General features: G+C 43.5%; 1 long non-coding RNA gene across 1 annotated transcript; it reads left to right on the top strand.

Moving 5' to 3' along the window:
- The first annotated feature begins 63,255 nt into the window (after nucleotides 1–63,255).
- On the top strand, nucleotides 63,256–109,022 carry LOC130369287 (uncharacterized). The gene is made up of 4 exons (XR_008892712.1): nucleotides 63,256–63,420; nucleotides 69,793–69,864; nucleotides 91,091–91,274; nucleotides 108,890–109,022. It is a non-coding gene; the product is annotated as an uncharacterized LOC130369287 (long non-coding RNA).
- The last annotated feature ends 35,157 nt before the right edge of the window (nucleotides 109,023–144,179 follow it).

The raw sequence follows: 144,179 nt of genomic DNA, 5'->3' as shown, positions 1-144,179 counted from the left end.
TATTTCCTTGTCGTGGGCATCTATGCCCCCTATTGATGCACCCCATGATTTTATTTGTTTTGGCAGCAGCTGCCTGACACTGGTCACTACAGCTAAATTTACTGTTAACTTAGACTCCCAAGCCCTTTTCCAGGTCAGTCGTCCCAAGTGTGCTCCCATTTAACTCCTTAAAGGTGTACTCCGCCTCTGGCATCTTATCCCCTATCCAAAGGATAGGGGATAAGATGTTAGATCGCCGCGGTGCCGCTGCTGGGGACCCCTGGGATCGCCGCTGCACCACCCCGCCATCATTACTGCACAGAGCGAGTTCGCTCTGTGCGTAATAACGGGCGATACAGGGGCCGGAGCAGCGTGACGTCATGGCTCCACCCCTCATGACATCACGGCCCGTCCCCTTAATGCAAGTCTATGGCAGGGGGCGTGATGACCAGAGGGGGGGTCCCCTACCTTGCCCTGGTCCGGCAGGGTCTCCTCGGAATTGGTGGCGGTGACAGGAGCAGCAGGATTGGCGGCAGCAGCGGTGGCGGTCCCAGCGGAAGGCTCCAGCAGGAGATGCGGTCTGATCACTTCCTGCTGTTGCTTAGCAACAAATTACAGCATGCACAGGCAAAGGGCTGGAGTTCCAAATACAACTCCCAGCATGCCCTTTGGTAGTCTGTGCATGCTGGGGGTTGTAGTTTTGCAACAGCTGGAGGCACTTTTTTCTATGAAAAAGTGTGCAGCCAGCTGTTGCAAAACTACAACTCCCAGCATGCAGAGACTACCAAAGGGCATGCTTGGAGTTGTATCAGTGTGCCTCCAGATGTTGCAAAACTACAACTCCCAGCATGCCCTTCGGCTGTCAATGCATGCTGATTGTTGCAGTTTTGCAACAGCTGGACACACATTGGTTGTAAAACTGGGTTTGTTAGCTAACTCAGTGTTTTGCAACCAGTGTGCCTCCAGCTGTTGCAAAAATACTACTCCAAGCATGCACTGAGCGACTGTACATGCTGGGAGCTCTAGTTTTGCAACAGCTGGAGGCAAACTGGTTGCGAAACACTGAGTTAAGTAACAAACTCTGTGTTTTGCAACCAATGTGCCTCCATCTGTTGCATAACTACAACTCCCAGCATGTATGGTCTGTCAGTGCATGCTGGGAGTTGTAGTTTTGCAACAGCTGGAGGTTTGCCCCACCCCCACCCCATATGAATGTACAGGGTACATTCACACGGGCGGGTTTACAGCGAGTTCAGCTGCAAGTTTGAGATGCGGCAAATTTTCCTCCGCAGCTCAAACTCCCAGAGAGAAACTCATTGTGAACCTGCGCCCGTGTGAATGTATCCTAAAAACACTACACTAACACATAATAAAGGGTAAAACCCTACATATACACATACCCCTAGTCCCCCTCCCCCCACTCCAATGAACAAAAAAAACAAACAAACGTATTGTACGGTAGTGTTTCCAAAACGAAGCCTCCAGCTGTTGAAAAACAACAACTCACAGTATTGCCGACAGCCACTGACTGTCAAGGCATGCTGGGATTTTTGTAACAGCTGGAGACACCCTGTTTGGGAAACACTGCCGTAGGGTATTTAGTCCTCAAATGTGCATGGCGCTCTCTCACTTCGGAGCCCTGTCGCATTTCAAGCGTTTAGGGCCACATATGGGGTATCTCCGTACTCGGGAGAAATTGCGTTACAAATTTTGGGGGGCTTTTCTTTACCCCTTATGAAAAGGAAAAGTTGGGGTGTACACCAGCATGTTAGTGTAAAAAAAATTTTTTTTTACACTAACATGCTGGTGTTGCCCCATACTTTTAATTTTCACAAGCGGTAAAAGGAAAAAAAGATCCCCTAAATTTGTAAGACCATTTCTCCTGAGTACAGAACTACCCCATATGTGGGCGTTAAGTGTTCTGCGAGCGCACAAAAAAGCTCAGGACTATGTACATTTGAGGTCTAAATTGGTGATTTGCACAGGGGTGGCTGATTTTACAGCGGTTTTGACATAAACGCAAAACAATAAATACGCAGATGTGACCCCATTTTGGAAACTACACCCCTCACGGAATGTAATAAGAGGTGCAGCGAGCATTTACACCTCACAGGTGTCTGACAGATATTTGGAACAGTGGTCCGTGAAAATGAAACATTTTATTTTTCATTTGCACAGCCCACTGTTCCATAGATCTGTCAAATGCGAGTCAGGTGTAAATGTTCACTGCACCCCTTATTAAATTCTGTGAGGGGTGCAGTTTCCAAAATAGGGCCACATGTGGGGGGGGGGTCCACTGTTCTGACACCACGGGGGTATTTGTAAATGCACATGGCCCCTGACTTCCATTCCAAACAAATTCTCTCACCATAAGCTCAATGGCGCTCCTTCTCTTCTGAGCATTGTAATTTGCCCGCAGAACACTTTACATCCATATATGGGGTATTTCCATACTCAGAAGAAATGGGGTTACAAATTTTGTGGGGCATTTTCTCCTATAACCCCTTGTAAAAATGGAAAAGTTGGGGGAAAACAAGCATTTTAGTGAAAAAAAAAATTCATTTACACATCCAACTTTAACGAAAAGTTGTCAAACACCTGTGGGGTGTTAAGGCTCACTGGACCCCTTGTTACGTGCCTTGAGGGGTGTAGTTTCCAAAATGGTATGCCATATGGGGTTTTCTGCTGTTCTGGCACCATAGGGGCTTCCTAAATGTGACATGCCCCCCAAAAAACATTTCAGCAAAATTCACTCTCCAAAATCCCATTGTTGCTCCTTCCCTTCTGAGCCCTCTACTGCGCCCGTCGAACACTTGACATACACATATGAGGTATTTCCTTACTCGAGAGAAATTGGGTTACAAATTTTGGGGGGCTTTTTCTCCTTCTACTTCTTGTAAAATTTTAAAAACTGGGTCTACAAGAACATGCGAGTGTAAAAAATGAAGATTTTGAAATTTCTCCTTTACCTTGCTGCTATTCCTGTGAAACACCTAAAGGGTTAACACACTTTCTGAATGTCATTTTGAATACTTGGAGGGATGCAGTTTTTATAATGGGGTCATTTGTGGAGTATTTCTAATATGAAGACCCCTCAAATTTCTGCTGAACTTTGAAGCCCTTTGATGTCTTCCAAAAGTAAAAACATCAACTTTATGATGCCAATATAAAGTAGACATATTGTATCTGTGAATCAATATATAATTCATTTGGAATATTCATTTTTTTTTACAAGCAGAGAGTTTCAAAGCTAGAAAAATGCTACATTTTCAAAATTTTCATGAAATTTGGGGATTTTTCACCAAGAAAGGATGCAAGTAACAATGAAAATTTACCACTGTGTCAAAGTAGAATATGTCTCGAAAAAACTATCTCGGAATTAAAGCAATCGGTAAAAGCATCCCAGAGTTATTAATGCTTAAAGTGACAGTGGTCAGAATTGCAAAAAAGGGCTCAGTCCTTATGGGTAAAAAGGGCTCAGTCCTTAAGGGGTTAATACATAATCCCAGCCCGTATTTTTCCTCCCCATGTGTATTACCTTACATTTATCAGATTCTTTTGTAACAGTGCACTGTCCTCTATTGTGTTTACCGCTTTAGAGTTTAGTATCATCTGCAAAGATTGCTCCTTTACTATTCAACCCCTCTACAAGGTCAATAATGAATATATTAAATAGGACAGGACCCAAGACTGACCCCTGTGGTACCCACTAGCAACAGTCACCCAATCAGAATAAGTACCATTAATAACCACCCTCTGTTTCCTATCAATGAGCCAGTTACTTACCCACTTACACACATTCTCCCCCAGCCTAATCCTTCTCATTTTATGCACCAACCATTTATGTGGAACCGTATCAAATGCTTTGGAAAAATCCAGATATACGACATCCAGTGATTCCCCCTGGTCCAGTCTGGAGCTCACCTCCTCATCAAAGCTGATCAGGTTTGTTTGACAGGACCGATCCCTCATAAAGCCATGCTGATATGGAGTCATACATTTATTTTTATCAAGATATTCCAAAATAGCATCTCTTAGAAAACCCTCAAACAATCTACATACAACGGAGGTTAAACTAACAGGTCTATAATTCTCTGGGTCACCTTTTGACCCCTTTTCAAATATTGGCACCACATTTGCCATGCGCCAGTCCTGGGGAACAGTCCCTGTTACTATAGAGTCCCTGAATATTAAAAATAGGGGTCTGTCTATTACATTACTTAATTCCTTTAGAACATGGAAGTGAATGCCATCTGGACTTGGTGATTTGTCTATTTTGATTTTTTGTAGGCGGCACTGTACTTCTTCCTGGGTTAGACAGGTGAACTGTACTGAGGAGTTTACCTTATCTCGCTGTATTTCACCTGGCATTTCATTTTCCTCGGTGAATACAGTGGAGAAGAATTTGTTCAAAATATTTGCTTTTTCCTTATCCCCGTTTATACTTTCTTCTTTATTGTTTTTTAAAGGGCCTACACTTTCATTTTTTACCTTTTTGCTATATAGTTAAAGAACATTTTGGGGTTAGCTTTACTCTCTTTGGCAATGAGTCTTTCTGTCTCTATTTTTGCGGCTTTTATCTGTTTTTTACATATTTAAAAATTTTCTCTATAGCTTTTTAATGCTTTTTTACTGCCATCCTCTTTAAGTAGTTTAAATGCTTTATTTTTGTTATTTATTGCCCCCTTAACGTTTTTATTCAACCATTATTCCCATAAGGTATACACATCTTACAGTGAGAGTTTAAGATATTTTTAACAGTCTCCCATTTAGTGTCAGTATTCTTGTTTTTGAGGACATTATCCCAATTTATATTGTTAAGGGCTTCTCTGAGTTGATCGAACTTTGCCTTCCTAAAGTTCATTGTTTTTGTGGCCCCTCGAGAGATTCCCTTATTGAAGAACAAGTGTATTATATTATGATCACTATTTCCTAGGTATCCTTCTACTTGCACATTAGTTACTCTGTCAAGTCTGTTGGTTAATATAAAGTCTAGTAGGGCGCCCCCTCTGGTCGGGCCCTGCACCATTTGGGACAGATAATTGTCTTTAGCTATAGTCAGAAACCTGTTTCCTTTATGAGAGTCACAGGTCTCAGTCTCCCAGTTTATATCATGATAGTTAAAGTCCCCCATTATTATCACATCATTCTGATTTGCTGCCTTGTTTATTTCCCTCAGTGAATGATCTTCTGCCTCTTCCATTATGTTTGGTGGCTTATAACAAACCCCTATCAGAATTTTATTATTTTTATCTCCATATATTTCTACCATAATGACTCCACATTATCGTTTCCCTCCCATATATCCTCCCGCAGTGCGGCCTTCAGACTGGGCTTTACATAAAGACAGACTCCTCCCCCTTTCAATTTTGTCCGATCCTTCCTGAATAGACTATAACCCTGTATGTTGACCACCCAGTCACAGGTATCGTCCAACCAAGTCTCTGTTATACCCACTGTGTCATAATTCTCCTCAGACATCAACCACTCCAGTTCATCTGTTTTATTGGTCAGACTTCTGGCATTAGTCAACATGCAATTCAATAGTGTATGTTTTTTCTTCCTTTGAAGCCTATTCCTATTAACTATTCTAACCCCTCCCTCCGGTTCACCCACAGGTACATTAATAAGTCCCCCCTCTCTATCTACACTATCTTCCCCCTCTATGTTGTAGGTTCCCTCCCCCTAAGTCCCTAGTTTAAACACTCCTCCACCCTTCTAGCCATCTTCTCCCCAAGCACAGCTGCACCCTCCCCATTGTTAACTTTTTTTTTTTTATTAAGGGAAATGTTCACATACTGCTTATATTTTACTTATTATTAAAAATAAGGTTTTAGGGTGAGTTAACATATGTATGGTGATATATTCCCTCTGGCAGGGTTGTTCTAGATTAAAAAAACATTACATGCATTTCTTGACACAGTGAGTTGACAGATCTGGCAGAGAGGTACAACACATAAGTATTTTTTTTTATCTGTGTTTTTTTCAGATCACCTTACATGTGTGAACAAATTCTTAGGCTATGGTCACATGTCAGAATGTCTGCACGGAAAATCTCTGTGCGGACTTTCTTCAAACTGCGGCCGCCAGCATGACATGCTGGTGCTAGGACTCGGGAATGCGATGTCTCATAGACAGCAATGCATTCCATGCAGAGTCCACAGAAAGAATAGCCCTTTCCATTCTTTCTGTGGACGCCAGAATTTTAATTTTCATGCCAGATGTTTCCAGCTCAGCAGAGCAGAATCCCATTGAAATAAATGGGACTTTGCTACTGCAGAATCTCCGTGCGGAATTCGAATGCAGAATTCCACACAGAAATTCTGGCATGTTGTCTGGACTATCTGGACTGTTGTCAGGACTATCTGAGGAACCAACATTTGCTTTAATGATAACTACAATGTGATATTTGGGGAGACTTCTCTATCAGACCTGCAGTGAGTGGAGACGGCTGGATAAGCGAGTGCTGGTACAGGAGCACATGAATTCCAAAGAAGCCTACTATGTCTCCTCTTAAACATCTTGCAGACTGTGTAACTCACTTGGGTGAATATTGAATGTTTGATTCCTGTATTTTTTTATGAATTATACATAAAGAAAGAAGATTTATTGCATCTAAACTAGCGTATGCACCTACTTCTTTAAGATTGATATGATACTGGGTTTATAGAGCACCCAGATACTACGCTATCACCCAAACACCACCTATCCCATACCGTGCACTGAAAGACTGTAATATTTGGTGAACTGTACACATACCATTAGAGCAAAGTAGCCATCAATTGAATGATTTGTTTAGGTAAAGTACTTTCTGCAGATCTCCAGTTATAAAAGGTTTTATATAACCTTGTGAAAAACAAAATGAAAGGCAATAAGGCTCATTTAGTCTTTAGGTGAGGATAGCTCATGTAAACATACATAGCTTTTTGTGACCTCAAATGGTTCAAAAGCACCACTATACACTATGGGGGGGGGGGGGGGGGGATTTATCACTATGTTTGGAGGTTTTTTTTTTTGTTTTTTTTTTGGCACAGTTATTTGATATTTTTTTGTGTCAAAAGAATGTGCCTGTTGAATGCTGTTAAAGCTACTCCAAATTTACAACAAGCCATGTTCCAAAATGATAAGTTTGGCACAAGTCCGTCTAAATGAAAACAAGCAAACCAGCTAAAGTAGGAGGCACACCAAAACCACTTTTTATAAATTCACTGCATGTGCCAGAGTGCCCCCATAAATGGCATCAGAGTGCCTTTATTAATAGTATCAGAGTGCCACCTATAAATAGTATAAGAGTGCCACCTATAAATTGTGGAGATCGAGTGGATAGCTTCAAAGAGGAACACCAGTCTGTGCGTGGCGCTGGACACAAGTGATGCAAACCAATGGATAAAAGCAAGGTAGTTTATTCTCCCATCATGCAACGCGTTTCACTGCAACAGCAGCTTCATCAGGCATAGTAATGTAATACTATGCCTGATGAAGCTGCTGTTGCAGTGAAACGCGTTGCATAATGGGAGAATAAACTACCTTGCTTTTATCCATTGGTTTGCATTACTTGTGTCCAGCACCACGCACAGACCGGTGTTCCTCTTTGAAGCTATCCACTCGATCTCCATGTCTAACTGGTCGGCTGCAGACACCATTATTACACGCGCTCACCATTGTTGTGTATGTGGAAACACAACCTCCAAAGGTGAGCGGTTAATTTATATCCCATATACCACACAGGTTTATCGTTTAATACACCATGGAGCGCTGTATTTCTTTTTGTTTGTAGTATCAGAGTGCCACCTATAAATAGTATCAGAGTGCCACCTATAAATAGTATCAGAGTTCCACCATTAATGATATAAGAGCACCACCTATAAATAGTATTAGAGTGCCACCTATAAATAGTATCAGAGTGCCACCTATAAATAGTATCAGAGTGCCACCTATAAATAGTATCAGAGTGCCACCTATAAATAGTATCAGAGTGCCACCTATAAATAGTATCAGAGTGCCACCTATAAATAGTATCAGAGTGCCACCTATAAATAGTATCAGAGTGCCACCTATAAATAGTATCAGAGTTCCACCATTAATGGTATCAGAGCACCACCTATAAATAGTATCAGAGTGCCACCTATAAATAGTATCAGAGTGCCACCTATAAATAGTATCAGAGTTCCACCATTAATGGTATCAGAGCACCACCTATAAATAGTATCAGAGTGCCACCTATAAATAGTATCAGAGTGCCACCTATTGTATCAGAGTGCCTACATAGCTTTTGTGACCTCAAATGGTTCAAAAGCACCACTATACACTATGGGGGGGGGGGGTATTTATCACTATGTTTGGAGGGGGCTGTTTGTTTATTTTTGGCACAGTTGTTTGATATTTATTTTTTTTGCGTCAAAAGAATGTGCCTGTTGAATGCTGTTAAAGCTACTCCAAATTTATAACAAGCCATGTTCCAAAATGATAAGTTTGGGACAAGTCCATCTAAATGAAAACAAGAAAACCAGCTAAAGTAAGAGGCACACCACAAGCACATTTTATAAATTCACTGCATGTGCCAGAGTGCCCCAATAAATGGTATCAGAGTGCCCCCATTAATGGTATCAGAGTGCCACCTATAAATAGTATCAGAGTGCCTCCATTAATGGTATCAGAGTGCCACCTATAAATAGTATCAGAGTGCCACCTATAAATAGTATCAGAGTGCCTCCTATAAATAGTATCAGAGTGCCACCTATAAATAGTATCAGAGTGCCACCTATACATAGTATCAGAGTGCCACCTATACATAGTATCAGAGTGCCACCTTTACATAGTATCAGAGTGCCACCAATAAATAGTATCAGAGTGCCACCAGTAATGGTATCAGAGTACCACCTATAAATAGTATCAGAGGGCCACCTATAAATAGTATCAGAGTGTCACCTATAAATAGTATCAGAGGGCCTCCATTAATGTTATTAGAGTTCCACCTATAAATGGTATCAGAGTGCCCCCATAAATAGTATCAGAGTGCCTCCATTAATGGTATCAGAGTGCCACCTATAAATAATATCAGAGTGCCTCCATTAATGGTATCAGAGTGGCACCTATAAATAGTATCAGAGTGCCACCTATAAATAGTTACCTCTTCCTCCCCAGCACTTCCACTGACAAAGAGTTAAAAACTAACCAGCTAACAAGCAGTTAGTTACATGTCACTGGCTTTCCCTTCACTCCTGCATAAGAGATTCCCTGCTTTGAAGGAAACGTTCCTCCACTGCTTACAGTCTGAGAGATCTCTTTGTTAGGGTGCGTTCACACTGAGTAATTCAAGAGGAATTTACTCCAATAATTCCTCTTGAATTCTCTGCTCCAAATGAATGCACATCCCCTCTGCCCATTGACTTTAATGTTATTTCTGCTGTCCTGTTCACACTGCGGAAATTCCGCTAGCGGAATTCCGATGCAGAATTCCTTTCCGCTTGAAGAAAAAAGATGTGCATTCTTCAAAGGGAATCCGTGAGCAGAATCCAATAGAAGTCAATGGTAAAAAAAAAATTCTGCCCGACATCGTTTTCATGCGGAATTCGAGTTGAATTCAAGCAGAATTCAAGCGGAATTCAGAAAAGTAGAATTAAATAGCCTCCTCCTTCATTTCTCTACATTTTCGCGTGGAATTTCCGCTTGAATTACGCTTGATGGATAAAATGACATAAGGTAACAATTTCCTGACCAAAATTATTCCTCGTGAATTCCTCTTGAATTCCCCAGTGTGAACGCACCCTTAGAAAGAATTAACATGTATATAGAGGCGGAGTGAGAAATGCTATCAGTAAGGTTAGGTTCACACTGCAGAATTTCTGGGCAGGCACTAGGACCGCGCAGACTACATTGCCGTCCCAGTAGATGGCAATGTATTTCTGAGCAGATCTCCCAAAAGATGCACCCAGAAATGCATTGTCGTCTATGGGGGCAGCAATGTAGTCTGCTCGGTCCTAACGCCGCCGTCTCGATCTCCGGCAGAAATTCTGCCCAAAAATTCTGCAGTGTAAACCCAGCCTAAGGAAGGACCTCCAACTACTAGGATTTGAACAGAAATCAATGAAGCAGATAAATAGCCACATAGAGATATAAATACAGGAACGGTAAGACATTGATATTTAATAAACAAATGTAGAAGTTTTGTTTCACACTCTTAAATATGTAAACACTTTAAAATATGTAAAAAAAAAAAAAAAAGTAAACATCACATCTCCAGTCATCTCCGAAAATTACATTGATAGTCTACACTAGTGTTTTCAATACAGTGTATCACAAGCTGTTGCAAAACTACAACTCCCTGCATGCGGAGTTCCCCTTTAAAAATTCAGCAATGTAATCCGTACTCCTCAGAATATCCATAAAATGTATCCTGCCTCAAGTGAAAATGACGCATTGTACATCACACATCAGCACAGAGACTATAGATGCACATACAAACACATGTACAAACATACAAACACAAGGAGGACACATTACAAATCTGCCTTTTGTCACAAATAAGCTCTAGTATTACTATCCCTGCCTATAAATATATGAAAAGAAGAAGAAACATGCAGATCTTTAACACAGTGGTCCCTCAACATATGATGGTAATTGGTTCCAAACGGACCATCGTTTGTTGAAACCATCGTATGTTGAGGGATCCGTGCAATGTAAAGTATAAGACAGTGGTCTACAACCTGTGGACCTCCAGATGTTGCAAAACTACAACACCCAGAATGCCCGGACAGCCAACGGCTGTCCGGGCATGCTGGGAGTTGTAGTTTTGCAACATCTGGAGGTCCGCAGGTTGAAGACCAGTGGTAGAGGAAGTTGTACTCACCTGTCCCCGCCATTCTGGACCGTCACCGCTCGTCACCGCTGCCCTGGATGTCACCCTCCATAGCTGTCGCCGCATCCACGGGGTGTCCCCACTGCTCCGGCAATGCCTCTGCTTCCCCGGCATCTTCTCTCTCCGTCGCTGCCATCACGTTGTTATGCACGCCGCTCCTATTGGATGACGGGACGGCGTGTGCGCAACGTGATGACGACAATGGAGAGCGCCGGCGATGCAGGGGATACCGAAGAGGATGCTCCGGAGCCCCGAGGACAGGTAAATGATCGTTACCAGAGCACACGGGGCACCGTAAACGGCTATCTGGTGGCAGCTGAAGCAGTCTGCGCTGCGAGATAGCCGTTTATGCGATGGCCCCGACATAAAAAAGCATTGTATGTTGAAATGATCGTATGTTGGGGCCATCGTAGATCGGGGGGGTCACTGTATTGTGGAGGACAATATTTGCAGAAAGCAGCAGTTTACCTGTTACACAATATTGACGTGAGACACTTGAATTAGGCTCAAAAGAAGAAAAAATATTTGTTTTTAGCAAACAATACTGTGTTAGTTCTCTTAAGTTGTTTACATATAGTATAAGAATACATTGTAATGGTTAAACTGCGCAGAGACCTGGTTATACAGCTACCTACAATGTATTGAAGGAGCACGAGTAAGCAGAACTTCAATTGTATGGATGCCAAATGATCACAAATAAGGCCTCTTGTGCAGTGCCATAAACAATAAATAAGCTTATGTATTACACAACATTTTTGGAAATAAAATAAAAACTACATTTAAGGGGTATTCCATGAAAAACATTTTTTTCTCATATCAACTGGTTTGTAAATTGCTTCTATTAAAAAATCTTAATTCCACCAGTATTTATCAGCTGCTGAAGTTGAGTTGTTCTTTTCTGTCTGACCACAGTGCTCTCTGCTGACATCTCTGTCCATGTCGGGAACTGTCCGGAGCAGGAGAGTTTGTTATGGGGATTTGCTGCTACTCTGGACAGTTCCTGAGAAAGACAGAGGTGTCAGCAGAGAGCACTGTGGTCAGACAGAAAAGAACAACTCAACTTCAGCAGCTGATAAGTACTGGTGGGATTAAGATTTGTTTAATAGAAGTCATTGACAAATCTGTTTAACTTTCTGGCGCCAGTTTATATGGGAAAAAATGTTTTAGTTTTTTTCATGGAATACCCCTTTAAAGGTAGAAGTGGCTTTAAATGAAATAGTTTTTGCCACAGAGACTGTGCTGATTTCTACAGAAGTCCCCACTCAATGCTACTATCTGAAACCCACTCAAATTGACTTCAATGTGATACACAGAACCGCTGTTACACACTGAAGCCACCATTAAAGTCAATGGAGGTTTCAGGGCCAGCCCCCAAAATGCTCAAGGCTCAGAAAGAGCTGTGGCACTGTGCTGCACCCAGACGCGGATTATATCCAAGCACAGGCCCTTATACTTTTGTCTGCCAATTCCCCTTCTGGCTTTGCCTCAAAAACTGAATCAAAATCTGCAGTGGTTTTCATCTAAATGCTGTGTAACATCAGCCTTAAAGGGGTACTCTGCCCCTAGACATCTTATCCCCTATCCAAATGATAGGGCATAAGATGTCAGATCGCCGGGGTCCCGCTGCTGGGGACCCACGGGATCTTGGCTGCGGCACCCCGCTATCATTACTGCATAGAGCAGACTCACTCTGTGTGTAATGATCAGCGATACAGGGGCCGGAGCATCGTGACATCATGGCTCCGCCCCTCATGACATCATGACCCGCCCCCTTAATGCAAGTCTATGGGAGGGGACGTGATGGCCGCCACGCCTCCTACCATAGACTTGTATTGAGGGGGGTGGGCCGTTACGGCATGAGGGGGCGGAGCCATGATGTCACGATGCTCCGGGCCCTGTATTGCCCGTCATTACACGCAGAGTGAGTTTACACACAGACCAAGTAAAAAAGTTTTCGAAATGAAATTCATTAGTTTGATTAGTTTGAGGATTTGGGAAGGAACCCTGACGATGAAGCCCCTAACTCTACTGTGTATTGGCCTTTTTCCCACAGAATGTTTTGATCACTCTTGTAAAGAAAACAATGCTCCCTACCAATATGGTTACAGTCATCTCTCCCACATATTGATAATCTTAAATCACAGCTGAAAAAATTTACTGAGTTGGCAAAATCTGAGGGCAGTATAAGATTTAAAAAAAATCCTTTCTAACAAAATGGGGTTTACGTCAAAGAAGTATTCACATGATGAGGTGAGATAAATCATGACACCTTTCAAACATGCTATATGCTACCTAAGGGACCTATATGGAGATTTGGGTGTATTATCAGCCTCTTAAGAAAACATGAGAGGTGATATAATTCACAGGGTCTCTTCACTTCCTCTGATCACATATGCAGGAGGGGGAGGAATGCCCAGCATGAGTGAGTTTCAGGTTAGGGGAGAGAAAGGAATTATTTTGTTAGGGGAGGGAAAATAAATATTTTTCAAGGCACTACTGCACTAACCGTGTGTGCCTTTCTACGCACAAAGATTTCCTGTGTATATGATGTTGACATTTGTACACATTGTAAACTTCTGATATTCCTATAGTGGCTGTCATTCCAAATGTCTTGTTCATATGTTTAAATTACAAATCAATAATGTGATATTTACCAAATAAATAAGATGGGGGAGGGCTTTGATGGAACTTAGCTGCAATATCAGGCACAGCCGCTAACAGATTTGCGATGCCTTGTTTGATAAACAATAAGGGGATGTGATAAGTGTCATGGACTAGAGGTGCTAGGAGTCAGACCCCACCAGCAATATAAAAGTCTTGGAAAACTCCATTAATATTTAAAGAGTACCCGTCACCAAAAAACTTTTTATATCTTATAAATTGAAGTATTCTGAACAACTTTCAAATTGAATGTGTTTAAAAATTATCTTCCTTTCTATTTTTATTTTTACATTGAAAAGGTGACCCCTAGGGGTCTCCAGAGCAATCCCAGCTATAGATTTCAGACTCATGCCGGCCTGGCATGAGTCCAAAATCTCATAGTACAGCCGGGACACGTGACAAGCACAGCAAGGCGTGCTCCTGACTTTTCCGGCTGGCCGCATCATCAGGCTCCGCCCCCCTTAGGAGAGCCGACACGCGCTGGCCAAGTCAGTGTAGCGCTGTGCTCCACAAGCATCAGGTCTGCCTTCCCTTCCCTGTGCTGATCGAGGTGTTCCAATGCATGATCATAGGTGTAATCATTTATAATCACTGCACAGGAAGAAGGGCAGAAGTGAGCCCAGGCAGGATTCAAATGACATCGAGCCTGCTGGGCAACTCCCCTTTCCTCCCCCCACTCTTGGCCGGAGCAATAAAGAAGCAAAAGAAAACAGGTAGAAAGAGTTTTTTTTTAAGGACAATTAACACAGGGATAGGGTTAGACTCAGGGACAGATGGGGGGGGGGGGTGGGGGTTAGGGACAGTTTAGTTAGTGATAGGTACTCTTTAATAGGTGGGAATCCGATCCATGAGACCCTGCAAATCAGTAAAATGAAGAGGACACTATACTTCATCTTAGTGTCTATACATATGGCAGAATTTCCGCTTGCGGAATTCCGCTTGCAGAATTCTGCCTCTAATGAAGTGTAAATGGTTGTGCGGAATCCCATAGAAGTCTATGGGCTTTAATTTGAGGTGGAATTCTACTGTGAATAGACCCTTAAGCTATGAGTGGATGTTTATTTGTATTATCTGTGCCTGGTACTCAAAGCTGACCCCCATTCACTTAAACGAGCCTGAGGTGCTATACTTGGGTAACCATTTTCCGAAGCCCTGCCCCCATAGTTCTGATGACTAGTTAAGAATTCTAAAGATAGATTATCATTTGTTATTAGTCTTAGGAACTTGTACTTCCAGCCATGTTCTGACCCTAGTGCTAGGTTTAGTAATTATTGGTTACTGGTGCCATTAAAGTACAATAGTATTTAGAGAGAACGCTGTGGGAAAGAGTCAGAAATCTCTGGTTCATTGGCTGGTCATATATTTTGTGTGTCCACATAAATGATCACTCTGGCTAAAGAGTGATAAATTAAATGTGCTGCAAAAACGCTTCAGCCTTGTGAAGGCTCAGCAAATGTTGCATGCCTCCCCTCGGCCTGTAAAAAAGGGGCCTAATGCTTTGTAATGCCAAGATAGCCCATCATGGCTAATTTTTAATGCGCCAACCAATCTATTATATTTGTGCATTTTTTTGTGTGTGGCACCATGTCCCTTCCTCTCTCTCATCATAAAGAACCCATATAGTTACCACCCAGTGTTCCTGTGTGTCTGCGTATGTACATCCCCTATATAGCAGGAAATTCATTGTAAAATGAGAGGCAAAGAAAACTCATTGGAGTTTGGCGTATGCAGTTTTGCAGGTTTGTGTTACTTTATGCATGTCATCTGTTCTGACTAAATGTTCCAGCAACTTGTTCTCTAGAAGAACATCAGCACACAATGTGATTAAGAATACATATTTCACCAGGACGCAACCCGAGTCCTTGCTCGTCTGTGCGTGCGTCTTGTTGTGACCTGTGGGATGTGTACTTTCCATTTGGATGGCTTAGTAACATCATACTGTTGACCTTCTCAGAGTTGCACAACTGTTATAAAACATGGCATGTAAAAGGCTTCAGCCTGTGAGCATTCAGACAAATGACATTTCCATACAGTGTGCAGCTCTTTTGCATCGAAACAAAATACTTCTTGGAGACTTGGATTTTTTCTATTCTTCTTGTAAATGTTCCAGTGTATTTATTTGCCATTTCGGCTGCAATATATCACAGCAAAGACCAACTGGATTTAGAAATTGGGAGCAAATGCAGGGAATGAATCAATATCAATACATTTCATTCATTCTGTTGAGATTTTTGATAGACCCTGTTGGACCTGCATCATATGATAGATCAACGAAAATCTTCCGTTTGTTGGGATAGGCCTCTTCACTGTAATGAATAAGATGGGGCTCATGGACATGGTAAATCACTCCATATATATTACCCTTTTTTTCTACCTGCATGACATTTAAGAAAGCAAATTTTCAACTCAATACCAATATTTTTTTCTTTAACTCTCAGGGAACCCCTATTCTCATTTCTATCTTAAATGGGCACTGTCAGATTCACAAACTGTTTATATGTTGTACATCTTGGCAAAACATTAACCTTTCTAATATTCTTCATGAAAAATGTATCTCTTCTTAGAAACCGTGACTTATTAAAAAAAAAGACCACTAGGGGTCCCCAAACCCTCCAGAACATAATCCTGTCCCTCTGCAGCATCATCTTTGCCCCAGCTGAAGAAAAGGCTAGGACAAAGTCCAGGAAATGAGGGCAGGAATAGCACTCCTCTTTGATAATTCCTGTCCTGTCTATGAGACTCTTGTCTGAAAACAGACAAGAGGGCATTACAGAGCAACCTGCAGTGATTGGATAAAGATACCCAGCACAGCACAGCAGACTCAGGGAGGAAGTGAATGAATGGCGAGTGAGGGCAGGCACTCGAGTCTCTTCCACTAGATTAGTTAAAGAAACCCTTAGCCCCTAAGCACATGTATGTACATGTATTGCTCCCCCCACAATATTAGGCAGCTCCCCCCACATTTGTAGGCAGCTCCCCCCCACATTAGGTCAGCAGTTCCCCCACAATAGTAGGCAGCTTCCCCCCACCCCACTGACATACAGCTTCCAGCCATATACAGTGTATGGCTGGAGGCTGTATGTCTGTACTGCTGCCCCCACAGTGATCCGGTCACCGCTCCTCCGGCCCGGGGTCACATATACTGCTATGGCCTATGGACCATAGCATTAGGTGCCGGGACAGGGGGAGCGGTAACCGGAACACTGAAGAAGATGACGCGCCGCCGGTCACTTACCAGGCCCCGGCCAGCGCGCATCCTCCTGCGATGATCCTGCGGTCCTCCTGCGTCTCTATGGTTGTGACCAGCGGACATCCTTCTGTCCCGAAAAGATTTTTCGGGACACAGGGATGTTAAAATGTTAGTCTTGATGAGTGCATGTATGGAAGTCTGTTCAGACTCATATACATTATAGATTATGCGGTGCGTCTTAGGTCAGGTGCGCCTCGGGTATCGGCGTGCGCATATGATATGCGCTGGCCAATTCACTGATGTGCAGTGATTCATTTAGACGCACTACGCATGCGCAGGTAGTTGGCGCTTGCGCGGATCATACTGTTTTGATCCTGGGCATCTATGACGCTCCTGTATCAGCTGACCTATAGTAGTCAGCTGATCGGAACTACACGGTGTGGAGCCACGCAGCCGCAGTTTGGTTGTTTACAAGTGTAAGTGAAGTCCCAGTGAACACATCCGAAGCTAATATATGTTATAGATGGCTGTTTTCTCATATTTCTTATATTTATATCTTTTGTGTATTTGAATCACTATGACAACACAGTTTAGCCAATAGGATGTGGCGATTGATTGTAATGATATATGTATAACACCTGTTATGTAACCAATCACAGCATGTTGTGATTCCTATATATATGCACATTGTCACTTTGTTTGATATGCTTGAAAAAGGCAATTTATTGCCGAAACGTTGCACATGGATGGCAAATAAAGTCTTGTTCCATCTACTAGCCTGAGTCCTCAGCTATTTGGTGCTGTATCCACCTTGAACTTTTGTATGCCTTTTCGGGTTGGCATTCCCGGATGATCAGCTGCACATGCTGATTGGATCGGTGCTGTCTCTTCTCTCTACCTATGGCACACTTCAGCCGCTTATTCTGTATGTGGCATTTATGTGTTATGGTAAGGTAGTTACAGGTAAATAGTCAAATTTTTAAGCCCTGAGCACAAGTGGTTAACCCCGCAGGGCTGTGTTTGTGGGAGGGGCGTGGGCCTGTGTAATGCCCACAACCCCCCTCACTCGGGTTGTGTCTTGCATTCATGCCCCCACCCAACCCTCCCTTTCCTTTTCCATTTCTACTATAGGGTATGCCCTCTATAGGCATGCCCTCGTTCCCGGTTATGGCACACTTCAGCCGCTCATTATGTATGTGGTATTTATGTGTTATGGTAAGATGGTTACAGGTAAGTAGTCACGTTTTAAGCCGTAAGCACAAGTATAATATTAACAAACTGGATTTCATCTACTACTGAACATAAAAGACACCAGCAGATGGCACTGCTCATTTTAATATCTTTTTTGTACAAAATCATTTTCAGTAAGAAAGCTAAAAAAGTGGTTCCATCAGTTTTCCATCAGAAAGCAATATACAGTATCATATAACATCTTGCAAGTTAAATATTGATAATCTGGTCTATTTTCTACCAAAAAATAGTCTGTAGTCTTGAATTCTAGTAAATGTACATGCGGTATTTTTAGTTATTTGGGGTTTTTATATACATGTGTGTACCCCCTTATTTGGAGAGCAGCGTGCGAGTCCTAATCAGAGTTTAGCAGGAGAAAAACTGGAGCTTTAAAATGGCGCTCGCCAGCTCTTGATGATCGAATATTCTAAGTATTATCGACAAGTGCCATTTCAAGTTCCTGTTTTTCTCCTGCTGGGCTCTAGCTGGCACCCGTAGACTTTACCTTCTACTTCAGGAACCAGTTTGGGGTGCAGGCTACATGCCAAGAGTGGTGGTGTGCCTAGAGTACAACACTGTAAAGTGAGCATACCTATTTCTACCCTTTAAGACTGTACCCAAAAAAGGTAGCAGCACTATATCGCACCACAACTTGTTTTCTTTTCTTCTCTCTATCACTGACATTTAAAAAGGTTGATAAAGGTCTATCAATTCCCAACTGAAACCCTACCGTGTTGATCCAGGCCATTCGTAAACTTGTTCAGTGAATCAACTACTACAACATCATGAGGCAGAGAGTTCCATAGTGTCACTGCCCTTACAGTAAAGAATCCCTGTCTATGATTATGGTCAAACATTCTTTCCACTTGATCAGGAGAAATCCTTATAAAACTCAAGAGAATCTATGTGAGTATGGGTGAACTTCCTGTGACATGGCCATAAACTTTTATAGAATCAACAAAGTCTTATTATTGACTATGATTGATCTGTTTCACAAACAGAAACTTTTTTTTATTTTTTTTTTAGAAAACTATGTTTTTGAGTCCTTCAAACAAAAAACATATACATTTAAGAAGCAGATCAAATGTAGTCACTAGCAGATTATTTTAGTTCTATTAAAATTTTATAGGAGCACCACAGTTATACTGTCCTATACATCAGAATAGGTTTTCAAAGTTATACCAGTGACTTAGCCCCAAAACGTGATGCGAATGGGGTCTTAAATATTGGCTAAATAGATAAGTAGAAATATAAGTAGAAAAAAATATATTTTTTCTCATTTAGCAATATTTAAATTCCTTGAACCTGGAAATAACGTCACAGAAATAGGATTTGTGTCATGCCTAAATTAATAAGCAGGTCTAAGAAGGTCATAATACACATTGTTGACATTTCTTAATGTGTGTTTAGATTCAGTCAGGCCTACCGTACATTTGTATTGTGCAAAAGATGTTGTTAAGAAGCAAGTTTTTTGATAGAATGTGAATTCCATAGTAATATTTATTGGAGTTGGACGTATGTCGAGGACCTAAATGACTGGATGATAATGAACATTACATATTGATTTCAGTCGTGATGGGTATCAATATCATTGTCTAAAGGTGTTACTGAAATTAGGACAATCACAATCACAAAAAACTATGCAAATCCTTTTGTATCACTGCTAAGATCAACAAGAATCTGAGGGAGGGCACAAGAAAAGCTTGGTTGGTCTATGCAGCTGTATCAGGGATGTATGAGCTGCTGTGGCTGTGTGCCATACCAATGAGTCTGGCAGCCTCGCTGTGTGCATAATGAAATTCTCTTTGAGTCTGACAAGAGTATTTTGTTATCCATGTGACATGGCTATAGCACACAGCTGCTGCAACTCTGCTGTATCGGCACAGACAGAACTAGACAATAATCACAGGGGGCTCCCTATAAGCGGGACTTAGGGCTAACAATAGCAGGTCAAATCCCCAGACAAAAAATCTGTCACCATCTGTCTGTTAGATTTCCTAAGAAAAACAAAGCAGCAAATAATAGTGCACCCACTGACCTCAAGGAGGTATTCCCATCTTAGACACATAGAAGATATCCACAGGATATTAGCATGCTTGATTGTTGTTGGTCCAACCTCCAGGACACTCTGCCATCCATGCATAGGCGGCTCTCCTATTAGACGAGTTAGGCATCACCTAAGGCCTTGAGCTGGAGGGGGCCTTGCAGCTGCCTAACTTGCCCCCTATGTGAGTGGCATTGCATACAAAGTACCCATCGCCACTCTTCAGAGCCTGCCGGGCTTGGATGCATTTAACTCTTTCAGACACGTCTATTGTTGAATGCGGGCCACTTGGTTGTGTTTACAGAGTGAAGTGCCATTGGCTCCTCGTTCTTTCAATCACTCTTGTGGCTACCCACATTATGTGGGCAACCACAAGAGGCACAGAGTCCTTCCTCTGCGCTCCGGAGCATGAGAGACGTCATCATGCGCCGGAGCGCAGACTGGAGGGGAAGAAAGGACATGCCACTGACTTCATGAGCCAGGCGAGTGTCTTTGTCTTTTTTTTTTTTTACCATTGTCAAGGGGGCTACTGCTACCTAAGGGGGCCTGCTGCTACCTAAAAGGGACTGCTGCTACCTAAAGGGTACTGCTGCTACCTAAAGGGGACTGCTGCTACCTAAAGGGGGCTACTGCTACCTAAAGGGAACTACTGCTACCTAAAGGGGGCTGCTGCTACTGCTACCTAAAGGTAGCTGCCACTGCTGCTACCTAAAGGGAGCTGCTGCAACCTAAAGGGGACTGCTGCTACCTAAAGAGGACTGCTGCTTCTTCTACCTAAAGGGGGCTGCTGCTACCTAGAAAGGGCTGCCACTGCTGCTACCTAGAGGGGGCAGTCACTGCTACATAAAGGGGTCTACTGTTGCTGCTACCTAAAGGGGGTTGCTGCTATCTTAAGGGGATCACTGCTGTTACCTAAAGGAGGTTACTGCTGCTACCACTACTACTACCTAAAGGGGGCTGCTGCTCTGCTACTTAAAGGGAACTTCTGCTACCACTACCTAAAGGGGGACTGCTACTACTATATGCGGGGGGATACTGCTACAATGTATGGGGGGCTCCCTTAAGGACGAAGCCCATTTTAGCCTTAAAGGGGTACTCCACAAACTGTTACGAATGCTATAGCCGGCTCCGGAGCAGTACCTATACGCCCTCCGCCCACTCCCATTCTATAACACGGGGCCGTGGCTAATAGCGCATCCCAAACAGCTTACAGGACAGCAGGAGGGCCCCTACCTTCCTCCTCACTGTCCGATTGCTGAATGACTGCTCAGTGCCTGAGATCCAGGCATGAGCAGTCAAGCGGCAGAATCATTTATCAATGGTTTCCTATGAGAAACCATTGATCAATGTAAAAGATCAGTGTGTGCAGTGTTATAGCCCCCTATGGGAGCTATAAAACTGCGAAAAAAAGTGAAAAAATATAATTTAACCCCTTCCCTGATAACAGTTTGAATCATCCCACTTTTCCCATTTAACCTGTTGGGGACGAAGGACGTATGCATACGCCCTTGCGTCCTGGTACTTAAGGACGAAGGGCGTATCCATACGCCCGTGGGAATTTCGGTCCCCGCCGCGCACCGGGCGGGGACCGGGCCGGGGTGACTGCTGATATCTATCAGCAGGCACCCCGTGCAAATGCCCAGGGGGGTCATTAGACCCCCCATGTCGGCGATCGGCGCAAATCGCAAGTGAATTCACACTTGCGATTTGCGCCGATTCCGGGTCATTACGGGTCTATGGTGACCCGGTGACCCGGAATAGAAGGGGGATCGCGGGTGTCTAAGACACCCACAATCCCCCTAAAGAGATAGGAGTGAGGTGGCAAGGGTGCCACCCCTCCTATCTCTGCTATTGGTGGTCTAGACGCGACCACCAATAGCAGATCTGGGGCGGGGGGGGTTTACTTTCTTTTTCCCCGTCCTGCCCTCCCACAATAGGCGGGGCAGAACGGGGAAAATGAAGAGGAGGCAGCGGAGCGACGGCGATCGGAGGGTGGCGACGGAGATCTGCAGCGGCGTGCGGCAGAAGAGGATGGCTCCCTGGATGCGACGGAAGCCGGTGAGTTGCCTAGCAACATCTAGAGGGCTACAGTCTGATACCACTATAGTGGTCTCTAGACGGTAGCCCTCCAGATATGGCAGAACTACAACTCCCAGCATGCCCAGACAGCTGTTTGCTGTGTGGGCATGGTGGAATTTGTAGTTTTGCAACAGCTGGAGGTCTACAGTTTAGAGACCACTGCACAGTGATCTCTATACTGCCCTCTAGATCTTGCAAAACTACAACACCTAGCATGCCCACACAGCTGTTTTCTGTGTGGGCATGCTGGGAGTTGTAGTTTTGCAACATCTGGAGGTCCACAGTTTGGAGATCACTGTTCAGTGGTCTCTAAATTGTAGCACTCCAGCTGTTGCAAAACTACAAATTCCAGCATGCCCACACAGAAAACAGCTGTCTCTGCATGCTGGGAGTTGTAGTTGCATACCTCCAGCTTTTGCGTAACTACATCTCCCAGCATGCCCTTCTGTGATCAGTACATGCTGGGAATTGTAGTTTTGCAACAGCTGGAGGCACACTGGTTGGAAAATACTGAGTTAGGTAACAGAACCTAACTGAAGGTTTTCCAACCAGTGTGCCTCCAGCTGTTGCAAAACTACAACTCCCAGCATGTACTGACAAACCGTGCATGCTGAGAGTTGTAGTTTTGCAACAGCTGGGGGCTCACTGGTTGGAAAATACTGAGTTAGGTAACAGAACCTAACTGAAGGTTTTCCAACCAGTGTGCCTCCAGCTGTTGCAAAGCTACAACTCCCAGCATGCACGGTCTGTCAGTACATGCTGCTGGGAGTTGTAGTTTTGAAACAGCTGGAGGTTTGCCCTCCCATGTGAACGTACAGGGTACATTCACACAGGCGGGTTTACAGCAAGTTTCCTGCTTAAAGTATGAGCTGCGGCAAATTTTTCGCCGCAGCGCAAATTCCTATTGGGAAACTCATGGATGGCTGATTTTACAGCGGTTCTGACATAAACCCAAAAAAATAAATACCCACATGTGATCCCATTTTGGAAACTACACCCCTCACGGAATGTAATAAGGGGTATAGTGAGCATTTACGCCCTACAAGTGTCTGACAGATTTTTGGAACAGTGGTACGTGAAAATGAAAAATGTTATTTTTTTGTTTGCACAGCCCACTGTTCCAAAGATCTGTCAAACGCTAGTAGGGTGTAAATGCTCACTGTACCCCTTATTACATTCCGTGAGGGGTGTAGTTTCCAAAATGGGGTCACATGTGGGGGGGTCCACTGTTCTAGCCCCACGGGGGGCTTTGTAAATGCACATGGCCCCCGACTTCCATTCCAAACAAATTATCTCTCTAAAAGCTCAATGGCGCTCCTTCTCTTCTGAGCATTGTAGTTCGCTCGCAGAGCACTTGACGTCCAATCATGGGGTATTTCCATACTCAGAAGAAATGGGGTTACAAATTTTGGGGGTCATTTTCTCCTATTACCCTTTGTATAAAAGTAACATTTGGGGAAAAAACTGCATTTTATTGGAAATTTTTTTTTTCATTTACACATTCGACTTTAAAATTCCGATTTTGAAAATGTTGCGAAAATTGGAAAATTGCTGCTGAACTTTGAAGCCCTCTGATGTTTTCCAAAAGTAAAAACTCATCAATTTTATGATGCAAACATAAAGTAGACATATTGTATATGTGAATCAATATATAATTTATTTGGAATATCCATATTCCTTATAAGCAGAGAGCTTCAAAGTTAGAAAAATGCAAAATTTTCAAATTTTTCATGAAATTTTTGCATTTTTCACCAAGAAAGGATGCAAGTATCGACGAAAATTTACCACTAACATAAAGTAGAATATGTCACGAAAAAACAATCTCGGAATCAAATTTATAAGTAAAAGCATCCCAGAGTTATTAATGCTTAAAGTGACAGTGGTCAGATTTGCAAAAAATGCTCCCGTCCTTAGGGTCATAATGGGCTCCGTCCCCAAGGGGTTAAAAAAATAGCAGTGTAAATAAAAATAAACATATGTGGTATTGCTGTGTGCGGAAAAGTACAAATTATAAAAATATATCATTAATCAAACCGCACGGTCAACGGTGTTTGCGTATTTTTGGTCACTTTTTATATCATGAGAAAATATATATTAAAAGTGATCAAAAAGTCAGATCAATACAAAAATGGTACCAATGAAAACTTCAGACCATAGCGCAAAAAATGAGCCCTCATACCGCCCCATGCGCAGAAAAAGAAAAAGTTATAGGAGTCAGAAGATAACAATTTTAAACGTATAAATGTTCCTGCATATACGATAGTTATGACTTTTTCCAGAAGTACGACAAAATCAAACCTATATAAGTAGGGCATCATTTTAATTGTATGGACCTACAGAATAAAGATAAGGTGTCATTTTACCAAAAAAATTTACTGTGTAGAAACGGAAGCCCCCAAAAGCTACAAAATGTTATTTTTTCTTCAATTTTGTCGCACAATGATTTTTTTTTCAGTTTCGCCGTAGATTTTTGGGTAAAATGACTGATGTCATTACAAAGTAGAATTGGTGGCACAAAAAATTAGCCATAATATGGATTTTTAGGTGCAAAATTGAAACTGGGTGAATGTAAGGAGGAAAATACGAAAGTGCAAAAACGGGAAAACCCTCCGTCCCCAAGTGGTTGAGGACCATTTTTAAATTTTTTGAAATCCATAAATCTTTAATTTTTTCACCTGTTTTTTTGTACGAACAACTGTACTTTGTAATGACATTATTCATTACGCCACAACCAAAAAAATATTTTTTGTGGGCAGAAATTTATAAGAAAACTGCAATTTTGCAGCTTCTGGGGGGTTTGGTTTTTACTCAGTGCACTTCATGGTAAAAAATGATACATAGGCCCTGATTAATCAATCAGCCTGAAACCCTAATTGACAGTTTTTTCCCATAACAACCAATCACAGCTCAACTTTCACTTTACAAGAGCTTGTTAAGATTTAAAAGCTAAGTTGTGCTTAGTTGCTGTGGGAAAAACAAGACAAGTAGGGTTTCAGACTGATTGATAAATCTCCCCCATTATCTTTATTCTGTAGGTTAATGTGATTGAAACAATTTCCAATTTATATAGTTTTTCTATTATTATACGACTTTAAAAAAATGCAAACTTTATTAAATAAAATTGGTATGCATAAAATTGTCCTTTTCTGACCCCTATAACTTTCTTTATTTTTCCTTATACAGGAATGAATGAATGAGGGCTCAATTTTAGCACAGTGATCTGTAGTTTTTATCTGTACCATTTTTGTTTTGATTGGACCTTTTCATCGCTTTTTATAATTTTTTTAACAATTTATGATGTTATAAAAAATCTGTATTTTCAGTGTTTGAAATTTTTTTTTTACGTTTATGCCGTTTACCGTGCGGGATCATAAACGTTATATTTTAATAGTTTGGACACTTATGCATGGGGCAATCAGTTTTTTTTTGTAAAATGTAAAATAAGGGGGATTTAAATTTTTAATTAGGGGAAGCAGTTTTATATAATTTTAGAAACTTTTATTTTATTTTATTATTTTACACTTTTTAAGTCCCCATAGGGAACTTTTAGATTGCATTTACTGTATAATGCTATCCCTATGGCATAGCATTATACAGTGTGTGATCGGCGATCCACTGATGTAGCCTGGCTAAGCCAGACTACATCATTGCATCGGCGATCGGGCGTCAAGAGGCAGGTAAGGGGTTCACAGGGGCTCACAGAACCCCTGCACTGAGCTGCCAGCATCTTTAGCTTTCACTTTAGACACCATGAACAGCATTAATCACAGTGTCTATAGGGTTAAATGCCAGGCAGCAGCGGAATGGCCGCTGCTGCCCGGCATGAGCAGTGAGTGTGAGGCTACTGATAGTAGCTGACACTCACTGCTCTGAAGCGAGCGCAACTCCTGTGCTCGCTTCAAAGCAGCTTAAGGATTCAGGGTGTACAGGTCCTTAAGTACCAGGACGCAAGGGCATACCTGTATGTCCTTTGTCCTTAACAGGTTAAAATATTCTTTAGCTTAAATTCACAACACAGGCACTACAACATAGCATCTCAGAATAACCAATGGTATCAGATGGCTCTTCTCTTTCTTCACACACTAGATTATAATAAAGCTACAGAACCGGGTACTATATCAATTACTACACTACATGACTACATGTGCAGTAGTTTATTACTGCTCTGCTAAGGACTAAAAGATGCTGACCATGAAGGGGTTTAATAATTCTGAGGGTTTTTGGGTATATTTACACATTCAGGTTTTTAACCCTTTAACCCCTTAAGGCCCAAGGGCGTAATGTTACGCCCTTGCGCCCTGGTACTTAAGGACCAAGGGCGTAAACTTACGCCCTGGCGTTTTCAGGTCCCTGCCGCGCACTGGGCGGAGATCGGAAGCGGATGCCTGCTGAAATGCTTCAGCAGGCATCCAGGGCGAACGCCGTGGGGGGCGATGTCTGCAAATTGTGAGGGAAATCACCCCTGCGATCTGCGGCGATACCGGGCTGATCGGGTCTCTGGGACCTGACCGCCCGGTAATTTTGCATGATCCCGGTTGTCACAGACAGCCAGGACCATGCTGAAGTATAGGAGCGAGGTGGCAAGCCTGCCTCCTCCTCCTATCCCCTGCGATTCCTTGGTTAGCTAATCGACCAATCGCAGGGGGGGGGCGGTTACTTCCTCCCGCCCTGCCCGGCCCCTTGAAGTTCGGAGAGAACGTAAGGAAGACCGGAAGACGGATGGCGGGGGACGGGGGAGTGCTGGGGCCCGGCCCCGGTACTTACCTCGTCCCATAAGACCCGGATCCTGGCGGCGGAGATGGTGGCGGTGGCGACAGGTGAGGGGACCTTTGCAGCAGTCCAGACCGCCGTAAAGCAATCTGGACTGCTCCATCTGGTCCCCTTACACTACAACTCCCAGCATGCCCAGACAGCCCCTGGCGTCTGGGCATGCTGGGAGTTGCAGTTTTGCAACATCTGGAGGTCCACAGTTTGGAGACCACTGTGCCCTTCCAGATGTTGCAAAACTACACATCCTCAGCATGCCCTTACTGTTCAGGCATGCTGGGAGTTGTAGTTCTGTAACATCTGGCCCTTCAGATTGTTGCAAAACTATAACTACCAGCATGCACTGATAGACTGTGCATGCTGGGTGTTGTAGTTTTGCAACAGCTGGAGGTCCCCCCCCCCCTTGTGAATGTACAGGGTACATTCACATGGGCAGGGGCTTACAGTGAGTATCAGGCTGCAAGTTTGCGATGCAGCAAATTTTGCGCTGCAGCTCAAACTCGCAGTAGGAAACTCGCTGTAACCCCCCCGCCCGTGTGACTGTACCCTAAAAACACTACACTACACTAACACAAAATAAAATAAAAAGTAAAAAACACTACATATACACATACCCCTACACAGCCCCCCTCCCCTCCCCAATAAAAATGAAAAATGTCTGGTAGGCCACTGTTTCCAAAATGGAGCCTCCAGCTGTTGCAAAACAACAACTCCCAGTATTGCTGGACAGCTGTTGACTGTCCAAGCATGCTGGGAGTTTTGCAACAGCTGGAGGCACCCTTTTTGGAAATCACTGGCGTAGAATACCCCTATGTCCACCCCTATGCAAATCCCTAATTCAGGCCTCAAATGCACATGGCGCTCTAACTTTGGAGCCCTGTCGTATTTCAAGGCAACAGTTTAGGGCCACATATGGGGTATCGCCGTACTCGGGAGAAATTGCCTAACAAATTTTGGGGGTCTTTTTCTCCTTTCACCCTTTATGAAAAGGTGAAGTTGGGGTCTACACCAGCATGTTAGTTTAAAAAAAAAATACATTTTTTACACTAACATGCTGGTGTTGCCCTATACTTTTAATTTTGACAAGAGGTAAAAGGGGAAAAAAGCCCCCCAAAATTTGTGATGCAATTTCTCCTGACTACGGAGATACCCCATATGTGGGCGCAAAGTGCTCTGGGGGTGCACAACAAGGCCCAGAAGGGAGAGTGCGCCATGTACATTTGAGGTGATTTGCACAGAGGTGGCTGATTGTTACAGCGGTTTTGACAAACGCAAAAAAAAAAAAACCACATGTGACCCCATTTTGGAAACTACACCCCTCCCGAAATGTAATGAGGGGTGCAGTGAGAATTTACACCCCACTGGTATCTGACAGATCTTCGGAACAGTGGGCTGTGCAAATTAAAAATTTTGTACAGCCCACTGTTCCAAAGATCTGACAGACACCAGTGGGGGGTAAATGCTCACTGTACCCCTTGTTACATTCCTCAAGGGGTCTAGATTCCAAAATGGTATGCCATGTGGTTTTTTTTTGCTGTCCTGGCACCATAGGGGCTTCCTAAATGCGACATGTCCCCCGAGCAAAATTTGCTCTCAAAAAGCCAAATATGACTCCTCTTCTAAGTATTGTAGTTCGCCCGTAGTGCACTTCAGGTCAACTTGTGGGGTACCTCCATACTCAGAAGAGATGGGGTTACAAATTTTGGGGGGTATTTTCTGCTATTAACCCTTGCAAAAATGTGAAATTTGGGGGGAAAAACACATTTTAGTGAAACATTTTTTTATTTTTTTTACATATGCAAAAGTCGTGAAACACCTGTGGGGTATTAAGGCTCACTTATTCCTTGTTACGTTCCTCAAGGGGTCTAGTTTAGAAAATGGTATGCCATGTGTTTTTTTTTGCTGTTCTGGCACCATAGGGGCTTCCTAAATGCAACATGCCCCCCCAAAACCATTTCAGAAAAACGTACTCTCCAAAATCCCCTTGTCGCTCCTTCGCTTCTGAGCCCTCTATTGCGCCCACCGAACATTTTACAAAGACATATGAGGTATGTGCTTACTCGAGAGAAATTGGGCAACAAATTCAATTATAAATTTTCTCCTTTTACCCCTCATAAAAATTCAAAAATTGGGTCTACAAGAACATGCAAGTGTAAAAAATGAAGATTGTGAATTTTCTCCTTCACTTTGCTGCTATTCCTGTGAAACACCTAAAGGGTTAAAACGCTGTTTTTATAATGGGGTCTTTTATGGGGTATTTATAATATGAAGACCCTTCAAATCCACTTCAAACCTGAACTGGTCCCTGAAAAATTGTGAGTTTGAAAATTTTGTGAAAAATTGGAAAATTGCTGCTGAACTTTTGAACTTTGAAGCTCTCTGGTGTCTTCCAAAAGTAAAAACTTGTCAATTTAATGATGCAAACATATCTTTTTATTATTTTTCCCTACTGCAAACAAAGGAAAGCAGACATCAAATAAGGTTACAAAACAAGTGACCAGTAAACAGTGTTGTTACGCCGAGCGCTCCGGGTCCCCGTTCCTCCCCGGAGCGCTCGCCTCATCCCCGTTGCTGCAGCGCCCCGGTCAGATCCACTGACCGGGTGCGCTGCGGTCCCGCCTCCTGCCGGGGTGCGATTCGCGATGCGGGTGGCGCCCGCTCGCGATGCGCACCCCGGTCCCCGTACCTGACTCGCTCTCCGTCGGTCCTGTCCCGGCGCGCGCGGCCCCGCTCCCTAGGGCGCGCGCGCGCCGGGTCTCTGCAACTTAAAGGGCCAGTGCACCAATGATTGGTGCCTGGCCCAATTAGCTTAATTGGCTCCCACCTGGTCCCTGACTATATCTAACCTCCTCCCTTGCACTTCCTTGCCGGATCTTGTTGCCTTAGTGCCTAGTGAAAGCGTTCCCTTGTCTGTTCCTAGCCCGTGTTCCTGACCTCCTGCCGTTGCCCCCGACTACGATCCTTGCTGCCTGCCTCGACCTTCTGCTACGTCCGACCTTGCTTCTGCCTACTCCCTTGTACCTCGCCTATCTTCAGCATCTTCAGCAGCCAGAGAGGTGAGCCGTTGCTAGTGGATACGACCTGGTCACTACCGCCGCAGCAAGACCATCCCGCTTTGCGGCGGGCTCTGGTGAAAACCTGTAGTGGCTTAGAACCGGTCCACTAGCGCGGTCCTCGCCAATCCCTCTCTGGCACAGAGGATCCACCTCCTGCCAGCCGGCATCGTGACAGTAGATCCGGCCATGGATCCCGCTGAAGTTCCTCTGCCAGTTGTCGCTGACCTCCCTACGCTGGTCGCCCAGCAAGCTCGTCAGATCGCTCAGCAGTCGCAACAGATAGCGCAACGAGATCAACAGCTGGCATACTTGACCTCCGAGGCACTGCGTATTCAGTCACAGATACAGCAGCTGCAGCCGCAGATACAGCAACAGCTACAGCTGCAACTACCTTCTCCGCCGCCGGCTCCTGCAACTCCTCCGCAGCAACCGGCCGTTCCTAACCCCTGCTTGTCCCTGCCGGACAAATTTGGCGTAAAGATCGCCCAACGAGATCAACAGCTGGCATACTTGATCTCCGAGACACAGCGTCTTCAGTCACAGTTACAGCAGCTGCTGCCGCAGATACAGCAACTTCAGTCACAGCAGCTGCTGCCGCAGATACAGCAACTTCAGTCACAGCTACAGCTGCAACAACCATCTCCTCCGCCGGCTCTTGCAACTCCTCCGCAGCAACCGGCCGTTCCTAACCCCTGCTTGTCCCTGCCGGACAAGTTTGATGGGGACCGCAATGATTCTGCCACAGCCACAGTCCAGTCCTTCTTCGCTGAGGTCCGTGGTGTCTTCGAGGAGCCTGCCCGAGCTTCTTCTGCCGAGATTGCCCTGCTGAACCTGGAACAGGGTGTTTCTTCCATTGCCGAGTACGCCATTCAGTTCCGTGCTCTTGCTTACGAGTTGTCCTGGAATAGTGTGGTTCTCTGCGCGACCTTTAAAAAAGGCCTATCCAGCAACATTAACCCCTTCATGACCCAGCCCATTTTCACCTTCATGACCTGGGCATTTTTTGAAAATCTGACCACTGTCACTTTAAACATTAATAACTTTGGAATGCTTTTACTTATCATTCTGATTCCGAGATTGTTTTTTCGTGACATATTCTACTTTATGTTATCGGTAAAATTTCACTGATATTTGTATCCTTTCTCTGTAAAAAATCTAAAAATTTCATGAAAATTTTGAAAATTTTGCATTTTTCTAACTTTGAAAGTCTCTGCTTGAAAGGAAAATGGATATTCCAAATAAATTACATATTGATTCACATATACAATATGTCTACTTTGTGTTTGCATTAAAAAATTGACAAGTTTTTACTTTTGGAAGACACCAGAGGGCTTCAAAGTTCCGCAGCAATTTTCCAATTTTTCACAAAATTTTGAAACTCGCTTTTTTTCAGGGACCAGTTCAGGTTTGAAGTGGATTTGAAGGGTCTTCATATTAGAAATACCCCATAAATGACCCCATTATAAAAACTGCACCCCCGAAAGTATTCAAAATGACATTCAGTAAGCGTTTTAACCCTTTATGGGTTTCACAGGAATAGCAGCAAAGTGAAGGAGAAAATTCTAAATCTTAATTTTTTACACTCGCATTTTCTTGTAGACCCAATTTTTGAATTTTTACAAGGGGTAAAAGGAGAGAAATCACCCTAAAATTTGTAACCCAATTTCTCTCGAGTAAGGAAATACCTCATATGTGTATGTAAAGTGTTCGGCGGGTGCACTACAGGGCTCAGAAGGGAAGGAGCGACAATGGGATTTTGGAGAGTGAGTTTTTCTGAAAGGGTTTTTGGGGGGCATGTCCCATTTAGGAAGCCCCTATGGTGCCAGAACAGTGGACCCCCCCCACATGTGACCCCATTTTGGAAACTATACCCCTCATGGAATTTAATAAGGGGTGCAGTGAGCATTTACACCCCACTGGCGTTTGACAGATATTTGAAACAGTGGACTGTGCAAATCAAAAATTTAATTTTTCATTTTCACAGACCACTGTTCCAAAAATCTGTCATACACCAGTGGGGTGTAAATGCTCACTGCACCCCTTATTACATTCCGTGAGGGGTGTAGTTTCCAAAATGGGGTCACATGTGGATATTTATTGTTTTGCGTTTGTCAGAACTGCTGTAACAATCAGCCACCCCTGTGCAAATCGCCTCAAATGTACATGGTGCACTCTCCCTTCTGGGCCTTGTTGTGCGCCCCCAGAGCACTTTGCGCCCACATATGGGGTATCTCCGTACTCAGGAGAAATTGCGTTACAAATTTAGAGGGTCTTTTTTCCCTTTTACCTCTTGTGAAAATGAAAAGTATAGGGCAACACCAGCATGTCAGTGTAAAAAATTTATTTTTTTACACTAACATGCTGGTGTAGACCCCAACTTCACCTTTTCATAAGGGGTTAAAGAAGAAAAAGCCCCCCAAAATTTGTAAGGCAATTTCTCCCGAGTACGGCGATACCCCATATGTGTCCCAAAACTGTTGCTCTGAAATACGACAGGGCTCCAAAGTGAGAGAGCGCCATGCGCATTTGAGGCCTGAATTAGGGATTTGCATAGGGGTGGACATAGGGGTATTCTACGCCAGTGATTCCCAAACAGGGTGCCTCCAGCTGTTGCAAAACTCCCAGCATGCCTGGACAGTCAATGGCTGTCCGGCAATACTGGGAGTTATTATTTTGCAACAGCTGGAGGCTCCGTTTTGGAAACAGTAGCGTACCAGACGTTTTTCATTTTTTGGGGGGAGGGGGGCTGTGTAGGGGTATGTGTATATGTAGTGTTTTTTACTTTTTATTTTAGGTTAGTGTCAGTGTAGTGTAGTGTAGTGTTTTTAGGGTACAGTCGCATGGGCAGAGGTTCACAGCAAGTTTGCCGCTGGAAGTTTGAGCTGCAGCGCAAAATTTGCGCCATCTCAAACTTGCAGCACTCACTGTAAACCTCCGCCCATGTGAGTGTACCCTGTACATTCACATTGGGGGGAGGGGGCAAACATCCAGCTGTTGCAAACTCCGAGCATGCCCTTGAGCTGTCCGTGCATGCTGGGAGTTGTAGTTTTGCAACAGCTGGAGGAACACTGGTTTGGAAACACTAAGTTGAGTAATAAACTTTCAAGTGTTTTGCAACCAAACTTAGTGTTTCCAAACCAGTGTGCCTCCAGCTGTTGCAAAACTACAACTCCCAGCATGCATGGTCTGTCAGTGCATGCTGGGAGTTATAGTTTAGCAACAATTGCAACAGCTGGAGGCACTGAGGTAGGAAACGGACAATGTTTCCCAACTAGTGTGCCTCCAGTTGTTGCAAAACTACAACTCCCAGCATGCCCAGACTGCCAAGGCATGCTGGAAGTTGTAGTTCGGCAATATCTGAAGGATCAGATGTTGCCGAACTACAACTTCCAGCATGCTTGGGCAGTCTGGGCATGCTGGGAGTTGTAGTTTTGCAACATCTGGAGGTCCACAGTTTGGAGACCACTGTATAATGGTCTCCAATCTGTGGTCTTCCAGATGTTAGAGAACTACAACTCCCAGCATGCCTGGACAGACTGAGCATGCTGAGATTTGTAGTTTTGCAACATCTGGAAGAGCACAGATTGGAGACCATTATACAGTGGTCTCCAAACTGTGGACCTCCAGATGTTGCAAAACTACAACTCCCAGCATGCCCAGAAAGCCAAAGGCTGTCTGGGCATGCTGGGAGTTGCAGTTTTGAAACTCTCAGAGGCAGCAGTGAGATCGCTTTACGGCGATCTCACTGCTGCCAATGAAGATGCCGCCCTGCTGCTGCAAACTCACCTCCGGGACGCAGCGCAGCCAGGACCGCATGGAGGACGCCGGGACCGCCGGGACCGCTCGGGACACCGCTCGGACGGGTAAGTGACGCCGGGGGACGGGTCAGGGACACTTAGCAGAGCGGTGTGTGTCCCGATCCCCGTGATCGGGACTTACACACCGCGCTGCTAAGTGTTTCATAGCGAAACGCTGCTATCAGCTAGTCACATTTGACCAGCTGATAGCAGCGATCGCTGGGGGGGGTGGGGGACGAAACCCCCCGTGGTCGCACGGTAAGATGGCTGGCTATCAGTGATAGCCACCATCTTTCCGGGCGCTGCGGGGTGCCGCGAGTAGCGGCAGTAATGTCCATGACGTACCTGTATGTCATGGGTCGGGAACGCCTTGCCACCCATGACGTACAGGTATGTCATAGGTCGGGAAGGGGTTAAAGATGTTCTGGCCGCACGAGAGACTCCTGCTGACCTACATGAACTCATTCATCTTGCCACTCGCATTGACATGCGTTCTTCCGGATGGCGTCTGGAGCTCCGCCTGGATATGGACTTTGTTCGCACGAAGCGTTTTTTCTCCCCGGCTCCTCTCTCCTCTGGTCCTCTGCAATCCGTTCCTGTGCTTCCCGCCGCGGAGGCTATGCAAGTTGACCGGTCTCGCTTGACACCTCAAGAGAGGACACGACGCCGCATGGAGAATCTTTGCCTGTACTATGCCGGTACCGAACACTTCCTGAAGGATTGTCCTATCCGTCCTCCCCGCCTGGAAAGACGTACGCTGACTCCGCACAAAGGTGACACAGTTCTTGATGTCAACTCTGCTTCTCCACGCCTTACTGTGCCTGTGCGGATATCTGCCTCTACCTTCTCCTTCTCTACTATGGTCTCCTTGGATTCCGGATCTGCAGGAAAATTTTTTTTGGCCTCTCTTATCAACAGGTTCTACGTCCCTGTGACCAGTCTCGCCAGACCCCTCTACATCTATTGTATTAACAATAAAAGATTGGACTGTCTCATGCGTTTCCGCACAGAACCCCTCCTAATGTGCATCGGACCTCATCACGGAAAAATTGACTTTTTTTTCCTCAGGTTCTTTGGCCCCAAGAAGAGGGGGAGACCCAAGGGGGGGGGTACTGTTACGCCGAGCGCTCCGGGTCCCCGTTCCTCCCCGGAGCGCTCGCCTCATCCCCGTTGCTGGAGCGCCCCGGTCAGATCCACTGACCGGGTGCGCTGCGGTCCCGCCTCCTGCCGGGGTGCGATTCGCGATGCGGGTGGCGCCCGCTCGCGATGCGCACCCCGGTCCCCGTACCTGACTCGCTCTCCGTCGGTCCTGTCCCGGCGCGCGCGGCCCCGCTCCCTAGGGCGCGCGCGCGCCGGGTCTCTGCAACTTAAAGGGCCAGTGCACCAATGATTGGTGCCTGGCCCAATTAGCTTAATTGGCTCCCACCTGGTCCCTGACTATATCTAACCTCCTCCCTTGCACTTCCTTGCCGGATCTTGTTGCCTTAGTGCCTAGTGAAAGCGTTCCCTTGTCTGTTCCTAGCCCGTGTTCCTGACCTCCTGCCGTTGCCCCCGACTACGATCCTTGCTGCCTGCCTCGACCTTCTGCTACGTCCGACCTTGCTTCTGCCTACTCCCTTGTACCTCGCCTATCTTCAGCATCTTCAGCAGCCAGAGAGGTGAGCCGTTGCTAGTGGATACGACCTGGTCACTACCGCCGCAGCAAGACCATCCCGCTTTGCGGCGGGCTCTGGTGAAAACCTGTAGTGGCTTAGAACCGGTCCACTAGCGCGGTCCTCGCCAATCCCTCTCTGGCACAGAGGATCCACCTCCTGCCAGCCGGCATCGTGACAAGTGTATATAGAAAAATCAAGGCTTACCTGTCCAAGACAGGCACTGTCAGGCTAGGTATCCACACAGTTTTTTCTGGCGTTTTTTGCCACTGCAGTTTTTGAGTCAAAGTCAGAAGTGGATCCAGTAGGAAGGATAAGAATAAATAATTTCTTTATATTTTTCAGTCCTTTTGAATACACTTCTGGGTTTGTCTCAAAACTGTAGTGACAGGAAAAAAACTTGTGTGGAAACCTTGCCTAAGAATCAGATTTGTGGAGGGGAGAACTCCAGAGAGAATTACATGACAGGGAGGGGGTGGCATGAGGGTGGAGCCTAAAAACAAAACTACATAGGAGTGTACATGGAGGCGCCATTCATAACAATATAAAAGGGAAGTCTCTTATATTTAAAAAGGCCCAAGGAGGACATGTCATTTATTACCGAAAAGGAAGAATGTAACCATGTGTTCATGCGTTATGAGGCATGTGGCCTGAAGGCTCTGTCTGAGGGCTCTTCATTTGGACATTGAGATTTAATATAAGAGAAGAGATAAGCAAATTTGGCAAATTTGACTCTCTGATCCATTTTGGATGTGGATACCGATTTGGATTCGAAGTGCACTGCAATTTCTCATAATAGTATGTACAGGAGAAAGGACTTCTGCCAAAGTCAGGAATCCTTGCTCCTGTACAGTACAAAATAGAAGACTCTCATGACAGTGGGGGTAAATATGGATACCATGAGGATGTTTATTCCCTTTGTATTTGTCATTTCAAAATAAGAACAGGGAACTAAAAAAAAATTAGCTCTTTTTTAGTTTGGGGTGTGGTTGACAAGCTGTTATCTAAACCGATTCTTCTATAATTCAATTCAGCCTTGTGTCTACACGTAGTCTAGACTCATCCTCATTTGGCTCATCCTTGCCTGAACAGCCTTGCTTTATTCTTCGTAATTCACTAATGCTATAATGTATTCATTATCTTCTTCTCATAGGGCTTAGTGTTTTGTTGTTTATTCTTTTGCAGTCTATATAGGATTGATGTCAAAATTGGATATAGTCCAGAGAGATGGCTTTATCAAGAATGACAAAAAACATGTCTGGGATCAGCAACTCTTTCAGAAGTCTTGCGCATGTTATCTCCAGCCCCTCTAAAGTGTGGATCTCTGAATTACATCACATTTGTATCTTATAAATTATAGCTCGGCAGACAACATAATAAAAATGTTGTAGAACATAAATTAATCATCCAAGAACCTTTCCAGTTTAAAAAAAAAGTTTCACTCAAAGGGGTTTCCAGGTCTACATATGATGTTGTAAACCAGAGACCCTCACTAATAGGCAGAACAAAGCACCAGTAGCGCTCCCTGGAGGATAAATGATGCTCAGCTGCAGTACCGGGCATTGGATCTGCCTAATAATATTTATAAAGTCACATCTTCTTTCCTGCTGACTACAGTGACACCTGCTGCGATCTGTCTATTAATGCAGGTACTACAGCTCCCAGCATGGAGCAGAGTGTGCTCCATGTTGGGAGCAGTAGTACCTGCAGTTAAGGACAGATCACAGCAGGTGTCACTCCTGACATCCACTGCGATCGTCTTATCTATTGCAGAGATGCGAGCACAGGAGAAAGACTCTCACATCTATACATTATACAGGATGATTGCAGCGCTTGTCGCTAATGAACGAATTTGTTATTTCGAATTGAGTCAAAATTTGGATTCGGTCCGAATCTAATTTTTCATGAAATTTGGAACTAATTCAACTTTGTCTGATTCGCTCATCTCTAGTCATCATCCATGTGAATCATTTTAATAAAATTATTTTCAACCTTCGATAAAGTGAAATAAGCCACTGATTTTGAAGGTTCTGGCTCCATTTATTTTGACCTGTGGTACTACAGACCAATTTACCTCCTGTAACCTATTTATGTATGGCTGGCATATTGCACTATAGCAGCTGCCACTGCATTTATTGAGCCTCTTCAAATCGGAGCAAACTAAGACCTGAAGCTTTTATGGTATGCTCACATCCTTTGAACAGAAAAAAAAATTCAGATCAAAGTGTCTGCTACTTCCCCATAATGATGTCCACTGATGGTTATTTACAAAGCCATTTGCATTAAATTGTGAATAGTGTTCCGGACCCATTTTGAGTACCTAGAATTAACAGTAAATTTAGGGCATAGCCAGGTTCCACCTCTGTGCTAAACTGGACAATGAAACACTGAGCAGATCCATGTTTCATCCCCAAAGGTGGTGTGAACTTTTGTAAGGCTCCAGCTCATTGTAATTCCCATAACATTAGCAAACAAGGAAAATGGAAATGCTCCAGGATGTTACAAGGGATAGGAAGAGGAGGAGCACAAACAAGCTCTAAGTTGCCCTATCCCATGGAGGAGGGTATGGCAGTGTCAGTTGTGATCACACCTAACAATGTATACATTTGCATACATAGGTATCACAAAGAACACTGTCACACAAATAATACCAAAGCTTTATGTAAAGATTATAATAAATAATTACAGGAACTACTAATAATTGGAATGTCTAGGGGGATAAACATGTTCCATCTATTGGGGCAGATGTCAGAAACAAATGTTTTTTAATTAATTTGCATTTTTTATTTGTTCTTTTTTTACTTCCTCATATACTGTAATGAGAAAACACATGCACTTTTGATTGCACAAAATATTATGTAAACAGACTTACAACATTTATTCCATTTTAAAATACAGGTTTACAGGAACTCACTTTTAAAAAATATCTTAGCAATGATGCTACATTTATAAAGTTATACTTTTTTTTTAAAGTAAGCATACTTAGAAGCTAACATTTCTGCAAATTATCTGAATCACTGAACACATTAGACAGCCGGTTCAGATATTTTATTCATCATGGACAATAATAATAATATGTTTCTCAGTACCTTATCCTGACCATGTCCATCTAATTTTCATGCCTCTATCACATATATTTATTGTAAAAATACCTCTTTTCATTAGCTCACAGTGTTAGAAAATCTCTAAGGAGAAGGGGCATGTCGCTCCCATGTATTGGTGGGAGGTGATTGGTGAGTCTTGTCCATGAGTCATCTCTTGTCCATGACTCATGGAAAAACCTGATGCTGCTGCAGGATAGGTGTAACGAGCCGCGCTCTGGCTGGACATACCGGCCATGAGTGCATCTTCTCCCCTGTGACAGCTCCCAGTGGGGCTGGGATTCGCATAGCGGGACTCACCCGCATGCGAGTCCCAGCCCGTCACTCACCTCCGTCCCTGGCCTCTGTCCCTCAGCTCCCACGTGCTCGCCCCCGCCTCCTAGCGCGTGCCAGAGCTTTGAAATTTAAAGGGCCAGTGCACCCGTAATTAGTGTTCACACCTGCACTTTTCTTATAAGTTTTTGCTCCTCTCTAGAACCCCTGCCGGATCTTTGTTTGCCTTGCGCCTAAGAGAAAGCAGTACTTATTATTCCTTGCCGTGTACCAGACCTTTGAATTCCGTGACCCGACCGTGTTTCTAGCCGCCAGCCTATTGACCTTCTGCTACCCTACTGACTACGCTCCTGTGACACCTGCCCTGACCTCTAGCCTGCCCGACTATGTCCTGCCTATTCCTTTGGCACCACGCTTCACCTCAGCCGCCTGTGTGGTCGAGTCGTGCCAGGGGTAGCGAGCTGGGTGTCGCCTGCCGCAGCAAGCACAACCCGCCTTGCGGAGGGCTCTGGTGAAAACCAGCGGCACCTTAGACTCCGCTCCCTGGCACGGCCCGCATCATCTGCCACACAGGTCCAGCAGATCTACTACATCACCTGTTCCAGACTACCGTGGTATTACGGATCTACTACTCCCTGGGTACCTGCCATCTGCGGTGAGTCTAACAGTAAGATCCGGCCATGGATCCCGCTGAGGTACCCCTGCCTGAGGATTCGGATCTCTCCTCCGAAGTGGTCCATCAGTCGCAGCAGTTGGCCCACCAGGCGCAGCAATAAAATCAACTGTCCGCCATGGCGAAGCTACTTCTGTCTATGCAGCAACAGTCTCCACCGGTCCCTGCAGTTTCTTCAGCTTCAAAGCTTCGTCTTTCCCTTCCCACAAAGTTTGACGGAGATTCTAAGCAATGTAGAGGCTTTGTGATGCAGTGCTCCTTGCACCTGGAGCTCTTGGCGGATCAGTTTCCTACGGAGAGTGCTATGGTGGCCTTTGTGATCAGTCTCTTGTCTGGAAAGGCCCTGGCTTGGGCTACTCCTCTCTGGGATCGTAGCGATCCAATTACATTCAATCTCATGGCTTTCCTGGCTGAATTCCGCAGCATTTTTCAAGAATCAGCACGTGTCTCTTCTGCCGAGTCGGCTCTTCTTAACCTAATTAAAGGGACTTCCTCAGTGGGAGACTATGCAGACCAGTTTCGTATCCTTGCTTCAGAATTGGCATGGAACGACGAGGCCTTGTGTGCTATATTTAAAAAGGGACTTTCTAGTAATATAAATGATGCTCTTGCTGCACGAGATTCTCCATCTAACCTGTGTGAGCTGATCCATTTGGCCGCACAAATTGATGTACGTTTATCCGAAAGACAGGAGGAACTCCATAAAGAAAGTGGATTTTCTGAAAAGGCTATGCCAAAGGATCATACTCCTCTCACACTGGAGGAAAGATCCTGACGTCTCAGCAAGAATTTATGTCTATACTGTGCCAGTCCGGAGCATTTCCTTAAAAGACTGTTCTTCCCGTCATCAGAATCCAGGAAAACGTCCGAACCCAGGATATGTAGGAGGGAATTCTCTGGGTGTGTGCACCGTCTCTTCTCGTTTGAATATCTTCGTACAAGTCCACGTTTCTGCCCATACTTTTTTCTTCGCTACAGCATTTTTGGACTCTGGTTCTGCTGGCAATTTTATTGATGCCTATTTCGTGCATGAATATCGCCTTCCTGTGAGTCGCCTTGCCAAGACACTGTTCATCTCTTCCGTCACTGGACAAAATCTGGACTGTAGAGTGCTATATCGCACAGTGTCTCTTCTTCTGCAGGTTAGAGTCTCACATAAGGAGAGGATTGAACTCTTTGTGCTCCCTCATTGTACTTCCCAGACACTTCTCGGTCTTCCTTGGCTCCAACTCCATTCCCCGCAGCTTTACTGGAAATCATGAGAGGTCACTCGCTGGGGACAATGCTGCCATAATCGTTGTCTAGAGTCGGTCCAGCCTAAAATACTTTCTGCTATTTCTCCGATGCCAGGTCTGCGTACCCCCCATCAAGATTTTTCTGATGTCTTTTCCGAAAGACAGGCTGAGACTTTTCCTCCACATCGTCCTAACGACTGACCGATTGATTTACTGCCTGGGACTATGCCACCTTGGGGTAGAATCTATCCTTTGTCTGTCCCAGAGACTCAAGCCATGCAAGAATACATACAAGAGAACCTCCAAAAAGTATTTATCCAGAAGTGTTCGTCACCGGCCGGAGCCGGGTTCTTATTTGTCAGCAAGAAGGATGGTTCTCTCCGTTCTTGTATCACGGCCAAGAATGGTTATCCTCTTCCTCTGATCTCTGAACTTTTTGATCGTCTTCAGGGGGCCAAAGTCTTCTTCAAACTGGATTTACGTGGTGCCTACAACCTGATTCGAATTCGAGAGGGAGACAAATGTAAAACTGCTTTCAACACCTGTGATGGACATTTTGAGTATCTTGTGATGCCTTTTGGCCTTTGCAATGCTCCAGCTGTTTTCCAGGAATTCATCAATGATATCTTCCGCGACCTTCTCTATACCTGTGTAGTCGTTTATCTGGATGACATACTCATTTATTCTTCCAACTTGGTAGAGCATCGTACTCATGTTCGTCTGGTCCTACGATGCCTTCGGAAGAATCATCTCTATGCCAAACTGGAGAAATAACTTTTTGAGAAATCCAGTCTTCCTTTTCTAGAATATATTGTCTCTCATCAAGGACTGCAAATGGATCCAATAAAATTGTCTGCGGTTTTGGATTGGCCTCGCCCTACCGTCCTGCGGGCTATTCAACGTTTCCTGGGATTTGCAAACTACTATCGCCAGTTCATCCCACATTTTTCTTCTGTGGTCGGTCCCATTGTAGCTCTCACCAAGAAGGGCGCTAACCCGAAGTTGTGGCCTCCTGAGGCCGAGGAAGCCTTCTCCAGCTTAACCCCTTAACGACGCAGGACGTATATTTACGCCCTGCACCGGCTCCCGCGATATGAAGCGGGATCGCGCCGCGATCATATTGCGTCGGTCCCGGCCCTCATCAACGGCTGGGACCCGAGGCTAATACCACACATCGCCGATCGCGGCGATGTGCGGTATTAACCCTTTAGAAGTGGCGGTCAAAGCTGACCGCCGCTTCTAAAGTGAAAGTGAAAGTGACCCGGCTGCTCAGTCGGGCTGTTCGGGACCGCCGCGGTGAAATCGCGGCGTCCCGAACAGCTGACAGGACATCGGGAGGGCCCTTACCTGCCTCCTCGGTGTCTGATCGGCGAATGACTGCTCCGTGCTTGAGATCCAGGTAGGAGCAGTCAAGCGCCGCTAACACTGATCACAGGCGTGTTAATACACGCCAGTGATCAGGATGAGAGATCAGTGTGTGCAGTGTTATAGGTCCCTATGGGACCTATAACACTGCAAAAAAAAAAATTTTTAAAAAGTGTTAATAAAGGTCATTTAACCCCTTCCCTAATAAAAGTTTGAATCACCACCCTTTTCCCATAAAAAAAATAAAACAGTGTAAAAAAAAATAAAAATAAACATATGTGGTATCGCCGCGTGCGTAAATGTCCGAACTATAAAAATATATCATTAATTAAACCGCACGGTCAATGGCGTACGCGCAAAAAAATTCCAAAGTCCAAAAAAGCGTATTTTGGTCACTTTTTATACCATTAAAAAATGAATAAAAAGTGATCAAAAAATCTGATCAAAGCAAAAATCATACCGATAAAAACTTAAAATCACGGCGCAAAAAATGAGTCCTCATACCGCCCTGTACGTGGAAAATTAAAAAAGTTATAGGGGTCAGAAGATGACATTTTTAAACGTATAAATTTTCCTGCATGTAGTTGTGATTTTTTCCAGAAGTGCGACAAAATCAAACCTATATAAGTAGGGTATCATTTTAACCGTATGGACCTACAGAATAATGATAAGGTGCAATTTTTACCGAAATATTCACTGCGTAGAAACGGAAGCCCCCAAAAGTTACAAAATGCCGTTTTTTCTTCGATTTTGTCGCACAATGATTTTTTTTCCGTTTCACCGTGCATTTTTGGGTAAAATGACTAATGTCACTGCAAAGTAGAATTGGCGACGCAAAAAATAAGCCATAATATGGATTTTTAGGTGGAAAATTGAAAGGGTTATGATTTTTAAAAGGTAAGGAGGAAAAAACTGAAAAACCCTGAGTTCTTAAGGGGTTAAAGTCTGCTTTTGCTTCAGCTCCCGTGCTATCAAGACTAGACCCGAGAAAACCTTTTGCCTTGGAGGTTGATGCATCCTCCATTGGAGCAGGCACCATTCTTACCCAGAAAAATGCCAAGGGTAAAACTTTAACCTGTGGGTTCTTTTCTAAAACCTTCTCGCCAGCGGAGAGAAACTACGCCATTGGAGATCGTGAACTACTTGCTATAAAGCTCGCCTTAGAGGAGTGGCGACATCTGTTGGAAGGATCTCCTCATCCGATCAGTATTTATTGTGATCACAAAAATCTCCAGTACCGTGAGTCAGCCCAACGCTTGAACCCTCGTAAGGCAAGGTGGTCTTTGTTTTTCTCCCGATTAAATTTTTTCATTCATTTCCACCCAGCTAATAAGAATATCAGAGCTGATGCCCTCTCCAGATCTTCTGACGTTGTGGGTTTGGATCCCACTCCAAGACATATTATCCCTCTTGATCGTCTGATTTCTGCAGCTCCTGACGATCTTCTACAGCAGCCTCCTGGTAAAACTTTTGTACCAATCAGATTGAGATGCAAAGTTCTAAACTGGGGTCATTCTTCCTTATTGGCTGGCCATCCTGGAATACGCAAGACACTTCTCATCTCCCGACACTATTTGTGGCCATGTCTGGAACACGATGTCTCAGAATTTGTGCGTTCCTGTACCACTTGTGCTTGAGAAAAGACTTCTCAAATGAGACCCGCAGGACTTTTGCAGCCATTGCCCATTCCTGAGACTCCATGGACTCACATTGCTATGGATTTTATTACAGACCTTCCACCATCACATAATAACACAGTCATCTGGGTTGTGGTGGACCGGTTTTCTAAAATGGTTAATTTCATTCCTCTTCCCGGGCTCCCATCAGCTCCACAACTGGCTAAGCATTTCTTACTTCATATCTTCCGTCTTCATGGTCTTCCAGAAAACATTGTCTCGGACCGCGGAGTACAGTTTGTGTCCAAATTCTGGCGAGCCCTCTGTTCCTGTCTTGGCATCAGTTTGGATTTCTCCTCTGCCTACCACCCCCAATCCAATGGTCAGTTGGAAAGGGTAAATCAAATTTTGGAGACTTATTTACGCCATTTTGTTTCGGCTCGTCAGGACGACTGGGTAGATCTTCTTACATGAGCCAAATTTTCCTACAATCAGAAAGACTCTGAGTCCACAAAGACATTTTTTTATTAACCTTCTTAGCGGTTATCCTGATCGTGACTGGGGTATAATTTTCCCTGCCAGGAGCGGTAACCCTGAGTCATGCTTGGGGTAGAATTGCAGAGTTGCCGGCGGGGCTGCACGATATATCGCAAAAGCAATGGAATCGCGATTTTTGCTTTCTGCGATATAGCGATACAGCCCCTGGGAAAACATGCAATTATCTGCTCGGGTCGGCTCCAATGGCGGGGGCCGGCCAGACCAGGTAAAGACAAAATACTTCCCTACCAGGGGGCCTCCAGCTGTTGCAAAACTACATGCTGTGAGTAGTAGTTTCTCAACAGCTGGAGGCACCCTGGTAGAAAAACACAAAAAACCTTCTGCTCACCTAGTCCCGATCCCTGCAGATGCTGTTCCCCTCCCGATCCCTGCAGATGCCGGTTCGAGGTGTCCTCTCTTCATTATTCACCTTGTAGGACCTTTTCCTTTTCAGCCAATCACCGGCCGCAGTGATGTCACTTGTCAAGCCAGTGATTGGCTAAAGGGGAAAAGACTTGTTCTGCAGCAAATACACTAGGTTTAAAATCTGCCTGGCAAACCTAGAGTGTGTTGCTGCCGAACAAGAAAAGGTGACAAGGGGGAATGAATGTGACAGGGGGAAATGTGACAAAGGGGGGGAAGAATGTGACAAAGGGGGGAGGGGGGATGTGGTAAGGGGGGGGATGTGATGAGGGGGGGTGTGATAAGGGGGGGAATGGGATAGGGGGGTAATGTGATAAGGGGGGATGTGATAAGGGGGGAATGTGATAAGGGGGGAGAATGTGACATGGAGGGGGAATGTGACATGGAGGGAGGAAGAATGTGACAGAGGGGGGAATGTGACAAGGGGGAAGAATGTGACAAGGGGGGGATGTGACAAAGGGGAGGAGAATGTGATAATGGGGGGGGGGAATGTGACAAGGGAGGGGGAATGTGACAGGGGGGGGGAGATGGGAAATGGGTGGGGGGAGATGTGTAATTTCAATGCAAATTTTTTTACCACTTTTGGTAAAAATTTCCAGACATAATCATACCACCAGGGAGGTTAAATAATCAAAAAAATGTAAACAACTATATTACAGAAGGTATTTAATTTTCATCATTAACAACATATAAAAAAGTTTTTGTATATGACAGTGCCCATTTAAGTGTTTATCATTGTCATTGATCTATAGACTGAGAGATAAAGCTGTATATTCTCTTAGTAAGAGATACAATAAAGAGAAGTATATTAAACAGAATACATTTCCTGTAGGTAGAGAAGCAGAAGATGAGTCTTATGTGGCTCAGACCACAATATTTGTGTTTACAGAGCCCCCTATTTATAAATATTTATTTAACCAGTTGTTATATGCAACACCCTGTACTAAATGTTAGATTATGTCACCGATCTAGCAGCAGTCCTGCTATAACCAAAAGACGTAGAAGTAATTTTCCATTTCTTATCAGAATGTCAGAGCACAGCAGAAGCAGTTGGAACATATTATTATAGCAGCAGGGGATTGTGATTGTTATCCTCATACTGGTCTGTATGACATACTTTTGGGATTAAGCAATATTTTCTGATATTCTATTTATAAATTTAGCCCATTAATACCAATGTGCAACAAGACAATTATTGTTTTCATTGACTGGGTACAAAACTTGTCATGAATATTTAAGGACAGTAATGTATAAAAGTTTCTTCCACACATTTAGATGGGATGGTAAAACATGCCCTGCTCAAATGAGTCACTTTAACTAGTACCTAAGCTGTTGTATGGTCACGACTAGAGATGAACATATTTTTTTGAAAAAGTTTGGTTAGGTCCAAATTTATTTGCAGCAAATCGCTATTAAAAACATCTATTTCTGGCTTACAGAGAGCCTCAATAGGGGTGTAGAACATTTTGCCTTGCTGCAGCATATAGTGGCTTAATGAAACAGCCTGGAGTTTGCGGCAGCATGAGAAGAAAGTATAGTGGCTGAATGACACAGCGTGGAAGTGGTGTAAGCATGAGGAGATCATATAGTGGCTGAATGACACAGCCTGGAGGTGGGGGCAGAATGAGGAGAACATGTAGTGGCTGAATGACACAGCGTGGATGTGGCGGCAGCATGAGGAGAACATATAATGGCTGAATGACACAGCGTGGAGGTGGTGGCAGCAGGAGAAGATCATATAGTGGCTGAATGACACAACGTGGAGGTGGGGGCAGCATGATGAGAACATATAGTGACTGAATGACACAGCCAGGAGGTGGCGGAAGCATTTGGAGACCATAAAGTGGTTGAATGACACAGCGTGGAGGTGGCGGCAGCATGAGGAGACCACATAGTGGCTGAATAACACAGCCTGGAGTTGGCGGCAGCATATATTGCCTGAATGACACAGCCAGGAGTTTGAGGCAGAGTGAGGAGACCATATAGTGTAGCCTCAATAGGGGTGTAAGGGTTGTCCTAACACACATAGGGAGTGTGCTGTGTTAGTGAAATAATACTGTTATTCAAACTGCCATGCAGATTACAGGCATCGCTATTAGAATCACTGCCACAGAGCGTCTGGATGTGGCAGCAGGGAGATCATATGGCGTCAAAATTGAAGAGAATAAAGAGATTTTTTATGTAATTTTTATTTAATTTAATTAGAATTTATTTACATCTTTTGAGTACCCATTCTGGTGAGCATCGAGCTGGCGGTCCTCCGCCAGGCGAGATATCACCTGTTCCAGCCCCTGCCTCTCAGCGCACCCCGGCGTGTGAAACTGCGAATTTTTCATTTAATTAGTTATGGTTCATTGTTATCGCTCTAACTTGTTTCATTGGATTCTTGTGGTAATTCCACAGATAATATATGACGTTGACGACCATAGGGCCTCAGTCTTAAAAAGATAACATTTTTTTATTTATTTCAATTTAAGATTTATATTAGATTCTCAAGTTTAATGTTCCGGCGTTTACTTTGAACTAATACTGTATGACCACAAAACCCAATTTAACAAGGAGTCACATGGCGGCCCAATGACAGAGCCTAGAGGTGGCAGTAGCCTGACGAGACCATAGGGCCTTACAATAGAAAAGATTAAAGATATTTTGTAAAATTTTAATTGAAGATTTTAAATACATGAACATTTTTAAAGTTTAATCTAAGGTGCCAACAGCAGAAGGAGACCATATGGTGGCACAATGACACAGCCTGGAGGTGGCAGCAGCATGAGGAGACCATAGGGCCTACCAATTCCAAAGATTAAAAAATACATTTTCAAATTTTAATTGAAGATTTATGGTAGCTAGTGCTACACTCCACACTGACTGACTGCTACTGCCACCAACTCAAGGGACCCCTGTTCCACAACCTCCCGGGAAGGTAGGCTGCTGCGAAGCAGGTGGTCTACCCTGGGCTCTTTGGGCTCCAGACTTCCCACTGCTGCCACCATGCTGACTCCCAACCATGCTACCACCTTGCTGGCTCAACTGCTGCCTCAGGGGCAACCTGCCACCCTCTTTTCCTGATGATGAAGCCCCTTCTGCACCTGGCTCCCAAGTGCGTTCGACCTCATCATCATCAAGTTGTGTCAGCACGTCACTGATGTCCTCCTCAGGTTCCTCAACAGTGTGTGCTTCAGGAGCCTGAACGCTCCCAACACCAGCTACCACACCACTCTCCTCATCACTACTTGCCCCCCTAGCGAAGGAAGCGGGGATGTCTACTCCACTTCTTGAAATGTAGTGAAGAAGAATAAACCTTTGCTGTGGTGGCTGTTCCAACCAGGATGCTGAAGTAGGCTAAAGTGCTATATAGCACTATGTTTATTAAAGTACATAAAACCAATGAGGCGTTTCGGAGGGACAGTCCTCCTTCCTCAGATTGGCATGCATAACATCACACAAAGAGCTCTTTTTGTACACTAAAAATGGTTGCCAATTACAGTTGCCGGAGTTACAATCAAACTGAATTCACAGTAGCAGAGATAAAAATACAGTGCATGGACATCCATGAGTACAGATACTTAAAATAAGTAGCAAAAAGCACAAAGAATTGTTCAATAGTTCTAAAATAATGATAAGACACAGCATGTAACTAAAGGTCACAGCAACCCTCGCTCACATGCGCTGGCAGTAGTGCATGAGAACAAAGCTCGCCGTGTGCACAGAGAAATAAACAATTGTTATAGTAAGGAGCCATGCGAAGCTCCAATCGTATGTAAACATTAGAGGAAAAGAGGAAGGTTACCACAGACGCGTCATCAGGGCCGGGGGCCCACATGATTAGTCTGGCCAATGACAGCAGCAGAGTGCACACACTCCGCCGAAGAACTTCTGATGCCAGACAGTGAGTGGCTGCGCGCTGTCCATGACGGAGGCCTGTGACCAACTCCAGCCACTGACTGCGGTCATATGGAACAATATGAATGAATACAACAGGTAAATAGTAAATACTGGGTAGTGTATAGTCGCATTAGGGTTAAAACAATGAATATTACCATATCAGAGGAAAATGAATGAGACGAATGGCGCTAGATAGTAGATATAAATACAAATGATACATAGCGCTACATAGTAAGTTAAAAGCAATGTAAGACCTTGTATAAAAATGATATAATGTGAGGTATAGAACATGGGCAGACTATAAAGCACCCATATATGGAGGAATACATACCGTATTTATCGGGGTATACCACGCACCGGCCTATAACACGCACCCTCATTTTACCACGGATATTTGGGTAAAAAAAGTTTTTTACCCAAATATCCATGAAAAAATGAGGGTGCGTGTGTGCGCGTGTATACCCCGATATACCCCCAGGAAAGGCAGGGGGAGAGAGGCCGTCGCTGCCCGATTCTCTCCCCCTGCCTTTCCTGGGGTCTAGAGCGCTGCTGTCGGCCCTTTTTAACCCCTGGTTATCGGCGCCGCTGCCCGTTCTGTCCCCCTGACTATCGGTGCCGGCGCCGATAGCCAGGGGGAGAGAAGCGGCGCCAACAGCCAGGGGGAGAGAAGGGGCAGCGGCACCCATTGCCGGCGCCGCTGCCCCGTTGCCTCCCCCCATCCCCGGTGGCATAATTACCTGAGTCCGGTCCGCGCTGCTCCAGGCCTCCGTCGTGCGTCCCCAGCGTCGTTGCTATGCACGGCGCGGCGCTCTGACGTCATGCGCCGCGCCGTTCAGCGCATAGCAATGACGCCGGGGACGCACGACGGAGGCCTGGAGCAGCGGAGCAGCGCGGACCGGACTCAGGTAATTATGCCACCGGGGAGGCAACGGGGCAGCGGCGGCGGCAATGGGTGCCGCTGCCCCTTCTCTCCCCCTGGCTGTCGGCGCCGCTTCTCTCTCCCTGGCTATCGGCGCCGGCACTGATAGTCAGGGGGACAGAACGGGCAGCGGCGCCGATAACCAGGGGGTGAAAAGGGCCGACAGTAGCGCTCTAGACCCCAGGAAAGGCAGGGGGAGAGAAGCGGGCAGCGACGGCCTCTCTCCCCCTGCCTTTCCTGGGGGGGTATCGGCGTATAACACGCACACAGACTTTAGGCTAAAAATTTTAGCCTAAAAAGTGCGTGTTATACGCCGATAAATACGGTATATTCAGGAAAACTAATGAATAAGCCATAGGATAAGGGCTAATACAACCCAGAGGGAATAATGCAGATAGTCAATTGAGCAACATTATGACAAAGGGTATGACAAAAAAGTGCAGAAGCTTAGTATAGCAGCTAAATATAGTAGCAGTATATGTTAAATAATATTATATAGATGATTAAAAGAAAATATATATATTTAAAAAAAAATAAAAACAATGATAATAAATAATCTGGAGTGGGAGATAAAAATATAGATTGTTTAAAAGAGTATAAACTATACATATAAATATTGTTCATAATATACATTAAAAAGGAATATCAGCCATTTTGAAGTCGGCAATTCTGAATCCAACTTTTGTTTTTTCAATAGGAAGAGGGTCATGTGAAACATCAAACTTAGTGGGAATTTCACAAGAAAAAGAATGATGTACTTGGTTTTAACATAACTTTATTCTTTCATGAGCTATTTACAAGTTTCTGACCACTTATAAAATGTTGCTGCAGTGGTGCCGTGTCCCTGGGGGGGCGGGGGGGGGGGGGTGCGGCCGGCCCATAGACTGGTTTTAGTGGCATTGGGGCTGCTCTGCCGGTGGGTCCTTCCCCCCTGTGGGCATTGGTGTCGCGGCGGTGGTGGTCTGCGCCATTTTATGCTAGGGACGTTAGGGACCCACTCTAAATAGGGGGCCTTGACGTGGCGAGTGGGCTTGTACTTTTTGATAAAAATGTATACTAACAACCTGTTAGTTTTTGATATTATGCTGAGAAGCAATCCGATCATTATTCAAGATTGTAGATGTGCACCATGTCTGTTTTTCTACCCGAATTCACACTGTGATTTCTATCCCCTCCTTTTTTTTGTTTTAACATGTGCTGCACTCTTCCCCACCCCCTCAGCCCAACCCTATATAAGTAGTAGTTAGCTACACATGGACCATTTCTTTCCTAGCAGCCTCCCAGTCTGACTGGGAGAGCATGGTAAGTGAGCGATTACACCTTGTTCACACTGGTGTCGTGCTGTGCGGTGTCCGTTGCTGCCGTGGCGCCGTGTCTGTGGGGGGGGGGGCTGCGGCCCATAGACTGGTTTGAGTGGCATTGGGGCTGCTCTGCCGGTGGGTCATTCCCCCCTGTGGGCATTGGTGTCACGGCGGTGATGACGTTAGGGACCCACTCTAAATAGGGGGCCTTGACGTGGCGAGTGGGCTTGTACTTTTTGATCAAAAATGTATACTAACAACCTGTTAGTTTTTGATATTATGCTGAGAAGCAATCAGATAATTATTCAAGATTGTAAATGTGCACCATGTCTGTTTTTCTACCCGAATTCACACTTATAAAATGTGTTCAATGTGCTGCCCATTGTGTTGGATTGTCAATGCAACCCTCTTCTCCCACTCTTCACACACTGATAGCAACACCGCAGGAGAAATGCTAGCACAGGCTTCCAGTATCCGTAGTTTCAGGTACTGCACATCTCATATCTTCACAGCATAGACAATTGCCTTCAGATGACCCCAAAGATAAAAGTCTAAGGGGGTCAGATTGGGAGACCTTGGGGGCCATTCAACTGGCCCACGACGACTAATCCACTTTCCAGGAAACTGTTCATCTAGGAATGCTCAGACCTGACACCCATAATGTGGTGGTGCACCATCTTGCTGGAAAAACTCAGGGAACATGCCAGCTTCAGTGCATAAAGAGGGAAACATCATCATGTAGCAATTTCGCTTACCCAGTGGCCTTGAGGTTTCCATTGATGAAGAATGGCCCCACTCTCTTTGTACCCCATATACCACACCATACCATCAATTTTTGTGTTCCAACAGTCTTAGAGGGATCTATCCAATGTGGGTTAGTGTCAGACCAATAGCGGTGGTTTTGTTTGTTAACTTCACCATTCACATAAAAGTTTGCCTCATCACTGAACAAAATCTTCTGCGTAAACTGAGGGTCCTGTTCCAATTTTTGTTTTGCTCATTCTGCAGAGCCTGATATTGGAAGCCTGTGCTAGCATTTCTCCTGCGGTGTTACTATCAGTGTGTGAAGAGTGGGAGAAGAGGGTTGCATTGACAATCCAACACAATGGGCAGCAGATTGAGCACATTTTATAAGTGGTCAGAAACTTGTAAATAACTCATGAAAGAATAAAGTTACATTAAAACCAAGCACATCATTGGTTTTCTTGTGAAATCCCCAATATGTTTGATGTGTCACATGACCTTCTTCCTATTGAAAAAAACAAAAGTTGGATTCAAAATGGCCGCCATGGTCACCACCCATCTTGAAAAGTTTCCCCCTTCACATATACTAATGTGCCACACACAGGAAGTTAATATCACCAACCATTCCCATTTTATTAAGGTGTATCCATATAAATGTCCCACCCTGTATATTTAGGAACAAAGATATGTAAATACTTTAAAAAAGTTATAAAACTATAGTAAAGTATGAGTACCAGCTACAATAACGTTACAATAAATTACATAAAAATTGCATAAAAATCACATTCTTGGCTAGGCTGCTGACTGTTCTCTAGTAGATCATCCTGACTAAAAAGGCGAGCTGAACCCACAGCATAGGATACTTCCATGGGTGTGGGAACAGCATATGACAGAGGCAATTGGAGGACAGGGACTTCTCCCGAGCCATGCCAACTGATGGTTGTGTCTCTGTAACCCCCCGACTGTTGACTAGGGGTGTCAGATGTCACTTGTGGTGAAGTGGATGACCGTGTTAACCAGTCAATGACAGAAGATGGGTTGATGGTCGAGACAAGACAGCTAGCTTATACCAGGAGCTCAGGCCTCTCGCTGTGACTCCTGCTGCCACTCGCCCCTAGTCTGCTGCGACCTCTGCCTGCATCTGATGAATTTAGACCTCTGCCACTCCTCTGTGCATGTCCTGGCACTTCTCTGCCTGACATACTTAATGCGTATATATGAGGGGAGTACAATACGCTTCACTACTCTTAAAATAGTATTTGTCTAGAACAGCAGCAGGTGAGTACTTTTGGCTGGCCTTTCACAGTAACTAGGCCCTTAAGACTTTAACAGGAACAAAATGGTACAACACTTAGATGTACGTATGTGGTATGCACTTATGAGGAGAGGACAATGCGGTCCAGTACGCTTAAAAAAGTATTTGTGTACAACACCAGCAGGTGAGTACTTTTGCCTGGCCTTTCACAGTATCTAGGCCCTTGAGACTTTAACAGGAACAAAATAGTACACCACTTAGATGTACGTATGTGATATGCACTTATGAGGGGAGGACAATGGGCTCCAGTACGCTTAAAGGGGTATTCTGGGCAAAAACATCTTATCCCCTATCCAAAGGATAGGGGATAAGATGTCTGATCACGGGGGGCCTGCTGCAGCACCCGCATTCTATGCGGGGCTGAGTCTCCAGTTTCGGAAACCTCCGGGTTTCCGGAACTGGGGACGTGACGTCACGCCACACCCCCTCCATTCATGTCTGTGTGAGGGGGCGGGACAGCCATTATGCCCCCTCCCATAGACATGAATGGAGGGGGTGTGGTGTGACGTCACGTCCCCAGTCCCGGAAACCCAGTGGTTTCCGAAACTGGAGACGCAGTCCCGCATAGAATGTGGGTGCTGCAGGGAGATTGCGGGGGGTCCCAACAGCAGGCCCCCCGCGATAAGACATCTTATCCCCTATCCTTTGGATAGGGGATAACATATTTTTGACCGCAATTCCCCCTTTAAAACAGTACTTGTCTACAACACCAGCCGGTGAGTACTTTTGCCTGGCATTTGACAGTATCTAGGCCCTTAAGACTTTAACAGGAACAAAATAGTACACCACTGAGTGGTACATATGTGGTATGCACTTATGAGGGGAGGACAATGCACTACAGTATGCTTAAAAAGTATTTGTGTACAACACCAGCCGGTGAGTACTTTTGCTTGGCCTTTCACAGTATCTAGGCCCTTGAGACTTTAACAGGAACAAAATAGTAAACTTTTCATGTCTGTCTATATCTGTGTTCACACACAGCCATTTGGATTTACTTTTGTGTGAACAGTTTTATGTTCCCTGGTCAGGGAATAGTTAATGCCTCCGGCTTTTTCAGGCAATAGCTCCTTGGGTGTGCCTCTTTAATGTCAGCCCAGTCTAGCCTCTGGGCTGTTGATTGACTTCATTTTATCCTGACTTGCTAACATGCTGGACATGCTGCTGGGAGCTCTGGATGAAACACTCTATGTTTGAGCTTTTATCTGCTATCTCTGCTTTAGCATGCACTTTGTATTTTCTTGTTTTAGCCATGGTTAGGTGGTATGCTAATAGTAGGTTTTAAGCAATGTTTGTTTAGTCAGTTTTAGGATTGTATCTGTTTTCTCTTGTATCTGTTCATATGAAGTTCTGTGTTTTATATTTCTGTTTTCCTATTGGGTCAGCTTCTGACCACACTGTGGAGTGTGCCGCTGGCCAGTAGTGTATTTGTATTTATTATTAATGGCTACTTTGTTAGTGGAGTGGAGTGTCCAGTCCTGTGTCCAGTGTGAAAAGTGTCCTATGTTGCCTCCCTGTTACCGTTCCATGAGAACTCCTTGTCTACTGGAGGTGTTTTGTGGGATTGCGAATTATCCTGTCTTGTGTTTAGTGTGAACAGTGCCCTATGTTGCATCCGTGTTACCGCTCCATGGGGACTCCTTGTCTATTGGAGGTGTTCGGAGGGCTTGCTATTTCTGTCTTGTGTTCAATGTGAACAGTGCCCTATGTTGCATCCCTGTTACCGCTCCATGGGGACTCCTTGTCTATTGGAGGTGTTCGGAGGGATTGCTATTCCTGTCTTGTGTTCAGTATAGAACAGTGTCCTATATTATTATCCTGTGTATTTAGGCATCCCTGTTACCTGTCCATGGGGACTCAGAGGGTATTGTTATTCCTGTGTCTACTGGAGGTGTTCTGAAGAGATTGCGATTATTCCTGTCTTGTGTTCAGTGTGAACAGTGTTCTAGAATTATATCCTGTTGTATCCATTTTTCTGAGTTGTAACTTGGCATCTCTGTTACCTGTCCATGGGGACTCCGTGTCTACTGGAGGTGTTCGGAGGGATTGCGATAATTCCTGTTTAGCGATTGATTCTGTTTACCTGTCCATGGGTATTGTTATTCCTGTGTCTACCAGAGGTTTTTCTAGGGGATTAAGCTTATTCCTGTTTTGTTCTGGAGTATGTTAAGACTTATCCATTTTCCTGTCTGGTGTTTTGAACTCTGTGTTTATTATTTCTTTATTCAGATCTTTGGAGTTCTGTTCATGACCGCTTATCTATAGTGTCCTCTGTTCACGACCACTGAGTCCTCTATTCATGTCCGCTGATATAGTGCCTCCTGTGCTGTTCACTGATCTGTGACTTCTAAACTTTTATACTATGGAGTTCTATATTCCTGTATGTTTCTGGTGTCTGACTGGCTATCTATTAGTATGTGTTTTTATTAGGCCCCTGCACTTAAGTTCAGGAAGGAACCAGAGCCCAGTTGTTGATCCACCGGTTAGGGTGGATGGGCAAGTAGGCAGGGAGAGCGGTTTTAGGGTCAGTTTTGGGCTCACTCTCCCTGTCCCCTGGTTGGTCCCAGACAACAACACATAGATGTACGTATGTGGTATGCACTTATGAGGGGAGGACAATGCACTACAGTACGCTTAAAAAAGTATTTGTGTACAACACCAGCAGTACATACCAGTGCTGCAGCACACAGTCTCTGTGTACTACAGCAAAATTGCACTTTCTCTCTCAATCTCACTCCCTTCCCTATCAGAGCTTCTAGGCAGGATTTGTGCTTGAGCTGAATCATTGCTTTACTATGCAACACATCGTGCAACACACTGCTCTCTGTCACTCTCTGTAATAGAACGCTGTAGTGACTGGGAGGTGAATCACTGCAGTAAGAATGCTTTTCTGTGCAACACACACTGCTCTCTGTCCCTCTGTGCAACAGAACGTTGTCGTGACAAGGAGGGGAATCGCTGCTGGAAAAAAGCTTTTCTGGCCAACACACAGCGCTGTCTGTCCCTATCTATCTCTCTGCAATGAAAAGCTTAAGTGACTGGCCACAATATGTCTGCCGATTATGTAGGGCTGTGACATCACAGGGGTGACTGGCTGCTGATAGGCTGCATGCTGCATGTGATTAAGGATCATCAAGCCTACCCTTGTTCCCGCCTTCACAGGATTTCTTGCCCCATTTCCTCACATGTGGATCCGCCATTTTAGATGCCCTGAAGCCTGGACCGCACAAAATGGAGTTTAATAGATGGATATCGCTTGTCGCATTTGGGAGGCCCATATGGTGCCAGAACAGCAAAAAAAACACATGGCATACTATTTTGGAAACTACACCCTTCAAAGAATCTGGATGTGCAAATGAATAATTTTTTTTTACTAAAATGCAGTTGTTTTTTTTTGCAAATTTACTATTTTTACAAGAGGTAATAGGAGAAAATGCCCCCAAAACCGTTTCTCCTGAGTATGGAAGTATGTCATGTGTGGATGTAAAGTTCTCTGCGGGCAAACTACAATGCTCAGAAGAGAAGGAGCGCCATTGGGCTTTTGGAAAGAGAATTTGGCTGAAATTTAAGTCGGGGACCATGTGCATGGTCGGGGACCATGTGCAAGAGCCGCCATGGTGCCAGAACAGTGGACCCTATTTCGGAAATAACACCCCTCACAGAATGTAACAATGGGCGCAGTGAGCATTTAAACCCCACTGATGTTTGACAGACTTTTGGAACAGTGGGCTGTGCAAATGAAAAATTTAATATTTCATTTTCATGGACCACTGTTCCAAAAATCTGTCAGACACCAGTGGGGCATAAATGCTCACTGCACCCTTATTACATTCCGTGAGGGGTGTAGTTTCCAAAATGGGGTCACATGTGTGGGGGGTTTCACTGTTCCGGCACCATGGGGTCTTTGTAAACGCACATGGCCTTCAATTCCAGCCAAATTCTCTCTCAAAAAGCCCAATGGCGCTCCTTCTCTTCTGAGCCCTGTAGTGCGTCAGCAGAGCACTTTATGTCCACACATGGGGTATTTATATACTCAGAAGAAATGGTGTTCCAAATTATGGGGGGCTTTTTTCCTATTACCCCTTGTGAAAATGAAAAAATTGGGATAACACCAGCATTTTAGTGACAAAATACCAATTTTTCATTTTCACATCATACTTTAATGAAAATTCTTCAACACCTGTGGGGTGTTAAGGCTCACTATACCCCTTGATACATTCTGCGAGGGGTGTAGTTTCCAAAATGGGGTCACATGTGGGTGCTTTTTTTGTGTTTATCTCAGAACCGCTGTAATGATCAGCCACCCCTGTGCAAATCCCCTCAAATGTACATGGCGCTCTCACTCCTGAGCCTTGTGTGCCCGCAGAGCATTTTACATCCACATAGGGGGTATTTCCGTACTCAGGAGAAATTGCGTTACAAATTTTGGGGGTCTTTTTTTCCTTTTACCTCTTGTGAAAATGAAAAGTATGGGGCAACACTAGCATGTTAGTTTAAAAAAATTAAATTTAATTACAATAACATGCTGGAGTAGACCCCAACTTTACCTTTTCATAAGTGGTGAAAGGAGAAAAAACCCTCCAAAATGTATTAGACAATTTCTCCCGAGTACGGAAATACCCCATATGAGACCCTCAACTGTTTCCTTGAAATACGACAGGGCTCCGAAGTGACAGAGCGCCATGCGTATTTGAGGCTTTAATTAGAGATTTGCATAGGGGTATTCTATGCCAGTGATTCCCAAACAGGGTGCCTCAAGCTGTTGCAAAACTCCCAGCATGCCTAGACAGTCAATGGCTGTCTGGCAATACTGGGAGTTGTTGTTCTGGAAACACTGCCGGACCAGACGTTCTCATTTTTATTAGGGGCGTGGGGTAGGGGACTGTGTAGGGGTATATGTATATATAGAGTAGTGTAGTGTTTTTAGGGTACATTCACACAGGCAGGGGTTCACAGCGAGTTTTCTACTGGGAGCTTGAGCTGCAGCGGTAAATTTGCTTAATCTCAAACTTGCAGCGAGAAACTCGCTGTAAACCCCTGCCCATTTGAATGTACCCTGTACATTCACATGGTGGGGCAAACCTCCAGCTGTTGCAAAACTACAACTCCCCACATATACGGTCTATCAATGCATGCTGGGAATTGTAGTTTGCAACAGCTGGAGGCACACTGGTTGCGAAACACTGAGAGTTTGTTATTTAACTCAGTGTTTCACAACCAGTGTGCCTCCAGCTGTTGCAAAACTATAACTCCCAGCATGTACGGTCTGTCAATGCATGCTGGGAGTTGTAGTTTTGCAAAAACTGGAGGCACGCTGGTTGCGAAACACTTAGGTTACAAACTCTGTGTTTCACAACCAGTGTGCCTTCAGCTGTTGCAAAACTACAACTCTTAGCATGCACTGACAGCCAAAGGGCATGGTGGGAGTTGTAGTTATGCAACAGCAGGAGGCACAATTTTTCATAACTACAACTCCCAGCATGCCCAGACAGCCAAAGGGCATGCTGGGAGTTGCAGTTGTGCCTCCAGCTGTTGCAAAACTACAACTCCCAGCATGCCCTTTGGCTGTGCATGCTGGGAGTTGTTGCTAGGCAACAGCAGGAGGCAAACAGCGCTTACCTCCTGCAGTTAGATCCCTTCGCGGGGACCACCACCGCTGGGGACCGCCACAGCTCAGGACTGCCGCCACACCAGACCCCGGATAAGTCTCCCCACACCCCCCACCGCAGATCACCCCCTCCCTCCACCGCCAATGCCCCGCCGATGCCGCCCAGCAGAACGGGTGATTGGTCGGCCGGTCCGGCTGACTAATCACGCCAATCGTGAGGTGGCACTGGTGCTGGAAAAGGGTGATAGGTGGCGTCAGGTGTGTCAGCCTCAAAGATTGGCTGACACACCTGACCTAGACCAGGCTTTGGTAAAATTTCTAGCCAAATCAGGAAAGAACCCAAAAAAGGGCATAGATAGGTCCTTTCGTTCAGTACAAGATGGCTTTCTACACCTATTAGAACCTTTAAAAAGGATCCTTCATCTCACTGAAGAGGCTAACCTTTCAGGGAACCAGTGGACCTGAATATCCTCAGAGGCTTTGCACAGAGAGCTCTATGCCTTTTTGGCAATGCCAACGCCACCTTGTGCATGGAACGTAAGAGGTCCATCTTAATGAAGTTAGACCTGCAACTTGTCCATTTAGCATCCCATTTAGCATCCACTGTCTCCTTCATCTGAAGGATTTTTCTTTGGTGACTCCTTTATCAAGGAGATAAATAAATATGTAAGTCTTTTCTCCTCCCTAGATAAAGCCCAATCGTCACTGAAAAAGGTTTTTCATAGCTGTGTTTTTTGCAGGGCTGGGAAACATAGGGGCTGGTTTCCCAATCCCATAATTCTCAATCCTTCAGAGCCCCTGCTCCATTCAGACCAGTTAGGTCTTCTCTACCCACCACCTCTTACCAACCAACCCCCTTTTTCCCCACAAGAGGACATACATGGAAAGCCAGAGGTCACAGAGGCTATCCTAGATCAAGACCCTCTGCAGGTAAGGGTGCATTCAAACCACGTTTTTGCAATACTGTTCCCGTATACATTTTCAATGTGAAAACCGTACGGAACCGTATTGAAAACTGTATGCATTGACTCTCCATTAAAAACTGTATGCATTCACATCTCGTTTTTTACATTACGGGGTGCCGGATCCAGCTGGAGGAGGGGCAAACAGGGCCCTCCTGTACCCCAGCCGGACCAGCGCTGAACTCCATTTACTTTAATGAGCCGACCGGAGTCAAACGGTGACTCCGGTCGGTTCATTTTTTACCCGTATACGGTTTCCTGACCGGACCTTAAACCGTTGTATACTATGGTTTTAGGTCCGGTCAGGCACCTGTAATGTAAAAACGAGATGTGAATGCAGCCTACCACGGTTTTTGGTCCGGGTGAAAAACTGCATTAAACTGTATATGTTTTTTTTTAAACATGGGAGTCAATGGGAACAGTACAGAACCATATGAGCGTATGGTTCCATCAGGTTTTCACCATACGGTTTTTGACTTTGCACAGTTTTTTTTCTTGGAATTTCAATCAAACAAGTGAAACTTTATAATGGAGTGAAAAGTTAAAAACTTTTACCTTTTTTTCATAAAAAACGGATGCAACCTGACATCATTTTTTAAACCGTATACGGTTTTTAACCGTATACGGGTTAAAATTTGTACACACGTTTTGATACAGTTTAGTCCAGTTTTGAGGAATCAGTTTTTCATCAAAAACCTGATTGCAAAAACGTGGTGTGAATGCACCCTAAGCAAAATTCATCAGTTTTCTTCTAAAATACCATTAGTGGGAAAGTTTTATCCACATTTGGGCTATGGTCACTTTAGACTCATCGATCCTGAACACAGTGATGGGATATCAAATAGAATTTCTATGCCTTCCCGTACAAATACAAAGTCCTCATCCAATTATTTTTTCTCCAACAGATCGAGGTCTCATTAAAAAAGAAATCACAGAACCATGTTCCAAAGGTGCAATAGTACAAGTCCCATTAAATTCATCAGGTTTTCTGAGCAACCTATTCCTGGTGAAGAAGAAGGACGGTGGTCACAGACCAGTCATAAATTTGAGAAACCTCAACAATTTTATACTCTACTGCCATTTAAAAATGGAAGGTATACATTTACCAAAAGCGAAGTCTAAAGAAGGTCGGCACTGCAGATAGATAGTTGGTGCCCGAGGACCAAGTGGCAAGTGATCCAAATGAAGAAAGGGTCCCGGCACTCAAATTCTTGTGAAATTTCAAAGATTTATTTATACAACATGCATAGCATACAAGGCAGGTACGCGTTATGGCTCAATAGCCTTTATTAACCATCAGATAATGGCTATTGAGCCGTAAAGCGTACCTGCCTTGTATGCTATGCATGTTGCATAAATAAATCTTTGAAATTTCACAAGAATTTGAGTGCCGGGACCCTTTCTTCATTTGGTACATTAACCAAAAGATCTGTTATTAGAAAACGATTGGTTGGCCAAAATGGACCTCAAAGACACCTACCTCACGGTGCCTATGCACCCCATGTCACAGCCGTACCTCCAATTTTATGGAAGGTCGCAGTTTACCAGCTTACCATTCGGCCTATCTTCGGCCCCATGGTGTTTGACAAAACTACTAAAAGCAGTAGTAGCAATCTTGTGGACACGAGGAGTATGTCTCATAATTTATTGAGACAACATCCTCATTATGGCCAAGTCTTATCATCTAATACAACTTCACATACATTGGACTCTAACCCTTCTCTCAAATCTAGGGTTCCTGATCAATTACAAAAAATCTATCCTAACACCTTCAAAGGAATTATAGTCCTTAGGCTTTCTGATCAACACTCAGTCAGCCAAGTCTACCTTCCAAAAAATTGAGGTTAATTTGGAAGGAGATACGTTCTGTTCTGAAAAAACAATTAATATCTCTAGGGACGATTGCCCGCATAGTAGGCCTACTATCAGCCTCTATTCAGGCAATTTTTCCAGCTTCTATCCACTACAGAGCTCTTCAGCATCTAAAAGCACAACATCTCAGAAATGAATTAAACTACTCAGACGAGGTTACGTTTATTCCGGCAACCAGAGAGGAACTCTTATGGTGGCTACACGACATTCAAACTTGGAATGTAAAAACTATTTTTCATACCATTCCGGATCTTATAATAGAATAAGACGCCAGTTGTCTCAGTTGGGGTCCACTTTCCACAGGCGGTAAGTGGTCTACAGAAGAATCCACTCTCCATATCTATTGTCTGGAGCTTGTGGCGAGGTCTTTCGCTCTGAAGAGTTTTGCAAAGGACAGATCTCATTGTTGCATCCTCCTTCGCATGGACAATATTTCCGCGGTTCAATACGTCAATCGTTTAGGAGGTACCAAATCGGAAATATTAGCCAATATAGCCAAACATTTTTGGCATTTTTGCTTGGACAGGAACATCGTTCTGAAAGCAGAATACTTACCAGGTCTCTCCAATTCAGTAGAGGACTGGAACTTCCATTTCTTAACAGATTCCAGCAATTGGAGACTTGATTTTTTCTCAAGTCAAACATCTTTGGGGCCCTCTTCAATTAGATCTTTTCTCCACCTGCCTCAACCGCCAGCTTTCTCTATTTTTCAGCTGGTGTCCTGATCCGAAATCTTAAGGAGTTGATGCCCTTCTACAATTTTGGCTTCCGGGACCACTTTATGCGTTTCCCCATTCGCATTGATTCTGAGTCTTACTCCTTATCAAGTTACAGAAATCAACCATAGTCCTGATAACCCCTTTATGGCTAACTCAGACATGGTTTTCTCAAGCTCTAGAGATGTCTATAGACTTCCTACGCATCCTTCCAATCCATCATTCCATTCTTCAAGATCCTTCGGGGAATCGTCATCCTCTCATAACATCAGGTCTTCTATCTTTGATAGTGTGGCACATATCGTGCCAACAGAATTTGATATCCAAATTTCACAATAGGCTACAGATATTCAGTACTTACAGACGCATGGGCCCCAGGTACCAGATCTGCTTACAGATCAGCCTCGAAAATATGGTCTGATTGGTGCACTTATATGGGCTCTGGATCCCATATAAGAATCTGTAGTTATATCATCAACTTTTTGTCCGACTCTTTTGACAAAGGAAAGGCTTATCGTACCATTAATGTATACCGTTCCGCTATATCTTTCTACCATACTCCAATTCAAGAATTAGCATTAGGAAAACATCCTATGATATGCAAATTGATGAAAGGTATAAAGTTTAAAAGACCCCCATTACCCAAATACCATTCTACTTGGAATGTAATGTTAGCACTTGATAATTCTTGGGGAGAGAATTATCATCTCCTTCTTAAATTCCTCTCTTTTAAACTTACCATGTTACTATGCCTTTTTTCTCTTAAAAGATAATCAGATGTTCGAGCTCCAGACATATCTCAAAGACAAATTACACCTCAAGGAGTCATATTCCAAATTCACAGACGCACCAAGACAAATATTTGATCGCTTTTCTATCCAGGTTACCCTCATCAGGAAAATCTAAGTGTGGTTCGTTGTTTAAAAGCATACAAACTTATAACACAACTTCTTAGAAATAATTCCTCTTCTCAACCACTTATTTCTTTTTGTAAGCCTCACTTTCCGGTTTCTTCTCCCACTTTAGCAAGATGTATAAAACAAACCATGTCTTTAGCAGGCATAGATGTGCTCACTCGACTAGAAGTGCCATGTCCACCAAAGTTAATCAATCAGGTGGATCCTTGGCTGATATATTTAAAGCAGCCAATTGGGCATCCAAATCAACTTTTAAGACTTTTTATTTTAGACCTGACCCACATGTTTTTATGGCTTTATTTTAATAAATGTTGTATTATTTGATCTATTTAAAGTATAAGCTTTGAACAAGCATAATGTGAAGCCTCCGGTCTTGTAATAAAATTGGAGATTTTCCTACCTTTAGTGACAGGAGGCGAACATTATCCCACCCATATCTACCCATCCCTTTCACTGTATTTCTGTTTTATTACAGTATAATGATAGCAGTTTATCCTCTCCAGATCGTCTTCATCTCCTACTGGATCGTAGACCAGTTTGTCTCCTGCTTACAAGCATAGAGTTCTTCTTCATCTAAGTTTGAAAGATATAATCCATTTTCTTCAGTGATCTTCAATCAACTAGCTTCATTACCATTAACTACCATAGGTGACTTTTCATTCAGTTTTCTCCTATTGTTTATTGATACTACAGCAAAAAAAATAGGAATGGTTTTGCCTGGCTCTCTGTCATATCTAATTTGACCATACCATTGTGGGTTATGCAATGGACTTATTGTATGTTTGAACTTTTTTCTTTAAGTGCATATTGTTTACTGCTATTTATTTAAAATATCACACAGGGATCCAAAAGAGTTATATAATCTTTAGTTAAATAAATCACACTGTTAAAAAACAAGTAAAAATATGGCACCAGTAAGAACTTCTATGAATTATATGGCATGATAAGGCGTAATAGGTTACGAGTAAGATGATATCATGTGGTTCATGCCATGCAAGGGTATTGCACTCTATGTATGCATAATAAGATAAACAGGCACTATAGCAGCATATAAAATTGTAAACAAACATTGTAGCAGCATGCTATGGCGATATATGTAAATCGTATGGGGTGCAAGAATATTGCACTCTATATATATATAATATAGTAAACAGGCACTATAGCAGCATATGACGATTGTAAACAGAGATTTATAGCAGCATATTATAGCAGCATAGGCAAACAGACATCATAGCAGCATAAACAAGAGTCCCAGCATTCATGAAATAAGCCTTACCAGACATATAACAACCCCAACATATGTTTCACTACCATAAGCTTCCTCAGGGGGCATGACTAATCCTCAGTCCCTTCCTGGTTTATATACAGATTACTGGCCAATCCTATGTACTCACACAAGTAATCAACCTTTCATACACCAATCATCACCTCTCTTATCTAGGAGTACTCCTCCCTCTTATTCGCGCGTTTTAGTGTAGCTGATAATTGCCTCTGTGTATAGTAACGTCACCCCTTTGCTTCCGGCCCCAGCGTCTCGCTTTGCGTGAGGTTGTGGGATGTAAACATACCCACGTGTATGCGCCGTGTTCACGTGATCAATTCTGGTCACGTGAAATGGATCGCACCAGAGTGCCGAGATGTTATAACAACACATACAGAGGCGCAGTTGTCACGCTCATTCGCCCCATCTCCACATCCGTGTGTTAGGGTAAGGAAGGTGATATGTGAACGGAAACCAGTGAAAACATGAAACAGTGCCACAGCAAAGGTGAAAGTAATACTTACCCAATACAAAATGGAAAATAAAATTACATAAATAGTAATATTACAATCAATAAGTGTAGACATACAAAATAGAATCCAGAAATTATACATATGTATATATATATATATATATATATATATATATATAAGAACTATAACAACATTTTATATTTAATATGTGAGTATAAATAATATAATACTAGTGTTATGTGATATGTGAAACATTAAGCCCATAATAATGGTAAATATATAAAATATATATATATATATATATATATATATTGTTACGCCGAGCGCTCCGGGTCCCTGCTCCTCCCCGAAGCGCTCGCGGCGTTTCTCTCCCTGCAGCGCCCCGGTCAGACCCGCTGACTGGGAGCGCTGCACTGACATGGCCGGCGGGGATGCGATTCGCATAGCGGGACGTGCCCGCCCGTGAATCGCACCCCAGGTCACTTACCTGTCCCGGTCCCCGGCTGTCATGCTCTGGCGCGCGCGGCTCCGCTCTCTAGGGCGCGCGCGCGCCAGCGCTCTGAGATTTAAAGGGCCAGTGCACCAATGATGGTGCCTGGCCCAATCACCCTAATTAGTTCCACCTGCTCCCTGGCTATATGAACTCACTTCCCCTGCACTTCCTTGCCGGATCTTGTTGCCTTGTGCCTTGAGAAAGCTTTACTGTGTTATCCATACTGTGTTCCAGACCTCCTGCTATTCCACCATTGACTACGAACCTTGCCGCCTGTCCCGACCTTCTGCTACGTCTGACCTTGCTCTTGTCTACTCCCTTGTACCGCGCTTATCTCAGCAGTCAGAGAGGTTGAGCCATTGCCAGTGGATACGACCTGGTTGCTACCGCCGCTGCAAGACCATCCCGCTTTGCGGCGGGCTCTGGTGAATACCAGTAGCAACTTAGAACCGGTCCACTGACACGGTCCACGCCAATCCCTCTCTGGCACAGAGGATCCAACTCCAGCCTGCCGAATCGTGACAGTAGATCCGGCCATGGATCCCGCTGAGGTTCCCCTGCCAGCTGTCTCTGACCTCACCACGGTGGTCGCCCAGCAATCCCGACAGATCGCCCATCTAAGTCACCAGCTGTCGGAAGTGTCCACCATGGTACAGCAACTACAGTCGCAGCTACAGCATCTGCAACAGCAGCTACCATCTCCTCCACCAGCTCCTGCACCTCCTCCGCAGCGAGTGGCCGCTCCTAACCTCCGCTTGTCCCTGCCGGACAAATTTGATGGGGACTCTAGACTCTGCCGTGGTTTTCTGTCACAATGTTCCCTTCATTTGGAGATGTTGTCGGACCAATTTCCTACAGAACGGTCGAAGGTGGCTTTCGTGGTCAGTCTCCTGTCTGGGAAGGCTTTGTCTTGGGCCACACCGCTCTGGGACTGCGATGACCCTGTCACCGCCTCTGTACACTCCTTCTTCTCTGAGGTTCGCAGTGTCTTCGAGGAACCAGCCCGAGCTTCTTCTGCCGAGACTGCCCTGCTGAACCTGGTCCAGGGTAATTCTTCAGTAGGCGAGTACGCCATCCGATTTCGTACTCTCGCTTCCGAATTATCTTGGAACAACGAGGCTCTCTGCGCTACCTTTAAAAAAGGCCTATCCAGTAACATTAAAGATGTGCTGGCCGCACGAGAGATTCCTGCCAACCTGCATGTACTTATCCATTTGGCTACCCGCATTGACATGCGTTTTTCGGAAAGACACCAGGAACTCCGCCAGGAAAAAGACCTTAATCCCTGGGCACCTCTCTCTCGGTATCCCTTGCAATCTACCCCTGTGCCTCCCGCCGAGGAGCCTATGCAAGTAGATCGATCTCGCCTGACTATTGAAGAGAGGTCTCGCCGTAGGGATAAAAATCTATGTCTGTACTGCGCTAGTACCGAACATTTCTTGGTGAATTGCCCTATTCGTCCTCCACGTCTGGAAAATGCACGCACGCAACCTGCTCATGTGGGCCTGGCGTCTCTGGGTACGGAGTCTGCTTCTCCATGTCTCTCTGTGCCCGTACGGATTTCTCCTTCTGCCAACTCCTCCTTCTCTGCTGTGGCCGTCTTGGACTCTGGTTCTTCTGGAAATTTTATTCTGGCCTCTTTGCTTGATACGTACTGCATCCCGGTAACCCGTCTCATCAAGCCGCTCTATATTTCTTCGGTCAACGGAGTCAAGCTGCACTGCACTGTGCGTTATCGCACAGTGCCCCTGCTTATGAACATTGGACCGCATCTCGAGGAAATTTAATTTTTGGTTTTGCCCGGCTGTACCTCTGAAATCCTCCTTGGTCTGCCATGGCTCCAGCACCATTCTCCCACCCTTGATTGGACCACCGGGGAGATCAAGAATTGGGGTCCTGCTTGCCGCAAAGAGTGCCTCACGTCTGCTCCCAGCCCCGTCTGTCGGTCCTCAGTGTCTCCTCCTGTGCCTGGTCTCCCCAAGGCCTGTCAGGACTGTGCCGTGCCCCCTCTTAGTCCCCGTCCTGGTGACACTCTGCCCCGTGCCAAGCCTCACCCTCTACCCCCCCTCCCCATTCCCACTCCTTCTGACCGGTCTGCCATTCTTGTTAAAACCCAGGACTTTACTGTCCCCCAGAAGGAGACTCTACTACCGCTCCCGATGTGCTCATCCTCTGTGGAGCGACATCCAGACAAAAAGAGGGGGAGACCTAAGGGGGGGGTACTGTTACGCCGAGCGCTCCGGGTCCCTGCTCCTCCCCGAAGCTCTCGCGGCGTTTCTCTCCCTGCAGCGCCCCGGTCAGACCCGCTGACCAGGAGCGCTGCACTGACATGGCCGGCGGGGATGCGATTCGCATAGCGGGACGCGCCCGCCCGCGAATCGCACCCCAGGTCACTTACCTGTCCCGGTCCCCGGCTGTCATGCTCTGGCGCGCGCGGCTCCGCTCTCTAGGGCGCGCGCATGCCAGCGCTCTGAGATTTAAAGGGCCAGTGCACCAATGATGGTGCCTGGCCCAATCACCCTAATTAGTTCCACCTGCTCCCTGGCTATATGAACTCACTTCCCCTGCACTTCCTTGCCGGATCTTGTTGCCTTGTGCCTTGAGAAAGCTTTACTGTGTTACCCATACTGTGTTCCAGACCTCCTGCTATTCCACCATTGACTACGAACCTTGCCGCCTGTCCCGACCTTCTGCTACGTCTGACCTTGCTCTTGTCTACTCCCTTGTACCGCGCTTATCTCAGCAGTCAGAGAGGTTGAGCCGTTGCCAGTGGATACGACCTGGTTGCTACCGCCGCTGCAAGACCATCCCGCTTTGCGGCGGGCTCTGGTGAATACCAGTAGCAACTTAGAACCGGTCCACTGACACGGTCCACGCCAATCCCTCTCTGGCACAGAGGATCCACCTCCAGCCTGCCGAATCGTGACATATATATATATATATATATATATATATATTAATATAAGTGAATAAAAGATAAATATAAAGTGAATAAATAAAATGATCACTTATAAATATAAGGAATAAAAAAGTGTGCAATAGTGAAAATATTAAACATATCTATAATAGGTGTAATGCATAATAATATATGAATTTCAAGGTGATAATAATGAATAAAGGGCATGGAGATGATAATTTAGAATAAAAGTAACTGAATTCATGTATGTACAATAAAGTTTTATTTCATTCAATGTGTATGCCATATCAACATCCTATCATGTCATGATTATATCATAAATTAGTTTAGTTCACATAAAGCTTATTATGTCACAAAAGCTGAGACCCATATGACAATTATCAACAAAAAACAAAAAATATATTTTTTCAGTAGGTGAGAGGAGTCTGATCCAATCCATCATGGATAATCTATAATCAAACAAAAATAAAAAAAAGAGAAAAAAAGTAGATAGAAAGAAAGGAAGAAAATAATATTAGTAAACACCTATTATAATTGACCAATCATACCTAAAAACATCATTAAAAACCAGATAAAAAACTATACCTAAGTATAGTACCAGAGATCACGCAAAGAAAATTCAGATTTTCAGAGGCAATTATCAGTGGCGCTAAAGCGCGCGAGTAAGAGGGAGGAGTACTCCTAGATAAGAAAGGTGATGATTGGTGTATGAAAGGTTGATTACTTGTGTGAGAACATAGGATTGGCCAGTAATCTGTATGTAAACCAGGAAGGGACTGTGGATTAGCCACGCCCCCTGAGGGTGAGCATGAACCACAGGATATCATAGTATTCGTAACCTATTACGTCTTATCATGCCATATAATTCATAGAAGTTGCTACTGGTGCCATATTTCTAATTTTTTTTAAAGTGTGATTTATTTAAATAAAGATTATATAACTCTTTTGGATCACTGTGTGATAGTATTTCTGCTTTGGGGTATTATGAATTTAGTGACACTTCACTGAGACCTATTCTGACAGGTTTTTTACACTGTCTGTTTTTTCTTTGGTGTATGCTATTTATTTAAGTAAAGAAAGATAAGCATAATGTTGGCCTCCTGTCTTCAATAAAATCCATATTTTCCGTCACTAAAGGTAGGAAAATCTCCAATTATATATAATTAAACATAGAATTACTATTAATATACACTTCGCCCCCTTTCCCCTGAATTTTATATACTGTGCCCCTTGAGAATCATAGTGCCCTCAAGCACAGTAACATATACTTACCAGTCTGGCCAGGCTCCCGGAAAAGGAGGCAGGTAGTGCAATAACAAAATCACATCATCTGAATCTCATAGGTGGTGTCTAACAGAAGTGCAGACCTTACACCTGGGGCCAGCAAGCAATTTTTCAACTGACCGTGTGTCCAAAGACATAGACACAATTGAATTAAGGGGAACCCCTTCTCCATGGTTCTCCAAACTGGCCGTTATTGTAATAACTGTTTTGTCATAGCCTGAAAGAACTCATCAGATCACAACCCCTGCCAACACAGCTAGCAGTGAATGAGTAAGAGAGTAGAGATTGACACTACCACACTCCTAGCTACCTATGGTATGGCACCTCCATCCTGTATTGTTTGCTAACATGGAGGCATCTGTAAAGATCACATCTCAGGTTTGCAGGTTCTTACCACTGATTTAATCAGAAACTAGACCAATTTAAAATGACCCCCATAGCAGCAGTATGGGCTACCTGTAACGAACATCCTTAATAACTAGGCAGATTTACCCCTGAACTTTTAGATTTTATATAAGGGAAAATGTCAAAATCCTATATTTAAAGGGGTACTCTGGCTTCATTCTTTTTTTTTTTTTTTTTTTTTTTAAAGATGGCCAGCCTGTTTCCGCCAGCACCAGAAGACCAGAGCAGAAATACTGGAGGCACTGTTGGAGCTTGTGAGGTAAGTAAATGTGGCTTTTTTTTTAACCCCTTAAGGACATAGCGTTTTTGTACTTTTGTTTTTTCCTCATCTCTTAAAAATCATAACCCTTTCAAATTGCACCTAAAAATCCAAATGATGGCTTATTTTTGCACCACCAATTCTATTTTATAATGACATCCGTCTTTTTACCCAAAACTCTACAGCGAAACCAAAAGAAAAATCATTGTGCGACAAAATTGAAGAATAAAATGCCATTTTGTAATTTTGGGGGCTTTTGTTTCTATGCAGTACATTTTTTGGTAAAAATGACACATTCTCTTTATTTTGTAGGTCCATACGATAAAAATGATATCCTGCATGTATATAGGTTTCATTTAGTCTTACTTCTGGAAAAAATCATAACTACATGCACAAAAATCAAATGAAAGATAGTGTCCAGCTCCCAGGAGGTCCAATTAAAACATAACGTTTTCTTCATCCAATGTTAAAAAAGCATTCCAGTGAAGGAAAGTAACATGTCAATCATAAAAGGAGGAGTGAAACCCCCGACGCATTTTGAGCATAAGCTCTTAGTCATGGCAATGATACCCCCCGACTGAGGGGTTTAAATACACAAGCACAAATGGCACAGATCCTATTTCAGGTACGCCCACCGGCACTCGAAACCGGAACTGACAAAGTGATCATTCAGACATCAGGTACAATGCACAGGTGCAGCATAATGGTAGTCCCATTAAGGCAGATAAAGGGGGGTCAATAGTTGTCCTTGATAAAATGCTGTATGAAAAATTGGTAATGAAAATGTTGGATGATCAAGACACATATGAAAGAGTGAGATGTGATCCAACCAGAGATGTTAAACATAAGCTGGAACAACTACTGGAAGAGGGCTATATCTCAAACATCATCACTAATCAGCATAAAGAATACTTGTGTCCGGAACATCCCAAAACTCCAGCTTTTCATGCCCTCCCTAAGACTCATAAACATGTTTCCCACGCTCCACCCTATAGTGGCGGGCATAGACTCGCTGCTAGAATGCCTAGGAGATTGGCTAGATTGCATGCTGCAGCCACTGGTACACAGAACCCACAGAACCCATGTCAAGGACACAAAGTCCCTCCTAGGTGCTATGGCATCCGTTAAATGGGACACTAATTATTCATGGATGGTGTGTGACGTGGTATCGTTGTACAGCTGCATACCGCACGAAAAACAAATATTGAACAAATACACAAATTACAGTACTGACTTAAAAGAATACATGTTGGATGTTCTTGTTTTTCTTCTAAAGTATAATTTTTTCACCTTCAATGGGCTTTTTTCCTTCCAAACCACTGGTTGCCCTATGGGAGCGACGTTCTCCCCGTCCTTGGCTAACCTATACATGGCATACTAGTAGGATGAGGGACGTCTATATGCTGATATCAATCCATACCAATCCAACATCATTTGGTACGGAAGATATATAGACGACCTCCTCCTTGTATGCCAGGGACTGGGAGAATGTGCAGAGTTTCATTTTGCAACAATAATTACATGAATCTCTGTTTTACTAATCATGTGGAGAAATGTCAACTTGATTTCTTGGATGTCACTTTGATAGGTGATGATGGTACTAAATGAATTGACACCAAGATGTTTCACCAGCCGACTGCTGGTAACAGCATTCTCCATGCACGGAGTGGCCATCCGATACATACCACCAAGAACCTCCCAATAGGAGAAGATATTAGAGCCAAGTGGGCATCTTCTCTGGAGGCTTTTTACCAGCAGTCAAGTGCAGACATCACAAATAGACTGAGAAACAGAGGTTATGGTAGTGTGACTCTGAAAAAGGCTAAATCTATTGCAGATGCAAAATCCAGGGAGCAGTGCCTCAATACCTCTCCTTCCAACAAACATGATCCACAGGTGTCTTCTTTTACTCCCACTTTCACAACCCCATTCAGCTGTAATTTTGATCAAATTAAAACTATAATATTGAGACATATTTCTGTGTTGTTGCAAGATGATATACTAGTCAAGTTGCTGGCTGGTGGGGTAAGGTGTGTTGCTAAAAGGGCAAAATCCCTGGGCAGCATTTTGTCGCTCAGTGACTTTCCAGTGGATAAACTGGTTTCCATGTGGTTACATACAATTGGGAATCATAAGTGTAGCCATTCCCGATGTAACATGTGTGCATTAATGTTGACCTCGCACCGCCCCGGCCCCATTGCCTCCCCCATCCCCGGTTTTATAATTACCTGTTCCCGGGGCCCACGCTACTTCTGGCTCCTGCTGCGTCCTGCGTTACGCTGTGCGCAATGACGAGTGACGTGACGTGCGCGACGTGACATCACCGTCAGTGCGCACAGTGACAGCTCAGGAGGACGCCACCGGAGCCAGATGTAGAGTTGACCCCGGGCCCCGGGAACAGGTAATTATAAAATCGGGGATGGGGGAGGCAATGGGGCTGGGGCGGTGTGGTGGGGGGTGCGATGCAACGCGGTGCGGCGGTAGGGGGCGTGGAGCGGTGCGGCGGTGGGGGGAGCGGTGCGGCGGTGGCGGTGATAGGACTCAGGACCCCCGGACAGGCAGTGGGAGAGAAGCGGGTGGCGGAGGCGGCCTATGGCCCCGCAAAAGCCACTGCAGTGCATTGGTGTCGCGGGGGGATAAATAGCCGATAACTGGAATATCGGTATAAGTTATCGGCTATCGTCCCTAACCTCCACCGATTATTGGTATTGGCCCTAAAAAACCAATATCGGTCGATCCCTATAGCGGATGCTAGTCTAATGATGCATTTGTCCTGTTTTATGTGGTTGCTCATCGAAGATAGTCAATCAATTAATTTTTTTGCACCCAATATGATTGTGCGAGTGTTGTGTCACAAGATGCTAAGATTTGCGCATGCTCCAATGTGTCTATTATTGTAGACTTACTGTCAGTACCCATTTGGATGGTCACAAGCAAGTGGAATATTTCACTCTGAAGAGTTGTATATTGAGAGGGTGCTGCTCCTTTGTTTTTATGTGTTTGTCTGTGAAATCTGATTTTTCTTGACTTGGCTGTTATGTGTGGTTTTTTGGCATTAGTAGGTCACATTTTTGGCCCTCCCTCTCTTTTTTCTTATTGAGCGATTGGTAGCGAACATGTATAACCACGCAACCACATGTGTGTTTTGAGGTACTTGTCAATCATATGTTTGGCTTGTTTTCCCATTGTGCGTCATCTGGTAAATATCTATTATCATTCAGCTCTTAACCCTCTGAAATTACAATGACAAGGAAGAGGGTGTGAAACTGAATTGGACTACCAGTATGCCGCACCTGTGTATTGTGCCTGATGTCTGAAGGGTCACTACGTCAGTTCCGGTTTGGAGTGCCAGTGGGCGTACCTGAAATGGGGTCTGTGCCATTTGTGCTTGTGTATTTAAACCCCTCAGTCAGGTGGTATCATTGCCATGACTAAGAGCTTATGCTCGAAACACGTCAGCGTTTTACTCCTCCTTTGATGAGTGACATGTCACTTTCCTTCACTAGAATGCTTTTTTAATTTTGGATGAAGTAAATGTTAAGTTTTAGGGTACGTTCCCACACGGCGTATTTTGCTGCGTATTTTCCTACCCATTGACTTCAACAGAGAAAATAAAATACGCAGCAGCAAATACGCAGCAAATACGCCGTGTGGGAATGAACCCTTAATTGGGCCTCCTGGAAGCTGGACACTTTCTTTTTCATTTGATTACCTTTGCCGGGGAATAACGATTCCCTTCTCCGTGCTTCCAGACTACATGATACAAGTGCTCCTTGTTACATCCAGATTCGGTGAGCTGATCTGTTTTTCCTTTCTGTATATGCAACATGCACAAAATTAGTATGTTTAAAATTGTCATCTTCTGACCCCTATAACTTTGTTATTTTTCTGCATACGGGGCGGTATGAGGGCTAATTTATTGTGCCGTGATCTGAAGTTTTTATTGGTATCGGAATTTTTATGCACGTACACCATTGACCGTGCGGCTTAATTAACAATATTTTTATAGTTCGGACATTTATGCATGGAGCGATACCACATATGTTTAGTGTTATTTTTATTCACACAGTTTTTTTTTGTTTTTTTAAATGGGAAATGGGGGGTTATTCAAACGTTTATTAGGGGAGGGGTTAAATCATCTTTATTAACTTTTTTCACTTGTAATGTTATAGCCCCCATAGGAGACTATAACATGCATTACACTGATCTCTTACACTGTTCAATGCTATGCCATTGCATAGCATTGATCAGTGTTATCGCCGCTTTACTGCTCCTGCATGGATCTCAGGCACAGAGCAGTCATTCGGCGATCAGATGTCGAGGAGGCAGGTAAGGGACCCTCCTCATGCGTCCTAGTTGATTGGGACACTACATTTTCAGTGTGGTGGTCCGATCAGCCTGACTGAGCTGCCGGGAAGCTTTCACTTTCACTTTAGACGCGGCGATCAAAGTCTAAAGCGTTAATGACGGACATCAGCCTGAACGGCAGGTAGGTAGGATGCGAGTTCAGCTCCTGAGCACGCTTCATAACCCTGCCGTGCTGCAGCGCTGTTTATAAACTTTAATAATGACTGCTCTACAACTTTTATTACTTTTTTAGCTGACCATATTGGTAAAGTTTGTGCAACAGTGTAAGATTTTCCACCTCTGCCTTTTTGAGGTAAAGATTGAAGAAAATATAAACATTGTTGCACATTTCGGTATACATAATTGTTCCACAGGAAGCCACAAACAAACATAGATATGAGCATTATAAAGCTGCATAAACCTTGTTGTTCATACTGAAACAAAAACAATGTACTTATTATCAATTACATACAGCACTGTACCCAACTTTAAAAGCACTGAACCCTATTTTTAAAGGGAACCTGTCACTTAAGTTATGATGCCCTTACTGGGGGCAGTGTAAAATAGGGATAGTGTCCAAACTAAGCCAGTGATGATTCATCGCTGCTGAGATGAGTCTCTCTCAGAAGTAGATAGAAGGGTGATGAGCCAGGGAAAAGATGAGGTCATGGGGCGCTGTAAAGGACAGAGGTAGGTGAGTATATCTTTTTTTTTATTTTCCACCATACAAATGTAAACTTTTTTTTTGTACCCAGATAACCCTTTAAAGACAATTATTCTTTGAGTCAGTACGATTATGGCGATACCCATTTTATATAGCTTTTAGAGAGGAGCGAATTTACAGTAAATTTGATTCTTCACGAACTTCTCGGCTCGGCAGTTGATGACTTTTCCTGCATAAATTAGTTCAGCTTTCAGGTGCTCCGGTGGGCTGAAGATTCTTTCCTAGGAATGTAACCACCTTTTCCAGCCCACCGGAGCACCTGAAGGCTGAACTAATTTACGCAGGATAAGTCATCAACTGCAGAGCCAAGTAGTTCGTGACGAATCGAATTTACTGTAAGTTCGCTCATCTCTAATAGCTTTCTATGTTCTTTTTCCTTTTCTGAGCAAAATTCTTTTCTGTCATTCATTTTCCAACAGCTGTAACTTTTTTATTTTTCGTCTGACACCATTGAGGAAGGGATTATTTTTTGCGGGATGAGCTGTACTTTTTATTGGTATCATTTTTGCGATATGTGCAACATTTTGATCTTTTTTATTCTGCTATTTGTACCAAAACTGGTGAATTTTTTTTTTTTTTTTAATTTTTTGTAATTTTTTTACGGCATTCCCTGTGCGGGATAATTTACATTATAGTTTTATATTATCACCGATAGAATTATTCTACAACTAGGTAGAATAGGGTGCATGTATAAACACCATCTCCTATATATAAATTAATGCACCACACACTGAATATATCAGCACAATACAAAAATCTTTATTTCACATATAGATGATAAAATTAGTTAAAAGTACATATAAGTCAAAAACAGCACCAGTACATACAAGGTATGGGTAGGGGGGGCACACACGGAGCAAAGTAGTAAGCAGTACAAAGATGATACAGCACTGTATAGGTCACAATTAGCAGCAATAATACTGAATAGGGTACCAGAGGCATACATAATGTGCACAATGCAAATAGCACATGGACCTAACACAAAAGTAGAAATAAGCAAAGAACAGACAGTAAAATATATGTGCCAAATCCTACCTATACCTGACCCCAACGACCGTTTCACGGAATTACTCTGCTTCCTCAGGGGGCGTACACAGCCATCACGCCTACTCCCATAGACATGAATGGAGGGGGTGTGGTGGCTGTGTTCGCCAGTCATCCAGCACTTTACCGAGTTCGCTCTGTGCATCGGATGACTGGAGTGCCGCGGCAGAGGCAGAGATTACAAGGTTCCCTAGCGGCCAAACCCCTGTGATCAGACATGTTATCCCCTATCCTTTGGATAGGGGATAGCATGTCTATCAGCGGAGTACCACTTTAAAGTAAAAATATCCTACATGTAATTTACAAAATTTATGCTCAATTATTGGATAAGGCTAGGACCTATCAGAAAACATATACTGTACTGGTTTATAACACCCCAATGGTCTCCTGGAGCTAGTTGTAGGCCACAATTCTCTCTTACTTAACCCCTTCCCGACCTATGACATACCTGTACGTCATGGGTGGCAAGGTGTTCCCGACCCATGACATACAGGTACGTCATGAACATTACTGCCGCTACTCGCGGCATCCCGCAGCGCCCGGAAAGATGGTGGCTATCACTGATAGCCAGCCATCTTACCGTGCGACCACGGGGGGTTTCATCCCCCACCCCCCCCCCAGCGATCGCTGCTATCAGCTGGTCAAATCTGACTAGCTGATAGCAGCGTTTCGCTATGAAAATACTTAGCAGCGAGGTGTGTGAGTCCCGATCACGGGGATCGGGACACACACCGCTCTGCTAAGTGTCCCTGACCCGTCCCCCGGCGTCACTTACCCGTCCGAGCGGTGTCCCGAGCGGTCCCGGTGGTCCCGGAGTCCTCCATGCGGTCCCGGCGGCGCTGCGTCCCGGAGGTGAGTTTCCGGCAGCAGTGCGGCATCTTCATTGGCAGCATTGAGATCGCCGTAAAGCGATCTCACTGCTGCCTCTGAGAGTTTCAAAACTGCAACTCCCAGCATGCCCAGACAGCCTTTGGCTTTCTGGGCATGCTGGGAGTTGTAGTTTTGCAACATCTGGAGGCCCACAGTTTGGAGACCACTGTATAATGGTCTCCAATCTGTGCTCTTCAAGATGCTGCAAAACTACAAATCTCAGCATGCTCAGTCTGTCCAGGCATGCTGGGAGTTGTAGTTCTCTAACATCTGGAAGAGCACAGATTGGAGACCATTATACAGTGGTCTCCAAACTGTGGACCTCCAGATGTTGCAAAACTACAACTCCCAGCATGCCCAGACCGCCCAAGCATGCTGGAAGTTGTAGTTCGGCAACATCTGATCCTTCAGATATTGCCGAACTACAACTTCCAGCATGCCTGGGCAGTCTGGGCATGCTGGGAGTTGTAGTTTTGCAACAACTGGAGGCACACTAGTTGGGAAACATTGTCCGTTTCCTACCTCAGTGCCTCCAGCTGTTGCAATTGTTGCAAAACTATAACTCCCAGCATGCACTGACAGACCATGCATGCTGGGAGTTGTAGTTTTGCAACAGCTGGAGGCACACTGGTTTGGAAACACTAAGTTTGGTTGCAAAACACTTGAAAGTTTATTACTTAACTTAGTGTTTCCAAACCAGTGTTCCTCCAGCTGTTGCAAAACTACAACTCCCAGCATGCACGGACAGCCAAAGGGCATGCTCGGAGTTTGCAACAGCTGGATGTTTGCCCCCTCCCCCCAATGTGAATGTACAGGGTACACTCACATGGGCGGAGGTTTACAGTGAGTGCTGCAAGTTTGAAATGGCGCAAATTTTGCGCTGCAGCTCAAACTTCCAGCGGCAAACTTGCTGTGAACCTCTGCCCATGTGACTGTACCCTAAAAACACTACACTAACACTAACCTAAAATAAAAAGTAAAAAACACTACATATACACATACCCCTACACAGCCCCCCTCCCCCCAAAAAATGAAAAACGTCTGGTACGCTACTGTTTCCAAAACGGAGCCTCCAGCTGTTGCAAAATAATAACTCCCAGTATTGCCGGACAGCCACTGACTGTCCAGGCATGCTGGGAGTTTTGCAACAGCTGGAGGCACCCTGTTTGGGAATCATTGGCATAGAATACCCCTATGTCCACCCCTATGCAAATCCCTAATTCAGGCCTCAAATGCGCATGGCGCTCTCTCACTTTGGAGCCCTGTCGTATTTCAGGGCAACAGTTTTGGGACACATATGGGGTATCGCCGTACTCGGGAGAAATTGCCTTACAAATTTTGGGGGGCTTTTTCTTCTTTAACCCCTTATGAAAAGGTGAAGTTGGGGTCTACACCAGCATGTTAGTGTAAAAAAATAAATTTTTTACACTGACATGCTGGTGTTGCCCTATACTTTTCATTTTCACAAGAGGTAAAAGGGGAAAAAGACCCTCTAAATTTGTAACGCTCCTGAGTACGGAGATACCCCATATGTGGGCGCAAAGTGCTCTGGGGGCGCACAACAAGGCCCAGAAGGGAGAGTGCACCATGTACATTTGAGGCGATTTGCACAGGGGTGGCTGATTGTTACAGCAGTTCTGACAAACGCAAAACAATAAATATCCATATGTGACCCCATTTTGGAAAATACACCCCTCACGGAATGTAATAAGGGGTGCAGTGAGCATTTACACCCCACTGGTGTATGACAGATTTTTGGAACAGTGGTCTGTGAAAATGAAAAATAAAATTTTTGATTTGCACAGTCCACTGTTTCAAATATCTGTCAAACGCCAGTGGGGTGTAAATGCTCACTGCACCCCTTATTAAATTCTGTGAGGTGTGTAGTTTCCAAAATGGGGTCACATATGGGGGGGTCCACTGTTCTGGCACCATAGGGGCTTCCTAAATGGGACATGCCCCCCAAAAACCCTTTCAGAAAAACTCACTCTCCAAAATCCCATTGTCGCTCCTTCCCTTCTGAGCCCTCTACTGCGCCCGCCGAACACTTTACATACGCATATGAGGTATTTCCTTACTCGAGAGAAATTGGGTTACAAATTTTAGGGTGATTTCTCTCCTTTTACCCCTTGTAAAAATTCAAAAATTGGGTCTACAAGAAAATGCGAGTGTAAAAAATAAAGGTTTAGAATTTTCTCCTTCACTTTGCTGCTATTCCTGTGAAACACCTAAAGGGTTAAAACACTTACTGAATGTCATTTTGAATACTTTGGGGGTGCAGTTTTTATAATGGGGTCATTTATGGGGTATTTCTAAAATCCACTTCCAACCTGAACTGGGCCCTGAAAAATTACGATTTTGAAAATCTTGAGAAAAATTGGAAAATTGCTGCGGAACTTTGAAGCCCTCTGATGTCTTCCAAAAGTAAAAACTTGTCAATTTTTTAATGCAAACATAAAGTAGACATATTGTATATGTGAATCAATATGTAATTTATTTGGAATATCCATTTTCCTTTCAAGCAGAGACTTTCAAAGTTAGAAAAATGCTAAATTTTCAAAATTTTCATGAAATTTTTAGATTTTTTACCAAGAAACGATGCAAATATCAGTGAAATTTTACCAATAACATAAAGTAGAATATGTCACGAAAAAACAATCTCGGAATCAGAATGATAAGTAAAAGAATTCCAGAGTTATTAATGTTTAAAGTGACAGTGGTCAGATTTTCAAAAAATGCCCAGGTCATGAAGGTGAAAATGGGCTGGGTCATGAAGGGGTTAAAGGAGTACTCCGGCGCGCACTTTCTTCCTTTTATCACGTCACACGGAGCTTCAGCCTATCACCGGCCGAGGCGGGACATCGCTGCGGCCGATGATAGGCTGAAGCTCCGTGTGACGTGCCGGGCTAACAGGAAGTAAGAAGAATACAGCCCGGGGACCGCACACCTGTACCGGAGTATACCGGAACTCTGGGGGCTCATTGGCAGGTAAGAGAAAGTGTGTTTTCTTTTATTTTGCAGCCCGGATGGGATAAAAGGAAAAAAGTGTGCGCCGGAGTACTCCTTTAAAGGGGTATTCCAGGCAAAAACTTTATTTTATATATCAACTGGCTCCGGAAAGTTAAACAGATTTGTAAATTACTTCTATTAAAAAATCTTAATCCTTCCAATAGTTATTAGCTTTTGAAGTTTTCTGTCTAACTGCTCAATGATGATGTCACGTCCCGGGAGCTGTTCATGATGGGAGAATATCCCCATAGGAACTGGACAGCTCCCGGGACGTGAGTCATCAGAAGCAGTTAGACAGAAAACAGCAACTCAACTTCAGAAGGTAATAACTATTGGAAGGATTAAGATTTTTTAATAGAAGCAATTTATAAATCTGTTTAACTTTCCGGAGCCAGTTGATATATATATAAAAAAAAAAAAAAGGTTTTGGCCTGGAATACCCCTTTAATTAAGTTAAATAATTAAAGGGGTACTCCGGTGGAAACTCTTTTTTTTTTTTAAATCAACTGGTGCCAGAAAGTTAAACAGATTTGTAAATGACTTCTATTAAAAACTCTTAACCCTTCCAGTACTTATTAGCGGCTGTATACTACAGTGGAAATTCTTTTCTTTTTTTTATTTATTTTCTGTCACGACCACAGTGCTCTCTGCTGACACCTCTGTCCATTTTAGGAACTGTCCAGAGCAGCATATGTTTGCTATGGGGATTTTCTCCTGCTCTGGACAGTTCCTGACATCGACAGTGGTGTCTGCAGAGAGCACTGTGGTGGTAACAGAAAAGAAATCCAAAAAGAAAAGAATTTCCTCTGTAGTATACAGCCACTAATAAGTACTGGAAGGATTAAGATGTTTTAAAAGTAGTGATTTAAAAATCTGTTTAACCCCTTAACGACCACGGACATAAATGTACGTCCTGGTTTGGCGGGACTTCCCGCACCAGGACGTACATTTACGTCCTGTGTATGACCACGAGCATCGGAATGGTGCTCGCGTCATACACGGCAGGTTCCGGCTGCTAGCAGCAGCCGGGGACCTGCCGGTAATGGACGACATCCGCGATCGCGCGGATGTCCGCTATTAACCCCTCAGATGCCGTGATCAATACAGATCACGGCATCTGCAGCAGTGCGGTACTTGGAATGGATGATCGGATCGTCCACAGCGCTGCCGCGGCGGTCCAATCATCCAGAATGGCAGCCGGAGGTCCCCTCACCTGGCTCCGGCCGTCTCCCGGGGTCTTCTGCTCTGATCTGAGATTGAGCAGACCAGAGAAGAAGATCACCGATAATACTGATCAGTGCTATGTCCTATACATAGCACTGAACAGTATTAGCAATCAAAGGATTGCTATAGATAGTCCCTATGGGGACATAAAAAGTGTAAAAAAAACTGTTGAAAATTTTAAAAATAAAAAGTAAAAAAAAAAAGTGAAAAAACCCCTCCCCCAATAAAAATGAAAATTGTCAGTTTTTCCCATTTTACCCCCAAAAAGCGTAATTTTTTTTTCATAAACATATTTGGTATCGCCACTTGCGTAAAAGTCCATACTATCAAAATATAATGTCAATTATCCCGTACGGGGAATGGCGTAAACGTAAAAAATAAAAAAGGCCCAAAAATGCTTTTTGTCACATTTTATTTAAAAACATTTTTATAAAAAATGATCTAAAAGTTTTATTTATGTAAATGTGGTATTGATAAAAAAAAGTACAGATGACGGTGCAAAAAATGAGCCCTCATACCGCCCTATATACGGAAAAATGAAAAAGTTGTAGGTGGTCAAAATAGGGCGATTTTAGATTACTGATTTTGTACAAAAAGTTTTAGATTTTTTTTAAGCGGTAGAAAAATATAAAAGTATGTAGCCATGGGTATCATTTTAATCGTAATGACCCACAGAATAAAGAACACATGTCATTTTTACCATAAAGTGTATAGTGTGAAAACAAAACCCTCCAAAATGTGCAAAATTGTGGTTTTCATTAAAATTTCCTCCCTAAAAATTTTTTGGGGGTTCGCCGTACATTTTATGGTAAAATGAGAGGTTTGCAAAGTACAATTGGTCACGCAAAAAACAAGCCCTTATATGGGTCTGTAGATGGAAATAAAAAGGAGTTATAGATTTTAGAAGGCGAGGAGGAAAAAACGAAAAAGCAAAAATAAAATTGGCCTGGTCCTTAAGGTTAAAATGGGATTGGTCCTTAAGGGGTTGACTTTCTGGCATCAGTTGATAGAAAAAGTAAAAGTTTTCCACCGGAGTACCCCTTTAAGTATTTGAGTTCATTTAAATAAAATAAAAAATTATTTTCTACTAGAATAATAGTTGTAAATCTCTTTTATTTGACAGGAAAGTTTCTTAAAATATTTTTTAAACGTTGTTAAATGATGCTGTCTGACAACTCTATACAGCTTATCATCTATCAGATCTAATCACAATCCCTACAAGCCAAAATCATACATGTTATCGCTAAGAAATCCTTTAACAATAAAGCACAGCTCCCATCTCCTAAGATGTTTGGTAACATGTGCAGAGAGAATTAAAAGCAGCTGCTGTGGCTTCAGTCACTGCCATATGTTCAGTCAGGCATACAGAACAAGCTGACAGATACAGAGCAGGACTTTAAAACAGGTCAAGACCACCAACTATTAGTTTTAGATATTCCAGGCTGAGAATTATATATATAATCCGAAAGTATAAAAAATAAAGCAGTCTAATAAATAATTTCACTATTCCTAAACCTAACCTGGTGACAGGTTTTCTTAAACGTCTTCTTAGACTATCCACACAGAGACAGCCAAAAATGGCTATAGTGGGACAACTTGATGCTGCTTTATTTAGTGAACATTAGTAAGGCACAAGGCTAAAATCTTTTAGATTCAAATACTTCTACTAAAGGAGGAGCTATGAAATATGCCTATTAGGTTCAATTAAATTATTTACTGGGTTATCTTAAAGGGGTACTCCACCCCTAGACATCTTATCCCCTATCCAAAGGAAAGGGGATAAGATGTCTGATTGCGAGGGGCCCGCTGCTTGGGACCCCCGCAATCTTGGCTGCGGCACCCCAGACATCCGCTGCACGGATGACTGGTGTGCGGAGGCTCGTGACATCGCCCTGCTTGTGACATTGTGGCCACGCACCCTCAATGCAAGTATGAGAGGGGGGGGTGATGGCCATCACGCTCCCTCCCTTAGTCTTGCATTGAGGGGGCGTGTCCATCATGTCACGAGCCACCGGCGCTGCACCAGACACTCTAAAAGAAACCACAGGTGCAGCAGGGAGATTGCAGGGGGCCCCAGTTTGCCTGATGTTCTGGGACATTATGCTTCTGTCACGCCCCCTTCCATAGACTTGCATGGAGGGGGCGGGGTGTGATGTCACACGGGGGCAGAGTCGTGACGTCATGATACTCCGTCCCTGTAGTCAGGAGGCATTAGACTTGGAGTCTCCAGCGCATCCTACAGTGCTAACAGGTGGGTGCTGCATGCTTTATTGTGGGGGTCCCCAGCGGCAGGAACCCCGCGATCAGACATCTTATCCCCTATCCTTTGGATAGGGGATAAGATGTCTTAGTGCCGGAGCACCCCTTTAAGACTAAACTAGACTAACATTTGTTCTGATTTTAAGGGGTTAATTTCTGTTAATAACTTCACTAACTTTTTGTAAGAAGACATAAATAATTCATTTAATAACCATGTGCAGATTTCTATACTGCATTTATGTACATAATACCTGTTTATGTAGTACTCATCCCAAAAATAACTGGCAAGAGGTCAGGATCGGGATTCATTAACCTACTTACTGAAAGAGCCCATTGTGTGACCTGCATCCAGAAAACTATTGCATTTCACCATATGGTCATTGTCACATGGATAGGACGTGTGGAGTGTGCTTGAGAGTATCAACTTAAAAAGTGCAATTGTATTATTAATAGCACTGTTTAGACACGGAATAAAAAATAATGATAAATAAACAATAACATATGATGAGTATTTTTGTTACACAACAAAATCTGTGTGGCTATTACTTTTATACTTTCTATAAATGGATGTGAATATTTACAGTGCAATGTGCCGTGCAAATTGGTGAATGATTTTGTAAAAATGTCAAAGGGATTTTACAGGATATTTAATAAATAAACCACATTTGGCATATAAAAGAAAATAGACCAGATTGCATATGCTTTAGCCCCAACTGCATACAAGTTAACAGTAAGCTCTTATATATCTCAAAATATCAAATGCATATGCAATTTTATATATCATGCATCTAGCTGGAGCCTTCCTTCTTATATATGATTAAAGATTTCATAATCAAATTATGACATCAATGCCACAAATGTAGAATCAATATTCAAAGAAAAAACTTCACTTAGCAGCAAATAAACTATAAAGCAGCAAAACTCACAATACATATATGTGGTGAAATCCACATGGCAGCAAGACTACAAAGGTCTTTCAGTGTTTTGGCTGAATGAATGGATCACACTGCTTCCTCAAACTGCAGCTGGTAGAAGACAGGCAAACAGACACTGGTCAGCAGCCAAACTATTTGCATAAAAATGAGGGATTTTTACAAGACCGTTTGGGGCACTATGATACTGACCTAGATCTGTAGAAACTATTAAATATACATGTTAGGATACATTCTGCTCCAGCCTCCATAACTGTCATAATTAGAGATGAGCAAACCTTTAAAAATTTGATTCGGCCGATTGCCGAATTTTTAGAAAATTTTTTTGATTTGAATTTATTTGCGGCAAATCTATATTAAAAACGGCTATTTCTGGACAACAGACAGCCTCAGTAGGGGTGTAGAACACTTTGATTTGTTCTAACACGCATATAGAGTGTGCTGGGGTAGTGAAACAATACTGTTATTCAGAATGACATGCAGATTACAGGCATCGCTTTTAGAATCACTGCCCCAGAGTGACACAATAACAGAGCTTGAAGGTGGCATCAGTATGAGGAGACCATATAGTGGCTGAATGACACAGCGTGGAGGTGTTGGTAGCATGAGAAGACCATACAGTGGCTAAATGACAGTGTGGAGGTGTTGGCAGCATGAGGAGACCATATAGTGGCTGAATGACAAAGCTTGGAGGTGTTGGCAGCATGAGGAGACCATATAGTGGCTGAATGACACAGCGTGGAGGTGTTGGCAGCATGAGGAGACCATATAGTGGCTGAATGACACAGCTTGGATGTGGCTGAAGCATGAGGAGACCATATAGTGGCTGAATGACACAGCCTGAAGCTGGCAGCAGCATGAGTAGACACTAGGGCTTCACAATCCCTAAGATTAAAAGATAAATTCTGAAATTTAAATTGAAGATTTATGGTAGCTAGTGTTTTATAGTTTACAGCAGCATCAGTAAACCATATATTGGCTGAATGACACAGCCTGGAGTTGGCTGAAGGATGAGGAGAAGATTTAGTGTCTGAATGGCACAGTCAGGAGTTGGCAGAAGCATGAGGAGACCATTGAAATGTATGATTTTTAAATAGAAATTTAAGATTTTTAAATTGAAATTGAGGATTTTTAAATTGAAGTTTTAACTCCCAAGTTTTAGTGTCCCGGGCCCCGGAGTCTGGGTACAAAGGACCAAATATAACAAGGAGTCAATGTCACATGGCAGCACAATGACAGAGCCTGGAGGTGGCATCAGTATGAGGAGACCATATCATGGCTGAATGACTGCCTGGAGTTTTTGGCAGCATGAAGAGACCATATAGTGGTTGAATGGAACAGCCTGGAGTTGGCTGAAGCATGAGGAGACCTTATAGTGTCTGAATGGCACAGCCTGGAGTTGGCAGCAGCTTGAGTAGACACTAGGGCCTCACAATCCCTAAGATGCACTTTGAAATTTAAATTGAAGATTTATGGTAGCTAGTGCTACCATAATTTTTTTTTAGGCCAAGGCCCAGGCCCAGCAGCATCAGTAAACCATATATTGGCTGAATGACAGAGCCTGGAGTTATCTGAAGCATCAGGAGACCATATAGTGTCTGAATGGCACAGCCTGGAGTTGGCAGCAGCATGAGTAGACACTAGGGCTTCACAATCCCTAAGATTAAAAGATGAATTTTGACATTTAAATTGAAGATTTATGGTAGCTAGTGCTACCATAAAAAAAAATTTGGGCCCAGGCCCAGCAGCATCAGTAAACCATATATTGGCTGAATGACACAGCCTGGAGTTAGCTGAAGCATGAGGAGACCATTTAGTGTCTGAATGGCACAGTCTGGAGCTGGCAACAGCATGAGTAGACACTTGGGCTTCACAATCCCTAAGATTAAAAGATTAATTTTGAAATATCAATTGAAGGTTTATGGTAGCTAGGTCTACCATAAACAATTTTTAGGCCCAGGCCCAGCAGCATCAGGAAACCATGTATTGGCTGAATGACACAGCCTGGAGGTGGCTGAATCATGAAGAGACCCTATAGTGGCTGAATGCCACAGTCTAGAGGTGGCTGAAGCATGAGGAGGGTATATAGTGGCAGAAAGGCAAAGCCTGGAGGTGTGTAAAGCATTAGGAGACCATATAGGGTCTGAAATGGCAAAGCATGGAGTTGGATGAAGCATGAGGAGACCATATAGGGTCTGAAATGGCACAGCCTGGAGTTGGCAGAAGCATGAGGAAACCATTGAAATTTAAGATTTTTTAATTTAAGATTTTGAAATTGTAATTGAGGATTTTGAAATTGAAATTTTTAACTCCCAAGTTTTAGTGTCTCGGGCCCCGGCGTGTGGGTACAAAGGACCAAATTTAAAAAGGAGTTACATGGCAGCACAATGACAGAGCCTTGAGGTGGCATCAGTATGAGTAGTGGCTGAATGACTGCCTGGAGTATTTTGCAGCATGAAGAGACCATATAGTGACTGAATGGCACAGCCTGGAGTTGGCTGAAGCATGAGGAGACAATATAGTGGCTGAATGGCATAGCCTGGAGGTGGCTGAAGCATGAGGATACCATATAGTGGCTGAATGAGACAGCCTGGAGATGGCAGCAGCATCAGCAGTCCTGAAAGTGACCCTAATGCAGAGGAATTTCTGAAACTGGGGACCAGCACCTTAATTAAGTTTTGCAGTATCCGTGGCAGCACAATGAGAGAGCCTGGAGGAGGCAGCATCAGCATGAAGAGACCATAGAGCAGCACAATTAGAGAGCCTGGAGGTGGCAGCATCAACATGAGGAGACAATATGATGTCACAATGACAGTGCCAGGAATCGGTAGCATCAGCATGAGGAGACCATAGAGCAGCACAATTCGAGGGCTTGGAGGTGGCAGCATAAGTATGAGGAGACCATATGGCGGCACAATGACAGCCTGGAGGTGGTAGCATCAGAATGAGGAGACCATATGGCGGCACAATGACAGAGCCTGGAGGTGGTAGCATTAGCATGAGGAGGCCATAGAGCAGCACAATGACAGAGCCTGGATGTTGCAGCAGCAGTATGAGGGCCATGCCAACTGAGGGTTGAGTCTCCGGGAACCAACCAACTGTTGACTGGGGGTGTCGGATGTCACTTGGGATGAAGTGGATGACCGAGTGAACCGATCAATCACCGCTGCTGGGCTCTCGTCGAGACACGACTGCAAGCTGACATCGGGATATCAGACTTCTTGCTGCGACTCCGGCTGCCGCCCGCCCCTATACTGCGTATGTAGTATGCACTTATGAGGGCAGAAAAATGCGCTACAGAACACTTAAAAAAGAATCTGAGTACAACACCAGACGGTGAGTACTTTTGCCTGGACTTTCAAAGTATGTAGGCCCTTGACAGATTAACAGGTACAAAATAGTACGCTACTTAGATGTAGGTATGTGGTATCAGGTATGGACTTATGAGGGCAGAAAAATGCGGTACAGTACGCTTTAATAAACATATTTTAGTAAAACACTAGCCAGTGATTACGTTTGCGTGGAGTTACAGAACATGCGCTACAGAACACTTAAAAAAGAATCTGAGTACAACATCAGACGGTGAGTACTTTTGCCTGGACTTTCAAAGTATGTAGGCCCTCTACAGATTAGCAGGTAAAAAATAGTACACTACTTAGAGATGTAGGTATGTGGTATGCACTTATGAAGGCAGAAAAATGTGGTACAGTACGCTTATTCCCTTCTTGGACGTTTCCATTCATAAGACTACTGGAAGTAACCTACGTACTACTATTCATAGAAAGAGTACATCAACCAACAGCCTCCTGAGGTGGGAGAGCTGCCACCCAGGACCTCTGAAAAGGGGTATCCCGCGGGGGGCAGTATCTCCGCCTCAGGAGGAACTGTTCTGATAAACAGGACTTCCTACTGGGAAGCACAAGACCTGAGAGAGAGATTTAGGAACAGGGGGTACCCAGATCATATTTTAAGATCAGCCTATCAACATGCTTTACGGACCCCAAGGGAAAAATTATTGACACCTAAGCAAACGGATGGAGGGGCACAGCCCTTGAGAGCTATTGCTACGTTTGATCATGCAGCCCCGTTAGTAAGGGGTATTCTTGAGAAACATTGGAGGATCCTGCATATGTACCCCGATTTGAGTGACTCTATACCACATGAACCACAGATCACCTATCGTAGGAGACGAAATATAGGTGATCTGGTTACACACAGCTACCTGTCACCTACTAGAACTGGAGGAAATACCTGGCTGGACAGGGCGAATGTGACGGGCACTTACGCTTACGGACAGTGTAAGGCATGTCCTAACATCTTGAGAGTTAGGGAGATTCTGAATGAAAGAACAGGAAAGATGCATAAAATTCGAGGTTTTATCAATTGTAACACCAGTGGTATTATTTATCTAGCTATCTGTCAATGTCATATGAGATATATTGGGAAAATCATTCGCCCTTTTAAAAAACAGGTATTTGAACACCTTGGGGACGTGAAACATAAGAGGGATATGTCCCTGGCCCGTCTTCTGTCCATGGTGGCTGTTGTTAAAACCTTAAGTTTTTGGGTTTGGAGTTCATTCGTCCTGCAAAGAGAGAGTAGGTGGATTTTTTAGATGGGCACATTGAGCCCTAGAGGTCTTAATGACCAACTTAGCTTCTTGTAAGGTCCCTTTCGGCTAGGTATGGTCCCCCATTCCTGGTGACTAGCAGGTAGTCAGTGGAGACCCTAGTGGGTCTAACAGTTAGTGTCACCTGTTATATTCTAGGATGAGGTAGGCCTAGTAGGAGGTACGTGAGCGGGGCCACCCTTATTAGGGCGATAACGCCGCCTAGGGTACAGGGCTTGAGTGAGCGTAGGGTGAGTCTAGCACCACTAGGCCCCTGTTATGCCCCATCCCTTAATGGGGGTTTCTTTGTTAGATCCCCTGGGGGACCATCCTTATGTCTTAATGGAACCAGTAAGTACTTTGTTAGTAGTCATCTTGTATATATCTACTATTTAAATGGCTCTGCCTCCTCTGTCCGTTTGCTGTACTTACATATATATATAAAAACGAAAATGAATATTCAAAGGAAATATATAGTTGTTTTATTTTTTTTATTTTATTTTGTATTACTTTTTTATTTTTTCCCTAAATGGAGTTCTGGGTATGGGTTTGGTCTTACATGGGTTTCTTCCTAGTGTGTAAATAGGCTAATAGGAGGATTTGAATATACTGTGGTTAAATTTTATTAATAATAATAATAATAAGTTGTTTAAATTAATGTATATTCTGGCCTCTATATATGGGGGATGGTTGGTCGTGGCCGTGCGGTATGTGTCCCCTTAGCTCTCGGAACCCTGTGCCTGTATTATGATTTAAATGGCACCTTCACACTGCTGCATGCTCATGACTGAAATACCCTTTTTTGGCATTATTCATGTAATAGTCATTATCCATCATTAATGAGTGATTGCATCAATGCCTTTATTCCTCAATCTTTATTAGCCTTATGAGTAATTCATGCCAGTCATTTAGGAGTTAATATACTCTATACTCAGCCATAAGTCACTCTCACCTATGTTATAATGATCCGCCTCCTGTGGGCGTCAGAGCGGGGCGGGCACGGCCGACGTCACACTAGGGTGCCAGGATATGACGCCAGATGCCGAGGGACCCGGAAGGTGAGCGCATTGCAGCCGGTTAGACTCATTCCGGTCACTGCAGGTGGCGCACCTCCCGGGATCCAGTGATCGGTACTTAGACCAGCTGACAGTGAGTACAGCGAACTAGCGGCGATACTGCTAGATTTGCCTTGCAGGTACAGCGGAGCCTATGTTTACTTATAGGAATGTATCATTTTATTTTTAGGTGTCCGGAACCACGGCAAGTACTGTGAGTCGTTTAGCCCTATAGAAACCACATCTAGTGCAATGCCGCATATTGGAGCTCATTGTATTATTGATTTTCTTTTCAGGTTGTGCCGGCATACTCCTGTTCCAGCTGGGAAAGATCACACCTACTGAGTGACATCTTATCTCCTATCCTTTGGATAGGGGATAAGATGTCTTTGCGCCGGAGTACCCCTTTAAAGTTGTTTAGGAATTTATCATTGCTAATTCCTAATGGCCATGCATATTTTTATTGCGTTATCATGCTCCAGTGCATCTACCTGTTTTGGACCGTGTTACGGCTCTGCACTATATTCCAGCACATGGGGCTGTTGTTCCAGTTGTGGATACGCTGTCTATGGTGGATACGCAAGTATGCAGGGAAAGTGGTTCAGGGTGAGGACAGGGTTGCACCAACATTATCTGTTGCTATTAGCAACAAATACAGCTGACAGATTTCCTTTAAGAATTACGGAAAAATAATTTTACACATAATGTAGCAGTTATACTTTGTAGTTTCCGACCTTCATGTATTAATTCATTATCAGATTTCATGATATGTAGTTAGCAACCTGCTCCTAGTTTCAGAAATTTCTCTTTTGGGTATGTCTTTCCTGTAATTCTTGGTGAAGGTATGTTCTGTGGACGCAGGATGTGGTCATCCGAACTATCTCTTGTGTATCAGCACAGTTTTTGGACAGATTTTTCCTTCCACAATCCACAAGGGATCTCCTCTCATTTTTGCTGATGCTGAGGACTGTGTGATTCTCCCCTTATTTAAAGGGAAGACTTGCCAGTTAATGTCCATGAAATATGGAATTTGAAACCTAAATAGAAAGTAGAAGATAAAGCTACAAAACATCATCTATGTATCATGATACTGATGAGAGTTGAAAGTTCATCTATGTATTTCACTTTAATCATACATTTATTTTCCTTTCAGACCATGAATTTGCTTTCTCTGGCTAACCGAAAATCCAGGTACTATGAATAGAGCTGTTTGAAGTTGGTTTCTGGGTGGAAAAACAAGCAGGAAATTCCAGTAGGATAAATCAGTGGTCCTCTTTGTGGGCAGACATGCCTGTTTCCAGTTCTGCAGTGCAAAGAAAAAAATCATCCAATATAAAGTAAATAAAACATTTCTCTTTGCATGTTTTAAGATAGATTCGGTAGTGTAGCTTTTTTTTTTGTATTTTACGGTTTTATGTTACGGTAACTGTTAAGCCAACACAGTTAAAAAACAGATGTGTATACAATGAAACAATGTTTTTTTGTATTTGTTATACTTATTTAGTAAAAATAACATTTTCAGTATGCTTTATAAAAAAAACGAAACATATATAATGTTTGCACCATTTATGCATGCAATGCCAACATATTTCACTGTCCTTTATTGTTATATATTGAATATCCCATATATAATATATATATATATATATATATATATATATACATACATTTTTTTGACTAATGTAAACCATATACATTGTTGTGGTCAGTAGTAAGGATATGTTGATATCCCCTGCTATCATGCACAGGTCCTATTGATGAATCAAATCACTTGTCGTGTGACTATAGCTTGCATCTATGCCTATGGCACAGAATGTGATCTACTGTACCTTCCTTTGTAGAAGAAGATCTGCAAGAGAGTCAAAAATGTGAGGGAGATTCATCAAAACCTATGTAAAGGAAAAGTTAACAAGTTGCCCATAGCAAACAATCAGCTCGCCTCTTTCATTTTGAAAAGGGGCTGTGAGAAATGAAAGAAGCAACATAATTGGTTGCTATGGGCAACTGGTTAACTTTTCCGCTACACTGGTTTTGATGAATCTTCCCCTAAATCAATGTGTGTAATTATGTATGTGTAATGTGTATGAATGTGAGTGCGTGTGTACTGCATATACATGTTTATGTGATGTGTGGTTGTATTTCTGCACTATATATTGGCACTACATACCAAACAGCCATAACATTAAAGGGGTTTCTCATCTGACATAAGTTATCACCTATTCACAGGGGTGATTGTGTGGGGGGGGTCAGACCACTCCACCCATTCTCTATAGGAACAGCGGAAACTGCTTTGGGTGTTTCGGGTAGCTCCCATGCAGGATGCCTTGACCAGTGGCATGCATGCGCCACCCATTAGTCCATTCTAACAGGAGACTGGGGTCCCTTTTCTCAGGAACCATAAATAGGGGAAAGAATAACATTTTCAGATGGGGAAGCAACTTTAACCCCTTAAGGACATAGGGCGTATCCATACGCCCCCGTTTCCAAGTCCTTAAGGACCGAGGGCGTATGGATACGCCCTGAGCATTTCCGACCCCCACCGCTAGCCGGAGGGGAGCCGGTGCCGGATGCCTGCTGAAATCGTTCAGCAGGCATCGGGGCATATCGCCCAGGGGGGTCATTATGTCCCCCCATGTCGGCGATTGCCGCAGATCGCTGAACAATTCAGTCCAGCGATCTGCGGCGGATTCCGGGTCAATCGGGTCTCCAGTGACCCGATGACCCGGAATTACTGGCTGATCGGGGCCGTCAGAGACGGCCCCGAACAGCCAGAGCTTGCAGGGGTGAGGTGGCACTGGTGCCACCTCACGATCGCCCTGATTCGTCGGACGGATTACCGGCCGACCAATCAGGGCGCCTGCTGCGGGTGTCACTCCCGCACCTGCTCCGCCCCTCTTCCGGAGGACGTGAGCGGGCAGAAGACCCCGGGTGCTGGGGACCCCGATCCCCGGCATCCATGTTGGGATCGGGGCCCCAGGAGCGACGGCGGCGGCGAGGGACAGTCCTGCAGTGTGGATCGTTGGAGGTGAGTGACAGCCTCCTGCTGTTGCTTAGCAACAGCTCCCAGCATGCAACAAGGGCATGCTGGGAGCTGTAGTTATGCAACAGCAGGAGGCAGACCACCACAACTACCAGCATGCCCTTATGGGCATGCTGGGACTTGTAGTTTTGCACCAGCTGGAGGCACATTCTTTCTATGGAAAAGTGTACCTTCAGCTGTTGTGTAACTACAACTCCCAGCTTGCACAATCAGCTAAAGTGCATGCTGGGAGTTGTAGTGGTGCATCTGGTGGTTGCATAACTACAACTCCCAGCATGCCCGTTGGCTGTCGGTGACTGCTGAGAGTTGTAGTTTTGCAACAGCTGAGGGCACACTGAATTAAGTAGTAAACCAGTGTGTCTCCAGCTGTTGCATAACTACAATCCCCCAGCATCCCCAGCCAATGTAGTATGCCTCCGGCTGTTGCATAACTACAAGACCCAGCATGCCCTTCCGCTGTCCGTACATGCTGAAGGTTGTAGCTTTTGCAACAGCTGAAGGCACACTGGTTGCAAAACACTGAGTTTGTTACCAAACTCGGTGTTTCACAACCTGTGTGTCTCCAGCTGTTGCAAAACTACAACTCCCAGCATGCACTGATAGACCGTACATGCTGGGAGTTGTAGTTTTGCAACAGCTGGATGTTTCCCCCCCCCCAATGTGAACGTACAGGGTACACTCACATGGGCGGAGGATTACAGTAAGTATCCGGCTGCAAGTTTGAGCTGCGGCAAATTTTCTGTCGCAGCTCAAACTGCCAGCGAGAAACTACTGTGAACCCCCCGCCCGTGCGACTGTACCCTAAAAACACTACACTACATTAACACAAAATAAAATAAAAAGTAAAAAACACTACATATACACATACCCCTACACAGCCCCCCTCCCCTCCCCAATAAAAATGAAAAACGTCTGGTACGCCACTGTTTCCAGAACGGAGCCTCCAGCTGTTGCAAAACAACTACTCCCAGTATTGCCAGATAGCCACTGACTGTCCAGGCATGCTGGGAGTTTTACAACAGCTGGAGGCCCCCTGTTTGGGAATCACTGGCGTAGAATACCCCTATGTCCACCCCTATGCAATCCCTAATTTAGGCCTCAAATGTGCATGGCGCTCTCACTTTGGAGCCCTGTCATATTTCAAGGCAACAGTTAAGGGCCACATATGGAGTATCGCCGTACTCGGGAGAAATTGGGCTTCAAATTTTGTGGGGTATTTTCTGCTATTACCCTTTTTAAAAATGTAAAATTTTTGAGAAAACAAGCATTTTAGGTAAAAAAAAAATAATTTTTTTTACATATACAAAAGTCATGAAACACCTGTGGGGTATAAAGGTTCACTTAACCCCTTGTTATGTTCCCCGAGGGGTCTAGTTTCCAAAATAGTATGCCATGTGGTTTTTTTTTGCTGTCCTGGCACCATAGGGGCTTCCTAAATGCGGCATGCCCCCAGAGCAAAATTTGCTTTCAAAAAGCCAAATGTGACTCCTTCTCTTCTGAGACCTGTAGTGCGCCAGCAGAGCACTTTTCACCCCCATATGGGGTGTTTTCTGAATCAGGAGAAATTGGGCTTCAAATTTTGGGGGGTGATTTCTGCTATTACCCTTTTTAAAAATGTAAAAATTTTGGGAAACCAAGCATTTTGGGTAAAAAAAAAAAAAATTTCACATATGCAAAAGTCGTGAAACACCTGTAGGGTATTAAGGTTCACATTACCCCTTGTTACGTTCCCCGAGGGGTCTAGTTTCCAAAATGGTATGCCATGTGTTTTTTTTTTGCTGTTCTGGCACCATAGGGGCTTCCTAAATGCGGCATGCCCCCAGAGCAAAATTTGCTTTCAAAAAGCCAAATGTGACTCCTTCTCTTCTGAGACCTGTAGTGCGCCAGCAGAGAAATTTTCACCCCCCATATGGGGTGTTTTCTGAATCGGGAGAAATTGGGTTTCAAATTTTGGGGGGTATTTTCTGCTATTACACTTTTTAAAAATGTAAAATTTGTTGGGAAACCAAGCATTTTAGGTAAAAAAAAAAAATTTTTTTTTTTACATATGCAAAAGTCGTGAAACACCTGTGGGGTATTAAGGTTCACTTTACCCATTGTTACGTTTCCTGAGGGGTCTAGTTTCCAAAATTGGATGCCATGTGTGTTTTTTTGCTGTCCTGGCACCATAGGGGCTTCCTAAAGGTGACATGCCCCCCAAAAACCATTTGTCGCTCCTTCCCTTCTGAGCCCTCTACTGCGCCCGCTGAACAATTAACATAGACATATGAGGTATGTGCTTACTCGAGAGAAATTGGGTTTCAAATACAAGTAAAAATTTTCTCCTTTTTACCCCTTGCAAAAATAAAAAAATTGGGTCTACAAGAACATGCGAGTGTAAAAAATGAAGATTTTGAATTTTCTCCTTCACTTTGCTGCTATTCCTGTGAAACACCAAGGGTTAATACACTTACTGAATGTGATTTTGAATACTTTGGGGGTGTAGTTTTTATAATGGGGTCTTTTATGGGGTATTTCTAATATGAAGGCCCTTCAAATCCACTTCAAACCTGAACTGGTCCATGAAAAATAGCGAGTTTGAAAATTTTGTGAAAAATTTCAAAATTGCTGCTGAACTTTGAAGCCCTCTGGTGTCTTCCAAAAGTAAAAACTCATAAATTTTATGATGCAAACATAAAGTAGACATATTGTATATGTGAACCCAATAAAAAATATTTTGAATATCCATTTTCCTTACAAGCAGAGAGCTTCAAAGTTTGAAAAATGCTAAATTTTCATTTTTTTCATCAAATTTGGTGATTTTTCACCAAGAAAGGATGCAAGTTACCATAAAATTTTACCACTAAGTTAAAGTAGAATATGTCACGAAAAAACTATCTCGGAATCAGAATGATAACTAAAAGCATCCCATAGTTATTAATGTTTAAAGTGACAGTGGTCAGATTTGCAAAAAACGCTCCGGTCCTTAAGGTGAAAAAGGGCTCGGTCCTTAAGGGGTTAAATAAGGTAATAATATACTTTTTTTGTGATAATGGCAGCTCCCAAGGGGTGGGATATATTATGCAAAAAATGACCAGTCACTTCTTGAAGTTGGTTTTTCTTGAAAGCAGGAAACATGAGCACAAGGATCAGAGCAATTTTAAAAAGAGGCAAATTATGAAGCCTAAATAACTGAGTCAGTACGGTATGTCTCAAAAACACCAGGTTTTTAGGGGTCAAATATGAAGAAAAGGAGATGTCCAGCAGTTGGAGTAGGTGCAAAAGAGGAACTTCTTTATTGGAGCCCATAAAGAGGTTCCTGTTTTGCACCTACTCTGACTGCTGAACATCTCCTTGTTTTCATATGTGGACTTTGCTTGGGCATGGAACGCTGCCGCCCAGTCTGTGCAAAGGTATGGGAATTGTGGAGTGTGTAGCTGTCTGCTCTCCCCTTGGTTAGGTTTTTAGGGGTGTTCCCCATATGTAATGGTTAGTACCTACCAAAAGTGGCCCAAGAAAGAATAATAAGTAAATCAGTAGGAGGGTCATGGGTGCCCAAGGCATATTCATGCTCATGACGGTCAAATCTGGTCTGATCCCACTAAAGAGCTCAAGCAACACAAACTAAAAAAAAAATGTAAAAAGATGCTTTACAGCTTGTTGTACATTGAGCTCTGCATTCATCTACTAGTCAGTGATCCATGTCCACCACTGAGTTCACCTACAATGGGAGCATGGACAACTGAACAGGACCATCCCTATTTTTAGGGATGATCGAATCGAATCTGACGAATCCGAATTAGTTACATATTTCAGGAAAAATTGGATTCGTAACAAATGCGAATATGCACAAGTCACTTTGTTAATCTCCATTTAGTGCCGTCCAGGCTCCAGGGGCTGGGCATCTAAAATGGAGGATCCACATGTGAGGACACAGGGCAAGGAATCCTGGGAAGGCGGGAACAAGGGTCGGCAGGATGACCTGAATCACATGCATCATGCAGCTTATCAACAGCCAGCCAACCCTGTGATGTAACAGCCCTATATTATCGGCAGCCATCTTGCGGCCAGTCACATCAGTATTCTATTACAGAGAGAGGGACAGACAGCAGTGTGTGTTGCACAGAAAAGCATTTTTACAGCAGCGATTAATCTCCCAGTCACATCAGCGCTCTATTGCAGAGATGGACAGAGAGTAGTGTGTTGCACAGAAAAGCTTTTTTACATCAGCGATTCACCTGAAGCCCAAATCCAGCCACCTTAAGCCCAAATCCAGCAATTTTTGGTGTTGTACACAGAGACTGTGTGCTGCAGCACTGGTGTGTACAACAACTGAAAAGCTAATAGTAGCCAGTAGTGTTGAGCGGCATGGGCCATATTCGAATTTGCGAATATTTGCGAATATATGGACGAATATTCATCATATATTCGCTAAATTCGCATATTTGTAATATTCGCGTTTTATTTTCGCATATGCGAAAAATTCGCGTATGCAAAAATTACCATATACAAAAATTAACATAAGCAAAAATTTGCATATGCGGAAATTAGCATATGCGGAAATTAGCATATGCAAATTTTCGCATGTGCGAAAATTCGCACGTCAGTCTCACACAGTAGTATTAGAGCCTTCTTTACACCACACAAGCTGGAAGCAGAGAGGGATGATCACTGTGATGTGTACTGTGATAAAATAAAAAAATAAAAATAAAAAATAAAGAATATTCGTAATTACGAACATATAGTGCTATATTCGCGAATATGCGATATTCGCGAATAAAATTCGCTTTGCGAATATTCGCGAGCAACACTAGTAGCCAGCCAGGTAGGGTGAGCAGAGCACTAAAAGCATATTGTCCTCTATTAAGTGTAACCTGTAGGTACATCTAAGTGGTGTACCATTTTGTTCCTGTTAAAGTCTTAAGGGCCTAGATACTGTGAAAGGCCAGGCAAAAGTACACACCTACTGGTGTTGTAGACAAATACTGTTTTAAGCAGTGTAGCGTATTGTACTCTCCTCATACACGCACTATGTCAGGCAGAGAAGTGCCAGGACATGCACAGAGGAGTGGCAGAGGTCTAAATTCAACAATCAGAGGTCGCAGCAGACTAGGGGCAAGTGGCAGCAGGAGTCGCAGCAAGAGGCCTGAGCTCCCGGTATCAGCTAGGGGTCGTGTCTCGACCAGCAACCCCTCTGCCGTTATCGATTGGTTAACACGATCATCCACTTCATCACAAGTGACATCTGACACCCCCAGTGAACAGTCGGTGGGTTCCACAGAAACAGCCCTCAGTTGGCATGGCCCGGGAGCAGTCCTTGTCCTCCTATTGCCTCTGTCCAATGCTGTTCCCTCCCCCACAGAAGTATCTTGTGCTGTGGGTTCAGCTCCACTATTTAGTGAGGACAACTGTAGGACAGTCAGCAGATACGGCCAAGCCAAGAAGTGGAGGAGACATCTGCCACTTCCTCCACTAGGCGGCCAAGTAGTGATGAGGAGTGTGGCGTGGGAGGTGGTGTTGCGAGTGTTAAGGCTCCTGAAGCAGACACTGTTGAGGAACCTGAGCAAGACATCAGTGACGCGCAGCCACAACTTGATGATGATGAAGCCGATCGCACTTGGGAGCCGGGTGCAGAAGGAGCTTCATCATCAGAAGAAGAAGAAGAAGGTTGCAGGTTGCCCGTGAGGCAGCAGCTGAGCCAGCAAGGTGGTAGCATGGTTGGCAGTCAACATGGTGGCATAGGTGGAAAGTCTGGAGCCAAACGTGCCAGGGGTAGACCACCTGCTTCACCGCAGCCTACCTTCCCAGGAGATAGTGGAACAGGGGTTCCTGGAGTCGGCAGCAATAGCAGTCAATCAGTGCGGACTGTTGGGGAGAAAATCAGCTACTCGGCGGTGTGGCAGCTTTTCATTAAGCATCCAGAGGATGTTAACCTGGCCACATGCAAGATGTGTCGGCAGAAGGTGAAGCATGGCCAGGGTCCCAATGTTGGCACCAATGCCCTGCGTCAACATATGCAGTGTCACCATTAAGCGGCCTGGGAGAACCGTGGCTCCAATGTAGTGGTCCAACCTGCTGCATCACCCAGTGGCACGCCGCTCCCTGTTTCAGCCACCCAAGGCTCCACCACCTCCGCCGAAGGGAGCTGTGTGTCATACCCATCTTATGTTGTTCCAGATGCTCTTGCTCCTCCTACTTCGAGTCAGTCATTCTGCCAGCAATCCATCGGCGAAGCCATGTCCAAGAGACAACAGTATGCGCCCACTCATCCAATGGCGCAGAAGCTGAATGTGCTCCTGTCCAAGTCCCTTTTCAAATGGTGGACTCTGCACCTTTCAGAGAACTGATGGCTTGTGCCGAGCCGAGGTGAGAGTCCCAACCCGCCACTTTGTGAAGAAGGCAGTACCAGCCCTGCACAATTTTGTGGAACATAAGGTGGGCCAGTCCTTGAGCCTGTCGGTGTGTACCAAAGTGCACGGCAGCGCTGACGGGTGGAGCTGTGACTACGGTCTGGGACAATACATGTCCTTTTCGGACCACTGGTTAAATGTGGTTCCTGCACAGCTAAAACAGCAACTTGTACAGGTCACGCCACTTTCGCCTCCAAGCTCTTAGGCTGTTGGTCCTGTGACAGTGTGCAACTCCGCCTCCTCATCCTCCACCGTGTCCTCAGCCTCTACTGCATGGACAAGTCTCAGTGCCCCTCCAGCATACCATGTGTGCAGGGCACGGCGGTGTCCCGCTGTTCTTCACATGGTTTGCCTTGGTGAACGTAGTCATACAGGGGAGGAACTGCTAAAAGTCATTCATCAAGAAATTGAATCACGGCTTACGCCACAAAAACTGGAAATGGGAACCATGGGGATCGGCAATAGGAAGAACATCTTGTCTGTGCTGCGACAAGGAAGCCTGAAACATGCGCCCAGCATGGGACATATGTTCTATCTGCTTGTCAAGGAGTTCCTGAAGTGTTCCCCCCCCCATCTGCAAGACATCCTAACAATGGGAAGGAAACTTTGCATGCACTTCAGCCTTTCATACACTGCAAAGCACACCCTCCTTGAGCTGCAGCATCAGAACGGTATCCCCTAACATAGTCTGATTTGCGACGTTTCCACACGTTGGAATTCCACCCTCCATATGTTGGACCGATATACAAACAGAGAAAAGCCCTCCCCGATTTCTTGATGATCCAAGCGGATAGGGGGACTCCCCTGTGTAACTTCAATGTCAACCAGTGGCAGCTCATACGTGACACCGGCCGTTTTCTCAGGCCCTTTGAGGAAGCCACATTATTAGTCAGTCGCCAGGATTACGGGATGAACAACTTCATTCTACTGCTTGATTTACTACAACATGTGTTGGAAACAATGGCTGGTCAGGGCTCTGGAGACATGGTGCCTACAGCTCACGGCCACATGAGCACTGTGCGGGCTGAACTGGAGGAGGAGGAGAAGGAGGAGGGGCACAGTGGAGCACAGTTTAGGTTTTCGCGAGATGGGCGGTTTTTCTAGTCATCTGACAGGAGAGGAGGAGCAGGAGCAGCTAGAGGAGCTAGAGGGTTATGAGGAAGGCGAGACAAAGGACCCAGACACATCATGATAGTATGCAGTGGGGATGGAGTCAGGGAGTCCCTCCGAGTAACTTGCATAAATGGCACGATGCATGCTCACTTGCTTGCGTAGTGACCGCAGAATTGTCACCATTCGGCAGCAGGATGACTTCTGGCTCTCCACCTTATTGGACCCTCGCTATCGGCACAAACTGGGGGCCTTTTTTACACCCACTGAGAGGGAGGACAAACTGACCTACTACAGAGACATCCTATGTAGTCAGTTGGCCGATGCCTATCTATGCCATCGTCCATCCTCTCGCAGGTCGGACTTGGGGGGCCCTCTGCGCTCAATTCCACTGCCATGGCTGCTGGGAGGGGTGGGGTGGCAGGAGCAATACTAGCTCCATCACAGCAGCCTGAGTCTACAGTCGCTGATGAGTAGCTTTCTTCACCCGCATAGTGAAGCAACTCATCAGTATCAGGTAGACCTGAAGCAGGACCTTAACTAGCAGGTGGTGACATACCTTGACATGACCATGCCAACACACCTAGAAGATCCGCTGGACTTCTGGGCAGCCAAACTTGATTTGTGAACGCAACTAGCAGAGTTTTCCCTGGAAAAGCTGTCCTGCCTGGCCAGTAGTGTGCCATCAGAGCAGGTGTTTAGTGTGGCAGGGGCCATAGCAGCCCAAAGGAGAACTCGTCTGTCCATGAAAAATTTGGAGAGACTGAACTTTGTGAAGATGAATCAGGCATTGATCAGCCAGAATTTCCACCCACTAATGCCTGATGCATCAGAGTATATTGACCATGGTGCCACACCAACACTTCACAAATATGGATAGTGCAAAACATACAGTATTTAAGGTGCTGCTCCCCAGGTACATTCCTCGGCAACAGAGCACAAGTAAGTATTGAGCATATGCATAAGCTAAAATGTAACTTTTTTTAGGATAATATATATGAACCCAAATTTTAAATCAAACAAAAGGAAAGGTGTGCAAAAAAAACCATGTGCTATCTACACCACCTAGAATTGATGTGATGCAAAGACCTCTAAAAGGTGGAAGGGAACAACGTGTGGTCCATTGTAACTGGTGGGGGTAAAAACTTCCCCTGTAAGGTCCTACTCTCGCATTATTAATTCCCTTCTTGGCAAGTGTTACTCGCCCTATAAAGGGCAGCCTCACACAGGAACCTCTCCCTATTTCCCCTTACAAACACTGCAATTTCACAGGGTTTTGAGGTGGAAATAGGGAGAGTTTCCTATGTGGGGCCACCCTTTATAGGGTGAGTAACACTTGCCAAGAAGGGAATTAATAGGGCGAGAGTAGGGCCTTACAGGGGAATTTTTCACCCCCACCTGCTACAATGGACAATACGTTGTTCCCTTCCACCTTTTTGAGGAAAGTGTTAATCGTCTTAAAAAGGGTGGCTCCACACAGGAACCTCTCCCTATTTCCACCTAAACACCCTGGGAAATGGCAGTGTTTTTAGGTGGAAATAGGACGAGGTTCATGTGTGGGGTCGCCCTTTTTAGGGCGAGTAACACTTGCCAAGAAGGGAATTAATAATGCTAGAGTAGGGCCTTACAGGGGAAGTTTTTACCCCCATCTGTCACAAAGAACCTTACGTTGTTCCTTTCCACCTTTTAGAGGTATTTGCATCACATCAATATTTGGTGGTGTAGGTGGCACAAGGTGTTTTTTGCACACCTTTCCTTTTGTTTGATTTTAAAAAAAAATTTGGGTCCATATATTTTATTCTAAGAATATTATTAAAAGTTAAGTTTTAAGTAATGCATATCCTCAAAACTTACTTGTGCACACTAACACTTTTACAAAAGAGACCGTTTTCTTCTGCCTACCTGCCTCAGCTACTATTCTGATCCTGCCACCTGCCTGATGCCACATATCTGATACCAAGTTCTCTTTTTCCCCCCACCTTCGTCACTGGTATTGCCACCCACCGCCCCACTATGTCACCAGGTCACTTTCAGAACTCCTGATGCTGCTGATGCCACCTCCACGCTGTCTCATACTGCTACCGTATGTTCTCCTCATACTGCTGCCACCTCCAGGCTGTGTCATTCTGCAACTATATGGTTTTCTCATGCTTCCGCCACCTCCAGGCTGTGTCATTCAACCCCTATATGGTCTCCTCATGCTGCCGCCAACTCCAGGCTGTGTCATTCAGCCACTATATGGTCTTTTCATGCTGCCACCAATTCCAGGCTGTGTCATTCAGCCACTATATGGTCTCCTCTTGCTGCCGCCAACTACAGGCTGTGTCATTCAGCCACTATATGGTCTCTTCTTGCTACCGCCACCTCCAGGCTGTGTCACTGTACCGCCATGTGGTCTCCTCATGCTGCTGGCACATTAAATAAAACTTTTAGGTCCATCTATTTGAAATCTTCAATTTAAATGTTAAAAAATATCTTTAATCTTTTCAATTGTGAGGTCCTATGGTCTCTTCAGGCTGTTGCCACCTCCAGGCTGGGTCATTCAGCCACTATATGGTCTCCTCATGCTGCCGCCACGTCCACGCTATGTCATTCAGCCACTATATGGTCTCCTCATGCTGCCGCCAACTCCAGGCTGTGACATTCACCCACTATATGTTCTCCTCATGCTGCCACCACCTCCAGGCTTTGTCATTCGGCCACCATATGGTCTCCACATGCTGCCGCCACCTCCACGCTGGGTCGATCAGCCACTATATGGTCTCCTCATTCTGATGCCACCTCCAGGCTTTGTCATTGTGCCGCTCTGCGACAGTGACTCTAATAGTGATGCCCCTAATCCGCATCTCATACTGAATAACAGTATTATTTCACTAACCCAGCACACACCCTATGTGTCTCTACTTATTCTGCTACACATTTCTACAGATGAATATATAAAAGAACAATGTGTTATATATATATATATATATATATATATATATATATATATATATTATTATTTTTTTTTTTTTTTTTCTATTATTACTTTTTAATACAGCCTTCCAAGGATTGGTGTATATTGGGAAATACTCCTAAGATATATGGCACCTCCAAAAGAAGCAACAAAAACCTTATACTGTTACAATGGCAGCTGCTTGACATGGAGGTATAATGTATCCAAATAATGTGTTAAAAGGAAGGAGATGCTTCTAAAACATGCTGTGCAGCATTTTGTTGGACAGATTGTTACTTCACAATAGCCCATAAAAAAGGCCACAGCAGATGCTATCCAGACCACCACTAGGCCCAGTAGAGGAAGTAGTGGGGATAATATTAAGGGTGACACCTGGAAAGGTGACACAGAAACATCTTTCTACAAAGGAGAACCCAAAAGAAGACATCAAAATATTAAAACCTTGTGTAAAAGAGCTATAATAAATAATGAAAATGTAACTATACTAGGGAATAAATGGTGACTCACCAACTTTCACTTTAAAGGGGGTTTTTAAGTCCTGAAAGTCCCATCTAAACAGCTTAAAATGTTAGTTGCTTTTAACATAACAAAGTAAACTAAATAAGTAACCAGAGATCCCACATTTTTCAGCTGCACCATGGTGTGTTGTCCTGGGCCACATTAACATGGCAGCTATTCGCTGTCTTCTGCACTTATGTGTTTTATTCTGTGGCATTGTATATTTCTTGTCTGTGTGTTTATTACAGTGTGAAAAGCCTAGGCAATTTATTGTCTGTGTAAAACAGATTGTGTTTCCAGTCTTTACTTCATTGTGTCCGATATATACATTTGTGTATTTCTTGTCTGAAAAAAAAAAAAGATATATTTATATATATATATATATATATATATATATATATATATATGTGTGTGTGTGTGTGTGTGTGTGTGTGTGTGTGTGTGTGTGTGTCTTTTTTTTCCTTCTTTTTATCCAAACCATCATTATTTTAAACCATAATAGATCACGATGCACAATTACTTTATTTCTGCTGTCCTGAGCTGGCACTATCATTTATGTGTGGCTGTGTAAGGACAGCATTGCATATAATGGGCTATACTGAAGGTTTCAGCTGTTGCTGTACATGTCTGATCATGTAGGCGCAGTCAGATGGTGTCTATTTTATCAATACAGCTGTTGACAGATATATTATACTAAGCGCTCCTGCCAGCAGCTATAGACAGATGACACTGTGTTACAGGGCAATGTTATGAGTGAATTTACAGAACTTCACAGGCAGATGGAGAATTTCCTCTAAGCCTAACAGCTGAATCCCTAATACTTAGGTGAACTATTTCTCCCACACTAAATACCATGGATTGCTGTGCTATTTCCACAGCCAATATCAGCAATTTCTCATCCCAAGACTGGCAAGGTGTCTCTGCATTGCCCCCCATTACACAGAATAGGGTCAGGGTACTTGTGGGGAGACAAGTTATCAGGGGCTCTGATCAAGATATGGGCTTTGTGTGAGGTCAGGGGAGAAGAAGATGACACAGAAAAAGGCAAACCCATTGAAGGGAACCGGAGCACAGAAAATGCAGTTGGTCTGTGGTGTAAAGGAGATGGGCTCTGTGGAAAGTCAGAAGGGCAGAGGCAGTCAAAGTCTTCCTATTTGAGATTGCTGCAGAGACAGTCCTTACTGATAGCAGTAAATTGCATAGATTTTTTGGATAAACGGCACAGGCAGCATTATATATTTAGCCAGCTTGTTGAGCTTGTTAGAGATACTCCTCTCCCATAGGCCCCTTGTCATTGTAAATCATATTCTTGCACCAAGAAATTACACAAGTCATTGATAATTTTGGCTAATGTAAGGCCATCTTTTAGAAACACATCTCACAGGCACTTTGTAAATCTTTATATACAGCTAGGTAAAAATTGGTAAAATATACGTGCTAGGAGCTGTATGGGCTTTGTTTGCTGCTGCATGTATGGAGCTAATCCTTCTAGGAGAGAAACGCTTTGGACTTACAGCACCACTGTATGTGCAAAATTTGAACAAGAAACCTATGTATGCCTCCAGATGAAATCAGGAGCATTTAGACTTACACTTACATAATTATTGTCATTTGAAAAACGTCAAAAGTTTAGATCACACAGTGTCTCAATCCTGGAACCTGCTACGATAATGAGTTCTAAGTAACTGAATTGCGCACTTCATTTTCCGGTTGTCCATCAAATGTAACTCCTTTACTCCATTAGTCTTTGCAGTGAATGAGTCGGACAGAGCAGTCAGCCAGGGAGTATGCACTTTACGAGCTTATAATTCTATTGCAGCGAGTCTTAGGAATAAGACACTGTGTTATCTAAACTTTTGACTTGTCTGGCCTACATATCAATAGGATTTTAGTCTAGATGCACCTCTGTGGGTGCTCTATTATGAAACGGTATGAAAAAGAGCAGTAATATGGCAGCAATTATGAGGTCTACATTAAATATACATCTTGGTACAACTTTAATGCTTAAGCAGGGCAAGCTGGGGATAAGTGCATGTAAATACAGAAAGGTAAATGAGGAGATTTTACTAACTGTATGTGAAGCAGAGCTGTGGTTTTTTTAACACAATGTGATGTTGTAACCCTAACAAGGCCGTCTGTGTGCTCGTACCACCATTGGATTCTTGTTTCAGACAGAATTATGAAGTGTTGCCCGAGTGACAACTGCTTTAAGTCATTATGATAATGGCCAGTTGGCTGGAATCCCTATTTGTTGGTTACCATGGATAACAATCGCAGGACTGTTTAAAATGTCACTTATTCCCAGTTATTACGTACATTGATCTGTAGAGGGTTCACATGAGCACAAGATGGAACAAAGTAAGTTTAACAAGTGATGATCTCTCACTTCATGCCTCTTAAATTCAATTTCTGCAAGAGAACTTAATGGAAAAAAATACAAGTATAGATATGTTTGTGTACAAAGGGCTCATACTGAATTTTATGATAAGCTTGTGGGAGCATGCAGGGGTGCCTGCACTCTAAATGAAAGAGGTCAGTGTGCGCCTCTGCTCTTCATTAGGCACAGACATGCTGCATCAATTATTTCTATGAATAGATGCCTGGATTGTGGATCAGAAATGCTAATATCACTTAGGCTACAAAATGCTAGCTTTGTCTCTGCTTTTGTAGACGTGAAAAGGGCAAGTTACATTAGACTCAGGAATCTACAACAGAGAAGGAAAATTAAGAAATAAGACAATTATGAAGTGCACCCAAGATACCATTTTCTGACACGTCTAACAGGATTGTTAGAAAGAGATATTTGGAGGGGTCAAAGAGCTAGCAATGTGGCACTATTTGACTTTTATACTCCCCAAAAAAACATCCTGCAGGATAAAACCATCACAGGGTAGATACACACTAGTATCTCAAAAGTGCTATATACCCCAAACAAAAAGAATACTAGTACATTAGTATCATATGAAAATATAACAAATCAATCTTTATTGACAAAAAATACATACTTTTAAAAACATATAAAATAAATGGCACAAAATGATAACACCAATGAAAGACATGTGCCTGTGACCGTTAGTAAATAAGGATATATATAAACATAAACAAGCTAATGCACTAATACATGTAAACAGTAGATATACCTACATCTGTTTCGCTCCGTCGAGCTTCCTTAGGGGGCGTGCACATGCCCCCTGAGGAAGCTTGATGGAGCGAAACATATGTAGGGGTGGCATGTCACTGGATAAGACCTATTATATTTGTTTGATACTGGACTTTGCTTTACTAACGCACTTTACTATCATTATACTACTTCAAGGTATATCTACTGTTTACATGTATAAGTGTATTAGCTTGTTTATATTTATATATATCCTTATTTACTAACGGTCCCAGGCATATGCCTTTCATTGGTGTTATCATTTTGTGCCATTTATTTTATATGCTTTTAAACATATGTATTTTTTGTCAATAAAGATTGATTTGTTATATTTTCATATGATACTATTGTACAAGTATTCTTTTTGTTTGGGGTATACACTATTTGACTTTTCTAAGATTCAGTGTGCAGCAATCTCTCCACTATTATTGTGTACATGGACCTGTTCACTAAGTTGTTAGATTTCCCTGCTGCTGGATCCACAGAGAAAATAACCCGATGGATCTAAATGAAATACCAGATAATATATTTCTGTAGTATATATGATATAAATATCTGCAGTCAATCTTATGTCTAGGGTATTTGCACATGCTAGTGGTACAAGTCACACACTGGCACACCATTATAACTGGGGTGAAACTTTACTGAAAGATGGTGTCTTATCTGAACAACTTTTTTTAATTGAAGCTTGCTGGTCCATTGTATCATTGACCATGCATTTCTACTGCAGCTACTGAAATGTAAGTATTATATAAGCCACTCAAATACATTGGCAACCATGTAGTAAATGAAGGGGCTAAATCCATCAGAACACCAGTTTCTTTGTTAGCAGCTATCCGCTTTGTCTTTAAGGAGTCCCCTACTAAAGGAAGCCCGTTATGGTATCCATTTGACCTAACATGACATGAAAAATGAGACTGTCAAGATGAGGTGTAGCTACATGATCTTAGAGCTGCTTCTATGGAAAGCCGGATCACAGGGCAAAAACTGATACAATTGGACTGTGGCAGTCCTTAAGGATTATGGGGTTTTCTAAACAGAAAACTTTAATTATTAAAAGTGGTCCAGATTTGCTAACATTTTCTAATTCTTTGATTGTTATATTGCTATATTGCTATATAGTCTACAGTGCCAGACATTTCTTATTCTTTTCTATTTTTTTAGGGTATAAAAACTAGCAGTCTTATTAAAATGTGTATTCGTTGCATTACCAATCATGTCGCCTCCTGGGGATTAGAATACTTTCAATCTCCGTTTCAGGATGATAACAAACTAGACAAATAGTGACTTTAAACTATTATTATACAGCTCGAAACATGTGAGACATTAATATAGTCTTCAGTTATCCTAAGAGTGTCTCAACCAACTGGGTGTTAAAAATACCATTGACATATTGCAGACATTTGTGTTTTTGATATAAGTCTTTCCTTACATAGTACAATCTAAAGAAGAAATGGCCAGCCAGGAAAGGAACGGTAGGGATTGAATGCTGACAACAATATATGATCTGTCAGGCTCTAAACTGGGTCACCAGTCAGTATATATAGCTATGCAACAAGCTTTCTCTACAATATACCACCACAAGAAATAGATGACCTGGCATTGTCTCGATTCTAAACATTTCTGAGGATAATCCTGTTGGCATACGGGAAACACACAGCCTAATTTGGTTCAGTGTCCATGTGTGGTGCTTCTCAAGTAAGGCACAGCATAAACCATATATTCACATGAAGAAATTAGCTTGGAGCACTCACCTCGGACACCACGTTTTTTATTCAGTAATGTCTTTATTCACATTGCAGGTGGAACGTACAGCAGGGAGGTGAGAAGATGGAACAATAGCAGATGGGTTCAGCCGGTGGGGGATGGTCCGTATCGTGCTCTTGCACTTCGTCAGGCCCCACAATATCCTGCACAGCAGTCATGTAATATACAATTACAAATAATAATCACTAATAAAAAGAATTAAAAAAAAGCAATGTAATATCACTCATTCATTTCCTTTACCACTCTACACCTCATGAGACAATAAGGCCGGGTTCACACTATGGAATTTTTCAATGGAATTCCGCTCAGGAATCTCAGTTGGAAATTTCACTGCTTGAAGGTATCATGGAGGTGAATGGGTTTTTTCTTAACCAATTCACACTGTAGAATTTTCAAGACAGAATTTCCATCAGAAAATTCTGATCAAAAAAGTTTTGTAGCTACTCAATGTTCTGGTGGAATCCACTCCACAGACATTGCCATCTATCGGGACGGCCATGTTCATGTGGTCCTAGTGTGATGGCTGCATTCAGAATCTCCAGCCAAAGATTCTATAGTTTTAACCCGGCCTGAGAGTGATGCATTCATCATATCAAAATATGGTCTGGCAGATTATGAATTGAGGTGGTTCTACAATTTGAATTTTTAAAAAAGTGGCAGTCTGCTAGGAGTATAAAACAATTAAATGCACCGTACTCAACTTTCTAAGTCCAGGGCAGCCGCTTGTGGACATCTGTTTACTCACCCTTATGACATGCTCTCCTGGCTCTCCAGACGACATTCTAAACTCACTGAATTTAAGGGATTGGATAGGTGTGGTGGCACTTCTGTAGAGTGGTGTGGCTCATGGTAGACAAAGTAAGGGCATTGTATAGTAAAAAGTCCCGGCACTCACAAGATGATTTGAAGCAAAGGTAGAACTTATATTAGGGAAGGAGAGAATAACAGGATGTGTTTCATCAATAGCCTTTCTCTGCTGTCTACAATTAAGGAGGCTGTTGCCGAAACATGTCCTGTTATTCTCTCCTTCACTATGGAATACATTTCTACTTTTGCTTCAAATCTGGTGAGTGCCGGGATTGTTTGCTATACTATGAATCGAAGGGATTTACTGCAATGAGTTTAGAATGTCATCAGGAGAGCTGGGAAAGTGTCATCAGGGGAAGTAACCAGGGGGACTAAAGTGGTGCTGGACTCTGTATTTTGTATAATGTATTTTATTATTTTATAACCCTAGCAGACTGGCACTTTTTTTTTTTCAATTGGAGAACCCCTAATTATTATATGCATTCATCACATCAAAAATAGGGCTGGCGGATTAAAGTAGCTGGATCAAAGTAGCTGCCAGAAGATGGGTATACTGTGGTCATAAAGAGATGGGCATGATCAGCAACAATACTCAGGTAGGATGTTGTGTTTAAACTATGCTCAATTAGTACTAAGGGGCCCAAAGTGTGCCAAGTGTTCCCCCAAACCCATGTGTGCCCTGCCATCTGACCAAAGTGTTGATGCCAGTTCTGTATACACACATCTCTTGATATTCATGAAAAGTAAGAAACACTTTTTAAAGTGGTATAGTGGCTAAAAAAGTATTGCATAGGAAAAGGTTCTTCTAACATTATAGGTCAAGTGTTTGGAGATGCCAGACAGGAATAAGGAGAATTAATTATAAATTGGACTCTTAATGATTACAGTCTGTATAGGTATAATCCTGTTTCTGGTGCGTTAAAAAGGGTTGAATTGCACATTACTAAATGATGTCATGTATTACCATTATGTAAAGAAGAGTATTGTTCTGTTAAAGGGAAATTCCATGACTATGATTAAAAATGAAGAGTAGCTGAGGAAGTGGTAATGCATAGGCGAAAGGGAAGTGTGTTTGTTAAAGTGCTGGAATATTATTGAAAATACAGAGGGGAAATCCCACAGAATATTATCACAGCTTGTAGAGAAATGGTAACCTTTGTATATGCTGTATGACTGTGGAATCTATAACATCTACGAGCAGTCCGAGATTTCATAATACAGCATTATTTGACATTTACCAAAGGCAGATGCTGGATGCTAAGACTTCTATGCAGGATATACCGGTCACTGTTCATTAAAAGAGCAGGGTGAAACATGAACAGTTATAAAATACAGAATAAAATACACAATTCACTGCTGGCATACAACACAACCAATAGATTTAATGTATCGAAACTAAACAAACATGTTTAGATATTTATAATATCTACATATAGTCACACGTTAGCATGTTGTATACCTTCTCCCACTTTCTATCTTTTGGGTCATTAATCTTTGCATTCCTTTTCTGTAACAGAAAGTTCTGTTTCCTTAACCATTTTTACACAAGGCAGATTTTTATAACTGTCTGATAGTGTAGTATTAGACTAGACAATGTGCCAGATTTATCACAGTGGCCAAGGCTTTATGATAAATCTTTTTCATTTTCAGACACTGTTGTCTAACTTCACACTTTTTTTTTACATTGGTTTACTTTAAGCCAATATATTGCAACACATTTTCTGTTAAACCATGCTTTTCTTTTACCACTAATTGACACGCTTTTCAACCAAGTCTAAAAAAACATAATAAATGTGGTGGAAACTGTATTCGCCATTAGAGATGAATCGGAAAAATCAGAATTTGTAACGAATTTCCTGAAAAATTTGATTCGTAATGAATCCAAATATCGCCGCGATTTGATAAAACGAATCACTTCATTAAACTCCATTAAGTGGATCTAAAGGGGATCTAAAATGGCAGCTACATGTGTGAGGACATGGGGCAAGGAACTCTGGGAAGGCGGGTAGGCAGGATCACCCTGAATCACATGCGGCATGCAGCCTATCAGCAGTCAGCCAGCCCTGTGATGTCACAGCCCTATATATTCAGCAGCCATGGCATTGCTGGGATTTTTTCCTGTGAGAGCAGACAGTGTCTGGCTGTGTGTGTTACTGAGAAAAAAGATCTTTACATCAGCGAATCAATTCACCTGAAGCCCACATCCCTGCAGGCAGGCAGATAGACAGGGACAGTAGAAAGAGAGCACACTTTATGTTGCAACTGTACTGGGGTGTATTACTCTAAAGCTAATAGGGGCCAGTTAGTGTGAGCACCTAAAGACCTAGTCACCTGCTTTTAATGCCTAATTCAGGTACTGGGGCGTATTTTGCTATCCTAAGTGTAATATATACGCACTCAGTGCTTTTATGTTTTTTCCCGTTAAACTCATAGGGGCCAGTTATTGTTAACCCCTTAACACATATGGACATTTATGAACATCCATAAGCGTCTCCTGAGGTATGATGCGCACTCAGCAGGTGAGCGCGCATCATACCCGGTGGGTATGCTATAAACAACCGGGACCCGTGGCTAATGGCGGACAAAAATAAAGTTAATAGCCTCCCGGAGCGCTTGCGGCGTTCTCATACATGCAGCGCCCCGGTCAGACCCGCTGACCGGGAACACTGCACTAGTATCACCGGCGGGGATGCGATCCGCGTGGCGGGACGCGCTCGCCCGCCGGTTGCATCCCAATCTCCTCACCTGCCCCGTCCTCCTCCTGTCCCGTCCCGGCGTGCGCGGCCCGGCTCTCTAGGGCGCACGCGCCGGCTCTCTGAAATTTAAAGGGCCAGTGCACCATTAATTGGTGCCTGGTCCAATTAAGTGTAATCACTCCCTACACATAAAAACCCACTCCCCCTTCCTGTCCTTGCCGGATCTTGTCGCCCTAGTGCCCTGAGAAAGCGTTTTGTGTGTTCCTTAGCCTGTGTATCCAGACCCTTTGCCATTGCCCCTGACTACAAACCTTTGCCGCCTGCCTTGACCTCTTGCTACGTCCGACCTTGCCTTCGCCTTGTCCTTGTGTACCATGCCTATCTCAGCTGTCAGTGAGGTCGAGTCGCTATCAGGGGATACGACCTGGGAATTACCGCCACAGCAAGTCCATCCCGCCTTGCGGCGGGCTCTGGTGAAAACCAGTAACTTCTTAGAACCGGTCCCCTGGTACCGCCCACACCATCGCCTCACTGACACGGAGGATCCACTACCCGTATCCTACCCGCATACCGGTCCAGTTCCTGACAGTAGATCTGGCCATGGATCCCGCTGAGGTGCCGCTGCCAAGTCTCGCTGACCTCACCACCATGGTTGCCCAGCAGTCTCAACAGATCGCCCAACAAAGACAACAGCTGTCGCAGTTGACCGCCATGTTCCAGCAGCTTCTGCCTCCACAGCGTCAATCAGCTCCTCCGCCAGCTCCAGCTTCTCCTCCACCGCGAGCTGCCGCTTCTACCTCTTGAGTCCGCCTGTCTCTTCCTGAGAAATTTAATGGGGACTCTAAGATGTGCCGTGGGTTCCTGTCTCAATGTACCCTGCACCGCGAGATGATGTCGGACCAGTTCCCCACAGAACGGTCTAAGGTGGCTTTCATGGTCAGTTTGTTGTCTGGAAAGGCCTTGTCCTGGGCCACACCGCTTTGGGACCGCAACGATCCTGCCACCGCTTCCATCCAGTCCTTCTTCTCCGAAGTACGCAGTGTCTTTGAGGAGCCAGCCCGGGCTTCCTCAGCCGAGACGGCTCTTATGAATCTCGTCCAAGGGAATTCTTCAGTGGGCCAATATGCTATACAGTTCCGTACCCTCGCCTCTGAACTCACCTGGAACAATGAGGCCCTCTGCGCGACCTTCAAGAAAGGTTTATCCAGCCACATGTTCTGGCCACACGAGAAATTCTTGCTACCCTGTCTGAACTTATCCAGTTGGCCACCCGCATTGATATGCATTTCTCTGAAAGACGCCAGGAGCTCCGCCAAGAAAAGGATCTTGTTCGCACCAGGCGGTTTCTTCGCTTGGCACCTCTCTTCCAGAGTTCACTGCAACCTACTCCTGTGCCTCCCGCCGAGGAGGCTATGCAAGTGGATCGGTTTCGTCTGACCCAAGAAGAGAGGACCCCCCGCAGAAATTAAAATTTGTGCCTGTACTGTGCTAGTACCGAACATTTCCTAAAGGACTGCCCTATTCGTCCTCCGCGTCAGGGAAACGCGCGCACCTAGTTAACGTGGGAGAGGCGTTACTAGGTGTGAATGCATCCTCTCCATGTCTGACTATACCTGTGCGGATTTCTCTACCCGCAAGTACCAATACCTCCTTCTCTGCTGTGGCTTTTCTGGACTCAGGTTCAGCAGGAAATTTCATTGAAGCCTCTCTCATCAATAAATTCAATATCCCTGTTAACCGTCTCGTCAAACCTCTCTTCCTTTCATCTGAGAATGGAGAAAGACTGGTCTGCACCGTGCGTTATCACACAGAACCTCTGCTCATGAGCACTGGAGATCTCCATCAGGAGAGTATTGAATTTTTCGTATTACCCAACTGTACCTCTGAAATTCTTCTTGGTCTGCCCTGGCTCCAGCGTCACACACCTATCCTCGACTGGGCCACTGGGGACATTAAAAGTTGGGGATCTTCCTGCCACAAGCGATGTCTCAAGTCTGTTCCCACCTGTCAAGTCTCCTTCGCCACACCATTGGCAGGTCTTCCTAAAGCTTATCAGGACTACTCTGATGTTTTCTCTAAAAAGCAAGCAGAAGTCTTACCACCACACAGACCCTTTGACTGTCCTATTGACATGCTTCCGGGCACTACTCCACCCCGTGGCAGGATTTTCCCACTATCCTTAAAAAGGGTTTTATCCGAAAACCTTAAAGAAGGTTTTATCCGAAAATCTTCATTTCCTGCAGGAGCGGGCTTCTTTTTCGTTGCCAAAAAAGATGGATCCCTACGGCCTTGCATTGATTACCGCGGTCTTAACAAAATCACTGTAAAAAAACGTTATCCTCTGCCTCTCATCTCAGAACTATTTGATCACCTGCGGGGAGCAAAAGTTTTTACCAAGCTCGATCTCAGGAGTGCCTATAATCTCATCCGTATTCGAGAAGGTGATGAATGGAAAACCGCTTTCAATACTAGAGATGGACACTTTGAGTAACTTGTCATGCCCTTTGGGCTTTGCAACGCCCCTGCAGTCTTTCAGGACTTTGTCAATGAGATTTTTCGGGACCTGCTGTATTCCTGTGTGGTAGTCTATCTTGATGACATCCTCATTTTTTGCCCCAACCTAGACGAACACCGCCTCCATGTCCGTCAAGTGCTTCAGCGCCTGCGCAAAAACCAACTTTATGCCAAAATTGAAAAATGTCTCTTCGAGTGCAGCAGTCTATCCTTCCTGGGATACATAGTGTCCGGTCAAGGTCTTCAAATGGACCCTGACAAGCTATCCGCGGTAATAGATTGGCCACGCCCCAATGGTCTGCGAGCTATCCAATAATTTCTCGAATTTGCTAATTATTACGACAATTCATTCCCCATTTCTCCACCATCGTTGCTCCTATTGTAGCATTGACCAAGAAAAATGCTAATCTGAAATCCTGGCCACCGCAGGCGGAGGAAGCCTTTAACCACCTCAAAGCCGCCTTCGCCTCTGCAATAGTCTTTTCCAGGCCAGATCCTCTAAAGCCTTTCTTCCTCGAGGTTGACTCCTCCTCAGTCGGAGCCGGAGCTGTCCTTCTTCAAAAAACCGCTAAGGGAAAAAACGTCACTTGCAGATTTTTCTTCAAAACTTGTTCTCCTCCTGAGAGAAACTATTCTATAGGTGACCGTGAATTATTGGCCATCAAGTTGGCACTTGAAGAGTGGAGACATCTTCTGGAAGGGTCCCTTCATCCCATCACCATCTACACGTACCATAAAAAATTTTCTTATCTTCAGTCCGCCCAGCGATTAAATCCTCGCCAGGCTAGATGGTCGTTGTTTTTTGCCGTTTCAATTTTCAGATTCATTTTCGCCCTGCGGACAAGAATGTCAGGGCAGATGCTCTATCACGTTCCACCGATGCCTCAGAATCCGAAGCTCTTCCTCAGCACATCATACCTCCAGAGTGTCTGATCTCCTCTGCTCCTGCTTCTCTGGTGCCAATTCCTCAGAGAAAAACTTATGTTCCTCCACGTCTTCGCCTCCAAACTCTCAAATGGGGTCATTCCTCCCACCTGGCTGGTCATGCTGGAATCAAAAAGTCCAGACAGTTAATTGCCAGACATTATTGGTGGCCCTCCCTGGAGAAAGATGTGACGGATTTCGTACGAACCTGTACAGTTTGTGCATGTGACAAGACTCCACGCCAGAAGCCTGCTGGTCTTCTCCTTCCTCTGCATGTGCCTGAAATCTCTGAAATTTAAAGGGCCAGTGCACCATTAATTGGTGCCTGGTCCAATTAAGTGTAATCACTCCCTACACGTAAAAAAAACACTTCCCTTCCTTCCTGTCCCGGCTCTTGTTGCCCTAGTGCCCTGAGAAAGTGTTTTGTGTGTTCCCTAGCCTGTGTATCCAGACCCTTTGTCATTGCCCCTGACTACGAACCTTTGCCGCCTGCCTTGATTTCTTGCTACGTCCGACCATCCCTTTGCCTTGTCCTTGTGTACCACACCTATCTCAGCTGTCAGTGAGGTTGAGTCGCTATCAGGGGATACGACCTGGGAGTTACCGCCACAGCAAGTCCATCCCGCCCTGCGGTGGGCTCTGGTGAAAATTAGCAACTTATTAGAACCGGTCCCCTGGTACGGCCCACGCCATCGCCTCACTGACACGGAGGATCCACTACCCGTATCCTACCCGCATACCGGTCCGGTTCCTGTGGTATCGCCACATGCGTAAAGGTCTGATCTGTAAAAATATATCATTAATTAAACCGCACGGTCAATGGTGTACGCGCAAAAAATTCCAAAGTCAAAAATAGCTTATTATTGGTTACTTTTTATACCATAAAAAAAAATGAATAGAAAGCGACCAAAAAGTCCGATCAAAACAAAAATGGTACCAATACAAACTTGAGATCACGGCGTAAAAAATGAGCCCTGATACCACCCCGTAAATGGAAAAATAAAAAAGTTATAGAGGTCAGAATAGGACAATTTAAAACGTATACATTTTCCTGCATGTAGTTATGATTTTTTTCAGAAGTAATACCATATCAAACCTATATAAGTAGGGTATCATTTTCACCGTATGGACCTACAGAATGAAGATAATGTGTCATTTTTACCAAAAAATTTATTGCGTAGAAACGGAAGCCTCCAAAAGTTACAAAATGGCAATTTTTCGTCCATTTTGTTGCACAATGATTTTTTTTTCCGTTTTGCCGTAGATTATAGGGTAAAATGACTGATGTCATTACAAAGTAGAATTGGTAATAAGTGTAATATATACGCACTCAGCTGTTGCACAATATGTCAGGCAAAGAAGTGCCAGGATGTGCACAGAGGAGTTGCAGAGGCCTTAATTTATCAGGCGCAGGCAGAGGTTACAGCAGAGTAGGGGCGTGTGGCAGCAGGAGTTGCAGTGAGAGGTCTGAGCTCCCGGTGTCAGCTGGCGGTCGTGTCGTGACCAGCAACCCAGCAGCCATGATTGATTGGGTCACTCGGTCATCAACTTCATCCCAAGTGACATCCGACACCCCAAGTCAACAGTCGCTGGGATTCTCAGACTCAACCCTCAGTTGGCATGGCCCTCATGCTGCTGCTGCCACCTCCATGCTCTGTTATTGTGCCGCCATATGGTCTCCTCATGCTGATGCTGCCACCTCCAGGCTCTCCCATTGTGCTGCTATATGGTCTCCTCATGCTGATGCTGCCATGTCCAGGCTCCCTCATTGTGCTTCCTTATGGTCTCCTCATGCTGATGCTACCACTTCCATTCTCTGTCATTGTGCTGCCATATGGTATCCTCATGCTGATGCTGCCACCTCCAGGCTCTCTCATTGTTGCACAATATGGTCTCCTCATGCTGATGCTGCCACCTCCGGGCTCTCCCATTGTGCTGCTATATGGTCTCCTCATGCTGATGCTGCCATGTCCAGGCTCCCTCATTGTGCTTCCTTATGGTCTCCTCATGCTGATGCTACCACTTCCATTCTCTGTCATTGTGCTGCCATATGGTCTCCTCATGCTGATGCTGCCACATCCAGGTTCTCTCATTTCATTGTGCCACCATATAGTCTCCTCACGCTGATGCTGCCACATCCAGGTTCTCTCATTGTGCCGCCATATGATCTCCTCATGCTGATGCTGCCACCTCCAGGCTCTGTCATGGTGCCACTCTGCGGCCAAGATAGGCTGGTGCCACCTCCAGGCTGTGTCATAATGCCGCAATGTGATCTCCTCTAATGTTCCGCTGGCACATTAAACTTGTTAAAGGGGTACTTCAGTGGAAAACATTGTTTTTTAGGTCTTTTTAAAGGAGAACTCCGGAATATAAAAATTGTCCCCCCATACAGCTGGCAGTAAAAAATAAAAAATTTACATACCTTCCTCCGCTCCCCCGGGGCCTTCAGTAACCGGCTCCGGTCTCCACCAAGATCCTCTTCCTGGTTGCCGGTGGTCGGAGAGTCATACTGCCCTCAGCCAATCACCGGCCGCAGCGAAGTCTCGACTCGGCCGGCAATAGGCTGAGCGGCAGTGTGAGAACGCTTCAGGACACAAAATTCTTCACTACACCTGATGCCGGGGCCGAAAACGTCACACTGCCACTCAGCCCATCTCCGGCCCAGTCGGGACTTCACTGCGGCCGGTGATTGGCTGAGTGCAGTATGACTCGCCGACCACCGGCAACCAGGAAGAGGATCATGGCAGAGACCGGAGATGGTTACCGGAGGGCCCAGGGAGCGGAGGAAGGTATGTACATCTTTATTTTTTTACTGCCGACAGTATGGGGGACAATTTTTATATTCCGGAGTTCTCCTTTAAGTAAACTGGTGCCAGAAAGTTAAACAGATTTGTAAATTACTTCTATTAAAAAATCTTCCAGTACTTATCAGCTGTTGTATGCTACAGAGGAAATTATTTTCTTTTTGGATTTCTTTTCTGTCTGTCCACAGTGCTCTCTGCTGACACCTCTGTCCACGTCAGGAACTGTCCAGAGCAGGAGAAAATCCCCATAGCAAACCTATGTTGCTCTGGACAGTTCCTGACACAGACAGATGTGTCAGCAGAAAGCACTTGTGGACAGACAGAAATTTAATTCAAAACAGAAAAGGATTTCCTATGTAGTATACAGCTGCTAATAATTACTGGAAGGATTAAAGGGGTACTCCACGGAAAAAAACATTTTCTTTTAAATCATCTGGGGCCAGAAAGATAAACAGATTTGTAAATTACCTCCATTAAAAGATCCCAATCCTTCCAGTACTTATCAGCTGCTGTATGCTCCACTGGAAGTTCTTTTCTTTTTTAATTTCCTTGCTGCCTGACCACAAGTGTTCTCTACTCCCAGTATTACCAGACAGCCACTGACTGTCCAGGCATGCTGGGAGTTTTACAACAGCTGGAGGCACCCTGTTTGGGAATCACTGGCGTAGAATACCAAATGGGCATGGCACTCTCACTTTGGAGCCCTGTCGTATTTCAAGGCAACAGTTTAGGTTCACATATGGGGTATCGCCATACTCGGGAGAAATTGTGTTACAAATTTTGGGGGCTATTTTCTGCTATTACCCTTTTTAAAAAATAAAAATTTTGGGGAAAACAATCATTTTAGGTAAAAATTTTTTTTTTTTTTTTACATATGCAAAAGTCGTGAAACACCTGTGGGGTATAAAGGTTCACTTAACACCCTTAATACGTTTCCCGAGGGGTCTAGTTTCCAAAATAGTATGCCACGCGGTTTTCTTTTTGCTGTCCTGGCACCATAGGGGCTTCCTAAATGCGGCATGCCCCCAGAGCAAAATTTGCTTCCAAAAAGCCAAATGTGACTACTCCTCTTCTGAGACCTGTAGTGCGCCAGCAGAGCACTTTTCACCCCCATATGGGGTGTTTTCTGAATTGGGAGAAATTGGGCTTCAAATTTTGGGGGGTATTTTCTGCTATTACCCTTTTTAAAAATGTAAAAATTTTGGGAAAACAAGCATTTTAGTTAATTATTTATTTATTTTTTTACATTTGCAAAAGTCATGAAACACCTGTGGGGTATTAAGGCTCACTTTATCCCATGTTACATTCCCCGAGGGGTCTGGTTTCCAAAATGGTATGCCATGTGTTTTTTTTTTTGCTGTTTTGACTCTCTAGGGGCTTCCTAAAGGTGACATGTCCCCCAAAAACCATTTCAGAAAAATGTTCTCTCCCCTCAAAATCCCCTTGTTGCTCCTTCCCTTCTGAGCCCTCTACTGCACCCGCCGAACACTTTACATAGACATATGAGGTATGTGCTTACTCGACAAGAACATGTGAGTGTAAAAAATGAAGATTTTGAATTTTCTCCTTCACTTTGCTGCTATTTCTGTGAAACACCTAAAGGGTTAAAACACTGACTGAATGTCATTTTGAATACTTTGTGGGGTGTAGTTTTTATAATGGGGTCATTTATGGGGTATTTCTAATAAGAAAATTTTGTGAAATATTTGAAAATTGCTGCTGAACTTTGAAGCCCTCTGATGTCTTCCAAAAGTAAAAACTCATCAATTTTATGATGCAAACATAAAGTAGACATATTGTGTATGTGAATCAAATTTTTTTTTATTTGTAATATACATTTATTTTCCTTACAAGCAGAAAGCTTCAAAGTTAGAAAAATGCAAAATTTTCAAATTTTTCATCAAATTTTGTGATTTTTCACCAAGAAAGGATGCAAGTTACCATAAAATTTACTACTATGTTAAAGTAGAATATGTCACACAAAAAAACAATCTCGGAATCAGAATGATAACTAAAAGCATTCCAGAGTTATTAATGTTTAAAGTGACAGTGGTCAGATGTGCAAAAAACGCTCTGGTCCTTAAAGGGTACCTTTCATCAAAAAAACTTTTGATATAGTATAGATTAATGTATGCAGAATAACTTTCCAATAGCATGCTATTAAAAAATATGCTTCTTTCTATTTAATTTTCCCCTTTGAAAAATGACCACTAGAGGTCTCCCTACCAGTCCTTTTTTATAGATTTCAGACTCATGCTGGAGTCCTAAATCTCAGACTGCAGCCGGGACACAGACATTTAATTGACATCTGTTTGAGCTGCATGCCGCAGTGCCAGCTCACAAACAGCTGGGTGGCGACCACAGGGCCGGAGTATCATGACGTCACGACTCTGCCCCGTGTGACGTCACCCCCCCCCCACTATGCAAGTCACGTCCCCTCCCATAGACTTGCATAGCGAGGGCAGGAGGTGACGTTACACTGGGCGGAGTTATGACGTCACAATACTCCGGCCCTTTGGTCGCCACCCAGCTATTTGTGAGCTGGCACTGCAGCATGCAGCTCAAACAGATGGGTGGCGAATACAAGATTGCTGGGGTCCCCAGTGGTGGGACCCCCGCGGTAAGACATCTTATTCCCTATCCTTTGGATAGGGGATAAGATGTCTCAGGGCCAAAGTACCCCTTTAAAAAAGGATTTTAACAAATGTTAATAAATTAAAATTAAATTATATTAAATAAAAATTACATTAAAAAAATCTCTTTAACCCCTTAACGACCACGGACGGTAAATGTACGTCCTGGTTTGGCAGTACTTCGCGCACCAGGACATACATTTATGTCCTGTGTATGACTGCGAGCATCGGAACGGTGCTGGGGACCCACCGGTAATGGCCAACATCCGAGAATGCGCGGATGTCCACCATTAACCCCTCAGATGCTGTGATCAATACAGATCACGGCTTCTGCAGCAGTGTGGTACTTTGACTGGATGATTGGATCGCACTCAGCGCTGGTACAAAAATATAAAAGTATCTAGCCATGGGTATCATTTTAATCATATTGACCCACAGAATAGAGAACACATGTCATTTTTACCGTAAAGTGTAAAGTGTGAAAACAAAACCCTCCAAATTTTGCAAAATTGTGGTTTTCATTTAAATTTCCTCCCTAAAAAAATTTTTGGGGTGGTTCACCGTACATTTTATGGTAAAATGAGAGGTTTCATTACAAAGTACAATTGGTCATGCAAAAAACAAGTCCTTATATGGGTCTGTTGATGGAAATATTAAAGAGTTATGGATTTTAGAAGGCGAGTAGAAAAAAATGTAAATGCAAAAATAAAATTGGCCTGATCCTTAAAGGGGTTATCCAGGAAAAAACTTTTTTTTATATATATATCAACTGGCTCCAGAGAGTTAAAGAGATTTGAAAATTACTTCTATTAAAAAATCTTAATCCTTTCAGTACTTATGAGCTTCTGAAGTTAAGGTTGTTCTTTTCTGTCTAACTGCTCTCTGATGACACGTTTCTCTGGAACCGCTCAGTTTAGAAGCAAATCCCCATAGCAAACCTCTTCTAAACTGGGCGGTTCCCGAGACACGTGTCATCAGAGAGCACTTAGACAAAAACGAGCAAACTTAACTTCAGAAGCTCATAAGTACTGAAAGGATTAAGATTTTTTTTAATAGAAGTAATTTACAAATCTGTTTAACTTTCTGGAGCCAGTTGATATATAAAAAAAAAGTTTTTCCTAGAATACCCCTTTAAGGTTAAAATGGGCTTGGTCCTTAAGGGGTTAACCTCTTCAATTGTGCCGCCATATGGTCTTCCCACCCTGCTGCCACATCCAGATGCTCTACGGCAGTGATTCTATTAGCAACTCCTGTAATCTGCATGTCATACTGAATAACAGTATTATTTCACTAACCCAGCACACTCCCTATGCGTGTTACGGCAAGTCAAAGTGTTCTACATCCCTACTGAGGCTCCCTGTAGCCCAGAAATAGTCCTTTTAAATAGAAATGTGCCGCAAATAAATTCAGATCGAACCAAATTTTTTCGGAAAATTCGATGAATCCGCCAAATTGAATTTTCGAAAAAATTAGCTCATCTCTATTCACTATGTACACAGGTAAACAGAATTTTTTTTTTGCCAAAATCGTATTGTATCTGTCATTTGAAACGTTTTTATATGTTTTTATTATATCAGTGATTTCAATCTATCCTAAAAAGTATTCAGATACTGTAATCTGGCCCCTTCTGTGAAAAAATAGCAGTGGATGATGAAGCTGCATTCAGTGCACTCTGTCTCTAAATAGGTTTACCTAATGTTTATTTGATGCTAGAGACAGAGAGCATTGGGTACAGCCGAGCATGCATCACGTCATCCCCTGCTGCCTCCCATGTACAGACAGCACATAGCAACAGCACAACATGAATAGGGGGAGGGGGCAGTGTTTGAACCTGATACATTGAAGAATAGATAAAAATCTCTGATGTTTTGTAAATATTCAATAGAATTTTAAATGGTGGTTACATCTTAAGTCAGAATTCTAATGCATTTAAAATAGTATATCTCCCCAGTATAGTATTTGCATTTTAAAGCCTTTAGCCCTAGCCCTTAAGTCAATGAAGTTTTTCAAACCTTTTTATTAGTATATTATGTACAGTGGGGGCACAGTTAATACATTACATATATGCATATATATATATAGGGCACTCTGTATTATAATGGATTTAAGGGGCACGGTAGGTTTTTAATTTTAGGGGTATGATTTACCTTGTAAAGAATTTCTGGATGGCACAAATTCAGGGGGTACAGTATGTGGCAGTATTGTATTCAGGGGGAACAGTGTGTGTCAGGGTTATATTCAGAGGACACAGTGTGGGGCAGTGTTATATTCCTAGGGCAAAGTTTGTGGCAGTGTTATATTTAAAGGGTGAAGAGTGTGATAGAATTATATTTGGAGGGTGCAGTGTGTGGCAGTATCATATTCAGAGGGCACAGTGTGTGGAAACATTCAGGGGGCACAGCGTGTGTCAGGGTTATATTCAGGGGGCACAAAAAGTGGCAGAGTGGTATTCAGAGGGTAGAGTGTCTGGTAGGGTTATTCACAGGGTGCACAGTATCTGGCAAGGTTATATTAGTTATTGTCTTTATATAGAGGATGGGGATCAGCTAACAATAAGAGGGGCCAATAATGTCTGAGCATCAGACTATGCAGAGGGAAGATGTAGTTGGAAAAGTAACGAGGTTTAGACCAGATGAAATAAAAAAAAGATATAGTAATGTTTAAAGCGCTGATATGGTTGTGTGTTCCGTCTGACTGTCCCATCAGGGCTCTAGTCACTTGTAAGTAGAGATGTCGCGAATTGTTCGCCGGTGAACAGTTCCCGGCGAACTTAGCATGTCTGCGTTCGCATCGCCGGGCGAACATATGTGAAGTTCGACTCGCCCCCTATACTTTAACATTGCGGAAACTTTGACCCTGTGAGTCAGAGTCAGCAGACACATTACAGCCAATCAGCATCAGTCCCTCCCTTGCAGACCCTCCTACCTCCTGCACGGATGCCATTTTACCTTCATTCGGCATACTGCAGGTTTGGGAAGTGGAAGGACAGAGAAGTTGCTCCTGCTGTAATAGGGAAAGCGATAGCTAGGTTGCTGCTAGGTGGTGTATTCAGGGTCCACTTTACTCCTAAAGCACTAGTGTAACATCTGCTTTAAGGACAGCACCCAAACAAACCCTTTTTAGGGCTCAAATATCAGTCCATGTGTCTTGCAACAGCTGGAGGCACCCTGGTTGGGAGGGAACCGCTGGTTAAAAGGGGTACTCCAGTGTAAAACTTAAGTTCCTTCAAGCAACTAACTACAGTATTAAAAGGGCTATAAGTTCAGTCCGTGTGTCTTGCAACAGCTGGAGGCACCCTGGTTGGGAGGGAACTGCTGGTAAAAAGGGGTACTCCAGTGTAAAACTTAAGTTCCTTCAAGCAAATAACTACAGTATTAAAAGGGCTATAAGTTCAGTCCGTGTGTCTTGCAACAGCTGTAGGCACCCTGGTTGGGAGGGAACTGCTGGTTAAAAGGGGTACTCCAGTGTAAAACATAAGTTCCTTCAAGCAACTAACTACAGTATTAAAATGGCTATAAGTTCAGTCCGTGTGTCTTGCAACAGCTGGAGGCACCCTAGTTGGGGACCTCTGCTTAAAAGGGGAACTCTACTGGCAACCTTTTTTGCTCATTGTCACACTAGTGCAAATCACATTTGGTGTGACAGTTCAAATAAAAAATAATAAATACCTTTTTTGGCTGTGAAATAAAACCAGTGCTGTCTAAAGGGGTGCTCTAACTATGTGCTGCCTAATATGGGGGAATCTATGTGCTGCCTAAAGGGGGGATCTAAATATGTGCTGCCTAAAGGGGGCTCTATGTGCTGCCTAAAGGGAGGCTCTAACTATGTGCTGCCTAATATGGGGGAATCTATGTGCTGCCTAAAGGGAGGCTCTACCTATGTGCTGCCTAAAGGGGGGCTCTAACTATGTGCTGCCTAATATGGGGGAATCTATGTGCTGCCTAAAGGGGGGATCTAACTATGTGATGCCTAAAGGAGGGTTCTATGTGCTGCCTAAAGGGGGCTAAAGCACGTTATTCCAAAGAATTTAGGAATAATATGTGATTTATGCCCTTTATGGATTAAAACCAGACTCTGCATCAACTATGTAATTTTCCATGGGAGTTTTGCCATGGATCCCCCTCTAGCACGCCACAGTCCAGGTATTAGTCCCCTTGAAACAACTTTTAAATCACTATTGTGGCCAGAAAGAGTCCCTGTGGGTTTTAAAATTCCCCTGCCCATTGAAGTCAATGGCGGTTCGCCCGGTTCGCCGGTTCGTGAACATTTGCGGAAGTTCGCATTCGCCGTTCGCGAACCGAAAATGTTATGTTGGCGACATCACAACTTGTAAGTTCTGCAGTTAGGATTAGTGAAAAGACAACTCTCATCATATCCTTACCACTGCTTGTACTGGGTATAGTTTCACATGGTGAAACCTCTTTTAGTGCTTTTCCCTTACTTGGCAATTGGTATATTTGATTATTACATTCAGAATAATTTTTCCCAATGCTCTACACTACAGTTGTCTGTCAGGCCATGTAGGGAACATGTCAAAAAATTTGAATCCCACCCCTGCTTTCCAGATTATCTGGAAAATGATACTGACTCCAGTGGCATACATATGACTTGTGTTGACCTACTATTCTAGTCTCTAAAGCTTACAGCATATAGGACTCTTCTTATCCACCAGACTGATTTCAGTTCAGTGTGATAGCTAAAAACAAACCAGATGGCTGTCATACATATTACATATATAGTTATTATGCCTGCAATTATTTATAATGATCATCATTACATATAGTCAGTAATAGGTAAATGACCCAGTTTACAAACTTCAAGAATCAAAAACATTGTAATCATGGGCATTAAGTAATAAGGTCGGAAAATTTTAACAGATGGTCATTAAGGTATGAGGGCACAAAAGCCACCAGCATGTCGGAAGTCAACTGATCTGAATGGCCAAATGGGTCATTGTCGTATGGCCAAACAACATGCCTGGGCTATCGGTGGCTGACTGTTATAATTCCTCCAGATACCCAGGCTATTTACTGAGAGCCATCTTATGATACTCATCTATTCTATGAACTATAAGAAATATGACAATTTCTACTGTTAACTGGACACAGCACCTGTTTCTCAGCAAGCAGCGAGATTAGTTTGGCTCTGTAGTAAAAATGAAGCAGATGGGCACTCACATTTAACCAGTACCTGGCATAAATAGCGGATGATTGCATTATTATAAACAAGCTCTTACTTTCTTCTATTACAGAAATACGAGTTAACGTATCCAAAAGGATGAGATGTAATAGCTGAAACACACTAACTAAGCTATGACCCAGATGATCAAACTAAACCAATTCATGTACATGAGAGAAAAGTACATTTAATTACACATTTCCATTACTCTGCAAAACTCACCAGCTAGTGTCTGACACACATTTCTGTTCTGACTCAATGAAACCATGTAACTTCTCCAGTTTATAGGTCACTCTTGCTGTGTTTTTTTTTTTTTTTATGTTCGAGGGAATCGTGTTGTATTCTGTAATTACTATAGTACTTATATAAACAGGAACAAAAAAGTATTCTCTGTTCTGATGCGCAGCATGTTCTCACTCTATTGTTAAGTAGATCGTTGAAAGGTCATGGTCATGGGCTGTAAGATCATATTTTTCTGGCAAATGACAAAGTAGATTTTATACACAATCATAATTATTTTTTTACAAACTTGGATCCAAATTTTTTTTTTTTTTAAAGGGTCCAAAAATTGATATTCTAGAAATCTTCAGAATATCTGCTCTCAGGCTCAGCTTACTCATTTTTGGGGTCTACATTTGGCATAAACGATTGAACTTTGCACCATCTGTTTGCCTTTACAGTTGCATATGTCTGCCACTGATATCCACGTCTTGCCTACAGAACTGTGGCCATGTACTGTACATGCCAAATGTACCACTCATGCCTAAAACCTAGGTTCAAGTGACACTTCCTTTAAAACATATCTACTACTTCCTGTCAGGTGTCTTTAACTTCCTGTCTTTATGTGTTAGCACACCAGAAAGGACCTACTAAACTTTCTCTATCTATGTGTCAGACCAGTGAGGAGTTATGGGGTGAGGACTTAATGTGAGCACCATACTCCACCAGCAGTTGTCTAACCTGTATCATAAAATATGGAGCCCACTAAATGATACATATGTGTATGCTACATATAATTAAATGCACTGTACCCACGTACAACACGGTCAACACGGCAATACATTTCTCACCTTTGAAATTACTATACAGAAATTACTGTACTTTCCTAGTGCCCTCTGCTATCAGTTCAGCTCCTGTACCAAGACTTCTGAGCAGAGAGGCATATTTTCTATGCCTTTCTGATCATGCACAGAATATGAGCAGGCAATGCATAAATCATCATCTCCTCACTCTGTTCTGTCACACTCCAAGAGTGTGGCTTACTGCTGGCTTACTGCTGACCAGCTGCACATGCTCACTAGGTTATTGTGTTCAGCATCTGGAGTACCACCAAGCTACAACTCTCCAGTAAGTCTACAAGTTAATGTCTGCTGTCACTGAAGTTAGTCAAGTCCTGCACATAGTACAAGTCACGTCTAAATTACAAGTCAAAGTCAAGTTTATTACAAGTATTGGTCCAGCAAGCTGCGAGGTCCTCTGGGTACATCTCTGGGAACTCTGGCCATAGCTGTAAAGATAATTATACCTGTCTTCTATTCAGTAAAGCCTCTGTTTACCCATAACTGGTTGTGGGCTCTTTATTCACTACTAGCCCATGGATAGCAGAGAATGAAGCATGAGGAGATCAAATAGTGGCTAAATGACACAGCCTGGAGGTGGCTGAAGCATGAAGAGACCATATAGTGGCTGAATGGCACAGCCTGGAGTTTGTGGCAGCATGAGGAGACCATATAGTGTCTGAATGGCACAGCCTGGAGTTGGCTGAAGCATGAGGAGACCATTTAGTGTCTGAATGGCACAACCTGAAATTTAAGATTTTGAAATTGAAATTTAAGATTTTTAAATTTAAATTGAGGATTTTCAAATTAAAATTTTAACTCCCAAGTTTAAGTGTCCCGGGCACCGGTGTTTGGGTACAAAGGACCTAATTCAACAAGGCGTCACGTGACAGCACAATAACAGGCACTGGAGGTGGCATCAGTAGGAGGAGACCACATAGTGGCTGAATGACTGCCTGGAGATTGTGGCAGCATGGGGAGACCATAAAGTGTCTGAATAGCACAGCCAGGAGTTGGCTGAAGCATGAGAAGAGACCATATAGTGGCTGAATGGAACAGCCTGGAGTTAGCTGAAGCATGAGGATACCATATAGTGGCTGAATGGCACAGCCTGGAGTTGGCAGAAGCATGAGGAGACCATTGAAATGTAAGATTTTTAAATTGAAATGTAAGATTTTTAAATTGAAATTTTAGCTAACACTGCTAAGTTTTAGTGTCCCGGGCCCCGGCTTGTGGGTACAAAGGACCAAATCTAACAAGGAGTCACATGTCACATGGTGGCACAATGACAGAGCCTGTAGGTGGTAGCATTAGCATGAGGAGACCATAGAGCAGCACAATGACAGAGCCTTGAGGTGGCAGCAGCAGCATGAGGGCCATGCCAACTGAGGGTTGAGTCTGAGGAACCCACCCACTGTTGACTGGGGTTGTCAGATGTCACTTGGGATGAAGTGGATGACCGAGTGAACCGATCAAACACGGCTGCTGGGTTGCTGGTCGAGACACGACTGCTAGCTGACACGGGAGCTCAGACCTCTCGTTGCAACTCCGGATGCCACACGCCCCTACTCTGCTGCGACCTCTGCCTGCGCCTGATGAATTTAGGCCTCTGCCACTCCACTGTGCACGTCCTGGCACTACTCTGCCTGACATACTTCTTGCGTATATGAGGGGATTATGCTTCACTATGCTTAAAGCAGTATTTGTCTAGAACAGCAGCAGGTATGTACTATTATCTGTCCTTTCGCAGTATATACGCCCTTGACAAATTAAGAGGTACAAAATAGTACACTACTTAGATGTAGGTATGTGGTATGCACTTATGAGGGCAGAAAAATGTGCTACAGTATGCTTAAAAATACATATTTTTACCTGTGTCCCAGATTCCAAAATTTCTTAAGAATCCGAAAATGTCAGAATACCACCTGACATTCAAAATAAGAAAATGATACATTCGTTCTCTAAAGAAAAGTATCCTTCATTACATGACAATGAGTATTGTATGTTCCAGTGACATTAGCTCATCGGAAGAACTGGAAAACATGATACAACTTAATTCTGCAACTGAAGAACCACAATAAAGAATGAACGACTAAAAGCCTACTGGAACTGAGGAACTTCAAAATGGTAAATCTACCACCTGGAATAGTCAGTCAATTCCAACAGCCGGTGGTCAGTATCCACAGTTCTCTGTTTCTGCTAGTCCTTGGCAATATTCCTTTTATTACTGGTATTAAAATGGCAATAATGCTGGGAGAGTAACTCAAGGATACCCACCTTTCCTACAATACACAGTCAACCAATCCTTGTAATCAGTCATCTGCATTTACAGTGCCAAAGTCCTATAATACAAACCAGCCTTTCTCTGATTTCAATGGACAGAATCAAGCACAGATGTATTCAGTTTCTGGCCCCTTTGGTGCCAATTTGCCATACAATTATGCAGAGCCATCCTCTTCTTCATATCAGAATTCAGTGCCAAATCCATACTCTTATAATTCTACTTGAAATATGGGCTGGCCATGGAGTTCTTGGCAATAATAAAGAAAACACGATGAAAGATGAAACAAGATGAAAAGATGAAACAAGAAAATGATTTAATTGCAAAAACTTTGTTGACTACTTGCAGTAGTACAGAAGAAGTAATGGAATTCTCAGCTCACCCTCCAGGGCCCCAGGCGCACGGACTGTGCGAGGCAGCACCACTTTAGCAAAACAAGAAACTGGATGTCCAGCGCCAGGATTCGTGCAAAACAGATTCTTTAATGCTTAAAATGCCATAACAGGGGTCAAGGTACTACTTGCAGTAGTAGTACTATTTATGCCAATGACATTTGTAGTTTTTGGCATATTTCTTAACTGTGCTAACTTTTTTGTATGTTTTTGCATTATATTATCCAAAGTTAAGATGTCTCGCCAGTATTTCATTTTTATAAGTATTTTTATAAAATACTCATTTTTATATATTTTTCCATTTTTTTTTATACAAGAGTCTTCCTTCGGGGCACTTGCTTAAAAAGTCTATAACTTTTTTATATATTTGTTTGTTAGGAGTCACGATAAATGATTGTGTTGTTTTATAATTGTTATTCATATTTGAAAGATTTTGTGATTTAAATAATTGTTATGTGTTTGCTGTATTGTATTAGAAAACTGAATTGACACTTTTCAGCTCTTAAGTGAAAAATGAAGTCAGCAACCTTATCATCTAATGAGCAGCGATTAAAAAGTGAAATAGTTTAAGAAAACATGCCCTTTGAAAAAGTTTGGAGGTTTGGGGTTCCCCAACAAAGGGGGAAAAAAATATGTACCGTATTTATCGGGGTATACCACGCACCGGCCTATAATATGCACCCTCATTTTTCCTAGGATATTTGGGTAAAAAAAGTTTTTTACCCAAATATCCTTGGTATAATGAGGGTGCGTGTGTGTGCATGTGTATACCCTGATAGACTGTTTCTGACCCTGCAGAAGCCCCCAGGAAAGGCAGGGGGAGAGAGGCCGTCGCTGCCGCTTTTCTCCGCCTGCCTTTCCTGGGGTCTAGAGTCCTGCTGCTGCGGCTTCTCTCCCCCTGGCTATCCAGAGACTGCAGCCGCTGCCCCATTACCTCCCCCATCCCCGGTTTTATAATTACCTGTTCCCGGGATCGGGTCCACGCTGATTCTGGCTCCGGAGGCGTCCTTTGCTGTCACTGAGTGACGGGCCACTGACGGTGACGTTGCGTTGAAGACGTCACTCGTCATTGCGCAGCGCATAGCCGGAGCCAGAAGCAGCGCAGACCCAACCCCAGGAACAGGTAATTATAAAACAGGGGATGGGGGAGGCAATGGGGCAGTGGCGACGACGGTCTCTGGATCTCAGGACAGGCAGGGGCAGAGAATCGGGCAGCGACGGCAGGTCTCTGGACCTGCAAAATTCGCTGCGGATCATTGATTTATAGCGCCCGCTTAGCCTAAAAAATGCGTGTTATACGCCGATAAATACAGTATTTTTGTACAACACCAGCAGTGCACAACAGTTCTGAAGCACACAGTCACTGTGTAATAAAACCAAAATTGCACTCTCTCACAGACTATTGGGAATGGACCATTTGTTGTGGAACAAAGAGGGCAGAAAAATGCGCTACAGTATGCTTAAAAAATGTATTGGTGTAAAACACTAGCTGGTGATTACTTTTGCCTGGACTTTCACAGTATCTAGGCCCTTGACAGATTAACAGGTACAAAATAGTACACTACTTAGATGTACGTATGTTGTCTGCACTCATGAGGGCAGAAAAATGCGCTACTGTACGCTTCAAAAATTATTTGAGTAAAACACCAGCCGGTGATTACTTTTAGCTGTCCTTTCACAGAAAGTAGGCCCTTGACAGATTAACAGATACAAAATAGTACACCACTAAGATGTAGGTATGTGGTATGCACTTATGAGGGCAGAAAAATGCGCTACAGTAGGCAAAAAAATTCCAGCAGTACACAAGAGTGCTGCAAACACAGTCACTGTGTACTAAACCAAAATTGCTAAAAGACTCTCTCTCAAATACTATTAGAAATGGACTGCTGGGTATGGATTATACTGTCCACAGACTAGTATAATAAGCAGACCAGTTGTTGTGGAACAAAGACCCAGATTTGTCCTAAATAATTATTTCTCCCTCCTCAAAACCTTTTTGAGGCAACACACAGCTCTCTGTCCTTCTCTGTAATACAATGCTGTTCACAGGGACTGAGGGGTTAATCGCTGCCATAAGAATACATTTCTGGGCAAAAACGCTGTGCTCTGTGTCCAACAGAAGGCTGAGGTGACTAGAAGGTGAAAAGCTGCTGCAAAAAGCTTTACTGTGTAACACACAGCAATGTCCGTCCTATCTCTCTGCAGTGTAATGAATGAAATGGCGAGCCGGAAAATGGCTGCCGTATATATAGGGCTGTGACCTCACAGGGGTGACTGGCTGCTGATAGGCTGCATCCTGCATGTGATTCAGGGTCATCCCGCCTACCTGCCTTCCTGCCTTGCCTTCCCACCGTTCCTTGCCCCATGTACTGACATGTGGATCTGCCATTTTAGATGTCCTGGAGCTTGGACCGCAGTAAATGGAGTTTAATGAAGAGATTCACACGATAGAAACGTGGTGATATTTGCATTCATGGCAAATCAAATTTTTCCTGAAATTTGTAATGAATTCAGGTTTGTCAGCTTCAATTCGCTCATCTCTAGCCTTCACCATAGGTCCTAGTGCCGCTAAAGTGAGTAAATGTGCAATATATCTGCCCGTATTTTCCGGCAGACATTCCGCACATTTTCTGCCGTGTGAACATGGCCTAACATGCACTGCATGTAAACATTTCCAAAGCATGTTGATGCTATTTTTTAATTCTTAGTCGCATATTTATTGTTCTGTAACCCACTGCAGATTTTACCTGCGTAAATCTGCAGGTAATATCAATAAGGTGACTTTACCCTAAAGGTAGTGTCTCAGCTGAACAACATCTTGTGTAAAGGATGCTACCAAAAATTCAAGAGAGCCTATAAGCAGCCCCTGCAATGAAAATGTCATTTTTTTACGATGACCAATTAAATAAATGTGTTATCATATTGTACTATGGAGTATGATGGCACAATATAAATACAGTTATATGGGCATTCTCATTAAAACACATTTTTGCTATTGCACTCCTTATGGTAAATAAAAAATATTTCTAATATACTTTGTTTAAAAAAAATGAATATTTCTATGTTTTCACATTTTTCCCCCATCTCATACACAGACTTTGGACCAAAGCCCAAACACAGGAAGTGCAGCCTGGAGTGCTGAGGGGGGGGGGTGTCCAGCCTCATCCAATCATAGCTCCTCTCACACTTAACTACCATATGCTGTTGGTTGGACACCCCCCCCCCTCCCCCCTCAGCACTCCAGGCTGCACTTTCTGTGTTTGGACCTTGGTCCTAAGTCTGTGTATGAGATGGGGGAAAATGTGCCCCTGAGCTTTTTTAAGCACAAATAAAACATAGAAAACGTCATTTTTTTTAAAACAAAGTATATTAGAAATATTTTTTATTTACCATAAGGAGTGCAATAGCAAAAATGTGTTTTGATGAGAGTTACCATTTAAGGCTAAATTCACACTGCTATTGTGCTCTGACCCATTCTGGGTCAGTAAGATATTTTTTTTTTTTTTTTTACAGGTCAGTGCACAACTGACACTGCGGAGTCCAGAGGGATCCCATTGACTTGAATGGGGTCAGGTCAGGGATCCAGTATTATACAGAAGTGGAGCATAGGTGATAGGCTGAGCCCACTGCCATGTAAGAAGCTCTGGCCAGCTTCTTACATGACAGTGGGCTCAGCCTATCACAGGCCGGGGCAGGACATCGCTACGGCCGGTGATACGCCGACGGCTCTGTGGCGTCCCCGTCCCCAGGAAGTGGAATGACATCAGCACTGCCGGACCGTGAGGCCTGTGCCGGACCAACGGGGGCTCGTAGGAAGGTATGTATGAGTTTATTATGTTTATGTTTGAGGCCCGGGCACAGGAATATATAAATGTTTACCACTACAGTTGTCCTTTAATACAGAAGACGTAGTTTTTTTTGTTATTTTTAGTATAAAGTGTCCATGCTAACTAAGAAAAGATAATGAGAAGGTTATTTAAACAGAATCAGAGATAATGTGAGGTAGATGCCCTCATGCCAGTAGAAACACGCTCACACATAAGCTGCAAGTGGAAACTTGGCTCCATCACACATTCTCTAAATTTACCAGGAACCTGGAATAATAATTATCATAATCTGGATCATCCGAGGTTACAAAATGAATGGAGTCTTCTATACAGGCGCTCAATACATCACAGGAATAATTAATAGCACATGTGTAGTAAAAGAAAAAGGCCTAACCTAAAGAAATGTTAGTCCCCAAAGAGTACAGTACATGCATATACAATATTTTCACATGCTATATTTATGTGAGAAACAGTAACCAATGTACAACAGTGAATAGTGTAAAAAAACTGGTGTTAAACATTCACTGCCAGAGGACATGCAGAAGACCTTTACATAGGATGTGATAACAGTAGATGTGCTACATATTAGCTACTGAACCAAAATTTAACCTTAGTGCACAATTGGGATAGATTTTGTATTTCCTGCCCATTTTTCATCTTGTTTCCTCAGTACACAAGAATTTTATGTCTCACAGTTTGAAAGGAAGGCATTTAGTTTCCCATGACATTACCCCTACACTGAACAATTGCTGCCTATAGACCAAAAAAGTCATATGATGTATATAAATACTCCATAGAGCATTGAAATATTCTGATGCTATAAAAATAGGAATTAAGTTAACCAATGTGGCAGTTTTACTATTCCAAATACACCAATATTCTGGAATGATGTTTGCCAAAAGGCTGTCTTAAATGACTTACGTCACATTTATTATGAGTTTTGGACATTTTTTTTTCCAAGAAATTACTAAAAGGACGTGACATAAATAGTGAAAGTGCACTGAACAAGCCTGTGCTGGGCTAATGATTTACAAAGTATACTACTATAGATGACATGTGGAGGGAGAAAAGGCTACTGATTCACGGGCTTTACAAGGTGCTAAAAGAAAAAAAGGGAAAAAAACACATTGTCCATGCAAGGTAAATTAAGGCTTCTCTCAAGTCAGTAAAAACTCAGTGTGTTTTTTTCCCTTTTTTTTTATAGCACCTTGTAAAGTCAGTGCAGATCCTTTGGACACTCACACATGCAGGTAAACAGTCTTTCTCTTTCCAGCACAAAGCACATGCTAAGTCCTGCCCCAGTTTCCTGTAATCCTTTGAGCTGAGGCCGTTACCAGAGACATTATTAACCTAACAACAGGCAGTGAACAGCAGATTGCAGGGAAGAGAAAAGACTTTAGAGCTGTTTATTGTATTTTTGGCAAATAATAAGATTTACAAAAATGTTAGGAATCACATAGGCTATCTAGGGAGGGAAATTGTTTCGACAGTGACATTTTAGTTTTTTGAGGCAAAGGCAGAAGTGCATCCATCCAGAAGGAGTTCTTCTTTTCTATTTCCCATTCACTTTAAATCTAATTCTGGGTTTGACTTAAAAACATTGTATGTGAACACACTCTAATGCTTCATAAAACCTACTGGTGACAGAGCTGGCATCCAAACCTTGAGTAAGAAGTCCTGAACATATTCTGAATCCTATAACCATTTATAGAAGAAAAAAAGAAAGAAACAAAAATAGTAGAAAAAAACATTTACACCCTTTAGATTACATGGACCATCACAGGGTCAGGACAAGGTAGTTTGGTGATAAAATACATATTTGCCAGGTCCACAGAGCTGAATGGAGGAGCACCATGAATGTCGTATCCCTGCTCCATTCAAACGGAGAGATTCGTCATCAGTAAGGATCCCACCAGTCTGACCACCACCAACCAGACACTCATGCACCTATTCTGCAGATAGATGGTAAATGTTATTCCTGAGAAAAATCAGTTAAGATTAAAATATAATGTCTGTGGCCCGTAGGTTCTTACAAATGCCTTTTCAGTTCACCAAACACTTTTGTTACTCTACTACCTGAGAAAAAAAACCACATATAAAGTACTTTAGGAATCTGCTTACTCTATTTCAATGTACTTAAAATGCAAATTAGAGCAATAAAAAGTTTCTGTATAATCAGGACAGCTAAATAAAATGTATTCTTCTGGCAGAGCTTTACACATCAGTTATTCTCTCAACGCAGGTAATGAATTAAAATGTTGCTCATTTGGTGGTACTCTTTTTTTTAATCTGTCTACTGATGACAGTAAAAAGCTAAGGCACTGCATGTACCCACCTTTCTCATGAAGAATACGTACACAGAGGTTTGCATTGGTGCTAAAAAAAAAAAAAGTCCATACACCACTCATAGAACAATAGAATATTTTCTATAAGTAGAAGCCTATCAAGGTCAATGGGACTCTATTTGTTAAATGATAAAATGAGTTTGGAGAGGACTTTGCATGGAGTTTGTGAAGAATTTACACAGAAGGAGAATTGAGAGCCAGCCCATTGGTGGTTGTAGCATGGATCCTCATGCAAATTTCCTCATCAAATTCTGCATAAAATTAAGCATCAAATTTCTCTTTAAATTCTGCACAAATCCTGTGCTAATTTTGCCACCATTCCCCATCAAGCAAAGGATGGCAGATTTACTGAATGATTGAAATGATTCCTCACCAATTCCTCAGTATGAACATACCCATAGGATCGTGTAATACAGCACTTAGAAATCTATGCGGTCATACATTACCTCCTTATGGTACCATAGCAGAATCACAGGGACACTGTGGGACTCCAAAAAGCATCTGCAAGCATTTTATTTCAGTCGGCATTAACCTGTTTTGTTAAAGAATAGAAAAACTACACATACGCACACACAATAAAAATATAAAAGTAACAATATTGCTTAGGTACACTCAACAAAACATCCACTTAAACAGGTTATTCAGGAACAGAAAAACAAAGCTAATTTCTTCCAAGAACTGCAACATACCTGTTCTCAGGTTGTGTATGGTATTGCAACTCTTTTTCATTGAAATTAATAGAGCCAAGTTGCAATACCACACACAACCTGCGGGTGTGGTACTGTTTCTGGAAGAAATTTGCTTTATTTTTCTATTCCTGGCTAATACAGCTTGTTAAAATAACACAAAACATTTAAAGGGAGATTTGTTAAAGGGTACCTCTCATCAAATAAACTTTTGATATATTTTAGATGAATGAATGTTGAATAACTTTCCAATAGCATGTTAATGAAAAATATGCTTCTTTCTATTGTATTTTTCCCGATCAGTCCTGTCAGCAAGCATTTCTGACTCATGCTGGAGTCCTAAACACTCAGAGCTGCCAGCCTGCTTTGTTCACAGCCAAACAGGCTGTGAACAAAGCAGGCTGGCAGCTCTGAGTGTTCTCCTTTGTGAACAAAGCAGACTGGCAGCTCGTAGTGTTTAGGACTCCAGCATGAGTCTGAAATGCTTGCTGCCAGGACTGGTAGGGAGACCCCTAGTGGTCATTTCTTCAAAGTGGAAAATTAAATAGAAAGAAGCATATTTTTTTAATAACATGCAATTGTAAAGTTATTCTGCATACATTAATCTATAATATATCAAAAGTTTTTTTGATGAGAGGTACCCTTTAAAACCTGTGTGGAAGAAAATTTGCTGAGTTGCCCATAACAACCAATCAGATTGCTTCTTTCATTTTGCAGAGGCCTTGTTAAAAAAGAAAGAAGCAATCTGATTGGTTGCTATGGGCGACTGGGCAACTTTTCCTCTACACAGGTTTTGATAAATCTCCCCCTTAGTCCATTACAACTGAATATTTTATTTGAGAAGGCTGTATAAAATCATTTGAAAAATACATAACGCTTGCATTTTTTATTAGGTTATCCTATCAACATAATACTGAAGTTAATCAAGTTATTGTCTCCCTATACAGCCAGAACCCATCATTTTTCCAGTTTAGTTTTCTTAAACCTAAACATAACACTATGTATTGAGGTTTATCTATGCCATTGGTTTTCTGTTTCTTTTTCTCCAATTAATTTTTTATTGAAATGTTGACCATAAACCTGCCATATCATAGAAAGTTGTGCTTGTATATCTTACTCACTAGGTCACTGGGTTCTTTACATGTCTTTTTGTTGTGTCTAGCTTCTGTATATGGCTCACTAATTCCTCTGTTCTGTTTCTCACTCATTCTGACATCCACTTCTCAGGAAGGGGCAAGCACTGAGCCCGCCCTCACTCACCATGAACCCACTTCCTTCCTGAGTCTGCTGTGCTGTTCTAGGTATTGTCATCCAATCACTTCAGGCTGCTCTGTAACCCCCTCCTCTCTGTTTTCACACAAGAGTCTAATAGACAAGACAGGAGTGAGCACAGAGGAAAGCTAGCTCTGCTATCTCCCTGGACTTTGTCCCGGTCTGTGCTTCAGCTGGAACAAAGATGATGCTACAGAAGGACAGGGAGGGTTTGATCAACCAGGATCAAGGTAAAGCTGGGTGGTTTGTTTTGGTCACTCATCTCCCAGTCTAATAGGGGATGTGCGGCTTCACAATTACCAAGCCATGTAAATATGGCACCGATCCATGTAAACAAGCACCGATCTACAAGGTCAACACTCATTTACACGGCAGCTTGTGTTGTCTAATAGGGCCATAAAAGAGTATCTAATATTTAAATAAAAGTAAAGTCTTACTTCAGTTTTAACTTTAGATTTGTATTAGATATAGAACAGACAAATAATGGGAGTGTTTGATCAACTGCTTTGAAGGTGCATGCTTGTGCACAAACACAATTTTGTTACTTTTCTTAGCACTCAGTTTTGAAGAGTGCCAATATACTTGGGCAGTCTTTATTGAAAGGTGTGCGAGACATTCCAACTGCCAGATTATTTCTAAACAACAACAAAGACGTGGTCTCAAATGGCAGGAGGTGCTCAACCCCAAATGCAGTTGTGCATCTATGCTGGGGGAGCAGATCCTGCCCTTATAGTCCGTTGCTAGGGGCGATCCCCAGCATAGAAATGCATACAATGGGGGATACCTGCAGCAGACTACAAGTACCGCAATGGAATCCTAAGCCAGATAGACAGTGTGGATGTGTAACAATTAGAATAATACAAGAATTTAGGTGCCCTACTGTGGTATATGTAAACAATGACATTGGCTATCCCTCAAAACTGATGTTAAAATTGAGACATTAGCCAGTATATCCTTATATGAAGGACATACCTGAGCCCGCACACCAATGCCAAGGTTTCTCAAGTGGCACGGGACCTAACACTAAACCTACAAGTAGGTTAGTGTTAGGTCCCATGCCACTTGAGAAACCTTGGCGTTGGTGTGCAGGCTCAGGTATGTCCTTCATATAAGAATATACTGGCTAATGTCTCAATTTTAACATCAGTTTTGAGGGTTAACCAAGATTATTTCTAAACTCATAAAGTGGTGGTCCTGTGAATAGGGCATATTTTTAAGAGATATGAATACCCCTTTAATACCCAGGTCTGTACATTTAAGCCACTGGGATCAGGTGGACACAGCAGATATCATGTTGGCACACATTTGTCTAATAATGTCTATGGATATGTTGGCACATATGACAGGAGATTTTTTTTTTTTTTTTTAGTATAAACAACATACTGCTGCACTCTGGTCAGTAAGGAGTTACAGGCCCGGGACAATCAGCAGCTGAGAAGGGGTATTTGATTCCTCCTTAGCCTTCTGGTTCCTGCTCTTGATTTCAGTATTGTACTTTAATTTATCCATGGCTTTCTAGTTTTGACCCATTTGTTTAGTTTTTCGCTTAGTCCTATTTGTCTTGTTATCTGTCTGTACTTATAGTTGGTTAAAATTTTGTCTAGTTTGTATCTGTAACCTGAACCTGTATCCCGACTTGTATTCAGACCTGTTTGAATTGTGTACTCAGCTGCTGTATTGGTCCTAATCCTTTGCTTCTCTTGCTTTGACTCCAGCCTGATGTGTTCTCTGTTCTGAACCTGAACCTGTATCCTGACTTGTATTTAGACCTGTTTGTGTTTTGCACTTCCTCAAGGTATAGGTCCTGATCCATTGCTTCTCCTGCTTTGCCACCTATCTATTCGTTTCTGTGTTCAGTTTTGTGTGATTCTGTTTCGGTGCATCTGTGAATCTGTTAAGTGTCCTTACTTCAGTTACCTGTTACCTCACCTTTATTCCTGGAACCTGCTGCTAAATCTCCCAATAACCTGTTTGATAATTTCCCTCATACCTGCCACATATTGCTTTTGTCCTGAAACTGTTAGTCAGTACGCTTTATACATCCTATTATTTCTTACTGAGATCTGTATGTTACTGCTTTGCATTCCTGACATTATATATTATCCTGGTCCCATGTCTTGTTCAAGTTTTTTAACCCTTCGTATCCTGACCTGTTTTTCCAGACCTCCGTACAGTTCTATTTATTGTGTTGAATTGTGCTGCTCCTGCACTTTGGTCAAGCGAAGGGACTGCCGGCCAGATGTGGATCCACTGTTTAGGGCATATATGCAAGTAGACAGACAGGCAAAGGGGTTCTGGGTGAGCTCAGGACCGTATTATTCCCTTCTGGTCTGTAATTTTAGACATAACTAAATGTTACTAAACCTAGCAGTACAATAACGTGCAGGACAAATTTCCACAGTAATCATACACCTTGCATCGACTAGGGTACAAAAGCAAAAACGACCCTGCCTAATTGTGAACAATGCCTCACGTGGGCCAAGATAAGCGATAAATGGACCTTGGACACATAGCAAAAGATTGAAGCATATAGATGGCTGCGGCCACATCTAGTGTAAACAGCATGAAGCTGTATTACATAGGTGCACTGTTGGGGTTGGGCAGGCCAATGGTGGTGGTGGGTTCATGGACTGGAGAGTGTTTTCCTGACATGCTCCAGATTCAGATCACTATGGCGGACATTTATCAAAGCATTTAGTAGGTTTTTTTTTCTTCAAATTGTCGCAAAAAAGTTGCACGTGCGACTACGCTCTTTTTTCTGTGACTTTTTGCATGTTCAGTGTCCTAAGCAAAAATTTAAAATCTTGCTTACCAAAGCAAAAAGTGATTTTTGACTTGCAGTGGTCAGAGATTTATCAAGTGCGAAAGTCGCATCGCATGAAAAAAGCTACTAAATTTACTCCAGCTCAGACATGGAGCAGAAAAAGCCACTACCAAAGCAAAAAAAGAAAAATTGCTTAAGTGAAAGAAATTTATGAACAGGCTGAAAGCAGTTGATAAATAAGTCGCACATAAGCAAAAAAAATTGTAAGAAAATAAATAAATAAAAAAAGGAATACATATGCAAACATTGATAAATGTCCCCCTATATGGCTGAGGAACACAATGATCAATTCCCCACACTGCCTTGGCCTGCAAACTTTCTGGGCAATAGCCCCATAAAATATATTTGGAATAAGCTGGAACAGGTTCATCTCTCTCCGCCACAAAATGTGCCCCATCTGATGGAGCATCTGCAGCAGTCATAGGTCTAGTAGAATATAAAGGATGTTCACCACCTTGTGAAATCTGTTCCCCTAACTCCTGCAAGCCATGATTGCCCAACAAGAAGTGGACTGATGCTGTGATCATTCAATGCATGCCACTTGTTTGTCTTTCTGAGAAGAGTTGACCAAGGCAGAGGATAGTAGATGAGCTAGTACAGTGCTCAGCTGAGTGCTTCTGGCCCTTCGGTATGGTAATCTGTGGGGGTCCCTGCACCCAGGACTTTAATTATCAAAACATCCTTTAAGAAAATAGGGGCTTTGAGTATCTTGATTTAAAGAATGAATTCACTGAGCAAGCAGTAGGAATTTATCATATTACTGTTATTATTATATTAGAGTGTATTACACAAAAGGAGAAACAACGTAATGACCACCTCGGTTGTACACAAAATTCTACTTTACTTATTAAGGTAGTTGCTAACAAAACTATTAAACCATAGATGGATAAAAATAAAGTATGCATGCATATGTTCCTTCCTGCTAAGTGTATTTACACAGGATAAATAGTATAACCTGTATAGTGAGAGATTACATAGAATCCCTGCTTTAAATTGAAATCCTATTATTAATCCATTGTGTGTGTCTCATCTATAGATTATTAAATTACTGGCTTGGTCTATTGTACAAAGGCACTACTTTATGTCCCTGCGGCGCGTAAAAGAAGAGCATAAAGCCCTTCCTCATAGCCCACTGATTACAATCTGTACTCGTTCAGGAGCATATGGACAGGCTATGTTGTGTACATTCTATACAACACGACTAACTGGATGTATGCTTCTGACAGCACCTGGTGATAGAATGGCCTCCTGTGGTTAACGCATCTGTGCTCCCCATACTCTTGTGTACAGACAAATAAGCCATAACATGTCTAATCTAGTCGCTATTAGGATAAAATAACAGGGCTTAAGCAACTGTCTTCTAAACAATAAATCCTCTGATAGCTATTGCAGTTATTTAACATATGGCTATGTTACTATTTTTTGTAAGCTGTAGAAATACAGCATACATTGTGTGTGTGGGTACCCCAAGTCGATGGCAAATAATTTGATAAAAGAAGTATTGGTCAAGTTGGATTTTTAACATGATTGCTTGCACGCCACTCTACCGCTATGAGTGGCCCAGTAATAAAGAGGACTTGTGGCCTCCCTAAACATAAGGGGGGAGATTTACTAAGCTGTTCGAGGGACATATTTTTGGGGATTCTGTGCAAAAATGTGCAGCTTTTCAAAAAGTATGCCATTTACACCCAGGTGCAGCTTTGCATGAAGTTGTCTTCCGTGGGGCACTCTCCCCACATTTGACTTTAGGCCCAGTTTGCGACAACAAATGGTGCAGAAATCCAAGTCAGCACAGTGCTGGCTTAGGTTTTTGTGCTGGGCTCAGAGGCAGTCACAGACTCGCTGAATTTACTAATTGGTGTGTGCCTCTTAGTACACCCAACACGAGAAAATGGGAGGAGCTTTATAAAAGTGTGGCATGCGAAAACACCACATTCACACTAAAAATCTTGTAATTTACTATCTCGTAATAGCTTAGGTTGCCCTTAAAGCTAGCACTCTTTCTAGAATATTGATACCCCTCCATCCCCCTGTTCCCAAGATTTAAGTTTTTTTTTTTTTTTTTGCCTGTCTGACGAATCATGGAATGGTCGGAAGAGTGAATACTTTACATTATATTATAATACTGTGTGTTCTAAGGAGGAGGAGTGTCATTTGCATACAAGGGGCTTGTGTGGTAAGCAGGGGTGAAGTGGATACTTAGCTGGCAAATATCAAGTTCATGATGCCCAAAATAAGGTTGTGTTTGTAGTAAATGATGGATGATGAGGGAAGTAGTGTGCCAGTAGTGGTGTAACCTTAAGTTGAGATGTAAATAGAACAAAAACAAGAGACGAGAAGACGGCACTCACCATGCAGGGAAGTCTTTATTTTCTTAGAGCAGCGTATCGGTATAGACAGGCGGGGACGATACAGAGGAGGAGGGGTAACCGGGACACAGTGTTTCGTGCGCCTGCGCGCACTTCCTCACGCCGGAGATGTATAGTCCCACAAACCACTACTTAACCTCTTCAGGACCCATGACGTATGCATACGTCATCACACCCTGGGTCTTAAGGACCCATGACGTATGCATACGTCATGTCTTTTCCTGGTCTCCACCGCTCACCCGGCGGAGATCGGAAGCAGATCCCTGCTGAAATCCTTCAGCAGGGATCCAGGGCAAACGCCGAGGGGGAAATCGCCATTGCGATCTGCGGCGATACCGGGTTGATCGGGTCTCTGGGACCCGACCGCCCGGTAATTTCGCATGATCCCGGCTGTCACAGACAGCCAGGACCATGCTAACGTATAGGAGCGAGGTGGCAAGCCTGCCACCTCCTCCTATACCCTGCGATCTGTCGGTTAGTTAACTGACCAATCGCAGGAGGGGGGGGGGGGCGGTTACTTCCTCCCGTCCTGCCCGGCCCCTGAAAGTCCAGAGAGGACGGGAGGAAGACCGGAGGACGCGGCGGGGGACGGGGGAGTGCTGGGGACCGGCCCCGGTACTTATCTCGTCCCTGAAGACCCGGATCCCGGCGAGGAAGATGGCGGCGGCGGCGACAAGTGAGTAGATCTTCAGCCGCGGTCGGGCCCTTTACAGCA

This window comes from Hyla sarda, chromosome 4, assembly GCF_029499605.1.
Source record: "Hyla sarda isolate aHylSar1 chromosome 4, aHylSar1.hap1, whole genome shotgun sequence".
Taxonomy (NCBI): Eukaryota; Metazoa; Chordata; class Amphibia; order Anura; family Hylidae; genus Hyla; species Hyla sarda.
This window is presented reverse-complemented; position numbering and strand designations above follow the sequence as displayed.